This window comes from Elephas maximus, chromosome 3 (assembly GCF_024166365.1).
Source record: "Elephas maximus indicus isolate mEleMax1 chromosome 3, mEleMax1 primary haplotype, whole genome shotgun sequence".
Lineage (NCBI taxonomy): Eukaryota > Metazoa > Chordata > Mammalia > Proboscidea > Elephantidae > Elephas > Elephas maximus.
Genome location: NC_064821.1, coordinates 58099899 through 58243501, shown reverse-complemented (window position 1 = coordinate 58243501; position 143603 = coordinate 58099899). Strand labels below are relative to the sequence as shown.

Below are 143603 nucleotides of genomic sequence, written 5' to 3'. Positions count from 1 at the left end.
CAATATCTCTTTTTCTAGGTCCTCATTTTGTTCTTGCATTGTTTTCCTTATTCTTTTAGCTCTTTGCCTATGTTTTCCCTTAGTTCTTTAATTATGTTTCATGTTGTTGTATTATATTCTTCCATTTTTTTCATTATCTGGTCAACCCTAGGTGTGCTTTCCCTCCCTTTGTCATAGCCATTTGGTTGGGCCACTGTTTCTCTGTTCTTTTTGTGTCTTGTGTTTTTTTGTTGTTGTTGGGACATTGAAATGTTTGAGAGTGTTAACTTTCTTAGTTTTCTCCAGTATTTGGTGTTATTGCCCACACTACTTTCTGCAAAAAATTCTTATGCCGGTAGAGCCTTCTGCCTTTGCTTGCAATTTCCTCTCCCTCTCTGCGATAGCTCCTTCTCCTTCCCTGCTTTAGTTAGGATTTGAAAGTTCCAGGTCTTGGTTTTCAACTTTCAATCTTTCTCATACACATTAGGGAGGACATTGTGGTCAGTTTGTCCACCAGTGGGCACTGCCAATCAGGTGAGATATAGTGTACTAATCAATGCACCAAGGAGCACTGTCATCTCCCTCTAGTTATTACTCCCTTTCCTTCTCTGTTTCTGCAACCACATCTTTAGTCAGAACACCTGAACCCAGCAAGCCCCCTTCATGGACAGGTGCTGGCCTTCAGTTTTTCCTGAGGCTTCCTTCCCTGCTCTGTGGGGGCTGCATATATCTGAGCTGACATTCAGGGTAATCACAGGCAGACTTTCCTCTGTTTCAAGAAGAGGAGAGGCTGGCGCTCCCCAGAAAGACCTCTGAGAGATTTGTTTTATTGGCTTCAAAGCCCCAGTGACTCTGTGGTGGTTGAAAGAGCAGTCTCCACTTATGTAATCCACCTCCTGACTCCACTGTAGGGAACCTTCTGTAGGAGTTTGTATCAGTCCAGTAGCCAACAGTTATCTGTTGGGGGAAGGGTTGTCATACTCCAAATGGATCCACAGGGAGGTCTGCCTTGTTACTATCAGATCCCATCCTATAGTACGTTGGCTGTTGGTGTAGCCTCCACTCAAGATGCCTGCTTTGCACACAGCAGCCTCAGTCAGCAGTCCTCAGTGTCAGCTGGAAGGGGTATCAGAAAGACCTAAGCTGATTCATAGGGAGGTCTGTCCTGTTAGCTTCAGGGGCCTGAGCTATGGGATACACTGAGAGGCAGGTAGAGTGCTGACTCCACTGTGGGGGCCTTCTGTAGCAGTTTGCAACAGCCTAGAAACCAACAAGTACCATGTTGGAGAGGGAATGGAATGCTCTGGTCATATCCCCATGGAGGTCTTCATTACTGCTATCAGAATCCCCCTGGTAGATTGTTGGCTGTGAGTGCAGCCTTCATGCAAGGTTCCTGCTTCCTATCACACAGCAGCCTCAGTCAGCAGTCCTCGGCACCAGCCAGAAGTGGGATCACTAACCCTAATTGACCCTCAGGGAGGTTTTTCCTGTTGGTTTCAGAGGCCAGAGCTATGGGGTGCATGGGGAAGCAGGTAGTGTTGACTATGGGAGCAGAGTCCACTGCACAGGCCTTCTGTAATAATTCACAGCAGGCTTGCAGCCAACAGTGTCTGGGTGGGGGAAGTACTGGAACACTCCAAATGGACCCCCATGGAGGTCTGCATTATCGCTATCAGAGACCCCACCCTTGTAGTATGTTGGCTTTGGGTGTAGCCTCCACTAAAGATGCCTGAACTACCAACAAGGAAACAGAGGACTTGAACAACACTATAAACCAACTAGACTTAGCAGGCATATATAGAACAGTCCACCCAAAAACACAATATACATTCTACTCAAGTGCACATGAATCATTCTCCAGAATAGACCACATGTTAGGTCACAAAGCAAGTCTTGATGAATTTAAAAAGATTGAAATCACAGAAAGTGTTTTCTCTGACCACACAGAATGAAGCTAGAAATCAATAACAGAAAAAAACCTGGAAAAGCACAAACATATGGAAATTAAACAACACCATATTAAACTACCAATAAGTCAAGGAAAAAATCAAGAGAAATCACAAATTTCCTAGAGGCAAATGAAAGTGAAAGCACGACATATCAAAACTTAAGGGATGCAACAAAAGCAGTACTCAGAGGAAAGCTTATAGCGATAAATGCCTATTTGAAGAAAGAAGAAAGATCTCAAATCGACAACCTAACTTGACAATTCCAGAAACTAGGAAGAGAAGAGCAAACTAGACCTAAACTTATCAGAAGAAAGGAAATAACAAAGATCAAAGCATAAATAAATAAAATTGAAAATGGAAAAACATTGGAGAGAATCAATAAACCAGAAGTTGGTTCTTTGAAATATCAATAAAATTGGCACACTTTTAGCTAGAATGACAAAGAAAAGATGCAAATAACCAAAATAGAAAATGACAGAGGGGACATTATAACTGACCTGACAGGAATAAAGAGAATTATGACAGAATAATATGAACAACTGTATCAGCAACAAACTGGATAAACTAGGTTGAACAAGTGAACAAAATCTTAGAAGCACACAGCCTACCCAAACTGACTCAAGAAGAAATAGAAAGTCTCAACAGGCAAAAAACAAGTGAAGAGATTGAGTCAGTGACCTAAAATCTCAAAAAAAAAAAAAAAAAAAAAAAAATTCCTGGACCAGGTGGCTTCACTGTGGAATTCTACCAAACATTTAGAGAATTGACACCAATACTGTTTAAACTCTTCCAAAAGACAGAGAAGGACAGAATGTTCCCTAATTCATTCTGTGAAGCAAGCATAACCCTGATATCAAAACCAAAGACACCACAAGAAAACTATAGGCAATATCTCTTATGAATATTGATGCAAAAATCCTCAACAAAATACTAGTGAACAGAATCCGTATTAAAATATACCATGACCAAGTGGAATTATTCCAGGAGTGCAGAGATGGTTTGACATTAGAAAATCAATCAATGCAATACACCACATCAATAGAACAAAGGAAAAGAACAACATGATCATTTCTATGGATGCAGAAAAAGCACTTGATAAAATTCTTGATGAAAACCCTGAAGAAGATTGGAATAGAAGGGAAATTCCTCAGTATGATTCAGGGCATGGATGAAAACCCAACAGCCAACATTATACTTAATGGAGAAAGACTGAGAGTTTTCCGTTGAAACTGGGAACAAGACAAGGATGCCTACTCTCACCACATCTATTCAACGTTGTATTAAAAGTCCTACCCTGAGCAATAAGACAAGAAAAAGAAATATAAAGTATCCAAATTGGAAGCGAGAATGCTTCTTAGAAGAAGGATGGCAAGACTACGTCTCACATACTTTGGACATGTTATTAGGAGGGATCAGTCCCTTGAGAAGGACATCATGCTTGGTAAAGTAGAGTGTCATCGAAAAAGAGGAAGTCCCTCAATAAGATGGACTGACACAGTGGCTGCAACAATGGGCTCACACATAACAATGATTGTGAGGATAGCGCAGGACAGGGCAGTGTTTTGTTCTATTGTACATAGGGTCTCTATGAGTCAGAACTGACTCGACAGCACCTAACAACAACAACAAACTGGAAAAGGAGAAGTAAAATTATCTCTATTCACAGATGATATGATCCTATATATATAGAAAATCCCAAACAATCCACAAGAAAACTCCTAGAGCTAATAGAGGAATTCAACAAAGTTGCAGAGCACGAGGTTTACAAACAAAAATCAGTTAGGTTTCTATATACCAGCAGTGAAAAATCTGAAAGGGAAATTAGGGAAACAATTCCATTTACAATAGGATCTAAGAGAATAAAATACCTAGGAAAAAAATCTAACCAGGGACGTGAAGGACTTATACAATGAAAACTATAAAACAGTACTGAAAGAAATTAAAGAAGACTTAAAATGGAAAGATGTTCCATGTTCATGGGTTGGGAGGCTTAACATTGTTAAGATGTCAAATACTACACAAAGCAATCTATATATTCAGTGTAATCCCAATCAAAATTCCAACAGCCTTCCATACAGAAATAGAAAACCAATCTTCAACTTTATAAGGAATGGCAAGAGGCCCTAAATAACTAAAGCAATATTGAAAAGAAAAACAAAGTAGGAGGACTCATACTCCCTGATTTTAAAACATACTATACAGCTACAGTAATCAAAACAGCCTGGTATTGGTATAACAATAGATACATAGACCAATGGAATAGAATTGAGAGTCCAGAAATAAACCCATACATCTTGGTCAACTGATTTTTTGACAAGAGCGCTAAGTCCATCTGATGGGGAAAGAAGAGTCTCTTCAACAAATGGTGCTGGGATAATTGGATTTCCACATGCAGAAAAATGAAACAGGATCCATGCCTCACACCATACATGAAAACAAATTAAAAATGGATTAAGGACCTAAATGTGCAAACTAAAACAATAAAATTCTTAGAAGAACAAACAAGGGCAATGTTGTTGGACCTGGCTTTCAACAATGCATTATCTAACATAATAACAAAAGCACAAATAGCAAAAGACAAAATAAATAAATAGAACCTCATAATAATTTAAAAACTTCTGTTCATTAAAAGAGTTTACCAAAAAAGTGGAAAGACAAGCCACTGGCTGGAGAATATCTTTGGAAACCATTTATCAGATAAGAATCTAATAACCAAAATATATATAAAACTTGGACAACTTAACAACAAAAAGACAAATAACTCAATTATAAAATGGGCAAAGGACTTGAATAAACATTTCACTAAAGAGGGCATGGCATTCAAATGGCCACCAAAGACATGAAAAGATGCTCAGCGTCATTAGCCATTGAGAGATGCAAATCAAAACCACAATGAAATATCATTTCATTTCCACTAGGATGGCAAGATTAAAAAAAAAAAAAAAAACAGAAAATGACAAATGTTGGTAAGGGTGTGGGAAAATTACCCATTGCTGGTGGGAGTGAAAAATGGTACAGCTGTTGTGGAAAACAGTGTGGTGGTTCCTCAAAAAACTAAAAATTGAACTACCATATGATCCAGCAATTCCACTCCTTTTGGGTATATACCCAAAAGACTTGAAAGCAGAGACTCGAATGGAGACTGGTACACCAATGTTCATTGCAGAACTATTCATAATAGGCAAAAGGTGGAAACAACCAAAATGCCCATCAACAGATGAATGGATAAGCAAAATGTGGTACATACGTACAATGGAATACTACTCAGCCAGTAGGAGAAATGAAGTCTTGATACATGTTGCAACATGAATGGAGCTTGAAGACATTATGCTGAGCTAAATAAGCCAATCATAAAAGAACAAATATTGTGTGATCTCACTTACATAAAAAGATAAGAACAGGCAAATATATAGAGAAAAAAGTTTATCAGTGGTTACCAGGGGCAGGAGGGAGGGAGGGAGGAGTGGGGAGTTAAAGATGATGGAAAAATCTCATTCATTAAAGGTAAGGTTACACAGTTGATTATTGTAATTGCCATCAATAAGTTATACACCTGTAAGAAGTTGAATTGGCAAAAGTTGTGTGATAGACATACAACAACAATACAATGGCAAAAAAAGAGTAACTGCTGAGCCTGCTTAGGTACAACCAAAAACCTCAAGGGATTTGTTTCCTTGGTTTGGAGGTTTAGGGTCATGGTTTCATGGAACACGCCAGCTAATTGGCCTAATAACTTGGTTGTTGTTGTTGTTAGGTGCCGTTGAGTTGGTTCGGACTCATAGCAACCCTATGTACAATAGAATGAAATACTGCCCGGCTCTGTGCCATCATCACAATCGTTGTGATGCTTGGGCCCATTGTTGCCGCCACTGTGTCAATCCATCTCATTGAGGATCTTCCTCTTTTTTGCTGACCATCTACTTTACCAAGCATGATGTCCTTCCCCAGGGACTGGTCCCTCCTGATAACATGTCCGAAGGATGTGAGATGAAGTCTCCCCATCCTTGCTTTTAAGAAGCGTTCTGGCTGTACTTCTTCCAAGACAGATTTGTTCATTCTTCTGGCACTACATGGTATATTCAGTATTCTTCGCCAGCATCATAATTCAAAGGCATCAATTCTTCTTCAGTCTTCTTTACTCTTTGTTCAGCTTTCACATGCTTATGAGGCAATAATTTGTTTAGTGTTTGTTTCTATCCCTAGTTCGTTGTGTAGTGCCTGGGATCTTAAAAGCTTGCAAGCAGCCATCCAAGGCACAACGATTGGTTTCTATTTGCCTGGAGCAACAGGGGAAGAAGGAGCGTCAGAAATAGAAAGAGGATATGTAATGTGTGGCTAATCGCCTCCATGAACAACTGGTTCCTTTGCCGTAGGACCAGAACTGAATGGTGCCCAGCTACCATTACGGAACATTTTGTTCAAAGATTCTATAGAAGAATTCTGATCAAAAGGGAGAAAATGTAGAACAGAATACTAAATTCTCAAGGACTTCAAACTGCCTGGATCCATGAAGGTTAGATAAGCCCCTTAAACTATTGCTCTAAGATGATTTTTAGACCTTAAACCAAAAATATCCCCTAAAGTCTTCTTAAAATCAAACAATAGTTTAGCTTAGCTAGTAAAAAATGTCTGCCTTGAGCATTATGCTTTTTTAAGAACCGTCTATATGGGATCAAATAGACAACAACGACTTGAAAGATTAGACAGGAACCTTAGAGGGCAATGAATTTTTGTTAATGCGGGAGGAACAACTCAGAAAAGGAGGGTGAGAATGGTCCACAACTTGGAGGATGTTAATAATGTCACTAAATGGCAAGTTAGAAACTGTTGAATTGGTGTATGTTTTGTTGTGTATATTCTCAACAACAACAAAATAAATAAAATATTTTCATTGTCAGCTTTCACATGCATGTGAGGCAGTTGAAAATACCATGGTTTGGTCAGGTACACCTTTGTTATCAAAGTGACATCTTTGCTTTATAACACTTTAAAGAGGTTTTTCCAGAAGATTTTCCCAATAAAATATATCATTTGATTTCTTAACAAAGAAATTAACAAAAATTCATTGCCCTCCATGGGCATTGATTGCTGATCCAAGAAGAATGAAAAGCTTGACAACTTCAATTTCTTTGCCATTTATCATGATGTTATTGGTCCATGGTGGTATTGGTTCTTTCTTTCTTTTGAGGTGCCATCCATACTAAAGGCTGTAGTCTTTGGTCTTCATCAGTAAGTGCTTCAAGTTACCTTCACTTTTGGTAGGCAAGGTTTTATCTTTTGCATATCACAGGTTGTTAATGAGTCATCTTCCAATCCTGATGTGCTGTTCTTCTTCATATAGTCTACCTTCTCAGATTATTTTCTCAGCATACAGATTGAATATGTATGGTGAATGGATACAGCCAAGACACACACCTTTTCTTCTTTTAAACCACACAGTATCCTCTTGTTCTGTTTGAATGACTGCTTCTTGATCTAACGTGTGTGTGTGTGTACACTACCACAATAAAAAAAAAATCTCTGTCACAATTGGAACGTGGGCTGTGAAACCCAAAAATGCTGTCTATAAGAAATCTGTTAACTATATAATTACACTCTAAAAATTCTCCAGGGTATAGAGTGTCCATTTCTTTGCCACTCAATTTATCAAATGTTTAGTTGAGAAAACGTCATGATAGTGGTGATTTTCTTGATGGGCTTCCCCTTCCTCTCAAGGTATTCCAAAATGTATCCTTGGATCAACTGATATCACCAGGGGTGACTAGATCATATCATGGTCTTACCTCTCCCCACCTGCCACCAAAGTTGCTTTTACTGAACTGCTGTCAACCTGTATGAAGACCTTTATGAGAATCAACTTAAAACACATCTTTATATATTTTATGACTTTGTTCTTGAGTAGTTACTTATTACTACAAACTTCCTTAGCAAGTTTCTTATTTTCTCATTGACATCAGGACTTAGTGACTCAACAACAACAAAATAAAATTTTTTCATTGTCAGCTTTCACATGCATGTGAGGCAGTTGAAAATACCATGGTTTGGTCAGGTACACTTTTCTTATCAAAGTGACATCTTTGCTTTCCCATTTTCCACTGGCTGCTAGAAAGCTCCAGGCACCTCCCTATAATGTTAATAAACATTCCTACAATAAAAGGTCCTATAGTCAAGTAGGAGCCCTGATAGCACAGTGGTTAAGACCTCGGCTGCTAACCAAAAGGTCGGCAGTTTGAATCTTCCAACCACTCCTTGGAAACTCTATGGGGCAGTTCTACTCTGTCTTAAAGGGTCGCTATGAGTCAGAATTGATTCGATGGCAATGGGTTTATTTCTTTATTTATTTTTGGTTTATAGTCAAATAAGTTTTGACTATACAGGGCTAAAGCAAGTTAAATTGGTTTCTTTACTGTGTGATATAATCTAATCCTCACAGCCACCTTGGGGGATGGTGCCAGCATTATCCCAGTTTTATAGATGATGAGGAAACTGGATCCTCAGAGAAATTTCAACCACTTGCCCAGGGTCGCCTAGTTAGCCAAGGGCAGGGCCAGGCTTTGAACATGGGCTGTCTGACTTCAGAGTCTGCTCTCTTAAGCACTGTAGGGAAATCATGTATATAAAGCGCCCAGCCCAGAGGAAACACTAGTCCTTATGGAGTGGGTAGCTAAGGGGCTGGCCTCAATCCTGGCATCACAAAAGGAGGGAATTCTGTTGGGACAGGTGGATGTCCAAAGTCCCGGGGAAGCTGCCACCCCTGCTGTAGCTCTTCCCTAGGTCCTTCTGCCTGGGAATGCTTCTGCTGTTGTCAGTTTTATGCCGAGCTGCTCCTGGTAACCTGCCAGCCTCAACAGTCACCACCTGACTTCTCTCAGGCCTTAATTCCCTTTCCTGGATGCCTCCTCTCCATGGATGCATTTGTCAGGGGCTTCATGGGCCCCTCAAATCCACCAAGGACACAATAGCTTATTGGTCACCTGGGTACCCAAGGACATCCAGTAGAACGATACAGAGGGATTCTTCACTACTCTGTAATGGAATTGGACATCCATATCCTTTCCATGCCTCAAGATGGATGGAATGTTCTTTCTCATCCCTTGACTTTGGGTATGGCCCAAGGTGCGCCTTAGTCAATGGGATGTTAGAGGATCTGACAAAAGCAGAAACTTGAATTGTGCTTGTGCAGGGGGATTGGTCCCTTTGAGCTCTGGTGATCTGTAATCATGACCCAGTGGCTACTGTCGCTTCTGTGTGTGCCCCCAGAACAAACACAGCCAGACCTGTAGCCTGAAGCCGAGCTGCTCATCTATATTAGTTTACTATTGCTGTATAACCCTTTACCACAAACTTAGTGGATTAAAAAAACATCACCCACTTATCATCTCATAGTTTCTGTAGGTCAGAAATCTGGGCATAGCATAGCTGAGTTTTCTGCTCAGAGTCTCACCAGGCAGAAATTAAAGTGTCAGCAGGGGCTGTGATCTCATCTGGAGGCTTGACTGGGAAAGAATCTGTTTCTAAGCTCTTTAAGGCTGTTGGCAGAACTCGGTTCCTTGTGTAGGACTAAGGTACCCGCTTTCTTGCTGGATATAGGACAGGGTCATGCGCAGCTCCTAGAGGCTTCCTCCGTTCCTAGCTACATGACCCTCTGACAACATAGCAGCTTACTTCTTCAAAGCCAGCAGAAGAATCTCACTCCACTCTGTTACACAAGTCTTACATAATGTAACAGGGGTGTTTATCCCGTCACCTTGCAATATAATATAACCATATCAAGGGAGTGACTATCCCAACGTACTCACAGAACCTGCCTACACTCAAGGGGAGAGGATCCTATAGCATGTATGCCAGGGGACAGTAATCTTGTGGGCCATTTTAGCATTCTGCCTACCACACCATCTAAGACTTCATTAGCCAAACCATAGTCAACCTACAAACCTGTGAATATGAGAATTAGTGCTTGTTGTATGCCACTGGGTATTATTATTATTATTGTGGTAAATATATAAATAACAAAACATCCATTTCAACATTTTTTACATGTACAATTCAGTGGCATTAATTACACTCAACACTGAGTGTTGAAGTGGTTTTTTATGCAGCATTATTGTGGCAATTGATGACTGATGCACGTCATTTCAAGGAGCATTGACTTTCTAGTTCACTTAGTGGTCTATCTTCACTTTTGGGAGGCAGCCCGGTATAATGGTTAAGGCATTGGAACCAGTCAGGTCTGAGTTTGAATCTCTACTTAATTTTCCATTGGGGGTCCTGGAACCAGTTACATCACTTCTTTGGATCTGTGTCCTCATCTGTAAAAGGGAATCCACAATTCTTATCTCATCAGAATGTTGAGAAGGTTGAATAAAACAATGGATATGGAGTACCTAGCATATAAATATTTGTTTTGGCCTCTCTAAAGCTCACATTTATAGCTAACATGTCCATCTCTTCAGGAAATGAATGTGGTATAAATTCTGGGAGGCGACACAGCATGGCTGACACCTGTGGGTTGCCAAGCTGGCGTCTTTCATGCAGTAGAATGGGTAACCTGCAGGGCTGTCTGGCCCTGGATAGAGGCTCTCTTGTGGGTCAGATTGCAGAAGGCAGCCCTGCCTAGTTTCTAGTTGCCATGTGCTTACTTTGGCCAATAGAGTGTGAGCAGAAGTGCCCTGTGTCACTTCGGGTAGAAGTTTAAGAGCCAGTGCATGACCCACTACCTTTCTCTTTTCTTCTGGTACCAGCAACCAGTAGCACATGAGATGTGGCTGCCCCATCAGTCAGAGTCCCTGCCTGACTACCATGAGTAGTGGACACAGATATGCATGAGGAATCAAACTTTGTTGTTCTTAGCCACTGAGATTTGGGGGTTGTTGTTTACTGCATTCTACCCTGATACAATGGGACAGACTTTATTTCTGTTTGAAGGGATGAGATAGGTGAGGTTGTCTAGAGGGAAGGGAAGTGACTTGCCTACAGTCACACAGAGGGCATCCAGGACTAAGAGTGGGATGCACCTGAGGGAGCTCACTCCTGATTCTTTCCAGGGGAGAGAGCAGAGGTGACCAGTGCTCTGAGCACACTCTCCCTGGCGCCTCTGGGTATAGAGTCCCCACTTCCCCCAACAGCCTGTAGCATCAGGAGTAGGAAAATGATCCAGTGGCAGCCTGGGGAGGAGAGGGGTGGCGTTCTGGAGGCCATACTCTTGGAAGGACCAGATATTCTAGACTCAATTACATAACAGATGGGATTGTACTAAGGACCCTCAGCCTCTCTGTCATTTGTGCCCCACCCCAGTGGCTCCTTTCGTCTCCTGTCTGAGGAGCCTCTTTTTCTCACTAGTAAATTTTGCTAATAGAAATGTTGTGATACTCATGCACCATAAGATGTGTATGACCAATGAGCCCAGGAACAGAGACTGCTATGTCATGCGGCAATGTTGTTGCAATAGTTGACTAATACACTTGTCTGTTCAATATCCATTCTCCCCTAGTCCTTCAGACATAGAACCCTGATTTTATTTTGGGCAGGAATGTCCCTTGGCAGAAGGTTACCTTTCCTAGTTTTCTTTGAAGCTGTTGATGTTGTTAGCTGCAGTTGAGTTGGCCCCCAACTCGTGGCGACACCATGCACAATGGAACGAAATAGTGCGCCATCCCGGTGATCAGTTGCAGATTGAACCATTGTGATTCATAGGGTTTTCACTGGCTAATTTTCAGAAGTAAGTCGCTAGGCTTTTCTTCCTAGTCTGTCTTAGTCTAGAAGCTCCATGGAAACTTGTTAGCATCATAACAACATGCAAACCACCACTGACAGTCGGGTGAAGGCTGCACATGAGGTGCATTGGCCGTGAATGGAACCTGAGTCTCCCTTGTGGAAGGTAAGAATTCTACCACAGAACCACCAATATCCTCCTCCCTGGAAGCTAGAGGTGGCCAATGAGATGTTAACAAAGGTTATTGGTTGGGACTTCTAGGAAGGCTGCCTAAGAGGGGGTCAGAGAACAGTCTGGAGGTCCCCAAGGGCAGGGGCTGGGTCTGGGAGCTCCTTGGTAACATCCATTAAGCACCTAACACTGTGTTGTTTTCCCAACACCGGGATGGACAGTTCTGAGGCATGTTTGTGACCTCTGGGCTACCTTCAACCTTTGGCTCAATTTTTTTTTTTTAAATAATTTTTATTGTGCTTTAAGTGAAAGTTTACAGATCAAGTCAGTCTGTCACATATAAGCTTGTATACACCTTACTCCATACGCCCACTTACTCTCCCCCTAATGAGTCAGCCTTTCCAGTCTCTCCTTTCCTGACAATTTTGCCAGTTTCTAGCCCTCTCTACCCTCCCATCTCCCCTCCAGACAGGAGATGCCAACACAGTCTCAAGTGTCCACCTGATACAAGTAGCTCACTCTTCATCAGCATCTCTCTCCAGCTCATTGTCCAGTCCCTTCCATGTCTGATGAGTTGTCTTCGGGAATGGTTCCTGTCCTGGGCCAACAGAAGGTTTGGGGACCATGACCGCCGGGATTCCTCCAGTCTCAGTCAGACCATTAAGTCTGGTCTTTTTATGAGAATTTGGGGTCTGCATCCCACTATTCTCCTGCTCCCTCAGGGGTTCTCTGTTGTGCTCCCTGTCAGGGCAGTCATCGGTTATGGCCGGACACCATCTAGTTCTTCTGGTCTCAGGATGATGTAAGTCTCTAGTTCATGTGGCCCTTTCTGTCTCTTGGTCTCATAGTTATCATGTGACCTTGGTGTTCTTCATTCTCCTTTGATCCAGGTGGGTTGAGACCAATTGATGCATCTTAGATGGCCGCTTGTTAGCATTTAAGACCCCAGACGCCACACTTCAAAGTGGGATGCAGAATGTTTTCATAATAGATTTTGCCAATTGACTTAGAAGTCCCCTTAAGCCATAGTCCCCAAACCCCCGCCCTTGCTCCACTGACCTTTGAAGCATTCAGTTTATCCCGGAAACTTCTTTGCTTTTGGTCCAGTCCAATTGAGCTGACCTTCCATGTATTGAGTATTGTCCTTCCCTTCACCTAAAGTAGTTCTTATCTACTAAATAATCAGTAAATAACCCTCTCCCACCCTCCCTCCCTCCCCCCTCGTAACCACAAAAGTATGTGTTCTTCTCAGATTATACTATTTCTCAAGATCTTATAATAGTGGTCTTATACAATATTTGTCCTTTTGCCTCTGACTAATTTCACTCAGCATAATGCCTTCCAGGTTCCTCCATGTTATGAAATGTTTCACAGATTCGTCACTGTTCTTTATCGATGCGTAGTATTCCATTGTGTGAATATACCACAATTTATTTAACCATTCATCCGTTGATGGACACCTTGGTTGCTTCCAGCTTTTTGCTATTGTAAACAGTGCTGCAATAAACATGGGTGTGCATATATCTGTTCACGTAAAGGCTCTTATTTCTCTAGGGTATATTCCAAGGAGTGGGATTTCTGGGTTGTATGGTAGTTCTATTTCTAACTTCTTAAGAAAACGCCAGATAGATTTCCAAAGTGGTTGTACCATTTTACATTCCCACCAGCAGTGTATAAGAGTTCCAATCTCTCCGCAGCCTCTCCAACGTTTATTATTTTGTGTTTTTTGGATTAATGCCAGGCTTGTTGGAGTGAGATGGAATCTCATCGTAGTTTTAATTTGCATTTCTCTAATGGCTAATGATCGAGAGCATTTTCTCATGTATCTGTTAGCTGCCTGAATATCTTCTTTAGTGAAGTGCATGTTCATATCCTTTGCCCACTTTTTGATTGGGTTGTTTGTCTTTTTGTAGTTGAGTTTTAACAGAATCATATAGATTTTAGAGATCAGGCAAAGGTCGGAGATGTCATAGCTGAAAATTCTTTCCCAGTCTGTGGGTGGTCTTTTTACTCTTTTGGTGAAGTCTTTAGATGAGCATAGGTGTTTGATTTTTAGGAGCTCCTAGTTATCTCATTTCTCTTCGTCATTTTTGGTAATGTTTTGTATTCTGTTTATGCCTTGTATTAGGGCTCCTAACATTGTCCCTATTTTTTCTTCCATGATCCTTATTGTTTTAGTCTTTATGTTTAGGTCTTTGATCCACTTGGAGTTAGTTTTTGTGCATGGTGTGAGATATGGGTCCTGTTTCATTTTTTTGCAAATGGATATCTAGTTATGCCAGCACCATTTGTTAAAAAGACTGTTTTTTCCCCAATTAACGGACACTGGGCCTTTGTCAAATATCAGCTGTTCATATGTGGATGGATTTATATCAGGGTTCTCAATTCTGTTCCATTGGTTTATGTGCCTGTTTTTGTACCAATACCAGGCTGTTTTGACTACTGTGGCTGTATAATACGTTCTAAAATCAGGTAGAGTGAGACCTCCCACTTTCTTCTTCTTTTTCAGTAATGCTTTACTTATCCGGGGCTTCTTTCCCTTCCATATGAAGTTGGTGATTTGTTTCTCCATCGCATTAAAAAATGACATTGGAATTTGGATCGGAAGTGCATTGTATGTATAGATGGCTTTTGGTAGAACAGACATTTTTACTGTGTTAAGTCTTCCTATCCATGAGCAAGGTATGTTTTTCCACTTAAGTAGGTCCTTTTTAGTTTCTCGTAGTAGTACTTTGTAGTTTTATTTGTATAGGCCTTTTACATCTTTGGTAAGATTTATTCCTAAGTATTTTATCTTCTTGGGGGCTACTGTGAATGGTATTGATTTGGTTATTTCCTCTTCGATGTTCTTTTTGTTGATGTAGAGGAATCCAAGTGATTTTTGTATGTTTATCTTATAACCTGAGACTCTGCCAAACTCTTCTATTAGTTTCAGTAGTTTTCTGGAGGATTCCTTGGGGTTTTCTGTGTATAAGATCATGTCATCTGCAAATAGAGATAATTTTACTTCCTCCTTGCCAATCCCGATACTCTTTATTTCTTTGTCTAGCCTAATTGCTCTGGCTAGGACCTCTAGCACAATGTTGAATAAGAGCGGGGATAAAGGGCATCCTTGTCTGGTTCCCGTTCTCAAGGGAAATGCTTTCAGGCTCTCTCCGTTTAGAGTGATGTTGGCTGTTGGCTTTGTATATAGATGCCCTTTATTATGTTGAGGAATTTTCCTTCAATTCCTATTTTGCTGAGAGTTTTTATCATGAGTGGGTGTCTTTTCTGCATCAATTGATAAGATCATGAGTTTTTTGTCTTTTGTTTTATTTATGTGGTGGATTACATTAATGGTTTTTCTAATATTAAACCAGCCTTGCATACCTGGTGTAAATCCCACTTGGTCGTGGTGGATTATTTTTTTGATATGTTGTTGCATTCTGTTGGCTAGAATTTTGCTGAGGATTTTTGCACCTATGTTCATGAGGGATATAGGTCTGTAATTTTCTTTTTTTTGTGGTGTCTTTACCTGGTTTTGGTATCAGGGATATGGTGGCTTCATAGAATGAGATAGGTAGTATTCCGTCATTTTCCAGGCTTTGAAATACCTTTAGTAGTAGTGGTGTTAACTCTTCTCTGAAAGTTTGGTAGAACTCTGCAGTAAAGTTGTCTGGGCCAGGGCTTTTTTTTTGTTGTTGGGAGTTTTTTGATCACCTTTTCAACCTCTTTTTTTGTTATGGGTCTATTTAGTTGTTCTACTTCTGATTGTGTTAGTTTAGGTAGGTAGTGTTTTTCTAGGAATTCATCCATTTCTTCTAGGTTTGCAAATTTGTTAGAGTACAATTTTTCGTAATAATCTGATATGACTCTTTTAATTTCTGTTGGGTCTGTTGTGATGTGGCCCATCTCGTTTCTTATTCAGGTTATTTGTTTCCTTTCCTGTATTTCCTTAGTCAGTCTGGCAATGGTTTATCAATTTTGTTAATTTTTTCAAAGAACCAGCTTTTGGCTTTGTTAATTCTTTCAGTTGTTTTTCTGTTCTCTAATTCATTTAGTTCAGCTCTAATTTTTATTATTTGTTTTCTTTTGGTGCCTGATGGATTCTTTTGTTGCTCACTTTCTATTTGTTCAAGTTGTAGGGACGGTTCTCTGATTTTGGCTCTTTCTTCTTTTTGTATGTGTGCATTTATCAATATAAATTCACCTCTGAGCGCTGCTTTTGCTGTGTCCCAGAGGTTTTGATAGGAAGTGTTTTCATTCTCGTTGCATTCTATGAATTTCTTTATTCCCTCCTTAATGTCTTCTATAACCCAGTCTTTTTTCAGCAGGGTATTGTTCAGTTTCCAAGTATTTGATTTCTTTTTCCTAATTTTTCTATTATAGATTTCCACTTTTATGGCCTTGCAGTCTGAGAAGATACTTTGTAATATTTCGATGTTTTGGATTCTGCAAAGGTTTGTTTTATGACCTAATATGTGGTCTATTCTAGAGAATGTTCCATGTGTGCTAGAAAAAAAAGTATACTTTGCAGCTGTTGGGTGGAGTGCTCTGTATAAGTCTATGAGGTCAAGTTGGTTGATTGTAGCAATTAGGTCTTCCGTGTCTCTATTGAGCTTCTTATTGGAAGCCCTGTCCTTCTCCGAAAGTGGGGTGTTGAAGTCTCCTACTATAATTGTGGAGGTGTCTATCTCACTTTTCAGTTCTGTTAAAGTTTGTTTTATGTATCTTGCAGCCCTGTCATTGGGTGCATAAATATTTAATATGGTTATATCTTCCTGGTCTATTGTCCCTTTAATCATTACGTAGTGTCCTTCTTTATCCTTTGTGGTGGATTTAACTTTAAAGTCTATTTTGTCAGAAATTAATATTGTTACTTCTGCTCTTTTTTGCTTGTTGTTTGCTTGATACATTTTTTTCCATCCTTTGAGTTTTAGTTTGTTTGTGTCTCTAAGTCTAAGGTGTGTCTCTTGTAGGCAGCATATAGACGGATCGTGTTTCTTTACCCAGTCTGAGATTCTCTGTCTCTTTGTTGGTGCATTTAGTCCATTTACATTCAGCATAATTATAGATAAGTAAGTGTTTAGTGCTGTCATTTTGATGCCTTTTTGTGTGTGTTGTTGACAATTTCATTTTTCCACTTACTTTTTTGTGCTGAGACTTTTTCATTTTAAATTGTGTGTTCCTCATTTTCATAGTAGTTGACTTTGTGTTTGCTGAGTCATTATGTCTTTCTTGGTTTTTATTTTGAGTTATGGAGTTATTATACCTCTTTGTGGTTACCTTAATATTTACCCCTATTTTTCTAAGTAAAAACCTAACTTGTATTGTCCTATATTGTTTGGCTCAGTTTATTGTCATAGGATTCTACTGAGTAACCTGGGAGTGATAGTAACCTGGGAGATCCTTACAGATCATCTAGACTGCCTTTAAAAAAATGGCAATAAACTCCAAGAGAAGATTATTTCAGGACTCACAGTGAGTCAAAAGCAAAGCTGAGAGAAGGACTCGACTAGTTCTAAACTTACCCCCTTGTCTTACTGCCTTGCTGAATGATTAGGGGGCAGGATTGGGGGGAGGTGGGGGGACAGACACGGGGTAGAACATGGCTGGGAGCACTGGCTCTGATATCAAGCTGCCTAGATTTCACAGGGGGCTGGTATGGGGCTCATCACACTATAAGTACTCTGTGTGGAGAGGGATGCTGGGGGCAGACTTCTGATTGCACAGACCCTGAGAGGACCCAACCTCCCCCCAGGGTCTGCCCTGGATAACTTGGGCCAGGATGAGTGGCCCAGGTCAACCAGGAACACTTACCATTTTTCCATGTCCAGATTTCTCTCAACAACTCCCCCGCCCTTCCTCTTTCCTGTCCAGAAGATCATCCAAGAACATGAGCACCCTGCAATGCCATGGGTACCCTGATTTAGAGCCGGGGAACGTATTAGGTCATAAAACAAACCTTCTGCAAAGGTTTGTTTTATGACCTAATATGTGGTCTATTCTAGAGAATGTTCCATTTGTGTAGTAGCTGCCATCCATATGCTGCCCAGATCCCCTTTACTGGGCCAGCACACCTGACCTCTGATTGATGTCGGTGTTGCTGCTAAGGGCTCATAGCTGTACCTTTCTCTGGAGAAGTGCCCTCAGCCCACAAGAGCCACTTGAATCAGAGATGTTTGGGCAATTAAGCCCTGGACCCAGCCACCCACACCCACAGGGACAGCCAGGAGCCTGTGACCAACTGATTGCTGTCGTTAGGTACCATCAAGTTGATTTTTGACTTCCAGTGATCCCATGGAGCCCTCGTGGTGCAGTGATTAAGAGCCTGGCTGCTAATCAAACGGTTGGCAGTTTGAATCCACCAGCTGCTACTTGGAAACCTTACAGAGCAGTTCTACTCTGTCCTATAGGGTTGCTATGAGTCAGAATCAACTCAATGACAACAAGTTTTTTTGTTTTTGTTCTTTAGTGATGCCATGTGACAGAGTAGAACTGCCCCATAGCATTTCCAAGGCTTTAATCTCTATGGGAGCAGATCGCCAGCTCTTTCTCTCATGGAACAACTGGGTGGGTTTGAATTGCCAACCTTTTGGTTAGCAGTTGGGCATTAAGTTTAACCATTGTGGCACTAGGGGTCCTTGACTGACTGAGTTTGTGGTACAAAAGGCCGTGCCCCTTACCTCAAGGCAGGGCTACTCTCTGCCACAGTTCAGGCTCTGTAATTCCCCATAGCACGAGTGGAGCCAGGCTCCAACTGAAACCATGCCCTATCTCGCTTCCTTCCCTCCCTTATGGATTTCTCTTAAGAGCTCTTCTTCAGTAGTTCCCCTGCCCACAAAGTATATCAGGCTCAGCTTCTAAGGCAATATGTAATTTTCTGAGCACTCACCTCACACATCCCATGCCACAGAGTGATCTAGACTTAGCAGCAGGGAAGTTTGTGCCAGTGAAAGAGAACTGAGGTTTCAGCTCATTCTCTGACACTGTCCTATTCCCACGAGCTCAGCGAGGTGCTTAAACAAAAGCATCCATAGATCGACTATTGATTAAGCAGTCATTAGGAGTCCTTGGGTGGCATAAATGGTTAATTACTTGGCTACTAACTGAAAGGTTGGCAGTTCGAACCCACTCAGAGGCACCTCAGAGGAAAGGCCTAGTGATCGCTTCTGAAGGGTCATAGTCATGAAAGCCCTATGGAAAACAGTTCTATCCTGCAACACATGGGGTCGCCATGAATCGGAATTGACTTGATGGCAACTGGCTTTTTGGTTTAGGTGCCGAGAAGCTGGTTGCCAGTAGGGTACAGAGTGGGGTTCAAGAGAAATACAGTTCCTACTCTGGCCCTTTAAATTAGGTCAAAGGGCTTCTGGGTCACCGCCCAGTCCCTTTTAGGGCAGCCACATAATGGTGATCAACTGAACACACAGAACCTCCAGAATGCTTTTAATTTCTTTTAATGTATAACAGTTACGCCTGAGTTACAGAGGAAGCGCTTACAAGCAGCAGGTAGTTAAAGCAAATACCAGTTTCTCTTTCTAGTCTACTACTCCATATAGCTGAATAAATTATGGTGCGATTATATTTAAACACACACCCTCACGGCCACACGCACACCCCACTCATACTCTCACGCACACACACTCACTTCCACATGGAAGCAACAAACTTGCAGTTACTAGGAAGAAGGAATGATCTAGAGTGCTATGTAGATATTTCGCAGGTAGGAATTCCCAGGTAGGGGATTGGCCATGTTAGAGTCGACAGAAGAAGCATTAAGTACAGATGCCTCTGAGCATTTCAAGATGGCGGCTAGAGTACCCCATTTGGTGTTGGTTTGGTGCCTCTGCAGGAGGGGAGGAGAGAAGACCTGTCTACCTTGGAAAGTGTCCAAGAGTGAAGGGCACATCGAGGGGCTTGAGAGAACATCCACTTGAGAAAGGCCCCAGAGGATGAATGCCTTCTTGGTTGGCCAATCATGGAGTTCCACCAAGTTCCAGGATCCAAATATTGGAATGCTTCGCCAGTTCCATCTACAACGATGTTGGGTTCTGGTGGAATAGTCAAAGTCTGGTCCTATCCTGTTCTTGGTCCACAGTCAGATTAGAAATCTGACCTTATCATTTTTCTTCTGAGCAAACCTCTCTTCATTCTTCTCTCCTTCTCTCATCCCCCTATCTCTCTGTCTCCTCTGCTCTTTCTTGTTCCTCTGGCAAAGGAACGGCAAAGAGTAAATCAAGTTAAAAATTAGAGTATAAAAGCATAGCTTGGTTCTTACACATTACTTTTTTTTTTTTCATAGCAAGAGAGAAACACCAAATGAAAAAAACAAAGCAACAAAAATGAAAGAACCCAGTAGATCCTGGAATGTATAATTTGAAACACACGATATGCAGATATATCCCTACAGATGGTCCCTGGCCCTAGCACAACACGTACTGTGGGGGTTTTCTTTTCTTTTTTATTATATATATAAAAAGTCAACTTCCTATAAACGAACAGCACATCACCAAGTTTCCAACTAATGTACAATGAGCGCTGAAGGGGGGGGCCCCCCATAGGTAGGACCAACAGCTACTTGTGATAAGTTGGAAGAAACATCTCTTATTTTGCTACAGACTCTATTTACAGGGATGGATAGGGGTTGTTCTGGGATGGCCTGGCCACTGGGATTTGGGCCTTGTTTCTCAGGCTACAGTCAACCCCCAACAGTTTGAGGCCTTGTACCTCTTTTTCAATGTCATCTCTCTGGTGAAGTTGCAAGCTGCTAACCCAAGACTGAATTTTTTAGAACTGAGTTGGCTAGAAACATTAATACATGAGGTTTAGGGAAAACCTGTCTGGGTCAAGGGCCTCTTTCTGAGGGAAGGTGGGTCCTCTAGAGGAGTAAGTTCCATTTTCTACCAAGATAGTGGCTTGGGAGAACTCCAGAGGTATTGAACCCAATGAAAAATCATTTGGTTTAGTCCCAAGCAGGTCTCAATTCCATTTTACTATAGAGAGCAGATATTTGGGATTGGAATCCTAGCACTGGAATGTCACCTTCTGGGGATGGGGCTGGGTGGTTTTGATGTCACCTGCCTGAGATTCCTTCTCCTGAGTAACACAGGGTGTAAGGAGACTCAGACACTTTCTGAGCCAGGCCTCCAGGGAGAAAGATTGACCATTCAAGGAATGTGGATGAAAACTGTGATTGATCTTAAGGAAGAGATTCCTGGCCATGATAGCTACAAAATCATGAAGTAGATTACCAAGGGTTACCAAGACAGTCTTCCTTTTTGTCCAGAACTTGAAAAACCAAAATTCTTCTGCTGTGGATGTTCCAATTGAAACCTTGATGGGCCACACACACCTGGGTGTCCTCTGCTACCAAAAAGTCTGCTTGTCCCCAATTAATAAATTCCTCTAAACTGAATACAGAGCCACCCTGGATATGGCCTAGGTCAGGCTTGACATTATAAGTCTGGAGATGAGAAACAAGTGAGCATCTGGCCCAGAAGTGACATCCAAGCAGGAAAGTGTCCTAGCATCTTGCCAGCCCAGCTTCCCAGGGCCCTGGCCACCTCTGTGTAGGGAGGAACTCAGGTCAGTTCCCAAAACAGTAAGCCCTTCCTTGAGGAATTTCTTGTTGGCTGAGGGCAAGAGGCATAGGTTGAGCAAAGAGGTGGCCTCATGCACCTAGGTGGGGACAAGCAATTTGGTCCAATGGATACAGTGCTTGTGTCTCTCATCACAAGTGCCTTTACCCAGCAGCACTTGATAAAGGTGGTCCAAGGGTAGATTATAATGGTGATGATGGTGAAGATGAATATAATTTTGATAAACAGGCGAAGATGGTGATAAGCTCCAGGGAGGAGTAATCAGGGGCTTGAACCATCCCCAAAGGTCCTAGCTCCTAAACAGAATGGAGTTTGAGGAAGCCACTGGAGTGGTCAAGGAAGGTGCCTTTTCCCTCTTCTCTGGAACCTTTGGTGTCACCCTCTGCCCAGGGTGGTTGCTTGAAAAATGGTCACATCTGCCCCCGCCCAGCTGTGCTGGAGCTGGAGACAAAGGTCTCTGTCGAGAGAGGATTAGCATTGAAAGATTCCACTCTAGGAGGGGCAGAGACATGCGTCCCACCACAATGCCAAGGGGGATCAGTGGTCTTAACTGTGGGGCAAGCGGTCCTGCCTGGTCCAAGAACCTCTTCAAAGCTCTGAGAGAAGCTTTCTGCACCCCTAGTGGCTTAAAGGGGCCCACAGGAAGATGGAGGCCGACTTCTCAGAGGACTGGACAAGCAGAGTGGGTTTCGGCCTCCACTGGAGTCTCTGTGAGAAATCGAAACTCCATGGAGTGTGAATTTGAAGGCATGCAGCTGACGCTTTTGGCAACAAAGGTTTGCCACCCACAAACAAAGGGACTCCATTAAGAAAACCCCCTTCCAAGCCGCCTTATGCCTCTTGACTCTTAAGTCCTCAGAACTGCTTCCCTGCCCCCTCCCATCCCATCAATGAGAAAACCCAAGGGTTATGCAGGCTTCCCAAGGCCCCATGGGGGATGGGGCAAGGTTAGAACTTGGGATCCAATCTAGGAGTCCCCGCTTCCTGATGCCTGGATTGGTTTCTTATACTCTAGGGCTGGCCAATGGCTGACAAGCCCCGCCCCACATGTTCCCGCCCCCTGGTCAAGCACTTCCGTCTTCAGGTCTCCCAGCCTGGGCCCGCAGATATGTTGGGTGGGTCTTGAAGCCCCCGGGGTTACTGGGGGAGGCGTGAGTGCAACCCTGCTAACTCCACTGGGAGGTCCCCAGGAGCTTCCCCACGCCTATGGCCAGATCACTCACTGCTGTCAAGTCCCCCGTGCTCCAGGGACCTTGTCTCTGGCACCATCATCTTCTGGATGCCCAAGGTGCATTATTCAGGGTGAGCTCCCAGTCTCTATGCCCAACATGACACAGAGGCCACAAAAGGATTTAACTGGTGGTGGAGCATTGCAGCCTGGTCAGCAACTCTACTGGGGAGAAAGTGGACAGACTCCAAGAGGTCATGCCGGGTCCCTAACCACAAGTGAATGGACAGACTGGCTGCACATCTCCAGAGGGCTGCCCATGAGAAGGGAATGGGACTCCTTTCCTGGCCTCCTGGGACCCCAGGGGAAAAAGGGACTGAAGTTGGGAGGCTTAGAGGTCAATAAGGGTGTGGCTGGGGCTTGGGCTGGGGCAAGTCGCCCCAGGGGCCTTAGTAGGCCTGGCCGGTTTCCACAGGCAGGAGTCCCAGCACCGCTGAGTGCTCCCCGAGCTTCATGCGACGCTGTGTGGAGAGGCTCACGTTTTTGGCCAGGTAATCAACGGCAGCTGAAAAAAAAAGAGAAACTGCTAGAAATGGTAGTTCTTTTTGCCTATTCTTCCATCCACCCCACATCCATATATCCATCCATCCGTCGTCCGTCCATCCATCCATCCATATATCCATCCATTCACCCATCCATCCATGTGTCAGTCGATCCATCCACCCGTCCACCCCTCCATCCGTCCATCCATCCATCTGTCCGTCCATCCCTCCGTCCATCCATCTATCCCTCCCTCCCTCCCTCCATCCTTCCATCCCTCCATCCATCATTTGTCCCTTCCTCCCTCCGTCCATCCATATCCATTCATCCATCCATTCGTCTCTTCATGAAGTTCCTTCTCTTACCTCTTATCCAATCATTCAGCAAATATTTAGTAAACACTTAGTATCTGCCCAGCTCTCTCATGGGTTCTGTAGGGAGCTACAGAAGGGTATTTCACATTGTTGGATGAAGAAAAATTCGTCTACCCTTCCAACAAGCCCTCTACATGTCTCCACTCTGGGGGACATCCAATGAGTCCCACTGAGCCTAGGTAATAATGAGGGCAGGATCCTTCTACTTTCTTTGGACTCTGAGCCCAGGTCATGGAAGACACAAAGCAAGATCCCTGGCTCAAAATGCAAAAGCAGCTTTTGCAGGTGAGCTGACAGGTCCAGCAAGAAGGAAGAATCAGGACCCTGACATACAGGGAGCTGAGATCTACAGCCCTAGTCAGTTCTGGTCACCTGAGGAGAGGGATCAGAGGGTTTGTGTTCACCTGAGTGGCAAGCACTTGTGCGTGTGTATCAACAGTAGAAACAAGACTATTCATGTGGTAGTAAGGGGCACTCACATGAGCAATGCTTGCACACACGTGTGCATATGTGTGTGTGAGTAGTGTGCACCTGTGCAAGTAGACAAACAGTGGGAATGTCTGTGATTGTACAGGTACTGTATAGAGGTGAGTTCTCACCTGATCAGGGTGCATGCATATGTGTATGTGTGTGTGCAGGTGTGATCACTGGGCCTGCATGTACAGGTGTGTTGTCCTGACTCTAACTACTTGTGCCTGCCCGAGGCAACAGCAGAAATAAGCCCTGACCAAGTGATTTGATTGGCATGTGCCCAAGACCTCCTGAGGCACAGAGATGCCACCTCCTAAGCCGGATCTGCAGCTGAGGCCACACCATCCTCCTGGGACTCTGAGATGCAGAGGCAAGAGGAAGATGGAAATAGCACAGGCCTGGGGATCACGAGGCCTAGCCCAGCGCCTGCTCTGTCACCTGCCCACCGAGGGACCCTGCAATGCTCTACATGTTTCTCCAAGGTTGGAAGGTCCTGCCTAGGGTAGGTGGGTGGGGCCAGGAGGTGATAGGTGTGGCCAGAAGGTGAGACCCAGTGAAGAGAGGTGAGCAGGACCAATAATTGAGCCATGGGACGTGCTTTTGCCTAGTGGTTCAAATGACCTAGGTCCAAATCCTGCCTCTGCCATTTATTAGCTGTGTGATTTGGGGCACAACACCTTGCCTCTCAAAGCCTGAGTTTCCTTGTCTGTAAAAAGGGGATAAGAATACGACCTAAGTTGAAGAGTGGTTATAAGAATTAAATGAGATAAGTAGTCAGCACTGTGCCTGGCACACGGTGTGCTCAATAAATGTGGGCTAAAAAGCAGTGGGGTCCTAGGCCTGGGATTTAGTAAAAAATGTGATGCTTGATGGGAGCAAAGAGGTAAAGAACAAGGAAAGAGGTGGCTCAGGAGTCCCAGCCACCTCCTGCTTGAACAAATAAATTACTTTGCCTCTCTTGGTCTGTTTCTTCATCTGTAAAAGCAAAGCTGTCACTTTAAGGACTAAGGTAAGCTGACCCAAGCCATGATATTTTCAATTGCCTCATATGGATGTGAAAAGCTGGACAATGAATAAGGAAGACTGAAGAAGAATGGATGCCTTTGAATTATGGTGTTGTCAAAGAATATTGAATATACCATGGACTGCCAGAAGAACTAACAAATCAGTCTTGGAAGTACAGCCAGAATGTTTCTTAGAAGGGAGGATGGCGAGACTTTGTCTTACATACTTTGAACATGTTATCAGGAGGCACCAGTCCCTGGAGAAGGGTATCATGATTGATAAAGCAGAGGGTCAGCAAAAAAGAGGAAGACCCTCAAGGAGATGGACTGACGCATTGGCTGCAACAGTGGGCTCAAACAGCAATGATTGTGAGGATGGTGCAGGACCCAGCAGTGTTTCATTCTGTTGTACATAGTACTGCTATGAGTTAGAACCAACCTAACCGCACCTAACAACAACAACAGCAAAATGGGGAGAACGAATTCCAGCCTGCCTCAAGGGCTTCTGCGAGGATCCAATGAGATAATGTCTTTTAAGATGCTGGGCAGAGAGGGCTCGAGACATGGCCCCCTAGATTCCTAAAAGATGTGCAGATCCTCTGGATTCTCTTTGGGATATCTGGATCCTGAGCCCCTCAGCTTGCCAGGCACCAAGGTGGGTGATAAGAGCCACATAATGCCTGCACAGGGCCTGAGCAGAGCCCCTGGGGTACTGCCAGCTTCCTTCTGAGGCCACACAGACTCTAGGTTCCCATTCAGTGGAGTGGGGGTCATGTGGCCAGGCTCTGCCCTGCCCTGGTTCTGCCCCTTATGCTGCGTAGAGGTAGGGGACAGCTCCCATGTGGCCTTAGGGGAACTCTACAGCTCTGGTCATACCACTTTCTGCTGCTTGGAGCCAGTCTTACCTGGGCTTCAGGTGGCCTTATTCTCAGAGTGAGAATAAGACTAGGAGGAGGAGGAGCTAACATTTACTAAGAGCTTGCTCTGTGCCAGTCCTGTTTGTCTAAGCACTTCATGTGCACTATCTCATGTAATTCTCAACAACTCTATGAGGTTGCAGTATTATTATCCCCATTTTACAGATGAAGAAACTGAGGCTCTGAGAGATTGTATACCTTGAAAGGCCACACAGCTCATAAATTGTGGAGCCAGGATTCAAACCCAAGCAGGCTGATGCCAGCGTCTAACCAGCCCCATGAGCCTCACCCTGCAGCTTCCTATAGACTATCCCCTCGTGTGTACACAGTACTTTAGAGTATACACCCCAGATCTTGCGTTCGTCCCATTTTCCACTCTAGGAAATGTCGGTGACTTGTTCAAGGCATGTGGGAAAGCCACCAAATCAGATGACATTTCTCCTGTGTCCCAGAAGGCTGCTGCCTGCCCACTTACTCCACACCATGCTAACTCTGATCCCAACCTCTACGGATATGCCTGCGGGTATGGCTGAAAGAGCTGACTGAATAACAACGATGAAACCAACACAGTGAGATCCCTCATGTACTGAGCACTTACTATGTCCTGGGCAGACATTAAACCTGTTGCTGTCGAATAGATTCTAACTCATAGTGATCCTATAGGCAGACATTAGCTCACTGAATTCTTTCAACAGCCCCATGCTTTAGGTACTGTTGTTCCCATTTTACAAATGTGGAAACTGAGGCACAGAAAGATTGATGGCCCAGAATTATGCACAGCACAGGCGGTGGAAGAGCCTGAATGCATCCTACTTGTGCGTCTAACCCCTCTGTATGACTCCTCCTCCTCTTTCCCCCAGTGGAGCCTGTGGCCCAGCACATAGTAGGTGCTTATCCAAGCTCCATCAAGGTGGGCAAGGAAATGCAAGAAGCCAAACTTTACCAATGACCTAACCAACTTCAAGGGCACCCCACGAGTTTCGGAGCCTGCCCCTCCCTGGGGTCCAGCCAAGGGGTCTGTGAGGGCAGGGCTGTGACATTTCTCATTACAGCCTCTGTCAATGGCCCTTCCTGTCCTTCTGTCTCTCTGTGTCTCCCCTCCTCTGCCTTGAGCCCGCGCCTGGGCTCTAAACATTTCAAATTAGATTAATCGGGAGTTGGCAGGAGCTGTGGAGGCGATGCCAACCAGTAAACAAATCTCAGCCATCAGCGCCTCGTCAGCCCGCGGCCCCAGAGGAGGACCCTTCTAGACACAAATTCTTATTAGACTTGTCAGATCTATTAAAATTCTTTTCACACTTCTGCGTTCTATCAGCCCCATCATTAGTACGGCCCTGACCTCTGGGAACACCGGGGCCATATTAATCTGCCATGTGCCCCGTCCCTACCCGCCTGCTCCCACCCTATCCCCAGGGATGGGGAGAGATGGACAAATGGACAGATGGACAGACGGTGGCTGGGAGCAGGAAAAGAAGGTATGACAGGCCCTGGGAAGATGAGAGGCCCAAGGAAAGGAGATGGATTCAGCTGCTGAAGAGTTTGGTCCATGTGTACTCTCTACACACACCTGGAAGCATGGCCGTCTTAGAGCGGTGTGGCTAGGTACACGTCAGTGCATACCAGCGGGGTGACCTTGAACAGATAACCCCTCTGGGATCTCATTTCCACATCTGCCAAATGGGCCTAACCATGTACCCAGTGGCTGTGAGGATGAAAGACCTGACCCGTAGTAGATGCTCAATAAACTCACTCTTCCTTTATACACATACATTTTTGTGTTTATGTCTTTGTAGTCATGTGTTGGGAACTGAATTGTGTCCCTCAAAATACGTGTTGAAATCCTAACCCCTGTGTCTGTAAATACGACCCTGTTTGGAAATAGAGGTTTTATTGTGTTGTGTTAATGGGTGTCATACCAGTGCAGGGTGGGTCTTAAACCTAATCCCTTCCGAGTTATAAAAAGATCAGAATAATCACAGAGGCACATGCAGAGGGGAAGATGCCAGATGATGACGGACACACGCAGAGATGCAGTTACAGACCCAGAAACTCCCAGGATTGCTGGCAGGTATTAGAAGCGGAAATAGACAAAGAAGGACCCCCTAGCAACAACTCCCTGAATTCGGACTCCTAACCTCTTAAACTGTGAGAAAATAAATTTCTGTTCCTTGAAGTCACCCACATGGGGTATTTTTTGTTGTTGTTACAGCAGCAGTAGGTAACTAAGACACCATGGATATACACACGTTATTGGCTACTCCCATACAAATAAATCTCTGCATGGATCTATCCATGAATAGGTGCAAGAGAGGCAGTGAATGTGAATCCACACACCAGTGGATCTAGGTGTGTATCATCACTGGGTGTGTTGTACAAGTCTGTGGTTGGGCCCAAAGAGAACTGGGTTTGAAGTTAGGAGACCTTGAGTGTACTATTCACCTACTGTGTGACCTTGGAAAACTTGCTTAGCCTCTCTGAGCCTTAGTTCTTGCATCTGTAACCTGGGGACAAATAATAACCCTATGGAGTGGTTCCTCTTTGTAACACGTGGGGTCGCCATGAGTCGGAATTGACTCGACAGTAGTGAGTTTCGTTTTGGCTTTGGGGTGGGGTTTTTGAGGACTGCAGGGAACGAGGAACGCGTGTTTTGCCCAGTGCACAGCACATCTATACACATGAGCTCTTAATAAGCAGTATCTTGAGGGGGCTGGAGAGGCCCAAGCACACGGACTCACTGTATGGGGACAGAGGTGAGCGTATGATGGTGGACCTGGGTATACACAGTGGTGGACTGGGACATGTGGCTGTTGCACAGGGGCTGTGGGGGCCCCATCACAGATGTATTCAGTCACCCATTTACATGGGTAGGTGGTCAGCGGGAACATGACATGCCCGGAATGCCAAAGGTGAGGCAGATGGTACAGTGAAACCTGTGAGAGCCGGAATTTGACAGAACTGCCTTGTTTTTCAGGTCTTTGGAAGGTTTCTGCCTTTAATAGGGTGCAGTCTTACCACTTTTCTATCGCTTGTTTTAGTGGAAAATATTTGACTTTCCTTCTCTGACAGGTTTCCGCTTTACACACGTTCTATCTTTCGCAGGTTTTACTATACAATGGAAGGGCTTTGAGATTTCTGGGTCCAATCCCTGGGCCTCCATTTCCCAGATGGGAAGACTGAGGCTCAGAAAGCCAAGGTGACTTGCCCACACTAATTGGTCACAGAGCAGTAAACCTCCCTCCTACCCGTCACAGCTTGCCCTGGGAGCCTCTGTGGCATGGGATGGCACCTGTGCTGGGGTTCCTGTGGGGTAAGGCTGGAGGATGTGGCCCAGGAAGAGCTCTGAGCTGTCCCAGGAGGAGTGGGGGGTGGGGAGCAGGGGTAGAGCAGGAGGGAGAGGGAAGGAGGGAGGGAGGCGGGGAGGAGAAAATTGCTCCAGCTTTTCCCCGGCAAAGGGGAACAAACACCCCTTTCTCGCCTCCTGGGCCTTTCCCTTTTGATGCCCCCTCTCCTGCTGCCCCGTGTGCTGGCTTTGGGGTTAATTTTATTTCCGAATTGGGCAGGCACCCCTAAAACAGGGCACAGGGCTCCGGGTGTGACTAACGCCTGCCTCAGGCCCAGGGCTGCTGCTGCCGCCGGAGCTGCTCTCAAATCTTTATCAAGAGCATGTGTGTCCTGCTCCCCGCCTGGGAACATGGCCTGGGTCAGGGGGTCTCTCTGGGCCCCTCTGGAAACACTCCTGTGCACATGTGTGCACCCTGCACTCAAACATACATGCACACGTGTTATGTACATCCACACACTTGCTCCCTGTCCAAACACACTCACACACATTTGTTCACTAAGACACACCCTATGTACATGCCCAAATGCACACCTATACACACAGCCGCAGCTATGCATATGCTCAGACATACGCACCCCCATATTTACACATGTGCACACATACTATACATGTCCACGTACGCATGTACACCCGGATCCACACACAATCACACACACTCAAGCATGTGTATTTGCCCAAATCCACATCTGCACACATACACACAGCCACACATATTTGCACACCCACATACATCTACACACATGCACACATGTGTATTCTACATATCCACATCATGACATACCCACAGCACATACCCCAAACACACACAGCCAATACACGGACACACTCAACCGTATGTACACAATGACTGCACATGGAAACACACAATTGCATGTATTACAGCCACATATACTCACATGCTAGAGCATGTGTGCATGTGTGTATTTACACATACAACCCCATATACACATTGCATGCACACAATCTGCTCATTTACACTCACACGTGTGAATAGTCGTACACACCTATACCCACATGTGCCACCCACACATTCACACCTGTACCTATTCACCTGTACACAAGGATGCATACGCTAACACCTGTATGCTGAAATACTCCGACACAGTGCATGCACACAGGACACTCACAGACATGTACATACATGAACCATAACATTCCTAACACAGGTATTCACACTCACAGGTACACATGCATGCCTGCAAACACACGCATGCACAGGAAGGGGCCATCCTCACAGCTGGGAGGTGGAGGTCGGCACAGCTGGCCCTCATTTAGCCGTGGAGGCCAAGGCCATGGGAGGAGGAGTGGGGTGAGGAGGGGTCAGGAAGCTGAGGTCAGGGAGGCCAGGCCAGGGTGGCAGCTGAGGGAGAGGATGCCCTCGGGCTTGGAGGTCTGCCCCCTCAACACACACCCTTCTGATTAGTTTGACACCAGCAGGTGAGGCCTTTGGCAGGAGGGGAGTTGACCTGTAGGGTGACCTCAGGCTCCCGGTCCCGCCCTGGCCTGCCCTGCTGTTGGCCCCATCAGTGCCGGCCAGAAGTTGTGTTGGGGCCTGCCCTTTCCAGCCTTTGGTCTGAGCGTCTGCCATCCACACCTCCAGGCAAGGTGCACAGGGGGTGGTGGCCGAGTGGGCACATGACACTAGTTCAGAGTTTGAGGAAACAAGGCTGATAGGGTGTAGGGCTGAAAGGGACTCAAAGTGGGCTTGTCCCCGTGCCCACACATGTCAGAAAGAAGCAGGCTGTCTAACACCGTTCCATTCAGCAGGGCAACCACCGGCTGCGCGCTGCTCTTGAGCACTTGGAATATGGCCGGGGTAACTGAGGAACCAAAGTTTTACATTTAATTTACTTTTGAGTAATTTAAATTTAAAAACTGATAATCTAATTACTTAGTTATTAGAGAACTTTTAAATATGTTTGGAACACCTTGGGTATGGGAATCTACTTTTCATTTATATTTTTATGAAGTTTAAATACAGACCAAGTTATTCCCAATGAAAATTAGTATCCAACTTCAAACGCGCTGTAAGTGCAAAAGACACGCAGGATTTCAAACACTTGGTCCAAGACTGAAAATGTAAACTATCTCAATTTTGATATGGATGACATGTTGAAATAATATTTTGAAAATATTGGGGGGGCAGTTTTACTAACGTAAAAATCATTCCACTTGTTTCTTTTTACCTTTTAAAATGTAGCTTCTAGAACAATTTAGCTGCGTTTGTAGCTGGCATTATATTTCTACTGGACAGAGTTGCTCTAAGGAGTCTGGCCAGGTGATGATGTGAGTTTGAGACTCTTAGGTCAACTGTTCCTCCTTTCTGGGCCTCAGTTTCCAGGTCTGTGAAATGGGTACCCCCGCCCCACACCCCCTTGCAGCTCTCTAGAAATCAACCAGGAGACCCCTGGGTGGGGGCAGGGTGGGGCGGAGCACTCACTCTGGCCGTACTGGCCATACTGGTAGCCAGCCACGGGGTCCACGCTGTAGCCGGCGGTGCTGTAGGTGGGCGGGCAGTAGGACTGGGAGGTGGGCAGGCTGTCTCCTGGCTTGATGGAGTCGGCCCGCTGGCTGCAGCTGGCAGAGATGGAGGAGGCCGGGTCCAGGCCGCCGTGTAGCGGGGAGATGGAGAAGTCAGCCTGTGGCTGAGGTGGCACAGCGCTGGGGTTGCTCAGGATGCTCATCACCTGCGGGGGAGAGACCGTCAGGGCCAGGCAGGCAGGCAGGCAGGCCTGGGGGCTCGGAGGGCAGACCCTGCAGATAGGAGATTGCATGGCACTGATGTCAGGATGGCCCCTCACAGGCCTCTGCTGGGGTTGCTCCCTCCTGGTTTCCGTAGCATGGAGGCCTCAGTTTACCTGGTTTGCTTGCCCTTGTGGTTTCTCCTGGCTAGGTCCTGACCCATGGAACTCTAGGGGGGGCAGTTGTTAGGTACCATCAAGTCAATTTTGACTCATAGTGATCCCATGTGACAGAGTAGTACTGCCTCATGGGGTTTTCTTGGCTGTAATCTTTGCAGGAGCGGATTGCCAGGTCTTTCTCCCATGGAGCCATTGCGTAGGTTCAAACTGCCAACCTTTCTGTTAGCAGCCAAGCGCTTAACCATTAAACCACCAGGGCTCATTCACCTCCATATCCCTAGGGTCAGCTCTAAGAGGTACCCGGCATCTGTTTACTAAATGAATGAATGAATGACTCTAAGCATGAGCAAATGAATGAACCAATTAGCCAATGGTGTCTCTTCTACCAGACAGGGAGCTTCCGAAGCACAGCAAACTAGGCCTCCTCCATCAGGCTGAGATGCCCTCATCCTCAACACAAAGGTTAGAGGACTCCAGGTCCATGGGGCTTTACCCCGCTTTCCTGCGCTAGGCTTGCTCTCAGCTTCTGTGGACCAAGCTTCTTGCCCCTACGGCACCAGGGTGTACAGCCAATGCTTTCAAAGAGTGTCACAGGGCCTTTCTGTGATCTTGTCTGCTCCCAGGTGTTCATAACCATTACCAGCTTCCCTATCTGGCCTGGTTCAGGAAAAGGGGAACTCAGTGGTACTGCGCTTTGACTGGCAAGGGAGGCTCAGCTCTAGAAACTCAGCTTAAAGAGCCTGGTGCCAGTCCATTTGTGTGTTCACTTATTCAGTCAACAAACATGCATTGATGGTGACTCTGGCCCTGGGACTGCAGAGGAGAAAGAGTCACAGTCCCTGCCCTCAGAGCAATGGTCTGAGGGGAAGATGAGGCAATGGCAACAGACCAATAAAACATGGAGTGAGGAGGGGTGTGATGGAGGGAGCTCAGGGGCTTCAGGAGCCCAGAGGAGGGCACCCAGCCAGGTTGGCAGTCCAGGAAGGCTTCTGGAGGAGGTGACTCCAGAAGAGAGTGGGGTGAGGTGGTGTAGCAACAGCAGTTCCTAGAATGTCAGGGAGCATGGGTCTCCTGGTGAGTCCACAGGGGAGGAAGGAGCGAGCAGGAGGAAGAGGCAGGTCCTGCCTGCCCTTGCTGGCCTGACCTGCTGGGCTCAGGACCCCAGTGACCTCCCTGGTGATGTTACGTCTTATGGGAGGGTGGCCCTGAGTGCCAGGTGAGTACAGCTTTGCTGATAATCTGCCCAGCACTGTGCTAAGGAATCACATTGCAATCCATGCAGTGTTCCTCAATTTCCCCCCTGCCTCCTGGGGAGAAGGCACTCCATGGGCTTTTGAGCAAGGTCCCTGGGTGGCACAAGCAGTTTGTGATTGGCTGCTAACCTAAAGCTTGGCAGTTCGAACCCACCCAGTGGCGCTGCAAAAGAAAGGCCTGGCTACCTGTTTTCATAAAGATTACAGCCAAGAAGACCCTATGGAGCCATTCTACTCTGTAACACATGGGGTCACCATGGGCTGGAATTGACCTGACAGCAATGTTGTGTTTTGTTTGTTTTTTCCTTTTGGTTTGGAACTTTGAGCGATTATCTTTTTTACCAACTAGACACCTTCTGAAAATTTTTATCTTCCCGCTTCTGAATGGTCCTTGCCATAGGCATTGTGGAATGGCCAGGTCAAGGGCATGGACTGTGGAATGGGGTCAAGGCCATGGACTCTGGCCACGGATAGATGCTGAGCTCTGCCACTGACCTGCTGTGTAACCTTGGGAGTCTACCTTGACTTTTCTGAGCCCCAGTCCCAAGGAAGAGAAATGATGATGGTACCTAGCTCAGAGCAGGGCTGGAAGGATGAGGTGAGATGGGCCAGTGCTTTGCACCGAGTCTTGTGCCTGGTAAGTACTCAGGAAATAGCAGTGCTACTTCCCTAGTCCTGCCCCTTCTCCACCTCCTTCCCTTTCCTCTTAGCTGTTAACTCACGTGATCCAATTCAGTCCAGGGCCCTACAGAGATGTGTGAGGCAGAGCTATGATGCCCATTTCTCAGATGAAGAAACTAAGGCCCACAAAGGGCCATGGCTTCCCCAGATCTCCCAGTAGGTCTTTGAGAGAGCAGAGTCCAGTGCCCCTTGACCCTGACTTGGCTGCTAAATTCCAAGACTGACTCTCAGGATGAGTTTTAGGCATCTGATTCCTTCACAGGTTCTCACTCCAGGGACCAGCAGAAGTTTGATTCCTGGGCAGCTGCTGGTGGAGGGTGAGTGGAGGTGGGATCCCTCTCCCTGGGGGGCTTAGGCTGCTGAGGTCTCACAGCTGGCTCCTCTGGAAAGCCTTGAGTAAAGTCTCCCCCAATTCCTTCCCTCACTGCTCCCGAACTCACTCCCCTCAGTCCTAGGGTCACCCTCCTCTATCCTTTCACCCCCCTGCCCCTCCCAGAGCCAGAATCAAGGGCATAGACCCTGCCAGGACTTTGACTGGCTGGTCTTTTCACTGCAGCTGGTGGGATTTAGGTTGGTCTGAATGGTGTATCAACCCCATTAAGATGGCAAGGACAGGCAGGAGCAGGCTTGTGAGGAGGAGGGAGAAAGTCTACCAGGGAGGCAGGAAGCCGGCTGGGTGACATCTGGACTGGGCAATAGTGCTTTCTTAGGCAGCAGGGAGCAGAGGTCTCCAAAACTCCCTCTGTGTGAATGCACTTCAGAGGCCTTTGTCATGGTAGGGTCAGCGGTATGGATGCAGGGACAGGGACGGTGGTGGGAGAGAAAGTAAGGAGGGGGATGCTAGTGCTTGTTGCTTCCGGACTGTCAGGCCTGGAAGGGGATCTGCAGAATCTGATTCTGTTCCAGGGGTTAGGAGACCTGGATTTTTTTTCCATCGGAGACACATCTGGGATATGGCAGGCAGCCCATCAGGCTCTCAATCTAGAAATTTCCACCTAAATTAAGAAGGTCATCCACCATCCCCTACACAAACACTAACCCTGCTCTCCCTTCAAAGGAGGCTTGGGTTTTAAGGTCAGATTTAGGGACACAGGGAAAACACACAGACCCCATTTCCCTCCCTTCTGAAGGCCACGTGGATAGGGGAGACTCTTGGTGGCGGCTGTCAGCTCTGGTGAGATCCTACTTTGATCCTTCCCTCTGGCACATCACCTGGATGCCAGGCCCAGGAGGCACAGATGGGTGGGAGAAACTGAGGCCAAGATGCTCGGGTGATTAGGGAAAGGATGAGGGTGCTTTGGAAGGGACAGATGGGTAGGGGGTAATGTGGGAGGCAATTAGGGAAAGGAAAAGGTGCTTTGGGACGGGACTGTGCACAGACCCAGTATTCAGTCTGTAAGAAGACAGCTCTACACAGAGCCGCCGCCAGATCTGACCCCACCACTCCCAGAGTTATTGATGGCTCCTCAGTGCCTTCCGGATTAACGCGGCAAAGGCTTCTCATTGTCTGACCTCCGCCTACCTGCCCAAGTACCTCCCAGCCTCACACTTTACGTCCCAGCGGTGCCAAACAATGTGTTATTTCCTCAAGACATTCTTCATCCATTCATTTATTCAACAAATATTTCATGGAGAGACCTCTATGTGCCAGGCCGAGGATACCACTAGATTGTAAGCTCTTTGAAGACAATATGGACTGTGTGTCAACCATCTTTGTAGCCTGAACACTTACTTTGTGCCTGCTACATCGAATTAGTTCAGAAAAGCCTTGGTGAATACATGCATATTCCTTTAACAAATGTTCATGGGGCCCCTACTCTGGGCTAGACACTGCCAGACACTGATGACACAGAGATGAATAACACCAAGCTCATGCCCTCCTGGAGCAGTCAGACTAGTGAAGGAGGTGCTATGGGATGGGGCTGGCAACAAACAAGTGAGCAAATAAATGATGTAATTTCCAATACTGGTAAGTGCTATGAAGGAAAATTAAGGGGCTAAGTGGGTGAGTCAGGTAAGACTTCCCCAAAGAGATGATGTCCAGCAGGACCAAGAAGAACCAGCTAGGGGAAGATGTGGCCGAAGAGCATTCCAGACAGAGGAATCAGCAAGTGCAAAGGCCCTGAGGTGGGAACATGCCTAGCAGGTTTAAGAAATAACAAGAAGGCTAATGCGGACAGTGAAAATCCTGGGAGCTGCAAGGCCTCCTAGAGCCCTTTGTTGGAAGGGGCTTGTGTGGTACCCAGTGGTTCAGGGGGCCTTGGACCCTGAGCCATTAACAGACAGTTCAGAAACTGCTCGGGCCAGGGAGCTTTCCTATAATGGGATTTGCTCAATGGGATTTGCCCTGGAACATCAAATCAAATCCACATCTGGGGTAGGTGTGAATGGGGGATGTGCAGCATATGCTGACTCTCTCCCACAGTCCTGGAGGCCTGTGGATCAAAGGGCCTCCACTTTATCCAGCCCCCTATCTCCAGGCAGGGCAGCTTTCAAGCAAAGGAGATGGGACCCAGGCAAACAGAGGTAGGAGGGGAAAGCGCTTATTGAGAGAAGACCACAGGCCCTGAGCTATACACTGGTCATCTCATTGAATGCTCAGGCAATGGGCTATTATTATCCCCATTCTGCAGATGGGGACATTGAGGCACAGGGAAGTGAAAAAGCTCACCCAAGGTCACATAGAGCTGGAATTTGAACCCAGGTTTCCCTGACTCCTAGCTGTGCTCCTTCCCCAACAACAAGCCGGACTGGAGAGCTTGGAGCGAGAGGCTCTTTGCAACCCTAAGGTGGAGCGCCCCAGCACTGGCCTGTGTCCTGGGACCTCTGGGAGTCTGGCTTCACCTAGGAAGCAGGAAACTCTTGCCCAGGGTTGGGGGCCCAGCTGAGGTCTGGGGCCTACAAACTTTTGAACTTGAGGAAGTCCTGGCCTGATGCAGTCATCCACCTCCTCCAAGAATGCTAAGGCCTCTCCCCCGGTGGGTTTTACTTTTTTCCCGGTGACCTTGCTTTCACTAATGTATTACTTCTTGGTGCGTTACCGTTACTAACTCAAAATCAATACCGACCTCCACATCTGTAAGGTTTTATCTGAAGGCAAATCTCCGGGCTGTCCGTCAGCCTGACTGACAGCCGTCCCTTCCTCTCTTTTCCTGCCCCCCAACCACCGCCCTTGCCCCCGCCCGGCCCCCAGCCCCTTCCTCTCCCTCTGCTCCAAATCAGTCCCAGCCTGGGCCAGACTAAATCAATAAGGGCCGGCCGCACCTTCCTTTCCGCCCGCTGGGGAGACGCTGGCTGGTTTCAGGGCGGGGGCAGGGAAGCCGGGTGCCAGCCCTGCTTCCACAGCCTCTGCTCGCCGCCCCCTCCCCCGGGACGCGCGCCGGCGCGCTCCCCTGCTTTAAAAGAAGGGGATGGGAAAAATGTAATTAATTCCCTCCGTTCCTGAGCTGGCCCCGAGGGCCTGGGTCTGAGGAGGCTGAGCTGTGAGATCTGCACCCTCTGTGATAACCGAACGTGGCTTTGGGAGCGCGGCTGCAATTAGGAGGGGCAATCGCCATTATCGGGCTCCGTGGTGGGGTTGCGGTGGGTGGGTGGGGGCGCGACAGGGTGCAGAGGGGAGAGGGAGCCACAGCAGCCGGAGATGAGTGATGTCTGGAGATGGGATAGAGGCTGGAATCAGCCCAAGGACAGGGACCAGGGGGCCGGTTAGGGGGCTCCACTCGCATTGCCAGAGGGAACCCTGAGATTCCCGGAGGAGCGGTGGATTCGCAAGGACACTGGACAGTCAGGGCTCAGGGGGGCTTCCATAGAGCAGCGACTGGAGGGCAAGAATATCTGTGTTAGCATCACTACCTGTCACCCTAGGCAATATCTCTAACCTTTAGCCGTTCCTTGCCTCAGTTTTCTCATCTGTATAATGGGAACGGTAACAATTGTAGCTATCCAAAAAAAAATTTTTTTTTATCCATAGAGTTATTGTAAGAATTAAATGAATAAATGCACTTAAGATGCTTTAATCAGTACCTGGCACATCCATCATTTGTTCTCAGTAAATGCTAACATTCCCCCTCTCCCTTCCACCCTCCTCCTTCTCCTGGCCTGGAGGAGAACAGTGGAGTAGGGGAGTGGGAGGGCACAGGGCCCCTGGCCTGAGATTGCAATGATCACTTGAGGGAAACTCCAGGAAGACTTAGCTCTTCTTCCCTGAGGGACCCAGCACCCAGTGGGCATTTTCTGAATGAATAATCATTCTGCCCCCATGCAGAAGCCGGACCTGCAAGCTGGAAAGGGAGCCTCAGGTGTGAGTCTCAGGTGCAGTGTCACCTTTGACTGGTCACACTCCCTCTCTGGCCTGAATGTGCTCATGGAGGTGGCGTTTCAGGACACGGAGGATCTGTGAAGTCTTCCAGTCTAGACTTAGCAAGGCCTGGACCTCACACCCCCATACTCCCTCCCCACAGTGCACGCTACACAGAGCAGCCCACACTACACATGACTCACACCTGAACCAAGGGAGATGAGGTGACTGAAAACGTCGTCTGTCTGGAACACTAAATTGCTTTTCATTAAAATCCCAGTAAACGGTCCTTGACATTGGCACACCTCCTTTTCTTAGACTCAGTAAACACACTTACCCCTCACGCACTTATATGCAACGGTGCCTAAATGCATACATGAAATGTGGGAGACACCATGGAGATTGCTTCCTTTTCACAGATGGGGAAACTGAGGCTCAGTCACACACTAAACTAATGGCTGCGCAAAAGGACCCAACTGGCTGGGCACAGAGAATGCTTCTGTCTCCAACCCTCAGAGTCCGCTCCAGCCCTGCTAATTCATCCCCCTGCCTTCCAGAAGAGGGAAGAGGCAGGGCGTCCTGAGGGCAGCCTGTTACCACTGTTAGGCAGAGAAGGAAGGGCACAGCCTACCAGGAATGGAATGCAACGTTTGCCGGAACTGAAAGAAACACGTCTCCAGGGACCAAGAATTGCCCAGGCTGAGGGATGACTTAGGACAGCCCAGCCCATTGCTTGCCCTGTTCCCTAGGGGCCTGGGGCCTAGAGTCCATGTCTGTACTCAGGTGGCCCCACTGGGGCAGGCTGAGGCTGGGGACATTTCTTGGGAAGAGGGCTGCTCCACTCAGACTCTGGTTCTCCACCTTGACTGCCCACTGGAATCACCTGGGTTTTTTTTTTAATGCTGATGCCTGGGCCGCACTTCCTAGAGACTTTGAGTTAGCTGATCTGGGAGTCTGGGCTTCAGGATATTGAAACGGTCCCCAAGTGATTCCAGTGTGCAGCCAAATTTGAGAAGCACTGCTCTAAAATCATCACAATTACTACTAGCACACACACATATGGCTACATATCCTCATCCATGTGGACAAAGACACGAGCATGCACACAAAATACACTAGACACGTGCCCATGTATACAGGAGTGCACACAGGATCATAGAGACCTGCTAACATGAACACACAAGGACTGATAGACATGAAAAACTGCACACACACACAAACCATCCACACACTTCCCAGGTGCACACACACACACCATCCACACACTTCCCAGGTGCACACACACACCCACAGACACACAAACCATCCACACACTTCCCAGATGCACACACACACACCATCCACACACTTCCCAGGTGCACACACACACACACACACAAACCATCCACACACTTCCCAGATGCACACACATACACCATCCACTTCTCAGGTGCACACACACACCCACAAACCATCCACATACTTCCCAGATGCACACACACCATCCACACACTTCCCAGGTGCACACGCACACACACACAAACCATCCACACACTTCCCAGATGCACACCCACACACCATCCGCACACTTCTCAGGTGCTCACACACACACACACACACACACACACGCACACACAAAAACCATCCACACACTTCTCAGGTGCTCACACACACACACACACACACGCACACACAAAAACCATCCACACACTTCCCAGATGCACACACACACACCATCCACACACTTCTCAGGTGCACACACACACAAACCACCCGCACACTTCCCAGGTGCACACACACACACCATCCACACACTTCTCAGGTGCACACACACACACAAACCACCCGCACACTTCCCAGGTGCACACACACACACACAGACCATCCGCACACTTCCCAGGTGCACACACACACACAAACCATCCGCACACTTCCCAGGTGCACACACACACACAAACCATCCACACACTTCCCAGGTGCACACACACACACCATCCATACACTTCTCAGGTGCACACACACATACACAAACCATCCGCACACTTCCCAGGTGCACACAAAGAGACCCACACACATTCACACATACATCACAACTCCACATTCAATCCCAGCTCTGAATACAAGCCTACGTGCTCACACACACCCTTCTCTACCCCCAACGGACATCCAGGCACACATCACACAAACATGCCCCCGCCCTTCTCTCTGCGTGTCCCCAGCTCCATGCTGGGATTAGTGCAAGCGAGAAATCACCCACCCAGGCAGCCGGCCACCCCCACTCCCCCACGCTCCTTCTCAATTCTCTGCTAAGAAGATCTGGGCCCCTCCCCTCTCTCTGCCCCCTGTGGACAGCGGTAATGGGCTTCGGGTGCTGACTTGGAGCTTCCAAACAAGATTTCCTGCAGGTCTCTTGTCCCCCTCCGCCCTCCATCTCCCTGCTTATGAGCCTCGCTCCCCAACCCTCCATCACCAACTTCATGCGCAGAAGCCCAGGCCAACCAGGAGAGCTGGGGCTGCAGGCTGACCAGCAAGCTCCCCTCCCATCCTACCACCCCCAGACCTCCCCAGTCCCCTTCCCCTCTCATTCATTCCCACCACCCCTCCCTGAAGGCTTTCCGAGCCCAGCTGCTGCCATTCTCTTGCACAAGCACAGCAGCTTACAGTTTACAAAGCATTTTCTTTTAAGCCTCATAATGACTCTATGAAACATTGTTATCCCATTTTTCAGATGTGGAAACTGAGGCTTAGCAGCTGTCCCAGTATCACCTAGGGAATGAGTGGCAGGACTGCAGCAAGAATCCACAACTCCTGACTTCTAGTTCAGTGCTCTTGCTCTGGGCTTGGTTGTGGCCTTCATTCACCATAGATGGCTCTGGGTCATTCATTAACTATGTACGCGTGCGCATGTGCAGGCAGGAGTACTGCGTGTGCGCATGTGTGATGTATGTATACATGTGTGCATGTGAGTAGTACATGTGAGTATTGTGTGTACATGTGTGAGTATGGTATGTGTGTGCAGCATATTCACATGGGAATATTATATGAGTGTGCAAGCATTGTGTGTGCATGTGTGTAAGTACTGTGTGTACGCATGCATGTGCATGTGAGTAGTACATGTGAGTATTGTGTGTACATGTGTGAGTATGATATGTGTGTGCAGCATATTCACATGGGAATATTATATGAGTGTGCAAGTATTGTGTGTGCATGTGTGTAAGTACTGTGTGTACGCATGCATGTGCACATGGTAGTATTGTGTGTGCATGTGTGAGCTATGTGAGTATTGCATGTGCGTGCATGTATTACGTGAGCCTATGTGAGTATTGTGTATGTGCATGTGTGAGTATTATGTATAGTATTTGTGAATTGTGAGTACTGTGTGCGTACATGCATGCACATGTACATGGGAATATTACATGTGCACATGTGAGTACTGCATGTTGTGTGTGCACATGCGTATCATGTATGTGTGCATATGACTACTGCATTTGTGTATATGGACCCATGTCCTGTTTGCCCCACTAGTCGATGACCTCACCAATAGTACAAACTGAGGCTCAGAAGGGACTTGGTTTGGCCGTTGACTAAGATCTCTGACCAGGGTGAGGGCTACCCCCTCTAAAACCCCATCAGGTTATCTCTTCCTTCCATGTGGGAGGTCAACATCTCACACCCAACAAGACTCAAGAGACAGATTCTGTTTGATTGAAGAGGAAAGTATCGGGGTGGGGGGGGTCATGTCTGAAATTACAGCAGAAGGGATTCAGTTAAGGCTCTGATAAGAACTTCCTAGTGCGTGGAGAGGGATTCTGAAAGGCTAAGTCAGAAAAGGCTGTGAAGGCTCTGGGTTTTGAGCCTTACGCAGAGAAAATGCTCAGCCCTACTGTGGCCCAAACTTCGGCCCTGGGCACAGGCTGCCCTGACCCTAGACATCCCTCTTCTGTAGCCATTTCTTCTCTAAATTTAGCCAGGAGCTGTTTGTGGGCAGAGCTGGTGTCTTATTCCCAGTGCCTGGCACATACTAGGTGTCCAACAAACATTAGTTAAACGAGTGAGTGAATGAGTGAATTTTTTTTTTTTTTTTAGTCAAAGCCTGGCATAGAGTTAAATGAATGAATGGTGGGGTTTGGTGACATACCCACACCTTCCCTCAACCGTGGCCTTGGGGGCTTAGCTAAAGAATATCTGGAAGTTGGGGGGGTGGTGAGGGATGGGCAGAAAAACTTCCCTCTCACTTCCAAGAAGTCAAAGACTCTCTGATGCACACTCAAATACAAATTTCCAATGTTTGGTCTACAAGATGTCAACCTCCAAATACACAGAAATATCTGAAAACACTGAAGGGGGCTGGCTTTGGCCTCCCTCTTCCCGGTCGAATCCAGGATTGGCACAGCCTGAGGGTGTCCGTGCCAGGGTGGGTCCAAGGGCTCCTGGTCCCCTACAGGCACTGGAGTTAGAAGAGTGCAGCGGGATTCAGAGACCATCTCTGATAGCGCTATAAATGGCGGACAGGGGATTAGAGTAACCGGGCTCGCAGCAGCAGCGGGGCTGGGGAAGGAAGGGGCCGATCGCAGAGAAAGATATGACTATTTAAAGATAATGATTGCATAAATTTAATTAGCACACTTTCACGCGGCAAATGGCCGTTTTGTAATTAATGTATCTGGCCTTACTAAGCATGAAAGATCCCATCTCCTCCCCCTCCCCTGCACGCTCCTCCTCCCCCGCGGCCCTAATGAAAGACAGAGAGCAAGTGACAGAAACAGTTTGTCAGGGGCTCCAGGTGTCAGGGCCCTAATTGGTTGAGCTGAGGGGAGGAGAGGGAGGCAGGAGGGATGAGGGAGGAGGGAGACGGCCTCCTCACTCAGGCCCCAGCACAGGTTGGGAGAGGAGGAGGAAGGGGAGGCCTGGGCTCTCATGCGGGGGTTCCTCCTGAGTAATTGCCAGAGACAAGGACGCAGATTGGCCATGGCAGGGACTGAGTGGTGGCAGGGAGGCCTCGTTAGTACCTGGGCAGACAAGCTGGCACATATCACAATGCGTTAAGAACTCACGGCCGTGATAGCTCAGGCCCCTCTTGCCTGCTCCAAGGGGCCAAGTCCCTCAAGTCAAATGAAGGAAGGAAGGAAGGCACCTCAGTTTCCTTTTCTATAAAATAGCTCCTGGTTATTGAAACACTCAAATGGAAAACTGATCACAGCCTTCAGTTATCAAGCGCTTACTATGTTCAGGCAGAAATCCTGGTGGTGTAGTGGTTAAGAGCTACGGCTGTTAACCAGGAGGTCTGCAGTTCAAATCTACCAGGTGCTCCTTAGAAACCATATGGGGCAATTCTCCTCTGTCCTATATGGTTGCTGTGAGTTGCAAATGACTTGACGGCAATGGGTTTGGCTTTGGGTTTATGTTCAGGCAGGAGCCCTGGTGGCACAGTGGTTAAGAGCTATGGCTGCTAACCAGAAGGTTGGCAGTCAATTCTACCAGCCACTCCTAGGAAACCTTATAGGTTGCTATGAGTCAGAATCGACTTGACAGCAGCAGGTTTGGTTTTTTGGTTTGTGTTCAGGCAGCACTGCCATTCACTCCTTATCTCACCTGTCAGAAAGACATTAGTTCTAAGGAGCTCACTTTTGTATTTTACAATCGATGGTGTTCCACTATGGCTGTCAGCCAGGTAGCAGTGATGGTGGAGCTGTGTGCAAAGCCTTCGCTGACACCGTCCAATGAGATCAAGAAAGGGCCAGCATCAAGTCAGCTCAGATTCAGTGAAATATGGGTGTAGGATGTTCCATTTTAAGGACTGGGAAACCGAGGATCCAAAAAGCTAATTTACCCAGGTCTACACAATGAATAAGTGGTGGGGCTGGGATTCGAACCCAGAAGGTTGTAACTCCAAAGCTGATTCTCTTTCTGAGCATGGATCTAAGGGACCAACAGCAGCACCTTTTCGTACCCCCATGGTGCCATCCACTGCAGGGGGGCTAGGTGCTTGGCTGGCTGCATAGTAAAATCTCTTTGTTAAGTAGGTACAGCTGTGAATTTCAATAATGCTCCCAAAGTTAGGGCCACCTGGTTCGTCGTGCTGTCCCCACCTCAGGGCTGTGCCTGGGGTGGCTGTGCCCACCCCTCCTCTCTGACAATGACTCTCCTCCACTGTCCTCACCCACTGACTCCACCACCCTCTGCCAGCCTCAGCCACGGCCCCTGCCCCAGCAAGCTCAGCAGGACAGGGAGGCCTTAGAGACAGCGTAGGCCAGTGGAGAGGGGCCCAGCCAGCCCTCTCCCAGACCAAATTCAATTTCGAAGCTTAATGAGTTTGCAGAGGAGCCGGGTGAGCTCGCTGACGCCACTCCTTGCCGGCTGGGTGGTTCCCGGCCAGGCCACCGAGCATGTAGCTGCCCGAGCAGGGAGAGCCTTGGGCTCCATCGAGAGTGGCGGGGGGCACTGAGCGATTGAAAAATGTCAGAGCAAATTGCTCTTGACAGCGTTAATATCTGCACCTCATAGCAATAATTACATGTAAATAAATAGCAAAATCACACTCAGCTGGAGGCAGCTCGGGAGGACAGACACTGCTAAGGCCCAGCTGAGGACCCGGAATGCTATGCTCCATCCTTTTCTTTCCTTCTTAGTCTCTGCTGCCCCTCTCCCCTCATCCAGATTCTTGCTCTACCACAGACCAGGGGCCCTGATATCCTGGCCACTGTGATTAAAAATGGAGGGGAAAAATAGAACATTTGATTCTCCCAACATTCTCATCCAGGAACAGCTAGACCAAGCATCTTTCTCTCCGAGCATCTTATTCCATCTTTGGGTCTCTGCAGAGAGATGCCTTTGAAATCTTCATGTCCACCCTGATCTCTGCCCTGAATGGCTTCCTGACTGCCTCCTGAACTTGACCTCCACATACCTTCCTCTGATCCAGATCCTCCTCCTGGATTCCTTGCTTCCATCTATGATTCCATCGCCCTCTTGGTCACTCGGACTCCAAATCTCATCTTCGCCTTGTCCCTCAGTCCCAACATCCAATCAGCCACCACGTGTGATGCAAAGTCACAGGCTAAACATGGTACAGCTTTCTGGACAGCCAACTTGACATGATGCTAATGTTAACCATGGTGCTACCTGGGCTCCTATTACATTATTGCTATCCAGCAAATATGGACCCACAGTGGCAAAGAACACAAAGTTCACATGTATTTTAAAGATGATATATGAAACTCTGCACTTACCCCACCCGTACCCCTAGGGATCTCGGGGGATCACGCTCAGTTTAACTATTACCGGGAGTACCTGGGAGAGAAGTTTGAGAAGCCCTGTGTGTACCAGATGGCCATCTCTTTAGAAATCACCAAGGCTCAGGAGGCAACTGGAAATCACTTCTTGCTGCCATATTTGGGGGACCTAAAGGAGCCCTGGAAACCCTGGTGGCGTAGTGGTTTAGAGCTACGGCAGCTAAAAAAAAATCAGCAGTTCGAATCCACCAGGAGCTCCTTGGAAACTCTGTGGGGCAGTTCTCCTCTGTCCTATAGGGTCCCTACGAGTGAGTTGGAATCGACTCGACAGCGGCAGGTTTGGTATTTTGGGTTAAAGGAGCCCTAGCGGCGCAGTGGTTAAAGCGATCGACTGCTAACCAAAGGGTCGGTGGTTCAAAAGCACAAGTGGCTGCGCAGGAGAAAGATGCTTCCATAGAGATTCACAGCCTTGGAAACCCTATGGGGTCGCTATGAGTTGGAATTGACTCAACGGCACTGGATTCGGTTTGGTTTTGATTGAGTCATTTGTTTTGTTCAGTAGGACTATGAGCTCAGCACGAGCAAGGACCATGTCTTATCCACGTTTAAATTCACAGTACTTAGCAAAGGGCCTGGCAGGGGCTCTTGGAGGTATTTGAGGGAGTAAGAAAAGAATTAAAAAGAAAGGGAAAGGGCAGAAGGAAAAGGAAGCGAAGGAAGAGGAAAGGCATATGAAGGATAAAAGATGGGGAGGGGGAAGCTGCAGCCCAGGAAGGTGACACAACTCAAAATATACCTCTGCTAGTTTTAGGTATATTTGGAGCCCTGGTAGTTGACAGCTTAGATGCTAACCAAAATGTCAGCAGTTCGAATCCACCAGGTGCTCCTTGGAAACCCTATGGGGCAGTTCTACTCTGTCCTATAGGTTGCTCTGAGTTGGAATCAACTCAAAGGCAATGGGTAGGTATACTTGCTTGTTGTTGTTGTTTGTTGCCGTTGAGTTGATTGTAACTCATGGTGACCCCATGTGTGCAGAGTAGAACTGCTCCACAGGGTTTTCAAGGCTGTGACCTTTTGGAAGCAGATCAACAGGTGGGTCTTCCAATGAGCCTCTGAAGGGGTTTGAAATGCCAACCACTTGGCTACTAGTCAAGCACTTAACCATTTTCACCACCCAGGGACTCTGGGCAAACTTGTTGCCATCGAGTCGATTCTGATTCACAGCAACCCTATAGGATCAGAGTAGAACTGCTCCATAGAATTTTCAAGGCTGTGATCTCTATGAACGCAGACCACCTTGTCTTTCTCCCACAGAGCAGCTGGTGGGTTTGAACTGCCGACCCTTTCCCTTTGATTAGCATCTGAGGAATTAACCACTGGGCCACCAGGGCTCCTGGTATACTTGGTAAAAAAAAAAAAAAAAATTTTTTTTTTTATCTGGATTTAATTCAGGTTTCATTTTCCCCTCCCCAGATGGACCCAGGGGCCCTTCCTCCTGGGACCCAGCCTCATCTCAACTCCCTGCTTGGGCTCTAGAAACTTCCCATGAGTTAGACTACCCTGTCCCAGGAGAGGGTACACAGAGGGCCCTTCCAGCTACTGCAACGCCTTCCTGCCTCGCCCACACAGGGCAGGGAATGCAGGTTCCATTCTTTGCAAAACAAATATCTTCTCTGGAGCAGCCCCAGCATTCGACACCTCCTTGTTTAGCTCACTGACTAATCCACTTATCGAGGATAAAGAGCCTGTGAATCCCCATTTGATAAAGGCAGCCACAAAATTAGCAAAAAAAAAAAAACATGCCCACGGCTCCAACGTACCAAACAAACAAGAGACTGAGGACGGCCGTAGAGAGATGTTGTCTTGTTTCAGTCCCCAGGCCTGGCAGAGATGCAGAAGGAGATAGCGGCTCTGCTTATGGTGCTGTGGGCTGGGGAGGTGTTGCCTCAGGTTCTACGGGAAGGGGATTGATTGGGCAGGGAGGAAAAGGGAACCAGAACAGAGCCCCTGCACCATACTGCATGCACCCCAACTCCAACTTGGGCCCCTAGCTCTGATTACAAAGCAACCCCATGACCCTGATGCTCGTCACCCTTTTTAATTTAACCATTCATAATCCTAGTATGGAGTCCCTGGGTAGTGCAAACGGTTAACACACTCAGCTGCTAACCAAAAGGTTGGAGGTTTGAGTCCGCCCAAAGGCACCGTGGAAGAAAGGCCTGGTGATCTACTTCTGAAAAATCAAGCAATGAAAACCCTACGGAGCACAGTTCTATTCTGACACACATGGGGTTACCATGAGTGGGAATCAACTCGATGGCAACCAGTAATCCTAGCTCGTATTTCTTCAGTGCTTACTACGTGCCAGGTAGTGTTCTAAGAATTTTATGTGAGTTAACTCATTTACTCCTCAAAGCAGCCCTGTGAACTGGGTACTCCTGCTATCCACATTTTACAGATGAGGAAACTGAGGCACAGAGAGGTCGAGCCATCTGTCCAAGATCACACAACAATTGCCCTCAGTTTAAATAATACTCTCCAATTCAACCATGACCCATTCTAACTCAACCGACATTTCAACTATGGTCCCTACCTCTGAGCACAGTCCCCCAAACTCCAAGGCCCCTAACCCTGGCTCTACCCTCAACTACCCAAGGTCCCCTCCTCAGCCACTGTGCACAGGGCCTTCAAATTGTTAAAGCCTGTATTTGCATGTGTGATCTGACAACCCTCAAGTTCAGCTCCCCACACAACTGAAAGAGCAGAAGTTAATCTCGTGTGCCCCATGTCCACCATTAACGACTTGGTGAGCAGGACTGTGTGGACCTCCCAGGATGCCCCCAGTGGCCTCTCTGCCTTGCCCCTAGGAGCCCCGGCACTTTGCTGACACAGCCTCCTTCACCGGTGACAGAAGGGCAAGATCGCGAACGCCATCACCCAGACAGGAGAGCAGAGACTCGAACTCAGAGACTCAGCCATGGCCAACCAGCTCTTCCGAGGGCAGCTTTGGGGAGGCTGCTCTCTGCTCCTGGTGAGAGGTCCAGGCCAGGTCGGGGGTGGGGGCAGCAGGCCCTGTGATGCTGACCCACCTGCCAGTGCTGGCTTGGGGAGGACGGGCTGGTCCCAGGCCTAGGGGTGGGGACATTAATCACAGGCGAGCACCTGTCAGGGTGGCATCTGGAACTAAAGGGAAACACTCATTGAAAGGGCAGGACTTCTCACCCCAGGCTCTGGGGGCCCTGGGACCAACCCAGGCCACATCAGGAGGCCAGGGCTCAGAGCAGGGCATCTGGGATTCAGGCTGGGCTGCCCCTTCACCTGGCCCCTATTGTGGAAACCTGGACTGGGGGTGGGAGAAGGGCTGAAGGGAAGGTGGAGAGGGGGCTGGACTCTGGCACGTTATAGTGTTGGGGGATAAAGGGACCTTTTACCGCTGCAGCTCCATTAATGGGGGAAACCAAGGCACAGGGTGTGAAGTTCCTTCCCTCCCCAAGGCCTCACAGCTAGAAGGTGGTGGGGCTGTGGTTCAAACTCGGGTGCATCTGACTGCAGAGCCCGGGGCTCTATCTCCCTCTTCTCTGAGCCCTCCTCTGCACTCACCCCTCAGGCTCTAGGGTCCTTCCTCCTGTCTGGGCTCCTCCACCTACTTTGTGTCTGTAAGTCCTCCTCCCTCCAAGTGTGGCCTCTGAAGCTCCATCGTTCCTCATTCCCTTAGAGATGGTTCCTCCCTGTTTCTCTCTCTTTCCCTGTCCCTGTCTCTGTGTCTCTGTGTCGCTTTGTCTCTTGTTCTCTCTGTTTCCGTGTGGCCTTCTCTGTCTCTCTCTCTCTTCCTGTCTCTGTCTTGCTCTCCTTCTGCCCACTACTCTTCTCCATCCCTCTCTTTCCTGGTCCTTTGAGTGTCCTCTCTACACACCTCCCTTCTCTCCACCAGGATCTCACATCCTGGCCCTCTCTATAGGTCTGTTGACCTGTCTGTCCCCTTCCTTGCCCCTCTGCCTGCCACCCCTGCCCACTTCTGCAGGGGGCACCTCTCCAATCAGCCAGAGAAGCTTAACACACACGAGGTTGAGCCTGCCACGCTGATGCCATGCCAGACAGCCTAAGTACCAGCCACATGCCCTGGCCCAACTAGTTATCAGCACAGGGCAGAGCTGGGGTGCCCTCAGCCCACCTCCCCGCCACCTGCCTCCTCCTCAGGGCCCTAAGGGACCTTGGCTAAGCCCCGTCCCCTCCCAGGCCCCTTCCTTTCTCCTTCCTCTGCTGTCCAGGGTGGTCCACTTTGTCACTGCAATGGGGAGGGGATGATGAGGTCATCTCAGCCAGTGCTTCTCAAACTTTCATATGAATGTGAATCCCTTGAGATCAGGTTCAAGAGGAGAGCAAACCTGGAGCAGCAAGGCTCTAGTCCAGTCGCTGCTTTTCCTGCCTGCACAGCACGGAGGAGAGAAATTAATGTTTGGCATCAGATGGACCTGAAGTTTGAATTCTGACATTGCGCCTTGCTCTGTACTTGTCTCTCTGAATCTGTAAAATGGGCACAATGATTCCAGGTCCTCAGGACTCAGTGAAAATAGCTAATGGGGGTAACCTCGTGGACCACTGGGTTCTAAACAAAGGGGGCATGTCATTGCTGTTACTATGAAAGTAATGATTCTGGAACAGCAGCCCCGCTTCTTTGGGGGCTCAGGGAAGGGAGGATGATTGAGAGTTTGGGGTGGGCAATGGCATTGTCTGTGGTGGGGAAGGAAGTCCCTTGGGGCAGACTCAAGAACTTTTGCCTTGGGCATCATGTCTCAATTTCAGCCTGGACATGTCCCCTTTGTGATAAGACACTTGCCAGCACCCTCAAGGGACCTTAATCCTCCAACTCCTCAGGTCAGAGACCCCCAGTCTCGCAAAAAAGTCATGTTCATTTGGCCTTGGGCCAGCTCCATCAGTTGTCCCCAGGGATCCAGGGAGCCAAGTCCTGAGCCCCCAATCTCTCTACTCGTTCCCAACAGACCCTCGCCTTCTGGCCCCTGACTCTTGCCGAGCAGGATAGAGGGACAGGAGGCAGGCAGAGGTGGGTGTCCCTCACACGCCCCACCCAGGTCTCCTGACTCTCTGTCCAGTGCTCATTTACCAGTTGGTTCTTTTCAGATGCTTGAAGAGATTTCCCAGGGCATGGTGTAAAAGCAGAGATCACCGAGGCAACTGGGAGCAGAGGCAGAGGCCACTGTAAATGCTATAAATTGACCCCCTGGAACAATCAAGCCATTGCCACACTCACCGTGCCTCAATAAAGCCCTGCTAAGCCCGAGTCTTCCTGGGCAATGAAAAATGTGCAGGGGTACTGTGGGTATCTCCTTTTGTAAAATGGGGCAGTGGGCTGGCTACCCCTAGATTGCTCTGAGATTGCTTGGAGGAGATTCTCTGTTCAATTCAAACAGATTCCGCCACCAGTCACGCACTAAGGGAGGTAGAGGTGCCAGTGATGTTTGGGGGCACGGGACTCCCTGGGCAGACTGAGGCTAGGGCCTTGTACTCCCCTGGGCAAGGCTGACAAGGTGAGAGCTCTGTAATCCTGAGCCTCAGGTGTGCCAGGCCTTGGACCAGCTGCACTGGATGGGGTCTTCTTAAAAGTACAGATCTCAAGCCCCTACAGAACTACTAAGTCAGCCTTTGAGCATGGAGCCTGGGGATTTAGATTTTTAACAGACGTCCAGGTCACTCTGATGCACAGGTTTCGGCGCCACTGACCTTACCCTTCAAAGAATCCACTTCCAACAGTTTCCACAGGTGTGGCCCAGATTCTGCTTGCATTCCCCCAGAAACAGGATGCTCACTGCTTTACAAGGCTGCCCCTTCCATCCCTGGCCAGTTCTGACTGCTGGAAAGCCCTTCCTTATTCTGAGTTGAATGCTGCTTCTCGGTGATCTCTGCCCCCTGCCATCACCCCAAACACACTGGCTCCCTCTGTCCCCAGTGGCCCCACAGAGGTTATATAGCTTGGGATCATGAGGGTTCTCTTTTGGCCTCAGTTTACATAATCTGATTTGCTGCCCACTCCTGCATTTCCACATCGGACCCCAGCTTGCCAAGCAACTTGGTCTGAAAGCAAAGCTGGGCCTTGAGGTGGTCTGTCCAGCTCAGCCAGGCTGGATAGCCCTGAGGAGAGCATTTCCCTTGCAAGAGGGTGCCTAGGGACACAGCCCCTCCCTGGCTCAGCCCTGGTACCCTTTCCTTTCTGGAGGCTTCTGTGTTGCGGTGGTCTGCTTGTCTCTCATTGAACTAACTGGAAGGTTTATGAAGGCAGGGCCGGGATTAGCTCACTTGGTATCCTCCATGCACAGAGCCTGGCACAGACCACATGCTCAGAGAGTGTCCAACGCATGCCCACAACTGTTTACTGGACTCTATTGTGTGCCGCCACCACCTTTCTGTCACTTTGTCATACCGTGGTGGCTTGTGTTTGGCTACGATGCTGGAAGCCATGCCACCAATATTTCAAATTCCAGCAGGATCACCCATGGTGGACAGGTTTCGGCAGAGCTTCCAGACTAAGACAGACTAGGAAGAAAGGCCTGGCAATCTACATCAGAAAATTAGCCAATGCAAACCTTATGGAGCACAACAGAATAATGTTCAATGTAATGCTTGAAGATGAGCCCCCTAGATTGAAAGGCACTCAAAGTACACAGCGGCTGCAACAATGGACCTGAGCATATCAACAATCATGAAGATGGCCCAGGACTGGGCAATGTTTCCTTCTGCTTTAGGCAGAGTCGCCATGTGCTGGAGCCGGCTCAACAGCAACTAACAACGTTATATGCCAAGCTACCTGCTGGGGACACAGAGGCCAGCAGGATAGCCTGGTCCTTGCTTTACCAGGAGAGAGCAGGATCCAGAAGGTTAGAACTCAGGGGCAAAGGGCTACCTGGAGGGGGAGAACAGGGGCTGTGGGAGGGGGCAAGGCCACCTAGGCTGCTGCTTCTCCTGCTGAAGACCTCTGAGAGGAGACTCCAGAGATGAGTAGCTCTGGCTAAGTGAAGCGAGAGGAGGGTGAGAATATCCTAGGCCGAGGGAAAGGCTGGCAGAAGGGGGCCCATGAAGACCCGTGAATGATGGACAGGGAATGGGGAGGAAGCCCGCAGGGCGCGCCACCAAGGAGGGCCTCGCAGATTCTTCCTCGCAGAGCGGGAGGCCCTGGCCCGCTGACCTGGTCAGCTGGGTCCCTCGCCCGGCCGGCCGTCGTGAGCGCTGGGATGGTGGCGGCAGCAGGACCGGCGCACGGACCTGGCGCACGGACCTGCTAAGCGCCGGGCGGGCCCAGGCGGCTCCAAACGTTCGGGGGGCGGTCCGGCTCGCTGGCTGCTCCTGGATCCCAGGCCTGGGCAGGAGGAATTAAGCAGGCCGCCGAGCCGGAGCGCGTCCTTATCTCGGGGAGACAGTTGTTGGGAATCACTTTGACTGAGTGGTTTTGTCTCCCCGCATTTTCCACTGTCAGGCGGCCTCGGGCCATGGATCAAAGGCGCGGCGACGGCGGCGGCGGTGGCAGAGTGCGGGGAGGGGTGGCGGCGGATCCAGCCCAGCCGATCACTACCCCCCTCAACGCCGCCACCCCCACCCGCCCTGGACACCGGTCAGCCCTATCTCGGGGACCCGCACCCCGAGCCCCTGCCTCAGAGCCCACCATTAGCGAGCTGGGCAGGTCCCAGAGAGCTGAGGACTTAGGAAGGAGAAATGGGAAGAGGAACGAAGTGGGCGAGGGAGTGACGGGAAAGGGGACGGGGTGGGGGGGGGTTGGTGGGCTGGCTGAAGACGGAGAAAAAAGAGGTGTTTGCTGGGAAAAAATGCGAGGTGAGAGAGATGAAGTGAAGAATGAAAGAGATTAGGGGAAAGAATAGAGAGAGGGAGAGACTGGGTATGAGGGAAGGGAAGGCAGAAGGGAGAAAGAAGGAAAGGATGGAAGGCAGGGAGGGTCTGAAAGAAAGCAGGAGAGAGAGGCAAAGAGGAAGGCAAGGGTCTAGGGGAGGGAGGAAGAAAGAGAGAAGCAGTCAGGAGCAGTGAACCTGAGGCTGATGGTGGGCTCAGGGGGAGGGGATCTGAGCTGCGGTGCAAGCAGAGTGGGGGGAAATGGAGCCAAAAAGGAAAAGAGGGGAGAGAAGAATTGGGGAGCACCAGACCAAACTCACTAACCACGACCCTATAGCTCAGAGTAAAACTGCCCCGTACAGTTTCCTAGGTTGTAATCTTCACCTTACTGGAGCAGTTTGCCAAGTCTTTTCTCCCACAGAGCAGCTGGTGGGTTCTAACTGCCCACCTTTTGGTTAGCACCCCAGCACTTAACCACCGTTTAACCACCAGGACTCCTTAACTGGGGAGTGGGAGGAAGGAAATGCAGAAAGGAGAGAAATGGGGAGCAGAGGGAGTGTGCAAAAAGGAAATTAGAGGTGAATTTCCAATCAGCTGGGCCCCCAAGAGAAAGTTCTAGGCTGAAGGCAAGAGTGGAGGAGAAAGAATGTAGAAGGCAGGCCTGGCTAGGCCAGGCTGGACTGAGCTAGGGAAGTGTGGGGCGGGGGACTTGCCTCTGCCTGGAGGCTGTTCCCCTCTAAAGAAAGTTCTGCCCTTACCACTCAGAAGGAAACAGAGGCATAGAGTGGGGAGTGACTGGGCCCAGGCTGCCCAGGAGTTAAGGGTGGCATTTGAGGCCTGACCTTTCAGACAGCTCCAACAGCACCCTTGGGACACTGGTCCAGCTCATGGATATTCCCAGAAACCCCGGGGGGAGGAGCCTTCCTCCCCATCACTACCCCTCAGCAGCACTCCCTGGTGTCGCTCAGAACACCTGTTCCCTCTGCCAAAGGTGTTAGAGAAATGCTCACAGCTGCGGAGAGAGAGGGAGTGGGGGGGAGTGGGGGGGGCCTTGGAGCTGAGGCTGGGGTGGGGCAGCAATCCAGGGAGGGGGGTAAAAGGAGCAGGAGAACAAAATGAGCAAGGCTAAGGGGAAAGAAGATGGGAAATGAAGACTAGAAGCGATGGCTGAAAAGACCTGGGGAAATTAATTCTGCAACAGAAAGTCTGGGTCTGGGCGCTGCGCTACCTCACTCTGTGACCCTGGGCACATCACAGCGCCTGTCAGAGCCTCAGCAACCCCATCTGCAAATAGCAAGCCCATATTGTACCAGAGGAGTTCCTGGGTGGTACAAATGGTTAAGTACTTAACTACTAGCTGAAAGATCGGTGGTTTGAGCCCCCCCAGAAGTGCCTAGGAAAAGACACCTGGCGATCTGCTTTCCAAAGGTCACAGCCTTGAAAACCCTATGGAGAGTTCTATTTAACACACGCAGGGCTGCCATGAGGCAGGACTGACTCGATGGCAACTAGGAGTTTTACCAGATATGGTTCTATGTGCTTTGCTTACTAGCTCCAAGAGATGGGAACTCTTATTACCCTCATTTTACAGAGGGGAAAACTGAGGTGGAGAAGTTACAGAAAACTGTCTGGAGTCACACAGGTAGGAGGGGACAGTGCTGTGGACTAGGTCCAGGCAGAGGTACTCCACAGCCCACACTCTGGAGCCCTCTGGTCTCCTGCCTCCAGCGGGCAATGGGGCCAACCAAGATCAAAGGGTCGTGTTTGGGGCCCTCAGAGATCTCACGAGCTAGTGAGAGATAGGCCATTTTAATAACATACACTGTAAAAGCATGGTCTCTGGAGCCAGGCAGCCTAGGTTCAAATCCTGGCCTTGCCATTTGTTAGCAACTCAACCTTGGACCCATCATTTAAACGGCTCAGTGCCCATGTCCGCCACCCCTCCCCATCTCCCATTTGTAAAACAAGTCATTCCGGGGCCTCCATCAAAGGGATGTTGTGAAGATTAAATGAGATAATCCATGTAAAGGGCTTAGGATGGTACTTGGCCTGTGGTAAGTGCTCAAAATTTTTAGCCATTATTATTATTATTATTTAATAATATTTGTCAAATAATACAGATACTTTAATACACTGATAAAGTGTGATAAATGCAACTGAGAAGTAAGCATAGGGAGAGAGAACCATGAACCCAACTTGAAGGGGTGAGGGAGGGCTTCCTGGAAGGAGGCCACGTCTTAAAGAACAACTGGGGTGAGTTTGAGATGATGGGGTGGGGCGGTGGGAAGATCCTAGGCTAGGGAGCAGAAGGTGTCAAGCCTTGCAGGAAGGGGAGAGCATGGCCCTTTGGGCACCCTCGAAGTCACCCCACATCCCCTGCTTGGGGTTTTGTCTGGCCTCAGCAGCCCTGCCACCCTGGCGGCCTCCCTCCAGCCAGGGACCCCAGGGATGAGCTGTACAGCTCCTAGTCTGCCCACTGTATTAATTGCTAATCTCCCTCATTTTCCTCCCTTCTATCTGCCGGGACTGTCTTGTCCCGAGCCCCCCATGCTAATCAGGAAGGAGGACAAATCCTCTATTGCATTCTTTCCCACCGAGCCAGGCAGCTCTGGACCGCTAACCCCCCTGGCCTGTTGGGAAGCCACAGTAGGCCCAGGCTGGGGCCCCAGAGGGTGGGGATGAGGAGCAGGACCGAGAGGAGCGCCAGCTCCCACCCACAGATCTAGAGGCTGTGACTCATGCTTGCGTACAAAGAACCCACAGAATCGCTGACTCTGAGCAGGAAGCTCCTTCCTGAGCAGCTGGTCCATCTCCTTCCTGAGGAAACTGAGGCCCAGATGGGGGAGGCATCTACCAAGGCCATTCATTGGGTCAGAGGCAGAGCAGGGCATGAACTTGGGTCTCCTGACTTTCCAACTAGTGACCAGGCTCCAGACTGGGCTAGGCTGGGCCTCCAGTCCCAGGAAGAAAAGAAACGTAGTCAGAACTCACCAGTTGTCTCTATCTAGGGCAGGAAGAAGCAGAGGGGGGAAATGGTCATTTATGAAGCTCCTACTATGTGTTAGCCATGGTGCTGAGTGTTTCACATCAACAGTCTCATTTAATTCTCATAATGCTGCAAGGTGAGTGGTATTGGTCCCATTTCACAGATGAGGAAACTGAGGGTCAGTGAGTTTATGTAACTCGCCCATGGTCGCCCAGCCAGTAGAGGAGCTGGAATTCAAACTCTGATCTGGGTGATCATCCTACTGCGCCCAAGATAGCTCTAAATTAATGACTATTTTAGCATTTGCCTGCGTATTGGCTGCCATCCAGTCTGCACCAACCTCTCACCTCTTCCCTTATTTTCCTCTGAGCAAATCCTGCCTCTCCTTTGGGGGCACCCCTCCAGGAAGCCTTCTCTGACTATGCCTTTCCATCTCCAAGCTTCCTCTGCTCTTCCTGACTGGCCAGAAATCACACTCAACTGTCAACAACTGAATTCTCTATCTGCTATCTGGGTAAGTATTGTCTCCCCTAAAATGTACTTTACAAGGACAGTCATCTGTCTTTTCTCGAGCCTCCCTATATGCTGTGCTAATACCAGGAGCTAGATAAATGAACGTGAAGGGGCTGGTATGTAAGACAGCAAGTATAAGCTAAGTGATCAGCTGCCTTGAAACCCTCTTGGGAACAGATCATAACTACATTGAACTAGGCCTGCACCACACCTGGGGGATTGGCCAGCAGTCGTTGGAGGCCTACTATGTGCTGGAGCCCTGGTGGCAAAATGGTTAAGCCCTCAGCTGCTAACTGAGAGGAACCTACCCAGCGGCTCCGAGGAAGAAAAGACCTGGTGATCTGCTCCTGTAAAGGTTGCTTGTTGCCAAGAGTCAGTTCTGACTTATAGTGACCCTGTAGGACAGAGTAGAACTTCCCCATAGGGTTTCCAAGGCTGTAATCTCTACGAAAGCAGATTGCCACATCTTTCTCCCATGGAGTGGCTGGTGGGTTTGAATTGCCGACCTTTAGGTTAGCAGCCGAGTGCTTAACCACTGTGCCACCAGGGCTCCTTCCTGTACAGATTACAGCTTAGAAAACCTTCTGGGGTAGTTCTACTCTGTCACATACAGTTGCTATGAGTGGAAAATGGACTTGATGGCACCTAACAACAACAACGTTATGTGGTAGGCACTGCGTTATAGGTGCTACCAAAATAAACCATCCTGCACAGATGCTGCTCCTCCCGTGGCCATAGCTGAAGACCCGAGGCCCTGACAAGTGGTGCATGGAAGCATCTAGCTGTCCCAAGCAGGCTGAATGTGCCCTTCCCAGCCTGTTTAGGGGGCAGAGGTAAGACCCCCCACACATTCCTTCTTAGGGTGTGGAGTTTAGATGATGAAGTGTTTCAGTGGTGGGCAAAAAAGAGTCCCAGAGTGGCCTTTGATCCTCCTCTCTTGTTCTGACTCAGGGAAATGGGCTCAAACTCCATCTTTCTAGAATCCCACTCAGTCTTCTGAGAAAGGAGGAAAGACCAGGGTTGCTTCTCCCTCGATGATCGAATGACCCCAAGGTCACCCTTAGTGCCAGGCAGTAAACCAGGCACCCCCGCTTCTAGCAGAGCCAACACATAAGCACCACCCCTCCCTCCACCTGCTGCCACCAGTCTGGAAAGTCCCCAATTCTGGTCTTGCTTTTCTCTCTGGGAAGGTTTTCCTCCCTCTCCCCACCCCGCCTCATTCCCTTCCACCCAGGAAAAAGGGGTAAGAAAGGCAGAGACATAAACATGGGTCTGTTTTCACAGAAGATGAGGAGGCTCTGCCCTGGCCTTTCCCTTGTGGCTGCAGCCGGGGCCTCTGATTGACGCCAGCAGGTGGTTTTGTTTGGTGAGGACTGCCAGGGGGGAAATAACTCAGCTTTTCCCACTGAGGTAGGTTAACCGTGGACAAAGGCAGAGCTGGATGTGAGAGCAGGATCTTGGCAAGGTCTGTCTCCCCGGGGCCTAGAAGGCTCGGAGGATGCCCGTGGGGGTGCCCAGGACTACAGCCAGCCATCAATTGATACCTCTGTTCTCGCCAACCCCACCCTGGCAGCTCTTCCCACCCTGGGGCTGGCCGGGCTGGGAGGAAAGTGGAAGGGGCAAGTGAGGGCTTGGAGTGTGGGTGGATGCTGACGAGCAGACTGGACATGACCCACGTCCCCCAATTGTCACGCTGTCCAGGGCTATGAAGAGGGACTTGTGGGGTCTCTGCAGCTGGGCTGTTCCTGGGTTCAGTGAAAGCCAGGTGGGGAGGGCAGAGGCTGACAAATGTCATTCAGCTCCACGTCCAAGGAATTCTGGCCACAGACTTCTGGCCCTTTGCACAAACTGCCCCCTCACCTTGCACCATCACCATTGGTCACAGGGAGAAAAGAGTGGGTGTGTGGGGAGGTGACTCAGTTTAGCTTTACTTCTAATCCTGGGAAAAACCACTCAGAGCCTGTGTCCTTCTAACTTGAGTCAGCTGCTCCTTCTATCCCAGCTCGCCCTTCCCAAAGCCTGGGGGCAAGGTAGGGTGGAGAGACAGCAGAATTCGGGGTGCTAACTGCACCTCAAGGAGCCCTGGTAGCACAACAGTTAAACACTCAGCTGCTAACTGAGAACTTGGCGATTCGAACTCACTCAGCGGTTCCACGAGAGAAAGAAAGACCTGATGATCTGCTCCCATAAAGATTCCCACGCGAAACCCACGGCCACTGAGTCAACTACGACTCATAATGACCCTGTAGGACAGACTAGAACTGCCCCATAGAGTTTCCAAGGCTGTAATCTTTATGGGAAGCCCTGGTGGCACGGTGGTTAAACACGGTGAACCCACCAGCTGCTCCTTGGAAACCCTATGGGGCAGTTCTACTCTGTCCTATAGGGTCGCTATGAGTGGACTACATGGCCACGGGTTTTTAATCTTTACGGAAGCAGACTGCCACATCTTTCTCCTGTGGAGCAGCTGGTGGGTTTGAAGCACCTTTCGGTTAGCAGCCAAACTTCTGGTTAGCAGCCGAGTACTTAACCACTGCGCCACCAGGGCTCCTTCTCTTAAAGATCACAGCCTAGAAAACTCTATCAGGCAGTTCTACTCTGTTACAGGGGGTCGCCATGAGTTGAAAATTGACTTGATGGCACCCAGCAACGACAGCTGTACCCCAGCACGCTCTCTTCCCCAGACTTGGGGTCAGCAGAACGCCCTTTGTTGTCCTGGAGTGGAAACCAACCCCAGGTATTTTCCAGCCAATTGAAGGGGATGAGGGAGAGAGAGAGGGAAGGGGAGAGAAAAGAAAGGAAGAAGAGAGCAGGGGAGGGAAGGGAATGGAAAGAAAGGAAGCGGGGAGAGAAAGAAAGACCCGAAGAGATGGGGATGTGAGTAAAGGACACCAGAGCACGGGTTATAGGGGGGAGACGCACAGTCATGAAGCACCTACTATGTGCCAGGCAGGAGTCCCTGGATAGTGCAAGCAGTTAGTGCACTCAGCTGCTAACTAAAAGGTTGGAGGTTTGAGTCCAACCAGAGGTGCCTTGGGAGAAAGGCCTGGCAACCTACTTCCCAAAAGTCAGCCACTGAAAACCCTGTGGAGCCCAGTTCTACTCTGACACACGTGGGGTTGCCATGAGTTAGAGTGGACTGGACAGCAACTGGTTTCTATGCCAGACACTTTGCGTTCCAAACCTCCCCGAATTCTCACAGCGCCCCCCAGAGGCAGGAATTACCACCCCCACCTTCAGATGAAGAAAACGAAGCCCAGAGAGGCTAAGCAAGCTGCCCCAAGGCCACACAGCGATGCAATTAGTGGCCAAACCAGAACTCCCAGGCTTCCCGCCATACGTGGAACGTGAAGGTGGGGGGCTTCCCAAGAAAGGGAAAGCCTAGAAGAAACCCCAAGAAGGCACAGGGAAGGGAGGCGGAGAAGAAGGAAGCAGCCAGCAGAAGAGGCGACCGGGAAGGGAAGAGAAGGAAGGACTGGGCGGGGCGCAGAGGAGAGTGTGGCCGGGGTTAAAGCCCCGTGTTCCTACAACCCGCTAAGCCGGAGAAATGAGTCCTGATCCCTCCAAAACCCAACCTCGGAAAACGTGCGGGAGAAGGGTCTCCTTTCAGGGAAGGAGGAGATCCTCCGCACCTCCTCCCGACGCCCCGGTAATGCCAGGATGTCCCCAATCTGCTTTGAGGAATGGAGAGATTAAGAATAATAAAAAAATTGCAATAAAATGTGTGTGAAGGAGGGGGTAATTGTGGACAAACGCGGCATTCAAATTCATTTTTCAGCTCTTTTACACACCATTTCAATCTTATTTTCTGCTTGTTAATGAGATCTTGTTGCCTGGGCTAGGCAAAACCTTCCAATATCAGGACGTAATTGCACGTAATTTTCTCTCCTACCAGTGATTTGCATCAGTTTTTAAAAAAATTCTGGGCTATTTAACACCCCACCATCCCCCTCCCCATCTTTCTGCCGACAAATCTCCCGCTCCCTCTGCCTTTCTCATCCCTGGTCCAGCAAGACTCATTTTAAATGCTTATTATAAACGCGGTGTCACCAGTAAACGTGGGGCGGGGGTGGGGGGGGGACACAAAGAGGAAGAGGAGAATGAGGTGAAGGGATTCCAGCATCCACAGCATGAGGGGCCCAGCCAAGTGCCTTAGAGCCAAGCGGACTGCTGAGGGTCAGAGGGGCAGTGAGGTGTGTGGGTGGGACAGAGGTCTGCCACTCACCAGCTCTGTGGCCTTTTGCAAGTGACTTAACCTCTCTGAGCCTGTTTCCTCAAGTGTAGGGTTGCTGCAAGGAGCACTGGTGGTGCAGTTGTTAAGTGCTTGGCTACTAACTGAAAGATTGTTGGTTCCAACCCACCAGCCACTCCATGGGAGAAAGGGCCTGGTGATCTGCATTCTTAAAGTTTTAAGTTGTCCTTGAGTTGATCCTGATGCATAGTGACCCTATGGGACGGGGTAGAACTACCCCATAAGGTTTCCAAGGATCAACTGGTGGATTCAAACTGCTGACCTTTTGGTTAGCAGCCGACCTCTTAACCACTGTGCCACCAGGGATCCTCATAAAGTTTACAGCCTAGGAAATCCTATGGGGCAGTTCTACTCTGCCCTATGGGGTAGCTATGAAAAAAAAAAGCTATGAGTTGGAATCAATTCAACGGCACACAATAACAGGGTTGCTGCGAGGCTCAAATGGCTTCATTTAAGTGCTTAGCATGGATCTGGCACCCAGCTGGTATCCAGTTGATGGAGGTGTCTTTCCTTGCTGGACTGGCTTCCCTGGAGGCCCCACGTGATGCTTCGAGGCAGCATTGGGTGCTTGGTGCTGAGAGTCATTTGGGAGACTGTCCCTTTACTCCAGCCTTGAGCTTTATTCCTACTTGTCGAGGGAGAAGAGGAAAGCTTGGTGCTTAGGGATGCTGGCTCTGAACCCAGCTTAATTGTCCTTGTGGCCTTGGGCCTCATCTTCCGCAAGTGGACCATAGGACCAACCTCATGGAGTGGATATAACAGAAAAGCACAGTGGGCTATAGAGCCAGGCTGTGTTCAAATCCTAGTTCTGCTACTTTCCAGATCCTACCACAAAGCCTGGCAAATGGTGGTGGTGGTGTTGCTGTCATTGAGTTGGTCCCCAACTCATGGTGACCCAGTGAACAATGGGATCATCAGACTGCTGTGTTCCATAGGGTTGACAGTGGCTGATTTTTGGAATGAGATCACCAGGCCTTTCTTCCTAGTCTGTCTTGTTCTGGAAACTCTCCTGAAACCTGTTCAGCACCATAGCACCACAGAACCACCAATGCCCTCTGCTACGTGGTAAACCCATTGCTGTCAAGTTGATCCCAACACATAGCAACCCTATAGGACAGGATAGAACTGCTCCACAGGGTTTCCGAGGCTGTAATCTCTGTGGAAGCAGACTGCTACATCTTTCTCCTGAAGAACAGCTGGTGGGTTCAAACCACTGAACTTTTAGTTAGCAGCCAGGCACTTAACCACTGCGCCACCAGAGTTCCTTCTGACACATGGTAGGAGCTCAATAAATAGTTGGTGGAGGATGGATGGATAGATGGACAGATGGATGCATGGATGGGTGGATGGATGACCCTGGACAAGTCAGCACCCAGGTACTCATCCCCCTTCTCTGTACAATGAGGGTCACAATATTACTGCTGAGATCCAATGAGAGAAAGCAGGTAAAACACTTGGCCCACCCACGCCTGGCCCACTGGAAGCATTCACTCCACATAAGCTGTCACCATAACTATTGTATGCAGAGGGAAAGAGGAAAAGAGAACCAAGAAGACAAAGAGGACAAAAAGGATTGACTCATTGTGATCATGGTCATGTCATCAACTGCATGCTTAAGAGAATATTTTCATTAGTTCAGTGTAGTGTGAGTATGTAAATAGTTCAGTGTAGTATGAATTAGTTTGGGGGAGGGTGTAAATATGCGAATGCCTTTTATAGGTTCCTTTATTTTAAGCCCCAGAGAGGAGCAAAGGAGATGACGAAAATCATGTTTATTGTCTATCTGCCCCATTATAATGCCAGCTCCACTAAGGCAGCGTTCACTGATTTATTCCTAATTGCCTAGAAAGTGCCTAGTGCATAGTAAAACAACAAACAAACAAAACCCGGCTGCAGTGGAGTCTATTCTGACTCATAGCCACCCTATAGGATAGAGTAGAACTGCCCCATAGGGTTTCCAAGGAGTGGCTGGAGGATTCAAACTGCCGACGTTTTGGTTAGCAGCCGAGCTGTTAACCACTGCACCACCAGGGCTCTGGTGCATAGTAGGCACTCCATAAATACTTGTTAAAGTATTTATGCCTTCCAAGCCAGCGGACAGGCCGAGAGCTGCCATGAGTAAATGGGTTTTCCCTGGGGCTCCACTAGGCAGTCTCTCTGTGGATTCCCCGAGGCTCAGCAGCACCCACTGCCCAGGCTGGGTCTGAGACTAGGGACCCCCATCAGTCCACTGCAGAAGGCACGTTTTCCCCGTGGGCGGCGTTGGCATGGGTGACGAGCAGCTCTTTTATGGGGCTCTAACCAGGTCCTCACAGAGCCCCAACTTCATCCCCTCAACATAACCCCCTCTGGACTGTGCAAGCACAAAACACCCTCTAGTTTCAAGAACCAAGACTATCTGGGTGACAGTGGCAGAGTCCTGCCATCTGGTAATGGGATAGTGTGACGGTCCCATAGCCCAGGTAGGAAACCCCTTCCCAGAGCAGGCCCATCCCTCCCTCCTGCCCAGGTGAGCTATGGGGAATCCTGCTGGGGAGAGAGGTGGATCTGTCAACATCTCCCTGCAGATGACCCCCACTTGGCGGGGGGTCCCCCTATACTTCCACAAAGCCCCAAACGATGTGCTGAAGATGTCAAGCCTGCCTGCTTAGACAGAGGAGGGAGCATAGAAGAGCTAGAGCTTAGAAATGCCAGGAACTTCTGTACAAGACCCAGAAACCACCCACCCCTGCCCCCGCCACCTCCTGCCTCCAGGAAGTGTTTGAAGCTTAGCCTCAGCAGTTCACGTGCACAGAAGCACACCTGGCTGCCCCTGCTCCCCTACCCCTGCCCTCACATCTGCCCTAAGCACAGCCTCCTTGCCCGTCCTCCGGCAGCTGTTCACCTTCTGGTCCCCTCTGCCCTGTCAGACCTTCCCATCTGTCTTCACACCTTTGGTGGAAACTTATGGGCTGTTCTCAGAGGTTCGCCCAATTCATCATGGCTTCTCAGCCCTGAGAAATGGGACGGAAGCTTCTGAGGGTCTCTTACTTCTGGTTTCAGGGGAAACCCTAGGTTGGGAGAAGGAGTGAGGAGCCAGCTCAGGAACTTCGAAGCAGGGCAGTAAACACCACATCCAATTCCAAACCCTTCCAGCCACGAGGGAAGAAGGTTCAGCTTGGTCTAGCTGCTCACATTAGTGGGTCAGTTTTTATTCCTCTCTTCTCCCTCCTTGGGGTTAATTTCTGGGCTCAAACAGTGTTTGGAGCATCCTTGCCCTTCAATCCCATCACCAAACCTCACTCCAGAGGTCAAAACAAAACAAAACAAAAAGACACCCAAACCAGTTGCCATCAAATCGATTCCGACTCAGGGCAACCCCACGCGTGCAGAGTAGAACCGCTCCATTGAGCTTTCAATGGCTGTGACCTTTTGGAAGCAGATCTCCAGGGCTTTCTTCCAAAGTGTCTCTGGATGGGTCTGAACCGCCACCCTTTTGGTCATTAGCTGACCTCTTAACTATTTGCACCACCCAGAGAGACCTACTCCAGGGATCAGGAGCCCCTTCTTTGCTAGTCTCTCCTCTGTTCTGTGACTGCAGTGCTGCTTTGGGGGATAAACCTCAGCCCACACTGAGGCAGGGTGGGCTGGGAAGAGCGGTGGTCGGGGGTGCTACACCCTGGACTCTTAGTCCTGGCCCTGCCAGTGTTGTATTGGGGCCATTGGCAAGCCACCAAGCCCTCCATCTGTAAAGTGAGATGGCTAGCCCACATAGCCTCAAGGTCCCTCTTCAGCTTTCCAAGGGGTGCCCCTCCAACTTTGCTTCTTACAACAAGGCGGGGCCTAGACTACATCCTCTGGTATGGACACCTGGGGTCTCGGCAGCCACCCTTACCCAGCCGGCCCTGGGATCTTGTGTCTAACTCCTGACTCTAGAAGGTTAGCTTGGCCAGTTGGCGCCTGACACTAGTGAGACAGAGGCCATGGCTTTGAACCCCAAAGAAGCCAGTTAGGTTCAGCTGGGAAAACACTCTGGTCTATAGGCTATATTGTCACTTGGGACACCAGAAAAGAAAGAGTGTAGGGCTGGCTCAGTGAGGATAATCTCTGTGACTGGCAAGCCACCTCAGAGCCCAGGTCAATGGTGTCACCCCCATAATATGGGACCCAAGAGGACTTGGTGCATCACTGTGAGGAGGTCTATATGTAGCTGCTAATGTTTGCCAAGCACTCACCATGTGCCAGGTGCTGGGCTACGTGCTTTACACAGATGGCCTCATTCAATCCTCAACAACCCTATGAGGTAGATGCCAGTATTAATCCCATTTAAGGATGAGAAAATTGAGGCATGGAAAGGGGAAGGGACTTGCTGAAGATCTTCCCCACAAGTAAATAATGGTGCTGAAATTCAACTAACCCTCAGCTACATAAATTAATGGAGGCAAACATGAATGAACCCAGAACAAGCAGAAAATTAACATTATTGGGAATGTTTTAGAGTGGGGGTCAGCAATTTTCATCTGTAAAAGGCCATATAGTAAATATTTTTGGCTTTGTAGGCAATACCATCTCTGTCAAAACTACTCAACTCTATTGTTGTAGCATGAAAGCAGCTATATATACGTAAGCAACTGGACATGTCTACGTTCCAATAAAACTTTATTTACAAAAACAGGTCGCTGGACAGATGTGACCCTTAAACCATAGCTTGTTGACACCACCTCTTTCCCCCCTCACTTTTTTTTTTTCTTTAGGTAACAGGTTTCCCATATTAATCATATTGTCCTGACAATTAGGAGGCAAGAGAATTAATGCATATTTAGCACCAACTTTGTGCCAGGCACTGTGCTGGGTGCTTTGACCTATTATCACATTGAATATGGAGGACCCCCCTTGCTAGGAAGTCAGTAACAGGCTCTTTGTTTAATGAGGGAGAAACCGAGACTCAGAGATGCTGACTTGCCTAATCTCCCTGAGCAGTGGAGCTGGGCTTTGAACCCAGGCTCTGACTCTCAGGCCTTCTCCCTTTCGCCCACACTATGGCTGTACAAATAAGTTTGTATTACATGTTTTCCCACCACAGATGTGAGGAAGGTGGGAGACAGGATAAAACCAGTCTTGGATTCAACCACCAGTCTCTATGGATATTTGAGAGCCTTCTGCAGTTACAGAGCCTTGGTGGTGCAACAGTTAAGTGCTCAGCTGCTAACCAAAACGTTGGCAGTTCAAATCTACTCTGGCTGTGCAGAAAAAAGACCTAGAGATTCTGCATCTGTAAAGACTACAGCCAAGAAAGCCCTATGGGGCAGTTCTACTCTGTCACATGGGGTCACTATGAGTCAGCATTGACTCAACAGCATCCAACAACAGCAACACAGCAGTTGTTAAGAATGAGCTCATCAGTTCCTCAGATTCACTAGGACTTCCAGCATCATCAAGGCCTGTTCCCCAAACACATCAATAACCACCCTCAGCCCCAGCATGGTCTTCCGATTTCATCTAAAGGAAGCCCTAGTGACTTCTGAAAGTACTATCAGGCAATGACTGACACAACTAGCAACCAATCCCACACTAGCGAGCAGAGCTCCAAAGACCCAATCAGAGTAGAGTTCTCGGTCTAGAGCCCCACCTACAATTCTCTCCACCAAGAGGATGCAGCTCCACCTTTCCATGATGGTGACTCCTGGTGAAATGCAGGGGGAGGAGCACAAGATGGAATGCAGGAAGGACTCCTGATTCTGGAGTGGAACCCCAACCACAGACAGCATTCTACAGGAAGTGATGGGACGAGGCTTCCAGCCATGCGGTGAAAATGCCTGACGTTTATGGACTAAACAACCCAAGATGGAGCTCTGGGTGGCTGTCAGGCCAAGACCAAGTCTATAAGACAATATCTATTTGTTTCTAGGTGATGAGAAGTATGGAAACCCTTTCTCCGTGTCCACCCACTGCATTATCGAGGTCTGCAGCTTGAAGAAGATAAATCCAGGACAAAGGATCACAGAACATTGAAAAATGAAGGTGGAAAGACTATCCCGGCTTCCCACTTCAACTCTCTCATGGTACTCAAAAGCCAGGGGTTCCATGGGGATCCAGTGAATTGAATGACACCTTCTGAGTGTTGCCTGTCTTCCCCAAGGGAGCGCCAACCTGTGTCACCCAGAGCCCTCACTTGCTGGACTGGTGGCGATGGGACCCCAGCTCTGGGGAGGGGGTGGAGAATGCCTACCTGAGGAGACAGGCCATTGCTGACGGGGTTCATGTGGTTGGAGGGCGCCGCCGGGTTCATGAAGCTGTCAGAGTAGCTGGAGAAGCTGTGGCGGGCTCCATAGGCCGAGCTGGTGTCAGCAGCCGCGGCCGCTGCAGCCAGCCCTCCCTGGTGCATGGTAGATGGCGGGAGGGGCTGGGGCCGGTGCACAGTGCTGCCTCCGTCTGTAGAGAGACCCAAGACTCTGAGGGCAGGGGAAGAGCCTCCTGTGCAGAATGCAAACCATAAGGTTCCTTCCCCCACCCTGTACCCCTTGGAGGGAAAGGATCACCTTCCCATGCTATTTGGGATGGGACAAACTGACCTGGTGGCCTGGCTCTTGACAGGGAACTAGTGGTTGACCAAGTTTTGACTGACAGCCAACCAACGTTCCAGACAGCCTCTAGGTGACTGCTCACCTGCTCTGTTGCTTAGTGCCTGGCACACATTAGGTACTCAATACATGTTAGCTGGACTCAAAGTCTGACCTCCTGGGCCTCTGTTCATCTACCCAGGCTTAACCTATGAGCATTTTGTGAGCACCGACCACTGGCCAGGCGCATTTACAAATGCTGTCTAAGGGTATGAAGCAAGAATATGATCCCATTTTACAGATGAAGGAACTGAGTCTCAGTGGGGTTGGGGCACTTGCGGAAGGTGGCAAGGCCAGGGTGTGTGCTAACTTTGAAGCCATTTCTATTCCTAGCTGCCATGTTGCTGTTTCCCTCTGCCAGGGCCCCCCACACAGACTTCCAGGCCCGGGACCCTGTCATCCTTGTCACAGTTTCAGTTTCTCATGAAGAAGCACAGGAGAGGTACCCTGCCTTTATCCTCAGCTCTCAAATTCCAGCTGCCAGCCCTTTGAGAGGATGCCCGATGCTTCATGAGACGAACAACTGGTTCCTGGTGTTTGCTGGGGAAGGGGAGGGCAGGAGAGGAGCAAGAGCCAGGGAGGGTGGGGAAGGGCCCTTCTCCCCCTACAAGGCTCACGATCACCTCTGGGACCCAACCTTCCTCCCACCCCAGAGGCCCTCTAATCCCCTAGTTCTCCCACCCACTCACCTTCCCCCATCTGCCTACCCCTTTCCAGGCCAGAATGGAATCTTCTACTTTGAGCCACCAAGTGAGTGACCCAGACCCAAATGGTGCCTCAGACAGGCCTCAGGGGCCTGGCCCTTCTTGGCCCAGCCCAGGGAGACCTATCCCTTCAGCCCCTGGTAGGAGAGCTCTCAGAGGAGGGCCTTGACCTTTACTCCATCCTCACCCTGGAACTTTCAAGCAGGAGGCACAAGAAAATGAGGTCTCAGAAAATTATTTTAAGTCTTTCTGTGAATTTTTATTTACAGAACCTAAAAATTATCCAAAAAGATTACCCTGGTATCTCCTCAACACACACACACACACACACACACACGCATGCACGCACACACACTCATCCCATTCCTTCCTTAAAACATCAGAGACTACGGCTCTGCATGGTCCCAAAGGCCTTGGAGAATGTTTTCATCCTTTCCCTGCAAAGCTTGGTCTGCTCAATGTCCTGTATCAGGACACTCTGAATCCTCATTCCTCAAAGTGTTATCTGTGGACCAGCAGCGACTACATCACCAGGGAGCTGGTGAGAAATGCAGAGTCCCAGGCCCCATCCCACACCAGCATTTTAACCACAGCCCCAGGAGGTTGGGGCACAGGCTGGTTTGAGAAGCACTGTTCTAAACACGGGCATGGAGGCTACCTGTCAATCCCCACCTGAATGCTCCATGGCCCATTGGCAGAGCCAAGAATTTCAAGGGCAGGGCCACACCATTTCTGTCTTAATATTCTGCCCACTTGAAAGCAGACAAACAGGCATGGAAAAAAAACCTTGTGAGTGGAAGGAAGGGAGGGAGGGGCAGGAGTGGCTGAGATGCCAGACAGGCGGGCAGGCACTCACCTTGGGAGATGGTGGTGGTGGGGTAGGTAGAGTCCGGCAACTGGTAGGGGGGCAGAGTGGGCATGCCGGTGGGCGGGAAGCCTCCTGGCAGAAGGTGGTTGAATGCTGCCAGCTGATTGGCTCCTGCCTGCTTCCGCCAACGGGCACGGCGGTTACTGAACCAGACCTGGGGGAGCAAGAGCAGAGCATGGAGACCCCTCAGCCCCAGCTGGCTCCTGGCATAGAGCTGAAGCATAGCCGTCATCCAGCCTCTACCAGCATCCTCATCTGTGGGAGGAAATCCTCACCTTGTGCAGCTTGTGACGGTTTGCAAAGCACTTTAATAGACACAACCCCATTCTGTCCTCATGATCACCCAGTGTGGGGGATTGGCTTGGTCATCCCCACTTGTCACAGATGAGGTAACTGAAGCCCAGAGAGAGTATCACATGAACAAGGTGAGTCCTTCCATCCAGGGCTCTTTCCACAGCAGGTGCTTGTGCCTTGAGCGACGCCCAGTGCCTGGCCTGACCAGCCTCGTTCCAAACAGGCTCTTCCCCACCTCCTCCAGGAAGCCCCCAGGGAGGAAGCTGCAGAGGAACCCGCCGGAATGAAACCACCCTCCAGACTCAAACGTGAGAGTTCTTTGCCTGGAAATTGAGGCCCTACTTGGCTTACACAGCACGATCCTCCTTGAAATAGGAAAGCCCCCATCTCTCACAACCCGGAATTTACTAAACACTAGTGGGAAAATAACCTCATATTTCTGAGTCTTCATTTCTGTCAGGTTCAGCGCTAGCGCGTCACATATCTGCCCTGAATGGCACAAATAGTTTGTGCTCGACTACTAGCCTAAAGGCTGGTGGTTCAAATCCACCTACCTAATAGCACTGTGGAAGAAAGGCCTGGCAATCTGCTTCTGTAAAGATTACAGCCAAAAAATGGTACGGAGCAGCTCTGCTCTGTAACACGTGGGGTAGCTGTGAGTCAGAATGGACTCAGTGGCAACAGGTTTGGGTGTTTTTGTATTTTGTTTTTAGATGAATTGTCCTATTCCCATTTCACAGAAGGAAAAACTGAGGCTCATTTAAGTCAAATAACTTGCCCAATGGCATGTAGCTAATCTGTAGCCTGGCCTGCAAGAATCCCTTATTCTGATCTGGACAGGTTCCCTGGGACAGCCCAGAGAAAGTGGAGAATAAGTATGTGAAATGGGTACGGGAGCCTGCAAGGGGCTCTTTTCTACCTGAGGGCTTTGCACATGCTGTTCCCTCTCTCTAGAACACTTTTCCTGCAGCTGGTTCCTAACCTTCAGGGCTCAGCTGAAATGCCCCCTCCTTCTCCACTTCCCCAATCACTGTATCTAAGGCAAGCTCCCCTCTTCTTCACGAAGAAGCCATCCTTCTATTTCCTTGTTTCTTGGCTGTGCTTTTCTATCTCCCTCTCCAGGCTCCAAGTCCCCTGGGGCTCAATGAATATTTGTTGAATGGTTGAATGAATGAATGAATGAACAAGGAAAGGCAGGGACAGCTCTGGTGTGTCTTTGCCTGGGCTGGGGCCACTGGGCTCAGTCAGGGGTCTCCTCCTGTGGGGTGAAGATCTGAAGCTCCCCAGGCACTGGATCCCCCATACCTCTGGACCATGTCTGCTGACATGAGGGATGGGTCTCAGCCGGGTGGAGGGGCATTTACATGCCTCTGGTGTCATTTGTGTTTTCCAAGTCTTTTCCGAGGGGAGAAACAGGCCAGATGAACAGAGCAGCTGGCTTCCACCCGTTTAGGTATCACAGTGAAGGGAGAAGAGGCTGACAAGTCAGGAGCCCCGAAGATATTAACCAAAGTCCTGGCTCCTCCCCAGCTCCTCGAGGGTTTCAAAGGGCTTCCCCAGGGGTGTCCTAGATGGTGATGGGTCAGAACGGGGCTGCTTCCGAATTGAAGGAGGAATGGGCAGTGTTTTCTAGCTCCCTGGCTCCTGGGGGAAGGTGGGGAACATCTTTGCATTGATTCAGTGTTTCCCAAAGGGTGGGCTTCCTACCACTCTGTGTTGGAGAGACATCCCAGATGGTGAGTGACACAGACATCCCAGGTGGTGAGAAAGTCCAGGCCTCCAGGTATGTGGAAGAGAAGGTCTTGGTTTGGTGCTGAGTCATCCTTAGCTTCTTTCTAACACTTGCTCATCTCCCTTTTTAACACAGAGAACAGTCTTTGCCGGAGCTGTTTTCCTGCAAGACTTTAATCATGGTGTTTTCTTGTCCCTTGTGTGTGTTTTCACCATTGATCACTTTCTCTTCATGGGAGTGATAAACACTTTTATTCAAGTACATTGATTTCATTAACAGGTAAATAACAATACAGGTAATATGTGAATGGGGCAAAAATCGTGAAGATGGTCAGAGAACGACTTAAGTTTAGGACATGCTGCTCTGGTTTGTCACCTAGAGTGCTGAATAAAATTGGAAGCATCCCTTCCATTTCCTTCCCTTTTTCTTCCTTCCCCTCCCCTCCTGTAATAGATTGAATTGTGTCCCCTGAAAAATATGTGTCAACTTGTTTAGGCCATGTGTAGTTGTCCTCCATTTTGTGATTTTCCTATGTGTTATAAATCATAATCTCAGCCTGTGTTGAAAAGGATCACTGAGGTCACCTCCCTGATCCAAAAGGGAGCTTCCTGGGGTGTGGCCTGCACCACCTTTTATCTCTCAAGACATACAAGGAAAGGGAAGCAAGCAGAGAGTTGGGGAGCTCATACCATCAAGAAACAGTGCCAGGAGCAGAGCGTGTCCTTTGGACCTGGGGTCCCTGCGCCTGAGGAACTCCTCGACCAGGGAAAGATTGAGGACAAGGACCTTCCTCCAGAGCTGACAGAGAAAGCCTTCCCTGGAGCCGACACCCTGAATTTGGACTTATAACCTACTAGACTGTGAGAGAATAAATTTCTCTTTGTTAAAGCCATCCACTTGTGGTATTTCTGTTATTAGCAGCACTAGATGACTGAAACACCTCCTTTCCCCTTGCCTTTCCTTTCCTCTCCTTCCCTTCCCTTCACCTCCTCTTCCCTTCCCTTCTTTTCTTTCCCCGTCCCTCCTTCCTCGCTTCCCTCCTTCTCATCTCCAAACCTTTACTGGGATTCTACTTTGCGCCAAGCCAGACACTGAGCAAAGAGAGATGAACAGGATGCAGTCCTAGCCCTCAAGCTGCCCTCTGCTTGGGTGCATAGCAGACAGTGAAAGAACAACTGCTTTCAATGCAGCAAGCTCATGCAGGGTGCTATGTAAGGTGCTATAAGGAGCTCTGAGGAAGGGCTTTTAACTTCACCCCTCGGAATCCAGGAGGACTTCCCGGAAGAAGGGGCACACCCTTTACCGCCAATTCTCTCACCTCTCCTTCCTTGGTTGTACTATTTCCCCAGGGCCACCTCCATCCCAATAGGCACCTCCCTGCTCATAAAGTTTAACTAACGGTTAAGAGCAGGGACTTGAAGGCCGACCTCCTGAGTTTAACTCCTGTCTCTGTTTCCTTGGGTAGTGCAAATAGTTAAGTACTCGGCTACTAACTGAAGACTGGCAGTTCAAATCCACCACCAGTGACTTGGAAAAAAGGCCTGGCAATCTATTTCTGAAAGGTCACAGCCGTTGGAAACCCTATGGAGCACAGTTCTATTCTGACACACATGGGGTTGCCATGAGTTGAAATCAACTCAACAGCAACTGGTTGGTTGTGGGTTTATGTCTAGCCCCTTGCTAAAATGGACAAACCAGGTCACCCTCTGTTCTTCAGCTTCTTCGGGGGGAAAGGGGCTAACAGTAGCACCCACCTTGTAGGAGGTGCTGGCCCTCAATTGAGTTAACACATGCAAATTGCTTAGAACATTACCGGCCGAGTGCAATTATAATTCCACTAGAAATCCTCCGATGGCCCAAGCTGGAAGGGATCTAGTGCATGCTGCCCATTTCAGATGGGGAAATGGAGGCGTCAAGAGGGACAGGGCGGCCCCTGGCCCCTCCCAGAATCCCTGATCAGTGATGAGTTCTTTGAAAACAAGGCCTGAGTTTTATTATTCATCTTCGATCTGTCCCTCAGCACCTAGCACTGGTGCAGCACACAGCCGGGAGATGAGTTGCATCTGGCCTCTCTTTCTCTGAATGCAGTGCAGAGGCGAAGAACATGAGGCTATACAGCAGTCAGTCGTGGGTTCAAGTCCAGCAGTCGCTTATTAACTGCACGTTTAAGAAGTTACTTCCTCATTAACTCTCAGCTTTCTCACCACAAAATGGAGAGAACCCCTTCATCGGGTTATGGTGAGCTTTTAGCACTGTGCCTGGCCCATAAAAGGTGCACCATAATGTTATCTGATGTTATTAAAAGATATAAAGTTGTTAATTATTGAGTCCTTCTAAAACCAGTTGCTGACTCATGGTGACCCCATGTGTGTCAGAGTAAAAATGCTCCATAGGGTTTTCAAGGCTGTGACCTTTTGGAAACAGGTTGCCAGGCCTTTCTTCCAAGGAGCCTCTGCGTGCGTTCAAACCTCCAATCTATTGGTTAGCAGTTGAACATTTAACCATTTGCCCCACCCAGGGGTTCATCCCATAGTAGGTACGCAATAAATATTGGTGGAATATCACCATCTTATTTTATTTGGTCTTCACGGAAACCCTGAGAAGTGGGATTCCACGCAGCAAACTGGAAGCAAACCACAGGGCTCCGAACTGGGGCCAGAATGTGAAGCGCTGCACACAGCCTTGTTTCTGGTGCTGACCACCCAAAGATAGGGATTTTTCATAGGCAGGTGTGACAGCCACTTTGGGGTGAGCTGGGGGCTGTCAGCCCTGCAGCCTATGTTTCTAGGATAAAAATACAGAGTTGTGACCACTGGGGACACAAACGAATTTGTTTGCCTCCAAGGAAGCTGCAGGCCAGGTTGTGGTTGGGCCACTAGCCTTTTAAAAATGAACTGTCCTCCAGAGGAAGTCATTGGTCCCGCCCTTGGCCTGTGTGCTCCTGCCTGACAATGCCCTTTCCTGGCCTTCTCGGTGGTTCACACTTTCTGCAGGCAACTCTGCCAGATATGAAAGGAGACGTGGAATGCCCAGTAGGCTTCAAAGGGAGGCTTGACCCCTCAAAGGGAGGCTTGACCCCTCTGGTGGGGAGCAGGGGCCGGAGGGAAGTCACAGGCCGCATTTTAGTAATCAGAACCCCACCTGACGTAATGTTTACCTGTTTGCTTGTTTATTAGAACACCAGCTCCTGGACCACAGAGAATTTTGTCTGCCTAGATCAGCGTCTGCCACACAGTAGGTGCTCAAGAAATGACTGTTGAATGAATGAACTTGGAGTTGCAAGAGTGGCCAAAATTGGAACCGCCAAGAGCAGATGGCATTTTAGTAATGATGTTGCAGTGTGCCCTTGAGTTGCTTCCGACTCATAGCAACCCCCTGTGACAGAGTAGAACTGCCCCCACAGGGTTTTCTTGGCTGTAATCTTTATGGGAGCAGACTGACAGGTCTTTCTCCCACAGAATAGCTGAGTGGGTTCAAACCGGCAACCTTTCAGTTAGCAGCCCAGCGCTTAACCGTTGCACCACCAGGGCTCCTTTAATAATAGCCTACATTTATGGCATGTCTATGTGCCAGGCGGAGCCCTGGTGGTGCAGTGGTTAAGAACTTGGCTGCTAACCAAAAGGTCAGCAGTTCAAATTCACCAGCAGCTTCTTGAAAACCCTATGGGGCAATTTTGCCTTGTCCTATAGGGTCTCTATGAGTCGGAATCAACTTGACAGCAATGGGTGCCAAGCACTTCCCAGCTGTTTATTTTTTTAAGCACTTAATTATTTAATCCTCACAATGGCACAAGGTAGGCCCTATTATTAACATTTTACAGAGGAGGAAACTGAGAGTGGAGGCGTAAATGATGGAGCTGGAATTCAAACCTAGACCGTCTGGCTCTGAGTCCACATTCTTAACTGTTTCACTACCTCACCCATCTGCCAAGGCCACTGAAATGAGATGTTACGGGAATGCAGAATCCCAGAACTACAGACTCCTAGAGTCGTTGACCAAGGCTTCAAAGTATAAAGCCATAAAATCTAGGAATGCTTAGGGGCATTCGAGAACCCTACCCCACTGACCACAGCAGAAATCCTTTCTCCAGGGTCTCTGATATACTGGACACTGTTTTTGCTTGAATACTTCCAGTAATGGGGATCTCATCACCTCCCAAGACAGCCATCATGGTCATTAAGTTAAGGTCCCAGAATTTTAAGGGGACTCAGGGATCGTTTAGTTCACTTCCCTTGTTTAGAGATGAGGAAACTAAGCCTCAGGAAGGGAAGCTGACTTGTTGAAGGTGACACAACTAACCAGAGGTAGGCATGGTGGAAACCCAGGCCTATGGAGCCCCAGTCCTGTGTGCTCGTCCCTGCAGACCTTTATATTGGACATGGGACTTTCTCCTGTTAGGCCTGGTCCTACCCTCAGGGCTCCTCAGACCTGCTGCAGCCATGTCCTTCAGGTCTGCTCTTCTCCAGGCCAAACGGTCTATGATTTCTATCTTGACTTTTTGTTCAGCCTTTGTCCATCTTTAAAAACTCAACATGTATTGTTCCTCTGCTGGGCAAGCTCTCAGGTCAAGAGAGAAGACCTAGACTCTGCCTTAGCACAGCTCCAGCCTGAGGAGGAAGCCCAGTCCAGGCCCTGGGGTAGCTCGTAGTCTGAGGAGAGAGGCACAATTCAGGTCCTGGGGATCCCGTAGTCTGAGGAGTGAGATACAGTTCGAGTCCTGGGAGCCCATAGTCTAAGGAGGGAGACACAGCAAATCCTGGGAGCCCATAGCCTGCGGAGGGACACAGCTCAAGTCCTGGGGAGCTCATAGCCTGAGGAGGGAGACACAGTTCTAGTTATGGGGAGCCCCAAGTTTGATAGGGCCACCAGCGTGGTGCAGGGGTTCTGCCTTGGCCCCTTCACTATGGACTTGCCTGGGCTCTGGCTACTCCCCTGTTCCTAGCCCCCCTCCCTCCTTGGACCTTGAGTGACACCTGCTTCTGGGTCCCCTGGGCCAATAAAAGCACTGCCCTGACAGCCAGGAAATTTTACAGGGAATAGCCAGCTTCAAGGTGGTGGGAAGCAGCCGTGGCTGCCAGACATGGCAATGAGAAAGCATCCAGGAATGCGCCCAGGAGAACAGCTGCAGGAGGAATGGGGGGGCAGCGGGTACAGGGCAGGCTCAGATGTCACCCTCAAAGGGAGGGGGGCAAAGAGATGAGCTGGCTTCTGCTGACTGCCCTCTGCCCCCTGAGTCTCCCTCACAGACAGCTAATGTCCCCCATTCCAGGGTGGGGATCCGGAGGGCCAAGGGACATACACTGGTTTCTAACGCCCTTAAAAGCCACAGATTGCTTCTAGGACTCTCCCTTGTTTGTCCTTAGCTACCGGAGTCAACCCCCACCTCATGACAACGCCACACGCAATGGAACAAAATGCTGCCCGGTCTTGCACCATCCCCATGTTCGGTTGCTAATTGGACCGCTGTGATCCCTAGGGTTTTCAGTGGCTGATTTTTGAAAGTAGATTGCCAGCCCTTTCTTCCTAGTCCATCTTAGTCTGGAAGCTCTGCTAAAACCTGTTCAGCATCGCAGCAACCTGCATGCCTCCACTGACAGATAGGTGGTGGGTATGCAGGAGGGGCTTTGGCTAGGAATCGAACCTGGGTTTCCTGCATGGAAGGAGAGTATTCTACCATTGAGCTACCACTGCTCCCTTACTCTTCCTTCTGCTTTCAAATTCCAGGTTCCCAGTCAACATCTTCCTTCTCAGGGGGGGCAAGCCAAGTTCCAGGCCCAGCTCAGCCACCATGTGTTCTGTGTCCCAGGGCAGGTGGCTTCTCTGAGCCTCAGTTTCTGCTTCTGTGGCTTGAGAGTGACCATACTGATCTGACAAGGTGGTCCGAGGGTCCCGCCAGGTCATGTGTGAAAAGCACCCAGCACGGTGGCTGGCGCTAAGTTGGTGTCCACTGGCACCATTGGATGGAAGGGCCCCTTTGGCCCGCAGTCTTGGGCAGCCCCTCAGCAGCCCCCCTCCCCATCCATGGAGCAGACAGGCCGGGAACAGACTCCCACAAGAGCTATTCATCAAGACTTCACCAGGCCCTTCCTCCTCCACCCCCACCCTCCAGCCCTAGTCCATCCCAGCCAGATCCCTAGGGACCCTCCCACCAGGGCACAGCCTGCTGCACTTGGAATCTGAGTGCTCAACCTGGGTAATTCCTTCCCTCCCCTCCTAGACTCAGGCCACACAGCAGGAGGGAGCAGTCCCTGCACCCCAGCAGGTCCTCAATCCTTCCCCGTTGTCCCTTCCTTCAGCGCGAGGAACAGCACACTTGAGGCTGAAGAGATCCAAGGTCTTTGGGTCTGGTCTGCTCACCCTCTCTCTCCCGATACCAGGAACATTCCTGCTCAGCTTGCTTGCATGTGCCCCATTACTGGAAGCTCATTACCCACTTAGGAAGCTAGGCTGGTTCAGGAATTTTCCTCCTAATCCCTTTCAGCCTTCTTCAGAGATTTGGAGGAGATTTTTATATCCCCGGAGCCTTCTCTTCTGGCTGAACTATTGCCCTTCCTTTTTCTCTTCTTCTGTCCCTCCCTCTCTGTCTCCCTGCCTCCTTTCTTTCTGTTCTTCTTTCCCTCTTTCCTTCTTTCTTTTCCCTTTTCTCCCCTCCCTTCCTCCCTCCCTTTTTCTCTTTCTTCTTCCCTCCTTCCCCTCCCCTTCCTTTCTCCCTCCCTCTCTGTCCCTTCCTCCTCCTCCTTCTTCCTGAAGTATTTGTTGTCTGGAGGGATAAATGCAATCCAAGGAGACCCACTGCACACCCCTGGCTTCCCTGGGCTGCCCACTGCTCAGTCAGCCAGTCAGCCAACCAACATTTGGTGCCCACTTACTCTGCACCAAGTGTGTCAGTAGTATTACCTGTCTTCATGGTCCTGGGACCACCTGCTGCAGCACTCCTTGGGGCCCCATTAAACATGCAGACCCTGGGCACCTTGAACAAGTGTCACCAACCCAGGTTCTGGAATCTGCCACAGCATGAACGCCTAGGCGCCTCCTCACCTGCACGCGTGCCTCTGTCAGCTTGGTCCTCTGAGCCAGCTCCTCGCGGGTGTAGATGTCTGGGTAGTGAGTCCTCTCAAAGGCCTTCTCCAGCTCCTCCAGCTGCTCTGCTGTGAATGTGGTCCGACTGCGGCGCTGCTTGCGCTTCAGAGGGAGGTCGGGCTCCGACTCCACATCTGAGCCCTCATCAAGCCGGTTCCCTAGAGAGAGAGCGGGAGAGGGTAGGGGTTAGTGAGGCAGGGTGCTGGGGTCTGATAGGAGGGCACAAAGGCACAGTTGTGCTCATCTTCAGAGTAGTCTCTCCACTGAGGATCAGATCCCTTCTGAGTTCAAGGAAGTAAGTCGAAGGATGTTCACCACAGTGTTGTCTACCAGAGCCAAGAATGGGAAGCAACCTCCATGCCCAGCGTTAGGGGATTGGCTTAAAACCAATTGAATGCATGTGGCATAGTTAAGCAATCTCCTATAGTTGGGTATTTAGATTATTTCCACTGACATGGAAGGATGTCCATGACATAGAGCTCAAGGGTGATTTCACAATGAAATACAGTTGTCAAAAGTCATAGAACTGTATATCAAAACTGTACACCTCAATCAACCCGGCTTTAAGAAAAAGGCAAGGTGCAAACCAGTGCGTGTAGGTCAGTCCCACATTTGGAACGAGAACACATGACACATTATGGAATGTTACACTCAAAATGTTAACATATGACAACCTTCAGGGTAACAGGGCTTTTGATTTCTTCTTTACCCTTGTTTATATTTTAGTATCTTTTTTAATGATAAGCATTTAAAAATGATGTTATTGTATTTCAGAAAAATACTGCAAAAAAGAAGGAAGGGAGGAAGGAAAGGAGGGAGGGAGGAAAGGAGAGACGGAGGATATGTATGTACCCAGGACTAGCAGACTCCAGCCTGGCTTTGCCCCATCTGCCTGTGTGATCCCAGGAAGGTCACCTCTCTTTGGGCCTCAGTTTCTGCATTTGTAACTTCAGGGGTTTGGATTAAGAGACCTCTACACACATCCTTCCTGGGATGTCCCAAGATCTTTAAGTGGTTTTTTGGATTGGCCAAGGAGAGCTCGCCTGCATGACCTTGGCCATGGCCTCTACCCCATCACCCCTACAATTCCCACACTGGAGCCTGGAGTGGGTAAAGGCCTCTGCTTCTGTGTACAAGAGAGTCCAGGAAGCTGGAGTCGGCTGACTTCCGGCCCTGGATGGGGCTGTCAGGCCAGGAATCTGCTCCTGCCCCATCCAGGCTCCGGGGAGGCCGCAGGAAGGGACTGAGCGAGCTCTGAGCTGTCAGGGCTGAGAATGCCCTGGGGACTGATCTGGGTTCACGCTCCCCTCCCTGAAGAAGGGGAGCAAGCAAGGAGCTTCCCAGCTCCCCTCAGCAGCTCCCCTGGGGGCTGTGGGGAGCATGGAGGAGGCAGGCCAGAGAGAACAGCAAAGGAAGGGGGGAGAGAAAAGAAAAGGCAGACTGTTAGAGATTGTCTTTGTCCAGCTTTCTCCTCTTTTCTCACCCTCCCTTTCCTTCTCCATCTTTGGTATTCCTGAGGTACTTCCATTCTGTGTCCTTCATTTGTTCACTAAAGCATTTCTTGAGCACTTGCTCTGTGTCATTCCCTGGGCTAGGTACACAGTGACAAGGCAGGACTGGACCCCTGTGCTCACAGAGCCCTCCGTCTGGGTCAAAGCTGAAGAGCCTTAAAGACCATGTACTCATGCTGCAGATGGGGGAAACTGAGTCACAGAGAAACAACGTGAATTGCCCAAAGTCATTCAGTAAGTGTACACATGGCTTGGAAATCTTGCTCTCCTGTCTTCCCACCCCAGTTCCACCAACACGGTCACGTTCTTCCTCCATTTGCTTCAAATATTGATTACAGGAATAGGACTAGGCTTCTCCCACAAGTGACAACAGACAAACAAAAAATCTAATACAGCCTCTTAGATGTCAACTGGAGGTGACAGGAATGGCATTCCACGCAGAGGCAAGAGCAGGACATGCAAAAACCTACAGTGTCAAAGGACCTGATGGGTCATTTCCATTACGGAGCTGCTTCACCAGGCAGAGCCAGGAGGGTGGACTGGGAGTGCTGGGAGGTCATTTGCCTATCACCCCTCCCCCAGGGCAGATAATTGGGCAATGCCCCTCTATTTCGGGTTCCCCTTCCCTCCATCCTTCCATCTTGACCATTGGGAAGTCATCCCTGTGTTCTTATTGGCCACTGCCAGGCTGTCTCTGATTGTGACATCATATAGCAAGTGAGCCAGTGGCAAGGGAGACCTCCCCTCATTGCTGCCTGCCTCATCCCTAAAGGCATAGTGCAGATCCTAACCTCTTCCTCTTCCCTTTCTCAACTGGGAATGCCCTAGTCACTGAGAGGAGGCCATGGTGGGCACGGCTGGCCCTATGGGACCCCTTCCCCTGCACATCTGGGGCTCTGAGCCAAATACAACTAATTCCAAGAGTTCATTCTCTGGGTATCAAAAACTCATTGTATAACCTCTACCTTCTGATGGTGACAAGGACAGAGAACCCTTGGGGTATCAGTAGAAGGAAGTGGGGACTGGCAGGCAGGAAGGGAAGCCAACCCGCTCATAAGGAATGGGGTATAAGGTCTGCCCCCTCCAGAAGGGACTCTTGAGCTTTGTCAAGAGCTGAGAGGCATGGGATCAGGGCTGTCAGGAGGGAAATCTATGGTCAGAGATTGTACTCAGAGCTGCGAGGTTAGAGCGGGGAGGAGACACAGCCCCAGTCCTAGAAGACCCCTCAGTCTGATGGAAGAGGCACAGCTCTGTCCTGGGGAAAGCCCCAATCTAACTAAGTGTCAGTTTAATTCCAGAGCAGCACTGCCCAATAGGACCCTCTGTGATGATGGAAATATTCTAGAGCTGTGCAATTCAATATGGTAGCCACTGGCCACACGTGTTGTTGAGCACTTGAAATGTGCCTAGCGCACCTGAGGAGCTGAGTTTTTCAATTCAGTTCAAAAGTGCATAGCCACATGCAGCTAGTGGCCACCATATAGGATGGCAGAGTCCTAGACAGTCATTAGCACTTGCTGTTCTCCGTTTTTAATGAAGAGAGGGCAGACCTCAAGCTCAGAGCCCTCTGCATGCAACAGCTTCCAGGCAGAATTTAACAATGTTGTTGGCTTTTATGCTATTTGTTTTTAGAGTTCTCATAATTATGGGAAACGATGCTTGCTTTCCCATTTACAAAGCCATTTGTTTCCTTGAATTAAGCTTTTTAAAAGTGCTTTTATATAAAGTAAAGTATTAAGGAAGTAATAGAACAGGCTAGAGGGCTGTGAACAAAATTGTGAACGCAGTTAGCAAATGACCAACATTTGGTTTACTCTGGCTGTGGGATAAAATTAGAAATGCTTCTGTCATTGGACCCTGCTAAGCCCCCAGCCTCAGCCCCCATTCATGTCCTTTATGCATCTGATACCCCTGCCCTTCAAACTGCTTGCAGCTTTCTAGACTCACCATGAAGTTTGGGGCCTACCTCCTCCTCCTCCTCTCCCCGTCCCTCTCACCCAGTATTCAGCAGTCTTCCGGGGACTCTGCAAACCCAAAGAGATACCCAGACTGAAGGAGAGCCTGGAGAAGGCAAAGCAGGGCCCAAGGGGGTGAGTCTGTGTTGTGTAAAAGGATCTAATGATCTTGGGATGTTGGCGTTGCCAAAACAACCCTCTGGATGCTAAATGGGGAGAGCAAGGTTGTGTCCTGCTGCCCAGGGAGATCCAGAGAAATCTCCAGAGGCCAGGACTGCAGTCTGTGGGTTCAGCCCCTGGAAAAGAGCCCCCACCTCTTCCCTGGGCAGAGCCCAGGGGAAGAGACCTCCACTATAGAGGCCTTCACTGTACCAGCCTCATGACAGGTCTGTGGGGCTGAGACTACTGGCCCTTCTACAAATAGTAAGCCAGGCTCAGAGAGGTTCAGTCACCTGATGGAAGTCACACAGCCAATAAACCCAAGCTCCATTGCTGGAGAGGAGCAAGGAGAAGGTGACGTATTGGCAAAGAGTTCTGAGGCCCTCTGGAGCAGCCCTGGTCTAATCAAGAGTCCTGGCCTGGGAGGCCTGAGTCCTCTATTCCTGGCTGTCTCTCCCTTGCTGTGTGGCCTTGGACAAGTGGCTTTCCCTCTCTGGACCTCAGGTTTTCTCAGCTTTTAGAAGTGAGGATAATAATACGTCCCTGCATACCTCATTAGATTGGTTTGGGAATGGAATGAAATAAAGACAATGGGAGTAATCTGTAGCCTGTAAAAGGCTTATGAGGGATTATTATTATTATTATCAATTATAACGATGACAGAACATGCCAGAAAGAGGTGGAGAGTGATGAACCAAAGAAGCACGAGAAGGGCCACAAAGAGCTCTGATGCTGCCATGTTGCCCATACCTCGGTCTCCCCAGTGACACCCTTCCTCACCCCCAACCCCTGGGAACCTCTTAGCCTCAGGGTTAAATTAACCAACAGGATTATGTGGAATTGCCACCAGGCAGCCCTGCTGGCTAGGGTTCAGTCTTCCACGCACGAAGAGCTGGTCGCCTTTCATTGCAGTCGGGCAGCCGGCACGGGGGAGCAGACACCGAAGTGCATTCATTACATGGAGACTGAATTTGGGGTGGCAGCAGGCAGTGGGGTGGCGAGGGGACAGGAAGAGAGTTACCTGTGCTCTGTCTGCTGTCTCCTGGCTGCCTCTTGGCCAACCACAGCTCCAGCCCTCCTGCCCTCAAGCAGCAAAAGAACGGAAAGGTCACAAGGTAGGTGGGATGGAGCAAGATGCTGGTCGGGAGGCAGCCCCAAGGGAGAGGGAGATGGTGAAGGACCCTCCCTCTGGGGTCATGCACTCTCTCTCTGCTTAGGGAAGTGGGGAGTCTGATACAGAGCAAGGAAGACACATAGCAGCTACCTCGGGGAGCATTCAGCTTGAGGGAGGAAGCCTGGCACCATGCCCTTGGGAGCTCCTAATCTGATGGAGGAGAAGCAGCCTTTGACTTAGGAAGCTCCCAATCCGATGGGGGAGGTACCACCCCTGCCCTGGGGAGTTCGCAGCCCAATAGAAGAAATAGCGCTTCCAGCTGAATCCGTGTCCAGGACAGGGATAAAAGATGAAGACAGCTGCAAGACTCACAAAGGCTGCAGAGCAGAGGGCGGGAGGGGAGAGCTGGCAGGACAGTTTGGTTTGTCTAGGCTTAGGGTAGGCAGCAGCAATGTCTAGCCCAGGCCAGGTTGATGGTGGGGAATAGAGAATCACTGGGGGGTAGCTCTCATCCTCTCTACCCTCGCTTTGCTTTGAATGCCTTTCCTGCTTTGGATGCCTTTCATGGAGCGTACTACTGGCATTCCTGCAGAACCCGGAGCATGTGTGTGTGTGACCTTCCCCTGGAACCCTTTCTGGGCCATCCAGGCTGATGTCAATGCCCATCCCTGGGGCTCTCAAGGCTCATGGGGAGACACCAAACTCGCCTGTGCGTGGGTCTGTTGGTTCCATTGGACCGGAAGGTGGTTGACTGCAGCAGGGTCTGTGCCTGGCACATAGTGGGTGCTCACTATTGGCTTCTTAAGCAAGTTCCCCCTGATGGCGAATTGTATTTCTGATCATGAAAACCAAGTTGGCTTCTTTTGCACCCCTTCCCCAATCTTCCCCTGCTACCCCTTTTTTTGCCAGAAGAGAAGCCTTGAAATGAGGTGATCACGATTTCTAGACCTACTCCTCTCTCAGAAGGCAGGAGAGTGGTGACCCATCTCCAAAACTCCTGTCGCCTAGAACTGTGGAAGCTGGCAGCTGCCCTGAGGTTTGGGGTCCTCTCTAAGTCGCCTTCTCAGAGATGTTCATCCCCTCACTGTCACTCTCCCCCCTCCCTACCTCCTCCCAACCCAGTCTTTATTACAGTTTAACATAGGCCCGGTGAGGAGCTGCGGCAGAGAAACGAATCACATAATAGTTGATATGCGTTTTAATCAAGTAATTCGGGCAGAGCTGAGAGCTGGCGAGTATGGGCCTGGCGTCCCTGAATACCAAACAGGCCAGGGCGCAGGTCTCAGAAAATAGAAAAGTCATTTACAGCTCAGCTGGGGGCCTGGAGCCTGAGCCCGGCCTTGGCGGGAGCCCTCCCAGCCCCTCCGCTGGAGCCGCTCAGCTGGAACGTTCCAGCACCTGTGGTGAACAGTGGCTTGGGAATGTCTGCAGGGCCAGCAGACCAAGCACAAGGGCAGGGCCACGGGGGATGGGACTGAGAGGCAGGCTAGGTCTCCTAGGTAAAGCCCCCTAGGGCTGAGGAGAAAAGTGAACTGTCTGTCCACTTCCACTCCATCTGAACTCCTCTTGGTGCCCATGTCAGCATCAGCAAGGCCAGCATCCAGGTTCTGACCTAGAACTTGTCCTGAACACCCCCTTCAATCTCTCTCCACCAGCCCAGCTGGTGGCTGGTGAATTAGCTCGGAATTCCCCCCCATCTCACCCCACCGCTAGCCCTGCCCCAGGGTAGCCCTCTTTATCTCTCCTACAGACAGATTACCCAATAACTAAGGTAAGCACATGCTTAGGGCATCAACAAAACAGGGGCACCAATTGTCCAAAGCAGAGACCCATAGATGCCAGGCAGACAGGACACAAGGAAAAGCAAGCATACAACAATGATTCAAGAAAGACTCGATTCATTATCCTTATTATGTATGGAAGTAGATATTGTTCTGCAGCTTAATTGTGATAAAAATCACTGACGAATTTGTAAGAGCAAAGACTAGAAAGAAATGTCTTTAATTATAGTATGTTAGAGATTAAAGATCTATCTAAAAATAATATATAGTAATTTGTGGTAATCTTTGTTTTCTGATAATTAAATTTTCTTTTATGACATCTTTTCATTTGTTCTTTTATAATTATGGCATTTATTATGAAATAAGCATCAAATTGAAGTACGAGCCGTTTAAAGCAAAATTGCTGAAAGTCAATTTTTCGTTGTGGGAGATAACAGAATTTTACACTGATTGTTAAAACCACTAAGTTCACTGACTCATTCGCTTTGTTGTGGAATGTGTGGAATATTCTTTTTGTAGAAAATGTGCATATAATAAAAGTCTTAGTACCCCACATCCACTAAAAATTTTATACTCTGGTTCATCTCATTCTGCTAAAACGGGATATGCCACTTTTGCATTCAATCACTACTATTACAGTCGCATTGAAATAAGTTACATCATGAATGGCTAAGACACTCACACACATGTATATACAGGTATATATGTAACTCACATATCCTGTTTGAATTCCTGAGTAAGCAGAGGTGCTTAGGGCCCTCACGTGCCTTAATAAGGCCCTGATTTCTCCCTGGATCCCCCCAGCACGTACAGACATTTGGATAGGCTGTGCCCCCTCCCCACCAGCCCCCTCAGCCAGGCCAAGGAGAGCAGGGTATGGAAGACCCAGACCAGATGCAGTTCCCTCGGAGTCTGTGATTTCCATATGGGTCAAAAGTAGATGATAATGGGAACTACTAGCCCACTTCCTATAGGGTCTCCAAGGCAACATTTGTTTTTGTTTTGTTTTTTTAAGCTCCCTTCCTTGCTTTGTATTTCCCACACCACCTATCACAATCGGATTTGCAAGCCATTCTGTGTATTGTCTGTCCCACCCTACCCTGTCCTGGCCATTGTTAGAGCACAGGGAGGGTGAGGATTTTGTCCTTTTTGTTCACTGCAGATCTCCTGTTCTTGGTGGTATAGTGGTTAAGTGCTACGGCTGCTTACCAAAAGGTTGGCAGTTCAAATCCACCAGTTGCTCCTTGGAAACCCTATGGGGCGGTTCTGCTCTGTCCTATAGGGTCACTATGAGTTGGAATCGATGCAACAGTAATGAGTTTTCGTTGTTGTTTGCTTAGTTCAAGGAGGACAGAGAAAGAGGGGTTGGAACCTTCAGTCTCCTAACCTAAACTTGATGAAACTTTTCCTTCTCCAGCAAATCCTGATCTCACTCCATTAGGCTCACTTTGTTTACTCTGAACAATAGATAGATAATTTGCATTATAAAATCCGGGGCCCATGTGGGGTATTCTCTGACTATGGTGTTGGCTTTGACAGCACAGTACTGCTCTTAGGCACTAGAGGGCACTCTTTATACATTCCTCCAGGAAAAGGCGTATTGAGGAAGAAGGAAGTAGTACTGCTTGAAATGGCACTGTGCTGTTGCATTGTCAAAGGAGCCCTGGTGGCACAGTGGTTAAGAGCTCAGATGCTAACTGAAAGGTTCAAACCCACCAGCCAATCTGCTTCTGTAAAGATTACGGCCTCAGAAATCCCTATGGAGCAGTTCTATTCTGTCCTATAGGGTTGCTATGAGTTGAAATTTACTAGACTGCAGTGGGTTTTACAGGTTTAAAGATTTCAGTCTTGGAAACCCTATGGGGCAGTTCTATTCTGCCCAAAAGGGTCACTAAGAATCAGAATCAATTTGATTACAATGGGTTTATTTGCGTTGCCAAGGAGCCCTCATGGTGCAATGATTAAGCGCTCACTAGGTTGGCAGTTTGAAACTACCCAGAAGTGCCTCAGAAGAGAGGCTTGGCAATCTGCTTCCACAAGTTCACCTCCTTGAAAACCCCATGGAGCACAGTTCTACTCTGACACACATGGGGTCTCTGAGAGTTGAAATCAACTCAATGGCAACTGACAACAGTCGTATGAATCCAGAGCTCTTTCTTCTGCACCCAGCTGCGAGCCAAGAACCAATCACCTATGGGAGAGCAGAGGCGGATGTAGAGGGTTGGCACCATATGAACCAAGGAAGCCTAGTCAGGAAAGATTCCTGGGTGTGGAGAGTTCAAAACTAAGGTTTGCCTGCCTTAAAGCAAGAGCTTGAAGCTAAAGATATAACAGCTCTACCAATTTGGTCTCTCTAAGATCATGTCTTTGCAGCAATTGTGGGGTTTTGGAGAGGGCACCGTTATGGATTAGGGAAAGGGAAGAGGCGAGACATTTCAGGCAGGCCCCTTCAATATCAGTACAATCCTAAGAGGTATTATCATTAGCACCATTTCATAGATGAGGAAACTGAGGTTCAAAGGAGTAACTAACTTCCCCAGGGTCACAGAACAGTGAAAGGCAGAGTCACAGTTAAGCCTAGGCAGTCTGGCCCCAGAGGCTCCCCTCCCAACCATCCATGCAGAACTTGTGAACTTGACAGGAACAAGCCCTGAAAGCAGTTCAGCTCACGATTCCCTTTTATACTCTTCTTGTGATTTTTAAGACAATCTTGAAAATAATCACCTGTTTGCACTCACTTCTTCATTTGCTTATTTCCATCTTTTACTCACCTAAGTCATCTAACAACCAGGAAGAGCAATGGTTGGTGCTGGGTGGACAGCAAAACTCACTGTGTCAGCTCCTTAAAGAGACCTTGCCCATTGGTCCTTTCTTACAGAACATGGCCAAGGCAGCCAAGAGCAGACACAGGGCCAGGTGGCAAGAACAGAAGCTGTGGGTCAGACGGACCTGGGTTTGAAATCGAGATTTCATTCCATGAGCTATAGATGTTGAGTGTGTTATTAAACTCCTGAACCTCGTTTTCTTCATTTCTTAATTGAGGCTAGTGATGGGAGTTAGAAGGAAGGGAAGAGAAGGAAAGCATCTGAGAGCTGAGCTCTGAGACCCGTGGGTGATGGCGAACTCCTGGGCTGACCAACTAGCTGTGTCTCCCAAACCCCAAATAAGGAGAGCTCTCATTTGGAATGGAAGTCTGGCAAGTAGGGGGCTAGCACTCAAGGCTCAGGCACTGACCTGCTGTGGGACTTTGGGCATGTCACTTGTCTTCTTGGGATCTCTGTTTTCCCTTCTTGTTACTGGGAATAAGAACTGTCACTCTATCTACCTCTCACAGTGTTGGTGTGGCTCCATGGATGGGAACATTGAGAAATACAAAATGGTACCAGTAATGGTACCACTAACTTAGGGAGGTTACTTCATTCCTGTGAGCCTCGGCTTCCTCATTCATAAAATGAGAAAAATAATACTGCCAACCTCATAGGATTGTCATGAACAAAGATTAAATGAATTACTGCAAGAAAAGGGTTTAGAACAGTGTCTGGTTCGGGGGAAATGCTCAACAGAACGAAGAAATCTGTCTTAGAAAAAGTACAGCCAGAATGTTCCTTAGAAGTGAGGATGGTGAGACTTTGGCTCATATAACTTGGATATACGATTAGGAGGGACCAGAACCTGGAGAAGAATATTACGCTTGGTAAAGTAAAGGGTCAGTGAAAAAAGGGAAGATCCTCAATGAGATAGATTGACACAGTGTCTGCAACGATGGGCTCAAACATAGCAACGATTGCGAGGATGGCGCAGGATCGGAAAACATTTTGTTCTGTTATATGCAGGGTGGCTATGAGTCAGACCTGACTCAACGGCACCTAACAACAACAGCAACCATTATTATTGCTAATAGATGTGTTAGCAATAGTAATAGTTATTGTATACATTGCTAATAATAGTAGTGCCTTATACAGTGAGGACCTATTCACCTCAGTATCCCCCAAAGGCAAGCACGTTCGCCTGGTACAAAGCACAAAGGCAATAAACGAACGAATGAATGAATGAATGAATCCCCCTTTGTCATGCCTTCCTTATTCTCCTATGGTGGAGGCTTTGCACAAACCCAACCACAATCACAAACCCCACATCTCATCCCATCCCCAATGTAAGCTGTCCGGGATGCAAATGGTGCCCATAGGGAGAAGAAGGTGGGGCAGTCTCAGGTAAGCATCTAGCTGAAGCATAGATGCTGGCAGGCACTAAGGCCCAAAGAGGGAGACAGATCCTCCGGAAGCTGGGCTGGGGGATGCCTAGGGAGAGGCCTCAAAATCAACAGAGGGGAAACAGTGGCAGCTGGGCCCAGTGTTCAGATGAAGCTGCCCCACATGGTAAGGAAAAGGCAGTCTGACCACCCGGCCGTGCCCTGCAAAGCAACTGTGAAAGGACCATATGCCTGAGAAGTCAAGCCTGCCGGGGCCCTCCTTCTCCCCTTCCTCACTGTCCTGCTACTTCTCCTCAATGCAGGAGCCCTGGGAGGCGGTGGGGTTGCTGCCAGTCAGAAAGCCCGCAGAGAGACAGAGATGGAAAACTGCTTCCGGACCTCTAGCCCCAGCCTGCCTCCGTCCATCCGACACCCTGCCTCCAGACTCAGCTGTTAGGAAGAGCTGACCTTGAGCTTAAACCTGGGGCTCACTCTCCTCCAAAGACTGGGCTCTGTGATCACACGCAGCCTGGGGTGCCCTCATAACACTTGTCTAACCCCCGCCACCAATTTTTTCAAATCTGGAGTCAAATTCCACCTGGTCCATGAAACTTTCTATGGCTGCCACAGCTGCAGAGAACTCTCCCTGAATCCCTGTAAGAAGTTTATTTGAGCTTCTTGAACATGGGAACTCTGTTTCCCCCTATCAAACTGGAGACACCCCCGGGTTGAGATTTGCCTTCACAATAAAATTTCTTGAGGATGAGAACTATGTATCTTCCACTATACCGAGCATTACCCCAGGGCAGGGTGACTGGGAACTGCTCTGTGGCTCCCATCATTCTGGAATTTTCTTAATAACAGCCCCTAATGGGAATTGCAGTCATCAGCTGAATAGAGAAACCGTGGACCTTAGTCATCACGGGCACACATGAGGATAACTAACTCAAGTTCCCCTACAGTCATGGATTCTCTCCCAGGACTCTGCGCTGATTTCTTTTTCCTCACGAGTCATATGTGTCCACCCAAGCTTCCATATATCACTGCCTCCATCTTTTTTTAGGTAGTCCCCCAGAAAACTCTGAAACCTAACATTATGTTACATGTCAAGGTGCATGGAGAACCATGTGTCAAACAGGTAATGGTAGGCACCTACTGGTGCCCCACATGCCTACACTGATAAAAACTACAGCGATTCACATCTACTCTAACAGAAACAGTGGACGTCTTGGATCTTGCTACTGTTAAAGAGAACCACCCTCTTAAAGGTAGACAGTGCTATGGCCTGACCCTGGAATGTGGATGTGAAAGTCAACTAGAATCATTAAGAACGGAAGCCAGACAATCCCCATCACTGGGGCAAGTCGCTTAAATGGAGGCCACACACACCCCTTAGAAACAAAAAGCTTTACCTGGGAAGCCCACATAACAGAACAGACTTGGCCTTCTATAGACACCAACACCAAAGCCACCAGCTTGAGGTACTTCTCCACCAGTTGCTACCTCCAGAAACTCTAGATTAAAACAGATAGTCGCTGCAGAAGTACCCCCCACCCTGCCCCCCAAGCCAGCTACAGGCATCCAGCACCCTGGCCAGAGGAGAGGACTATTACCTTGTCCAGAAGAGGGTGCCCAGGTGGAGAGACTAGGGGGCTCTGGATTGGAACCCTGACGTTCTTCCCTGGCTTTGCCCTCCTACTTGTTATCTGACCTTTGATGAGAATAATCCCTTCCCCGAGTCCCATGTTCCCCATCCTAAAAACAAGGGGTCCTTCTGGGCCTCTATGAACAACCCTGAGAAGTGGGGCCTAGGCTGTGTCTGACTTATTCACCATTTTACCCTCCAGAGCCCAGTACAGTGACTGGCACGCAGTACGGCTTTCAGTAAAAACCTGTGGTTGGATGAAAGAATGATTGATGGGGGTAGTGAGGGGTTCTAGAAGGGACTGGGATTCTAAGTTGGGGGTGCAGTTTGGGCTACAGGACACTCCGATCATCTGATTCCAAGGGGAGGGGAAGAACTGATTTTGTCACAATTCTGCCTGGGTGAGTCCTGCTTCCCAGTAGGCCCCAGGCCCCCTTTTCCTCTCTTAGAAGAAGGGGGTGGGGATCCTTAGCCCTCTATCCCCCCTCCCTACTCTTGCCTCTCCTTTGGCAGCCAGGCATGGGCCCCTGATGTCTCCACTGGTCGCTGGGCAGCGAAAGGCCTTTCCTGGTGCATTCTCCCGCTGCCTCCTCCCCGCCCCCTCTCCCCGGCTACCCCACCCTGTTGTGTCCCATCAATCTAAGGCAGCCCAGCCCTCTCCAGCTGGCCCGGCTGGGCCGTTCCCAGGCAGAGCAGGTCCACAGTGGAAGGTGGTGGAAAAATGTGGACAAATTTCTGATTTGCAACACTCTGGGAAAGAGTTTATTGCCATTGTTTGAGGACGAATGTATAAATAAAGCAAGGCGAAGATTGCAGGGGGAGACTGATGAAAGGCAGAAAACGAGAAATTTTATGGCCATAAGGAGCGTACTCTAATGGTGATTTCTGAGGCACTGGACCATGGTAGTTACTTAGCCAAATGATTGCTGTGAAGCTGGGCAAGGCAGCTTATTTCTTAATTACTGTTACGTATTATATCAGGCGGACACCCCGGCCCTGGAAAACTTGGTCCTGTGTAGACTCCGGCTTGGAGCCAGGATCCAGCAGTGGGATGCAGGCGGGTGATGGGAGGGCCAAGTGAGGGGCACACCTGTACCCATCAAGGGCAGGAGGACCCCTGGCCTGTGCCCTCTCCTCCCTGCCCAGACTCCTGTCCACAGAAAACCACCATGAGGAGAAGAAGCCAAAGAAAGACTCCCACTTAAGGTCATGGCCCTCAAGATATTAATGCATCCATTTAATATGCAAATATTGACTACCTGTTATAGGCAAGGTACTGAGCGAGATCTGGGCGATACAGCAGAAAACAAGACTGACATGGCCTCTGGCTTTAAAAGATATTTGCAAAAAACAGCTAGGGGCTTATCTGGGGCTCCATGGCTGTAAGTCTCTGTGCAAAATAGCTTAAAGAGCAGGACAGAAGGTGGAAGGAGGCAGGCTGTGTGGTCAGAAACAGGGGAGAGGGACGAATAGAGGGACTGCTCCGGCAAGCTGTGTCACCTGGGCCGGGTATGCAGCCCCTGAGTCTCTGTTTCTTCACCTGTAAAGCAAAGGGGTTGGACTAAAGAGTTTCTTTTTGGCTCTAACAGTTTACAGATCTGTGGTTCTAAGAAGCTGTGATTCTATAACTACTGAAGTTTTTCAAAGGTTATTAGCACTTGCCTTGTTGAATGCTTTCATCTTCTTTTACCAGTTCGCTTCTGTCATGTAACGCAATAAAGGAAGGAAGAAGGGGTAAGTTCTCAGCCCTTGTGGCTCTAAAAGCCTGGAGTTAGATCACACTGAGGGGAAGAAGATGCTCAGCCCAAGGTGGCCCCAGCCAGCGGGGCAAGCTTGGCAGGTGGCCTTTCTTGTCTGTGGTCTCTGTCCTGGTTGCTAGGTCAGCAGATTAGTCATCAGACCACAGACTGGGAGGCCTGGAGCCCTAACCAGAGGCCCAGCCTGGCACCCTCCCCTCAGCCTCTGAGTCCACCTTTTACCCCCTTCTCTGCACCTGGCTCCTTCTCTAAGCCCCCTTTCTGATACGCTGCCATCATTCCCTTCACCTGCAGCACTCAAATGCGTCACTGGTATCTGCAAGTGGAAAGAGCTGTCACAATATCAGGAGAGTGACCTTTAAAAGGCTCAAGTCCGGAAACACAACTGCCTCCTGCGTGAACAATTTGGAGGAGCAGGGTTGCCACTCCGTGAGGACAAGGGCTTTTATTTGCTTTGTTCATTGCTTTATTTCCACAGCCCGTGGTAAGTGCTCAGCACATATGTATTGAAGAATGAATGAATGAACTTCCTTCTTCTATACACCCAGAAAGGATTCCTGGTAGCACAGTGGTTAAACTGCTCGGCTGCTAACCAAAAGGTCAGCGGTTTGACCCCAACAGCCACACCATGGGAGAAACATGTAGCGGTCTGCTTCCATAAAGATTACAGCCTTAGAAACCCTACGGGGCAGTTCTACTCTGTCCTACAGGTTGCTATGAGTCGGGATTGACTCGATGGCAACAGGTATATGCCCAGATCTGTGCAATAACCTGCGATGTTCCAACAGTGCCTACGACAGTGTGATCTTCAAGCCAACACGATTGTTGATGGGTATGTTGGGATCATCTTGCACTGTAATGTCATTAAAGATGTATTTATGCAATGCCAGGCACCTTCCCAGTGCTGAAAGCCCCAGCTAGCCAGCTGAACAGTTCCAAGAGGTCCAGACCGTCAAAGCCCTGCAAACCAACAAGCAGACACTCCGCTGAATTCCCCCATCTCCATCCAGATGTTCGAGCCACTTAGAGGCAGCCCAAATGCAAGTGGGGCATCTTAATGATGTCTGCACGGCAAGCCTCCGTTGCTGGTGGAATCCCCCACCCACCCTGGACTTGGAGCGTCCCACCCCTAAGAGTTGGACATCTTTGGAAATGGGTCACTGGAGGGACTCGCTTTTTAAAGGAGTTAAAATCCAATTTGATCCTGCTGCTTACGCCTTCTCTAGTTTGATGTGTTTTTGTAAAAAAAAAAAAAATTTTTTTTTGATCAATAAAAATAAAATCTGTTACTCGCACCCTGGGGCAATTATTGCGTTGAGCCCAGTTTGCTGAATCTTGGTAGAATAAATAACGTTATTTTCCCCCAAATGTGGCCAGCCATAGGTTATTTACATTCAAATAACAGGGAGGTGGTGGAATCTGAAGGCTTGCTGGTTCTTAGAAGGTCAGATCATGCTTCTAGGTATTTGGGGATGGACAACACTTTTTCATCTAAGGAGCTGAGGGCAGGGGATTGGGATTCTGGAATCAGGGGTCCTCACCTTGGAGATGAAACCGTGGTAACAGGCATTTACGAGGCTCTTACCTTGTGCCGCTGAAAACCCTGTGGGACACAGTTCTACCCTAACATACACGGGGCCTCCATGAGTCAGAGTGGACTCCATGGCCACTGGTTACTGGTTACCTTGTGCCAGGTGCTGTGCTTTGCACAGATAAGCAGCAGCATCCACACAACACTGAGAGCTCGTAGGCACTGATCTAAAAACCACCTCTAAGGATGAGGCTCAGAGAGAGGCAGCGACTTACTCAAGGTCACACAGCTATACGTGGCAATACCAGAATCTAAACAAGTTCCATTTGCCACTCCATCTCCCCTAAGCAAGGGCAGTGAAAAGCCTTGGAAATAGAGCATTCACACATCAGTACTTCTTATTCTATGCTCCTTTCCCTCATTCCCTTTTCCCCCAGTGCCATACTGCTTTAAGACCAGCGCTCTCTGCCCTGGGGCTGCATTTGGAAGGAGAAGATGCTGCACGCATCCAAGGTAAGCATGGACGTCACGGGAAGGTGCTGGGCCCTGTGCTTTATGAACTAGACGTGGAAGGACACACATCAACTGTTCGCCGTGGCCGTGCCGTGTATGTTCATGTACCAGTGTGCTGCTTACAATTCCAAGAACTTTCACTTTGTTACATATTCCTGAACAAAAAAGCAGATCTTTGATTAAATGAATCTTATGTATCCTCAGGGGCATTGATGGATCAATGGTAGAATTCTCACCTTTTTTTTATGCAGGAGACCCCAGTTCAATTCCCAGCCAATGCACCTTGTGCTTAGCCACCACCCGCCTGTCAGTGGAGGCTTGGGTGTTGCTGTGATGCTGAACAGGTTTCAGGGGTGCTTCCAGACTAAGACAGACTAGGAAGAAAGGCCTGGTGACCTACTTCCAAAAATCAGCCAATGAAAACCTTATCGATCACGATAGTCATCAGACTGAAACCAAAACCAGTCATGGGGATAGTGCAGGACCAGGCAGCCTTTCATTCCGCTGCGCGTGGAATTGCCGTGAGGCAGGGGTTGACAGCTAACAACAACAACACGTATCCTGAAGCGGGTGTGTGTCTTGGCAACCTCGGAGGCTGTAATACCAGGAGGCTAGGGGACCTGGTTGCTAAATTCTGAGGGGTAGTGGTAGAAGAGGATGGCGAGGAGAGATTCTGAAAGGGAAGGGCATTGTTGGGGTGCCCAGGATGAGGAGGGATTAGTGTTGGTGGTGGGGGGAGGCTGGGAACCACAGAGAATGAGGAAGGACAGAAACAAACATTCACTGAGTACCTGGTATGTGTCCAACTCTGTTTATAAAGTCCCTAATTTCATCCTTACAACTATGCCAACAAGGAATTTTATTATTCCCATTTTCAAGTGAAGAAACTGAGGCTCAGATGAAGTTGCCCACCCAAAGACATAAGGCAGAGCCAAGATTCAGGATTCAAATCCATGCCAGCTGGCCCTTTCTTGATGCTAGGAGGCAAAACGTCTCTCCAGGATTGTGGTCCAAGGCCCAACTTGTGCCCTCACAGCCCTCCTCCCACCCAGCCCAACCTCCGGCTTTCATCCCTTCCCAGAGCCGGGCTCAGCCGCCTGCCCTCTAATTAGATTCCCCTGGAAATAAGAGTGCATTGTACGGTTCTGCTAAAGGCAAACTGATTTTACAATTCCTTTTCTTTCCTCCTCTTTAATAACTCACAATGTCTCAAGGAGGTTTTACTTATGGCCTGCATGCTGGAAAATTATTCTGTCTCTCATACTCATTTTTCTCTTGAGGAAAATTGAAAACTGGGTTTCCTGCCATCACCAGCCCCCTCTCTTTGCCTACCTTGTACCCAGAATATTCTAGTCCTTTCCCATATTACCTCCTTAGCCCTCCTCAACCTCGAAAGCAAGGCCCCCCTGCCTTCCTGCCCTACAGCTTGGAAAGGCTGGCAGGGCCCAATGGAGCTTGGGAACAGTGAGGGATCTTTTCAAAAGTTTAGCAGGAGGGAGGCCATCCTGGGGTGGGGGAAGGAGAGCGGTTTGTGCCACTTAGAGTTGCATTTGCCTCGAGAGAACTGGACGGGCTCCAGCACTTTTGAGGTAGGAGTTGGGTGAGTTCAGGGCCTTTATTGGTCCCATCAGGTTCCCGTTAAGTGTCAGGGAGTAAATTATAAACAAATGGGCCCCATTTCCATTTCTGAAGGCATCTCTAGCACGGCCTTGGCCCTCCACGTTTAGGGGTACATCCTCTTAAGTGGTGCCTGATGGGACGAGGAACCAGGTGGGTGCAACCTGGTGTCACCCACGTCTGGGCTGTTGTCTGCAACAGCCCTCCCGGCCCTGGAGGCAGGCCAGCTGAGGTTTCTGCATGACAGCTAGACAGACAGACAGATGCCCCAGGGAGCTGCAGATCTGGGTCCTGAATCAACAGGTTTCATGAATTAGGATTTGAGAGCTCTGGCCCCAAGAGAACCAAGAGGGTGGAGGGGTGCTGGAGAACAAGGCTGGGGCTGAGTGCTGGACTGAGGGTGCTGCTGGCCTGATAACAGCTCTGGGCTGAGAGGGGGCAGGGGTTCAGGGAACATGGCAGGTCCCCGGGCCTGGGCACTCAGGACATGTGGAATAGAATGTCATTGGCTCCCTGAGCTGGGCAATCCAAAGCCACCTCCTGCCTCCATCCCCACCCCTGTTCCAACTGCAATCCCATTATCGGGTGGGGGTTAAGTGGGGGAAATCTCAGCCACGTTCACGCAAATAACTGGAACTATTTGCCAGGCACCAACTTACTGGCACTTATTGTCTCATTTGTCCTCACAATAGCTCTGTGAGGTAGATACTATTATCCCCATTTTACAGACCAAGACCCCAAAATGCTGTAGAGTTGATTCCGACTGACGTGTGTCAGGTTGGAACTGTGGTCCATAGGGTGTTCAATGGCTGATTTTTCAGAAGTAGATTGCCAGGCCTTTCTTCTGAGTCTCTGGGTGGACTCCAACAGCCAGTCTTGTGGTTAGTAGCCAAAGGTGCCAACTATGTGCACCACCCAGGGACTCCCTCTGAAATGCAGAGGACTCATTATCATCGGTACTAGTTACAGCTCCCAGGAAGCATTGTTCGCATCCAGGCACTGTTAAGGGCTTTTTGTGCATTAGCTCATTTAACCCATGCAACAATGTTGCAAGTGTAAGTATCTCATTTACCGATAAAGAAACCAAGGCTCAGAGAGGCCAGGCTCTGCATCCATCTTCACAAAGCTTCTAAGTGGCAGAGGGTGGAGTTGAACTCGGATCAGGCATGTCACAGTCCTGTTGGGGTCAGCGTCCTCATGCAGACTTGGTCTCAGATGTCTGAGCCCTCCCTTCTATTCCAAGAGCCTCAGTCAGCTCAAGCTGGCAGCAACCTGAGAGATCATTTGGTCCCGCCTCACTGTCTTACGGATAAGAAAACTGAGCCCAGAGAGGGGCTGTGACTGGCCAGAGGTTACACAGCACACGTGGGAGAGCTGAGACTGGTCCCAGAGACCCCCAGACACTCTTGGAATGTGTCAGCAAGGGGTGGAGGGGGGCTGAGAGCAGGCCTCCCCAGAGAGGGACCCAGTTACGGGCCTGCCAGGCGGGCACTGTTTTAGGAGAAGTCCTGAGGATGCTGACTCAGATGCCAACTCTGGAACTCTAAAGATGCCCTGGATTCACTGCTGAGGCAGGGGCAAGCAGCTGAGGTCTTACTGTCTTTTGATATGCAGCAGGAGTGAGCGAAGTCAGATCAAAAGCGGAACTTCTTGGCCCTCCCTGCAAGCCTAGGAGTGCCATTGATGCCAGCACCCAATCTGAGGGTCGTGTCCAGCCAGTGATGGTTCAGAAGCATCATTCCTCTGCCCCCAAAAGGAACCAGAGGCTGCCAGGGAGATAAGGCTTTGAAGACAGAGTACAGGGGATTTGGACGCTGGGTGACCTGGGGCTAGTTGCTTAACCTCTCTAAGCTCCAGCAACCAGGAGGTAGGTGGCTGCTCAGACAAAGAAGTGTCTTAGGAAGGGGAGGCAAAGGAGAGACCCCAACCCTTTCCAAGGGCCCCCAAGGAAAACTGACACAGATGCTTGCCACATCCTCTTGGGCCCTGACATGTTGCGGGAAGAAACTTGAGGAAGCGAGCCTGGCCTGGGAAGAGACACATTGCCAGCCAAGGCAGCTGAGTCGCTATTTGTCTAAGGTTACCTAAGATGCGTCCAAACAAGAACAAGCCAGGGTCCTCCTTCAGGAACTCCAGACACACCCAGCTGCGCAAAACCAGGACAAAGACAACCCCGTTTCTGGAGAAAGACGTGTCTACCCAAGGAGTTACCTCGTCCAGAGAAAAGCTTACGTAGGTGTACGTAAAATACCTGGTACCTAATAGGGGCTCCATAAATGGGAGCCCTTATTATTTTAACAAGCATTTAATGAGCCCCTACTAGGTGCCAAGCACTTTCCCACATGTTCTCCCTTCTAATCTGTCTGACGGCTCGGCAGGATGCTTTTGTTGTCTCTGTGTTTTTGCAGGTGAGGACATTGGAGCTCGGAGGGTGTGGCTCCAGCATCCATGTGTCTGGAACACGCACAGTGTGTCTCTGGACCAGAACATGGCAATGGCTGCTCATTGGCATCACCTGGAGAGCTGTAAAAAACACTGCCCCCGTCCCTCCCCCCACTCCCCCCACATGCTGATTTCAGTGGTCTGGGGTGCAGCTTGGCCACTGGGATTTTTGAAAGCTCTGCACATGATGCTCATGCAGGGTCAGGTTCAGAGCTGCTGCTCTGGGCTCCTGGGTTTTGATCAGAATTTTCCCATCTCTCCACTCAGTCCCAGAAGCAGCGTGGCTAGGAGACTGATGGAGAGGGCATCATGGACATTTCAGAGGGAAGGGGAAGGCTGGGGACTGGAAAGGTCCATGTGCCCTATCGGCCCTGGGTAGGAAGAAGAAGAGCAGAGATTGGACCCTCCCCAGCCCCTGGTCCTGCTTGGGCTAGCTCAGAGACAGGTGTTACAGCCAAGGCTGGCGGGTGGCAGGAGCTCCTGGGCTGGGCTGGGGGGCGTCATTCATAGCATCCCCCTGCCTCTATAGCATGCTCAGAGTTCTTTCCAGTGGTCCTCAAATCTCCCCAAGAAGTTTTGTTGAGGGGGCATTCCTTATGTCTCATCTCAGTCCTTCTAACTGGGCCCTCCAGAATCTGTCCTCTGGGATCTGCCCTCCTTGTGCTGTTCCATTGTCATGTGAGGACTTAGCTCCTTAGGGAAAAGTCTCCCTTTCTGGTGCTGCTGCAAAGTCAAGGGTATGTACAGACTGATGCACCCTTCCTTCTTTCTGAAGGATGGAGGCAAACTAAGCCCAGGCAGAGAAGGAATTTCTCACACCCCTTCCCTTCTTGTAGAATTTTACAACTGGCCAAGAAACTTGGAAGCAGGTATTATTATTTTCCCCCATTTGACAGATGGGGAAACAGGTGCAGAGGGGCAAAGCAGTTTGCCTAACATCACACAGTCAGCTGTGGAAGGGTCAGGACTCAAACCCTGCTACTTAACTGTGTTGCTGAGGTAGGGACAAGCAGCTGAGGTCCTGTTGTCTTTGGATCTGCAGCAAGAGGGAGTAAAGTCAGACCAAAGGAAGAATTTCCCAACTTTGATAGACCTCAAACCCTAGAACCAGCTCCTACGATGAAACTGTAGAATGTCTCAGGGGCTTTTCTCAATAACCCCAAAGGGCCCCCACCCTCTAAGCCAACCATGAGAGCCAAGCTCCCAGATGCCCCCACAGCCAAGGAGTCTGAATTTTCCCCCAGGTGAGTTGGACAGGAAATTGAATCCTGTTTCCTTTTCCCTGAACCTGCCAAAAGCTTGTTTGCTCTGAGAACGCTGAGAGGCCTGTGAGGCCTTGGCTTCCTTGGTTTCAAATAATGGACTTTCAAAGCCTGTCTTCATGTGGAACGCTGCCACACACCACCTGGGTGAAGGGTTGAACACTGAGGACTGTGCCAGGGGATGCGGAGGTGTCCAGGCTCTGGGATTGGCCAGCTGCCTCCTACAGTCGCTCTCCAGACCCCACTGACCCCCTGCCCTACCCCAAGGCTTTCCCAGTCACTAGGCTGGTCGTGTTTACTCAGATAGGGGGCTGGACTGGGTAAGGCTGCAGGCCCCGCTGTGGAGTCTGCTGGGCAGTTATTACAGAGAATATGGCACCTGCAGGTGAATTCCCCTGTGCATTAGCCCTCCTGGGGCTTGAGGTAGAGAGGATGATTCCCCTACAACTTCTCTCAGTAGAGCCAGAGAGCACTCAGGAGCTCTCTCCCCTGAACAGTAACCAGGCCACTGTGTATGTTGTGGGGGGTGGGAGGGGCAGTAGATTTTTTTTCTTCCAAATTAAATTATTATTTTGAGACAGGATGAGTTGAATCAAGACAGCCTACAGGGAAAAAAAAAAAAAGAGGTGCGAATGAACCACTTCCTTGCTTTCTTTTTTCTATAGGAAAACGTCACCATTTCAGCCACTGGACGCCACCTGAGCCTGCTCATGCACACGTTTCTCCAGCTCTGGCACGAGATCGTCTCATCTCTCAGTCTTCCTTGTGCTGGCAGGGACTGGGGAAGGACACATGCCACTGGGGCACTGTCAGGGCCACCTGAGGTTGAGAGCTGGGACACTCTCAGCCCCTCTCAGTCTGCCAGATAATAAAAATAATATGCAGCTAACGCGTATTGAGCACCAGGCTCTCTGCTAAGCTCGGTTCATGCATCTAACCCTCACCGCCACCTATAATGGAACTCCACGTTACACATGAGGAAACTGAGGCATAGAGAGATGATGCAATTTCCCCAAGGGCACACAGCAAAGTCAGGATTGGAACTTGGGTCCAGCTGACTCCAGAGTCTGGAGGCTTAACTGTTGCACTGCCATGTTTAGGATCCCTGGAGCCAATGTGTGGCATCTCCAGCTGGGTCCTGCCAAAAAAGCCCAAGTGTTCTCTAGGAAAGGTCCCCCTTGGGCTCTGAGATTCAGCCACTACATCTCTAGTGGGCAGTGTGTGTCTAGGGGAACAGGCCCCGGAATAAAAAGCTTTGAGGTAAGCAGATGAGGGAACAGGTCTGGAGCCTGGCTTCCCCTCCTCAGTACCTCACCTTCCTTATCTGTAAAATGGGGAGATAGAGCTAGATGGTCCCCAAGCCCCCCACCAGGTCTCCCACTCCATCACTTATGTGTAGTCACTGAGATACTGACATCACTTTCGGAGCCTCAGTTTCCCCATGTATAAAGCAGGGATGACAAGGGTAGTTCACAAAGGGTTGAGTGGTGCACACAAGGCAGAAGTCTCGGAGGAGCTTTGTAAACTGTAAAGTGCTGGCCACATGGGAGGGCTGTGAATCACAGCCTGTGATAACTTTGTGGCTGGACTCCCAGCGTGGCTGCCTTACTCTCTGCCCTCCCCCAGCCCAGCCTTTAGCTTCCCTTTTCCAGGCCACCAGCTCCCCATTTGTTGTGCCTCCTGGCCGCCTCTGGGTTTGGAAAGCTCTCAGCAGATGGGAAGGAAAAACCCACATGTGGCTAAGGCCGTGTGGGGGCCAGAAGAGGGGTCACCACTGCCTCGGAGTGATGAGATCATCTTTCCAGCAAGATGGAATCTGCCCCAGCCCTGCCACTAATTAGCTGTGTGACCCTGGGCAAGTCAGTTAACTTTTGGGGCCTCTGCCCCTCTATCTGAGAAAGTGAGAGGGTCAGACAAGATGCCTCCAGAGCTGACATCCCAGGAGGACCCAATGTAGGAGAAGCTTCTTTTCAGCTCCAAATCCCACTCTTGGTACAATGATCTGGGGTACCTGTGAGTTTTAAGATCCTGCATTGGGAAAGGGATTGCAACACCGGATTCCCGCTTTCTCAAAGCCAGTGGACAAGGTAGAGGCTTTCTAAGCTCCCTTTCTTCTCTGTTCTTTCTCACTAGAAGGGAAAAGGGAAGACTGTGGCACCAGGGTGCCATCTCAGATGGGCTGGTAGCAGCTGGCCTTAACTTCAAGTCTGTGTTGAAGTCACACAGCTGTTCCCGCCTGTCGTGGAGAATGTCAGCGTTGCATAGGTCTCACCATGAGGCCAGACTGCACTACAGTTCTTATCTGGAGTCTGCCCAAGGAACTGCACACCCAGAAGACTGTGTGAATCAGAAATCTCAAATTCCAATTCCAACTTGGCTACTTTCTAGCTGGAGACCTGAAGTAAACCATTCTACATCTCTGGTCCTCAGTCTTTGGTTTGGTCCTCAGTCTTACCATCTGTAAAATAGGGGCAGCAATAGATCCCTGAGTTGACAGCTGGAAGTGACTAGCACCAAACCAAAACCAAACCCATTGCCGTCGAGTCAATTCCAGCTCAAAGTGACCTATCGGACAGAATAGAACTGCTCCATATAATTGCCAAGGAGTTCCTAGTGGATTTGAACTGCCGAACTTTTGATTAGCAGCCGTAGCTCTTGACCACTACACCACCAGGGTTTCCGTGACTAGCACAGGGTCAGGCATATCAATTCTCACCTATCAGACTGACAATGAGATGTCGAGGAGGAAGCAGCTAACACAACACGATGCCCTTGACACCTTGCTGACTGGGTAAGTTTAGAACAGTGTGTTTTGCACAATCCCACTTTTCCAAAAGAAAAATTATGTATATAGATGTGTGTATTTCTTTGCAGAGGAATATCTAAAAGATTGCTGTTGTTGTTAGTTGCCATCAAATTGGCTCCTATTCATGATTCGTGGCAACCGTATATATAACAGAATGAAATCCTGCCTGGTCCTGCGCCATTTTCATGATCATTGGTATGTTTGAGTCCATTATTATGGCTAAAAGATTAGGCTCCCAAATTACTCATGATGTTTAACTCTGGGGAGTGAGAGGGAAAGGACGACTTAAATTTTTTCCTTTCTATATTCTTTTGGAGTCTCTGAGTGCTGCAAATGGTTAAAGCACTTGGCTGTTAACCAAAAGGTTAGAGGTTCAAGTCCACCTAAGTGTGCCTTGGAAGAACGTCCTGGTGATCAACTTCTGAAAAATCAGCCATTGAAAACCCTATGGAGCACAGTTATACTCTGACACGCATGGAGCCGCCAAGTCTAAGGTCAAGTCTGATCTTAGTTGCAGCCTCTCTCACAAGAAGAATGAATGATTGAATGAATGAACAAAAGTAGGAACAAATGAGCAACAGCAAACTCCAAGACTACATAAAAGTTCCCTAATGTTATCCTCAGAGGTCCCTACTAATCTAAAGGTTGGCGGTTCAAACCTACCCAGCAGCACCTTGGAAGAAAGGCCTGGCAATCTGCCTCTGTAAAGATTACAGCCAAGAAACCTCTATGGAGCAGTTCTACACATGGGCCGGCCATGAGTCAGAATCGACTCGATGGTAGCCGGTTTGAGTTTTTAAAATGTTATTGTCACCATTGTGCATCACTTAGCGCACATCCAAAGTGGCTGAGGCAGGGTCATCTTGAGGTCCATTTTGAAGATGAGGTCACCCAGGATCAGAGAGGACAAGTGACCTTCCCAAAGCTCCCATCACATGCTTCAGGTGTGCTCACCTCAGGCTTCAGGGAACCAAAGCTGACCCCCTACACAGGTCTTCCCCAGCCTGCCAGCAGCTCCCAGAAGACGGGCACCTTCCTTGGCCCCTGAACACCCACCCTTGCCCCAGCCAAGTGCCAGCCCATGTTGGCCAGCCCCAGAGCAGAGCCCCTGAGACCAGGGGCAGATTATCCAACAGACAAGATAAGCACAATGCTTACTTTGCTTACCAGAAAATTTCCCATTTTTTCACCACATCAAAGATTCTGCTTCCCAGCTTGGCTGGCACCTGTTTCTCTCCCAACTCCACAGTACATTCCTACAGAATCAAAGCCTCTTTTCAAATTTACAGTGTCTGACAGGGACGGATGACCCAGTAAGCAAGGGAAGCACAGGCTCACTTGTGCTTACTTACTAATCTGTAGTGAACAGCTTCATTACAGACGATATGGTAAGCACGGTGAGCACTGTGTTTACCTTGCCTATTGGATAATCCACCCCTGCTGAAGTCACTGTCACAGGCAGAAACCAGGTTATACTCAACCCAGGGGCAAAAATAAATAAATAAAGCCCCTCTCCCTTGTCCAAGCGACCAGCGTCCACCCGCCTCCCCTGGAAATGTTCTTTGATTTCAAAATAGGCTGGAGTGTAAAACCAATAAAGCTTCCTGTGTCCATAAACAGTCAGCCACTTACCCTTCCCTCCTCCCTGCGACCTCAGCCCACCCCCTGCCACTTGAAGGCTCCAGCAGAGGGCAGGGCCTCACAGCATTATCCTGGGGTAATTAATTGCAGTAATGGGAGCTGCTGCACTAAGCTTCAAAGGCCAGGCCTGGGGCCCTGGGAGCCTGAGCCCAGGCCCCTGTGTGCAGGCCGAAAACCTGCCTCTGGCACCTGCGCACACGATCTGAGAACCTCATATGCGCCAGGCACAGCACCGGGCGCTTGGCTTTTTTGACACTGGGAGGCGAATATTGTTAGCCCTTTCTTAAAGATGAGGGGACTGAGGCTCAGAGAGGTAGTTTCTTATCTGAGATTACAGAGATACCCCAAGGAAAAGGGCTGAGTTGGGACAGGAACCCAACCCAGTGCCAGCTTCCCATAGACCTGGGAGGGAGAGTTGGGAAAAGCCATTCCTTTCTCCCAGCCTCTGTTTTCCTATAAAGAAAATGGGGAGGATTGAAATTGAAACAGGGAGATGTGGACACACCCAAGGCATGTTTGAGGTGTGCGGTGTTGGTGAATGGAAGCAGAGATGAGAAAGTTTCCAGAAAGATACACAGGGCATGTGAGTTTTTTAAAAAATCAAGACAAATGATTTTCCATCTCATAGCCTCCAAAGCCAAATTTCCCACCGCTAGTGTCCTCCTCCCTGAGCACAGCACTTTTCTGGCAACTTGAACTGCAGACTATTTGGTTAGCAGCCATAGCACTTAGCCGCTACGCCACCAGGGTTTCCTTTTATTTTTTTATTTTTAGTGTCCTCCTCCCTGAGCACAGCACTTTTCACACTGAATAGGGGCGTATTTGCTTCCTGGTCTGTCTCCTCCAGCAGACAAGGGGGCCCCAGAGGGCAGGGGCGTCCTCATGTTGTCCTCTATTGCAGCCCCCAAACTAAAAAAAAAAAAAAAACGAAGCTCACTGCCATTGAGTCTATTTCGACTCATAGCAGCCCCATAGGGTTTCCAAGGCTGCAAATCTCTATGGAAGCAGACTGCCACATCTTTCTCCCTCAGAGCAGCAGGTGGTTTGAACCGCCAACCTTTTGGTTAGCAGCTGATCGCTTTACGCACTGCCCCACTGGGGCTCCTTTGTTGCAGCCCAGTGCCTGGTATTTAGTTAGTGCTCAACAAAGAATTTAGTGATGACCTGGCAACCAAATGTCAGTTATTTAAATCCTCAATCATTTCTCCACACCCCTCCCTAATTCTGTGCCTCTACGTTATCACGTTTCCCCCATCTGACCCTACAGCACTACTGAGCCCTTATTACATATGCTCCAGGCCCATGTGAGCTGCTTTCACCCACATTATTTCATTTTTAAAAAACTCTATGAAGAAAGTATTTTTAGCTCCATTTTACAGTTGAGAAAACTGAGGGTCAAAGGCAGAAAATACTCTTCTTATTTGGGGCTCAGCTGCCCCATTTTTTCCCCTCTCTACCTTCTGATCATCCTTCAGGCCCTCCACCCTCCACTTCCCACTCCATCCTCTTGCCTCCTCCAGCCCCACGCTCACTGGCTAGGCCTGGGCCCCACCTCTGAGCTCCCTTCTGTTTTTTCACTCAGGATTCCTGAGCACAAGAAGCCAGGCTTGTTTATAGCCCTGCCCGCCCTGCTGCCTTGGTCCCAGCCCAGGTCAGCTCTCTGGGGGTACTGGGGACTTTTGAAAGTGCTAAGTACAGGTTATAGGGGTCAAGGGTCACAGCCCTCCCTTGGGGGAAGTTCGACTTGAATCATCCATGAAATAGTGACTCTTATCTTGGGGGGCAAGAGGGGAAGCAGATTTCTTAAATTATGATGATTCTTCAACAACCTCCCCTTGCCCCCCTGCCTCATCCACCCGTTCCCTTTGGTCTCTCTGAACAGACTTGGCATCTGGATTTTCGGTTTTCTTCCCTCCTAAGTCTGTCATTAAGCCAGGAAGAAAGAAGGGGTCTGGGGAAAAGCAAAGCAGAAACGAAGAGAGAGCAGTTACCATGTGTTGAGCTGAGCAGAGTTGGATTTGAGAAGTAGAATCTCCACTCTCCAGGCAGGTGATGGCTGAGCCAGCCACCAAGTGGCAGAAGCAGGATTTGAACCCGGATTGATAGAAATCCAAGAGCCATGGTCCCTGCCCCAAATTAGAGTCTGGCCCTACCCTGGTGTCTTCTCGCCTGACAGACTCCAGTATGCACCTGGGCTCAGTCACTGAGCTCTGTCCAGCTCAGGGAGATGTAGGCCTCTAGCGTCCAGACTCCCCCTCACCCTAACTTGAAGTGCAGATACCTGGGTATCTGCTGCAAAGCCGAACACCTCACCCTAACACCTCATCAGGCTTTTCAAAGTCCCTTCATGATCCCTCTCACTTCACCCCCCCCCCACATAGTCCTCTCACCAAGGTGGGATGGGATTGAGATACCCCGTTTGACAGGTGTCATGCCTGGGCCCTATGGAACCAGGGAGTAGGTGACCAACCAACTGAAGGGTTTCCTAGGATATGGGACTTTTATTGCTAAAACCAGGAAAGTCCCAGGTAATCAGGGACAGTTTGCCCCCTACCGCTGAGGGTGCCAGGATTTGGGGGCTGGGCTCTCAGCTCCTGGGTAAGAGCAATTTTTCCTCCACCTGGCCATTTACCTAAGTCCCCTCTCCTTCCCTTTACCACCCCTCCCCCCCAGGAATAAAAACAGCAGGGAGGATGACCCCAAATACCTACCACATTGCTGTGAGGGAAGCTGTTTAGATAGCGAAGGTAAATGACACAGGTCTGAGGCTCTAGCCTCTGATCGTGAGGCAGGGCCCCTCACTACCCAAACTAAGAGAGAGATGGGGAGGAGAGGGAGGAACAGAAGTAGAAAGGGAAGGGAGGCAGTAGCCTTCAACTCTCAGCAAAGGCTTGGCTGCCCCTTTCCACTCCATTGCTCACATGACTCAGGAAAGTTCTAGATTTAGTGAGAATTTATTGAGCACCTACCCTGCGCAGCCACCACTCATCTGTCAGTTTGTTGTACTGTGATGGTTTGCATATTGCTGTGATGCTGAGAGCTATGCCACCAGTATTCAAACACCAACAGTGTCACCCGTGGCGGACAGGTTTCAGCGGAGCTTCCAGGCTAAGGCGGACTAGGAAGAAGGACCCAGCAGCCTACTTCTTAAAAAAACTGTCCAATGAAAACCTTGAATAGCAGCAGAACATTGTCTGATATAGTGCCAGAAGATGAGCCCCCCAGGTTGGAGGCACTCAAAAGACAACTGGGGAAGAGCTGCCTTCTCAAAGTGGAGTCGAACTTAATGACATGGATGCAATAAAGCTTTCAGGACCTTCATTTGCTGATGTGGCACGACTCAAACTAAGAAGAAACAGATGCAAACATCCATTAATAATCGGAATATGGAATGTACGAATTATGAATCTAGGAAAATTAGAAGTCATAAAAATGAAATGGAATGCATAAACATTGATATCCTAGGCATTAGTGAGCTGAAATGGACTAGTATTGGCCACTTTGAATCAAACAATCATATGGTCTACTACGCCGGGAATGACAAATTGAAGAGTCATGACATCACATTCATCGTCAAAAAAGAACATTTCAAGGTCTATCCTGAAGTACATTGCTGTCCGTGATAGGCTAATCGTCTTATGCCTACAAGGAAGACCACTTAATACAACTATTTTTCAAATTTACACACCAACCACTAAAGCCAAAGATGAAGAAATTGAAGATTTTTACAAACTTCTGCAATCTGAAACTAAACAAATATGTAATCAAGGTGCATTGATAATTACTGATGATTGAAACACGTAAGTTTGAAACAAAGAATAAGAATCAGTAATTGGAAAATATGGCTTTGGCCTTGGCGATAGAAACAACACTGGAGATCGAGTGACAGAATTTTGCAAGACCAATGGCTTATTCACTGCAAATACCTTTTACAACAACACAGACAGTGGCTATTCATATGGACCCTGCTGGTTGGTATACACAGGAATCGAATCTACTACATCCAGGGAAAGAGATGATGGAGAAGCTCGATATTATCAGTCAGAACAAGGCCAGGGGCTGACTGTAGAACAGATCATCAATTACTCATATGCAAGATCAATTTGAAGCTGAAGAAAATTAAAACAAGTCCACCAGAGCCAAAGTATGACCTTGAATATACACCACCTGAATTTAGAGAACATCTCAAGAAGAGATTTGATGCACTGAACACTAATGACCAAAGGCCAGATGAGTTGTGGGGTGACATCAAGGACGTCATTCATGAAGAAAGCAAAAGGTCATTAAAAAGACAGGAAAGAAAGAAAAGATCAACATGGGTGACAGAAGAGACTCTGAAAATTGCTCTTGAACATCAAGTAGCTAAAGTGAATGGAAGAAATGATGAAGTAAAAGAGCCGAGCAGAAGATTTGAAAGGGTGGATTGAGAAGACAAAGTAAAATATTATAATGAAAAGTGCAAAGATCTGGAGTTAGAAAACCAAAAGGGAAGAACACACTGGGCATTTCTCAAGCTGAAAGAACTGGAGAAAAAATTCAAGCCTCGAGTTGCAATATTCAAGGATTCTATGGACAAAATTTTGAATGACACAGGAAGCATCAAAAGAAGATGGAAGGAATACACAGGGTCACTGTACCAAAAAGAATTGGTCAACATTCAACCATTTGAGGAGGTAGCATATGATCAAGAACCGATGGCACTGAAGGAAGTGGTCCAAGCTACACTGAAGGCATTGACGAAAAACAAGGCTCCAGGAATTGACGGAATATCAATTGAGATGTTTCTACAAATGGATGCAACGCTGGAAGTGCTCACTTGTCCAAGCCAAGAAATTTGGAAGACAGCTACCTGGCCATCTGACTGGAAGAGATCCATATTTGTGCCCATTCCAAAGAAAGGTGATCCAAAAGAATGTGGAAATTATCAATGTCATTAATATCACACACAAGTAAAACTTTGCTGAAGATCATTCAGAAACAGTTGCAGCAGTACATCGACAGGGAACAGCCAGAAATTCAGGCTGGATTCAGGAGAGGATGTGGAATGAGGGATATCACTGCTGATGGATCCTGACTGAAAGCAGGGAATACCAGAAAGATGTTTACCTGTGTTTCATTGACTATGCAAAGGCATTTGGCTGTGTGGATCATAACAAATTGTGCGAATTCCAGAACACTTAATGGTGTTCATGCAGAATCTGTACATGGACCAAGAGGCAGTCATTCAAACAGAAGAAGGGGATACTGCATGGTTTAAAAGCAGGAATGGTGTGTGTCAGGGCTGTACCTTTTCACCATACTTATTCAATCTGTATGCTAAGCAAATATTCCAAGAAGCCGGACTACATGAAGAATGGGGCATCAGGATTGGGGGTGGACTCATTAACAACCTGTGATAATGCAGATGACACAACCTTGCTTGCTGAAAGCAAAGAGGTCTGGACTAGCCTCAACACAAAGAAAATAAAAATCCTCACAACTGGACCAATAAGCAACATCATGATAAATGGAGAAAAGAATGAAGTTATCAAGGATTTCATTTTACTTGGATCCACAATCAACACCCATGGAAGCAGCAGTCAAGAATTCAAACACCATATTGCATTGGCTGTATCTGCTGCAAAAGACCTCTTTAGAGTGTTGAAAAGCAAAGATGTCACTTTGATGACTAAGGTGCACCTGCCCCAAGCCATGGCGTTTTCAGTAGCCTCATATGCATGGGAAACCTGGACGATGAATAAGGAAGACCGAAGAATTGATGCCTTTGAATTACGGTGTTGGCGAAGAATATTGAATATACCTTGGACTGTCAGACGTACAAACAAATCAGATGTACAGCTGGAATGCTCCTTAGAAGTGAAGATGATGAGACTTCGTCTCATGTACTTTGGACATGCCATCAGGAGGGACCAGTACCTGGAGGAGGACATCATGCTTGGTAAAGTAGGGGGTCAATGAAAAAGAGGAAGATCCTCAAAGTGATAGATTCACACTGTGGCTGCAACAACGGGCTCAACAAGCATAGCAATGATTGCGAGGATGGCACAAGACCAGGCAGTGTTTTGTTCTCTTGTACACAGGGTCGCCATGAGTCAGAACTGACTCAATGGCACGAAACAACAAGTCTGCAGAGTGCACTGCACAGGCACTGAGTAAAACCCACTGCTGTTGAGTTGATTCTGACCCAAAGAGACCCTACAGGAAGAGCAGAACTGCCCTATAGCATTCCCAAGGCTGCAATCTTTAGGGAAGCAGATTGCTACATCTTTCTCCCACAGAGTAGCTGGTGGGTTCAAACCAACGACCTTTTAGTTAGCAGCCGAGTACTTAACCACTGTGCCACCAAGGCTCCTTCAGGCACTGAAAAGGGGGGTCAAAACAGAATAAAATTCCCCCAAAGAAGTATAACCTGGCACAGAATGTGGAAGCTCAAGAACCAAACTCACCATGTCAGGGACTTTGTAGCACACACACAGGCACACAACTGTACACACACTTGCACACCTTCACATGCATGCACACACACATCCATGCACAGACTCAAACGCACGCGCACATGTGCAAACACATACATGCCCACACATACATGCCCATATACATACTCAAATGTACACACACATCCACGGACGTACTCAAATGCACACGTACATATAGACATGCATACATACTCCCCAGCCCAGTGGAAGAGAGGTTTGGATTTTTCTGCTTCTGACTTATCTAATTACAATGCCCTCTCTTTTAGCACTGATAGTTCAGAAAGAATTCTCCCAGGGCCCCTTCATACCCCAACACCCCGATCACCCCACATCTTTCCCACAATGTTGTCCAGCCATGGGTCCCAGGGTTCAGGCCTCCTGTGGACAGCCTCATCTCAGAACGCATGGATTCCCTCTGAGCTGACCGAGCTATGTCTGGTCAATTCACCAGAAGCCCGTGATGTAAGTGGGGTGAAGATCTGCCTTGGCCTCAGCCCTCATCCTAAATGCAGCAACTGAAACACAGGGCGACATGAAGCAAGGGTCTGGACTCAAGCGTCAGCCGGGCCTGGAGTTAAATCCCAGCTCGTCCATGCTGTGGAACTTTGAGAACGTCACTTCTCCTCCCTTGCCTCAGTTTCCTGTATATTCTGTTGTCATTAGCCCCTAACTCATGGCAACGCTATGCACAACAGAGCGAAATGCTGCCAGTCCTGTGGCATTCCCATGATCAGTTGCAGATTAGACCATCGTGATCCACAGGGCTTCCACTGGCTGATTTTTGGAAGTCGATCAACAGGTCTTTCTTCCATCTTAGTCTGGAAGCTCCACAGAGACCTGTTCAGCATCATAGCAACAGACAAGCCTCCACTGACAGACGGGTGGTAGCTGTGCCTGAGACGCAGCGGCCAGGGACTGTACCTGGGTGTCCCACAGGGAAGACAAGAAGTCTACCTGAACCACCAGTGCCCCTTCCTGTCTATAACTTGGGGGAAATAATACCTAAAAACCAGTTGCCACTGAGTTGATTCCAACTCACATCGACCCCATGTGTGCCAGAGTGGAACTGTGCTCCACTGGGATTGCAGAGTCTGGTTGGTCAGAAGTAGATCACCGGGCCTTTCTTCCCCGGTCCTTCTGGGTGAACTCAAACCTCCCACCCTTGGATAAGCAGCAGAGCATGTTTAATCATTTACATTGTCCAAAAGAAAACAAACAAAAAAACCCAACCCACTGCCATCAAGTCTATTCTGACTCATAGCAACACAGAGTAGAACTGCCCCATAGGGTTCTCAAGGAACAGCTGGTGGATTTTAACCACCAACCTTTTGGTTAGCAGCTGAGCTCTTAACCTCTGGGCCACCAGGGCTCCTCTGCATCACCCAGGGACTCCAGATAACAGCTACCTTGTAAAAGATGAAGTGAGCAACGACAGAACAGAAAGTCCTACCCCAGTCCCTGGTACATAGTAGATGTTGGTAGTTACTGCTTTGAGGATGGGGAGAGGGGCAGAGACTCAAGAACCCCATTCCCAACCTTCCTGCTCTCTGTCTTCTCCAGAAACACCCACCCTGGGGTCCCTCAAAGACCCAGGCAGGCTGTGCACAGCAACATATGGCGCCGGGACTGCTGGGGGGGGAGGGGAGAGGAGAAGGATGGGGTAGGAGGGGCAGGTGGGGGCAGGGAGGAGGAGGAGGAGGCAGGGTGTATTTCAGAAAAAAGAAAAACCCACACAAAACCGACAGAATTCCAACCGATTATCCCTCTGGCTGCAGCTGTACATTAATGCAGGAGAAGTGGAGGCCGGAGCTGCGGCTGGGGGAAGAGAAACAGCTCACAGCTCCTTTTAACAAGCCGTTGTCTGGCTTGTTCTTGTCACTCTGAAGAGGGTCATTGAGAGGTATTCATGCGTCGGCCCTGGGGGGACAAAAGGGCCCAGTATATATACTGACTGCTCAGTTGCCTGCGGGCCTTGGGGCCTTTGTCTAACCTTCCCTTAATAAACTTTTGGGAAGAGTTCATTAATCCGCTTCAATAGCTGATGTTTCATTTTCAGAGAGAGAAGAAAAATAGCAGAAGGCCGGCTTTTTTTTTTTTAAAAAGGGGGCATTCTCAATAAGAAGGGGAAGGGGGAAGAGAGAGAAAGAGAGAGAGTCTGTAGACACCCCACTTTAAAGGGAAAAAGAACACACCACAACTACAGCCACAGATCCTAAAAGGGAGCCCAGACAAAACCACTATTCATCAGGGCCCTGAAATCTGTCTCCATTTAAGTGTCCCGGGGGCCGCTGGAGCTGGGTCCCGTCGGAGGAGGCCAGGAAGGCTGTGTTCATAGCTGTAGGGAGTCGGGTAAGAGGAGGAATTGGGAAGAATTTCGTAGAAGGATGGCATGGCCTGGAAGCAGCATCAGGCAGGGAGCCCTGCCCCCTCATTTCATTTTTAGACTGGAGGCTTACTTGGCTTCCTTCCCAACAGGCAGTTTTCAAAAACTGGAGGTGTTTTTTCTTGGAGTGGGGGCAGTTTTTTTTCCCCAAAGCAGTCTTTCCTTCTCTAAATGAGGATTCCCCTTCTCCAACTACAGGGACCTCCTCCCTCAGGCTGGTGTGGGGTTCCAATCGCCAGCCTGTCTTCTAGAGGCCTATAGCCTCCTTAGTTTTGGTTGGGGCTGTAAGGAGTTAGCCCCTCTAAGCCCGATTTTCCCCACCAAAGGAATGCAATTGGGACAGAGGCCTGGCATTTTCTGCTGCATGGGGCGGGGGCGGGGGCGGGGGCAGTGTTGGATGGGGGTACACGAAGAAGAGGGGATTCCTACGGTGCCAGATGCCACTCTAGTTTTGACTCTACATGCGTTAATTCACTTCTCACCACGATTCTATTTCTTAACATACATTTTACTGGGGGAAACTGAGGCTCAGAGAAATGGTCCCTCATCCAGAGTCCTGCAGCACAAAGCTGCAGTTCAAACGTGAGTCTTTCCAAATCTAAATTTCAAAGCTCTAAATATGTGACACAGTTTGTGCTCAACTACTATATGTGACACAGTTTGTGCTCAACTACTAACCTCAAGGTTGGTGGTTCGAACCCACCCAGTGGTCCCCAAGGTAAGAAAAGGCCGGGAGAGCTGCTTCTGTTAAGATTACAGCCAAAACCCTGAAACTACTGCCCTGAGATACTCTTTAAATCTTCAACCTAAAACCAAAACTATCTCCTGAAGTAATCTTGAAACCAAGCAATACCCAAAACCTAACGCAGTGCTGTCGAGTGAATGCTGACTCCTACTGACCCTGCAGGACAGAGTAGAACTGCCCCATAGGGTTTCCAAGGCTTTAATCTTTACGGAGGCAGGCTGCTCCATCTTTCACCCACAGAGCAGCCGTTTGGTTCAAACTGCCAAACTTTTGGTCAGCAGTCCAGCACTTTACATGCTGCAACACTAGGGCTCCTAAACCAAACAATAGTCTAACTTAATTAGTAGCAAATGTCTGCCTTGAGCTCTGTGCTCTTTTAAAGAATTATCTATATGTGATCGAAATGACAACAGCAACTCAAAAGGTTAGAGGAGAAGCTTAGGGGGCAGTGAGTTTATCTTAATAGTGGTGGAATCATTTGGAAAAGGAGAGAGAGAATGGTTGCACAACTTGAAGAGTACAATCAATATAAATTGTACATATAAAGATTTTTGAGCTGGTATATGCTTTGCTGTGTATATTTTCACCAAAGGAAAAAAATATATGTATGTATTATGTCTGTGTGTGTGTATATATATATATGTATGTATATAAAAGATTACGGCCAAGTAAACCCTATGGAGCAGTTCTACTCTGTAACAAATGGGATCACCATGAGTCAGAATCCACTTGAAGGCAACTAACAACAAACTTTGAAAGTCATCTGCCTCTTACCTTTTAAGTCATCAATAACCATGATGATAATGGCTGCCAATCGCTGGCCACTTAAATATGCCAGGCATTGTTATGAGCTTTACTTGCAATGGGTCCTATTATTATAATACCCATATAACAGATTAAGTAACTGAGGCAGAGAGAAGGATAAAGAACTTGCTGATTCAGGCAGCCAGTAGGACAAAGCCAGAATCCAAACCAAGTCGGACTCTGGTGCCTGCACCTCAACCCCTACGCTGCTCCACCTTCAATAAAAGGCAAGCGCAGGAAGGAAGGAAATCGATGAACAAACAAATGTGACTTCTCCTGCTCCTGCCATGCCTCGGAGATGGGTCTCCCAGGGCCTGGCTCAGCTCTGGAGTACATGCTCCCAGGCGCACGCACACACACACACACACTCCAAGCCTCCCCAGTGGCTCTAGTTCAATGTTTTACTGGCCTAATGAGTGTTGACAAGTTTAATGAGTTTGTTTTAAAGAGGGGAGGGGGAACCTGGTCAAGTTGAGATTTCCGAGTCAAATGAATTAGTGGAGGCCGCCAGACTTCAGCTGACAGGCCTGGAAACCCTCCCGACTGCGGCCTTGAGCCATGGACCCCAGCTCCCCTCAGTGGAAGCCGGGCCCCACGCCAGACACTGGGGACTCCGTGGGCCTCTGTGTGGTTCTCGGGTGACTGGGTCCCAGCTGAAGCCCATCTCTTCCTCCTGCAGACCCCCTCCCTGCCAACCCACCCCTGGTGAGCCCCCCTTCTGTTAGATTCTCCTCCCCTACTGGGTTCCCAATGAGAAATTTGATTCAAACCCAGTTTGGCACTTGTTTGCATATTGATTGCGTGGTAATTAAGTGGCTTCATCTGCAGAGGGACGCGCCACCTGCATTTCTAAGCTCCCTAGTCACAGGCTGGGACTGGCCACACAGCCCTTGTTTCTGACTGTGGAAAGTGGAATCCAGGGAGACCGGCTTCTGGCTGCTAGAAAGGAGTTATGTCATCTTCGTTTAAAATATTATTCTTAATTTTTTGAAGTGGCGGGACGAATTGGGAAGGAACTTGTATGAGCCTGACCAGCTCCAGACAAAATAATAGAGTTAAAATTAAATAATAATTATGCCAAAAAGAAAAGAACAAACACGTGGTTCTGGCCTAAGAGCAAATGCCACTGTGGGATTGCAGGCAGGTGCAAAGCAAGATTCGTTTTCCCTTTGATAAGCCCCTCCTGAGCCCCCAGGGTTGGGGTGGGGCATGGGGGTCCCTGGGTTCAAATTCCTCCTCTGCCTCTTTCTCTAGTCTGTGATCTTGGGCAAGTGACTTTACCTCGCTATGCCTCAGTTCCTCATCTGTAAAGTGGGACTAGTAAAACCTATGCCGTTCACAGGCTGTGAGAATGAACGCAGGCTGTGTTCAGCACGTGGTAAGCCCTCCCCAATTCCAAGTTTGCTTTCCAGAGCTGCATCCCAGCTGGAAGTGAGCATGATTTGTTCACCTTGAATTAATATCTTGCTGTTGATGTTGGGTGCCTTTAAGTTGATTCTGACTCATAGCGACCCCATATGACAGAGTAGAATTGCCCCCATAGAGTTTCCTAGGCTGTAATCTTTACAGGGAGCAGATCGCCAGGCCTCTTCTCCCTTGGATCTCCTGGTAGGTTTGAATTGCCGACCTTTTTGGTTAGTAGCTTAATTCACCATTGCGCCACCAGGGCTCCTTCAAATTAGGATAACCTTGCAAATTAGTACAAACTAGCTTTCAGCCTACCCAATGTTTTTCTTTTTCCTTCACTAGCCTAGGTAGCAGCCCACAAAATTCTCAGGTGGCGTCTGCCATCCTTGCCCGTCCCCAGGAGGAAGTGGGTGAATGGAGAATTAGTAAAGAGAAAGGTGTTACACCCATGTGCGTAGGTTTTTCCTGATTCTGTCTTGCTTTCTCGTCCGTTAAGGGGAACAGAGGTGGAGCTGACACAGCTCAGGCTGGGTCGCAGCGCCCAGCTGGGATTCCAGGCCTCTCTTCTTCTCCCTTCCTCCTTCCACATGCGATTATTTATTGGCGATTTCCCCTACCTTAACGTTTGCCGAATCTCTGGTCAAGGCGATGGGCTCGCGAGAAGTTTTCTTTTTAGTGAGAGTTTCATTAGTGGCTCTGTTTTCGCCATCCAGCCGGGTGCATGGAGTTTGCAAGGGGGCGGGGGGAGGGGGACAGGTCACTCCAAGTCAAGTGGGCAGACCCCGTGAACCTGCCTCTCTGGACAGGGCTGCTGTGCTCCTCTGGCAATTTCTCCACTTCCTAGGTCTCGCCATTGTTCAGGGTTGCAGCCAGCTGCGGGCGGGCGTTAATCTTTGGCAAGTTTGCAATCCCAAGAAAGAAAGGACCGCATGCGACAGGGCTGGGCTGGGGGCCCAGAGAAAGGGCAGGGGCTGAGACGCTGGAATGAGGAGGGGGACAAGCATGTGAGCACACACACGTCCGCCAGGCCCCAGGACAGCGCGCGCTGGCATTTAAACCTTTTGTTGTTGCTTAAACCTTCCCTGGGGTGCAGGGAAAAAGGGCTGGGCTCTGGAGACAGCCCTGGTTTCCCTTCCTGGTTTAGCTACTTACTACTTAGGTGACTTCAGGCAAATGCCTTGACCTCTCTGAGCCTCAGTTTTCTATCTGTGAAATGGGGGCAGACACATTTAGAGCCACGGACAAACTCACAGACCTGAACTTGTACATGGTGGAAATGGCGCAGTCACGGGTTCACATAGCCCTTGTTCTCCAGGCACACAACAGACGCACACCCATATCTACACATCCACTCATCCCTGAACACATTCAAACTCAATCGTCACACTTCATATCTTTTTATCACAAGATTTCCCTCCACGTTAACACCAAAAAACAAACCCTTTGCCATGGAGTCAATTCCAACTCATGGTGACCCCATGTGTTACAGAGCAGAACTGCTCCATCGGGTTTTCTTGGCTGCAATCTTTATGGAAGCAGATTGCCAGGCCTTTCTTCTGTGGTGCTGCTGGGTGGGTTTGAACCATCCACCTTTAAGTTGTTAGTCCAGCGCCACTCAAGGACCTTCAACTGAAGACGCCTCCATCTGAAATCAAACCAGGAACCAGCTCTTTCTGATGCCCAAAATGTGATCCGCCAGCAATTATGTACGCACACTTGGCATAGTTGCAACAACAGTGCAACAAAATAACACACACGAAAGAACTCTCCCTTAACAGGAGATTGCAACACCTACCTTCCAAACACACTCCCAAGGCCAACTGAAACTCCTCAATTTATAATTCCAAATGTAAGTAAAAAAGATGGGTGGGGCACTCCCTAAAGAAAACAAATCAGCAAGCCCTCTTGATGGCTCTTCTCTTAAGAACAGTCCCCTCACTCTGGAGAAGACAGGGGAACCCACACCCCAGGGTCACAGGCCCCTTTGGAATTAGCAGAGGGCTTTCCTAATCCAGATGCCTGCACAAAGGGCTGTGCCTTGCAGTGGGGAGAGCTCGTGCTATCTGGACTCGATGACTGGCTCTGCCATTTGATGGCTGTGTGACTCTAGGCAGCTGAGTGAACAGCTCTAGCTCTGCTTTCGTGGGTAAACTGGGATAACGGATACCCAAGTGGCAGGGTTGGGGGTTAAGTGAGATGAAGTGTATAAGGCACCTGGCACAGTTCTTGACACGTAGCAAGAGGTGGGCAGGGTTGATAGCACAGGCTTCTAATGAGAGGGACCTACTATTTGCTGTCTCTGTGCTAAAGGGTAGAGGAACCTCCCCCATGCCTCGGCTTCTGTATCTATAAATGGGTGGCTTAACAATCCCTCCTTCGAGCGGTTGGTGGGAGGATTTGATGAATTCATTTCTACAAAGCACTTCACCCAGTACTTGGCATATAGCTCTCAATCTGCCATTATCCTAAGTACATAGTGGGTGCTCAACAATTGGCTGCCTCCTTCCTGCTATCCAGGTCTCAGGTCAAAGACCACCTCCTTCAAGTAGACCACCCTGATGACCCATCTAACATCACTCCCTCCCCTTCTATCACATCTCTTGGCTCCTTGCTTTATATTCTTCAAACTTCTACCCACCTTCTATAAGTATTTCCTTTTTTGTGGACTTGCTCACTGCCTGTCTTCCCTGAGTCCGAGTACACGGGCTCCATGAAAGTGGGGCCTTATGTTGCTCACGGCTATGCTCCCAGCCCCTGGAACAGTACCTGGGACATAATAGGTGCTCAGTAAATTTCTGTCATGGGGATAAAATGGTAGCTCTAACTCCACCTTCCCCAGGCATCAGTGGTGGGGGAGAGGAGGGTGCAGCTAGAGAGCCCTTACCTTCTCCTCCCACCCCTGCCCTCCCTGCCCACACACCCCTTCTCCTCCCACCCCTGCCCTCCCTGCCCACACCCCCTTCTCATCCCACCCCTGCCTCCCCTACCCACACCTCCCACCCCTGCCCTCCCTGCCCACACCTCCCTGGGGACTGTGATTCCCAGTTTTCCCCCAGCCTTTCCACTGCCCTGGATTCTCTGGTGGCTTCCTGCCAAGGGGCCTGTGAACCTTGATGCTTTTACCTGTGTGTTAATCTCCCAACAATCCCCCCTGGTCTGACCCGAGAGCCAGGCTCTATTCTTGTCCTGGGTCTAATTAAGTGCCTGAAATGCCACTTCCCCTTTCAAACCATGCGCTTTTCACTGCAGCAGAGGCAGGTAAAGCCCAGCCGGCACTTTGAAGGGGAAGCAGCCGGAAACCCAGGCAGGTGCACGGGGGGGGGGGGGGGGGGGACTGAGAGATATGGGGGAGGGGCCGGAGAGGAAGGGGCTTCTGCCTGCCCCTCCTAGAGAGCACAAACACCTGCAAAACTTCTAACTCAGGATTCTTAAACTTTTTAGAGCCTTGAGCCCTAGTGGACCCAATAAAAGCTAAGGATCCATCCCCAAAGAAATGCATACATTCCTACATGAACCCAGATTGGGAATTCAGTTCCAGGGGTTCCTGATCACCTTTTAGAGCCTCTATAGTACCCAGGCTAAGTTAACATGATGTCACTTTCCTTTATATATATATATATATATATCAAGATAGAGATAGATACATAAATCTGGAAGGATATACCCCAAACTCAACACAGTTATCACTGGGGAAGAGTCTCAATTATATATATATATATATATTTTTATGGTAAACAGATATAGCAAAACATTTGTCATTTCAACATTCTTATACACTTTATTTATGATTTGAAAACTTACAAGCACATATTAGTGTAATAAACCTTTCAAATAACATATATGAAAAAACACATATATACTATATCTTGGGGCCCTGGGTGGACCTAACCTAAAGTTTGGCGGTTCAAACCCACCCAGTGGATCCTCAGAAGAAAGGCCTGACGATGTTTCCATAAAGATCACAGCCAAGAAAATCCCATGGAGCAGTTCTACTCTGAAACACATGAAATCACTGTGAGTTGGGATCAGCTCAATGGCAATGGGTTTGGTTGGTTTTATTGTTATCTTGTTGTTATTGTTAGGTGATGTCGGGTCGGTTCTGACTCATAGCAACCCTATATACAATGGAACGAAACATTGCGAGGTCCTGTGCCACCCTCACAATAACTATCTTAGAATTCCTGATAAAACAATGTGCATTTGACTTGGGAAATACTCATTTTATGTACTTTTGTGTGTTACCTACTCCATACAAATCATTTTTAGGTCTTTTATTTCATTTTAATCACACATTTTTGATGGGCCAGGCACCTTTTCTGCATTTTACTCATTCACTCCTTTTGTTAACTTTAGTCCCATTAAACCAAACCAAACCAAACCCATTGCCGTCAAGTTGATTTCGACTCATAGTGACCCTACAGGACAGAGTAGAACTGCCCCATGGGGTTTCCAAGGAGCACCTGGTAGATTCGAACTGCAGACCTTTTCGTTAGCAGCCATAGGTCTTAATCACCATGCCACCAGGGTTTCCATCCTTAGCCCCATTAAAAAAAAATTTTTTTTTTTTTTAGATGGATGAAAAAACTAAGGCTCAGAGAAATGAAGTGACTTGCTAAGGGGACCCATGCAGGATGTTGAGCCTGAATCTCACTGACTCCAAATCCAGGGCTCCTTTCATGGCACTGCAGCTGCCTTTGGATATAAAGGGCCAGAGCTGAGATAAAGGGGAGTCTCTGGGAGACCATCCCCAAGGTGTGGGCAGGGGTTAGGGTCAGCTGAACAGGGTCAGACCCATTGTTTTTAGTATGGTGCTCTTGCAGAGCAGACCCTTAGTAGGGGTAGGTGGAGGTGACAATGATAAAAGGTGAGGGACTTTGAAAGAATGTTCCATTCATGGTGCCTGACTTAATAGTCTGGAGACCAGGTTCCTGTTCTGAGTGCTCTTAATTTGCTCTGGACTTAGTTGCTTCATCTGGAGAACGAGGAGTTGTACTAGATCAATGGCTCTCATTTGGGGTAGCCATCAGAATGATCCAGTCAGCTTGCCCAATGCCACTGCCCTCAGGTGTCCCCCAAACAAGAAAGTGCCCAGGTAGTTGTGGTCTGCAAAAAGCATGTGGGTGATTCTGGGGCACACCACTCTGCCCTCCTGGCTCAAGGGTCTTTCCACCTCCCATGCTTAACCCTCCTTTCCAGGACCATCCTAGAATGACCCTGCGACCCAGCCGTACCATCAGTCCCCCCAGTAAAGCACAGAGAGGGTAGCTGCCTCCTCTGGTTACACAACAAGTGGGCAGTGACTCCAGAGGCAGCCCCCAGTGCTGCAGACCAGCCCTGCCAGTTCTCCAAAGAGACCTCGCAGCCGGGAGAGAAAGTTCCCTAATCAGGAAAATAGGAGGGGAGGGGAGTTGTTTGTCAGCAGATAAGCAATATCAGCTTATCTCTGAAGACCAATAACCACAGCCTGGGGCTCTGATCCCAGGAGGATAAACAGAGCTTCTCCCCCATCCTCCCTCTGCCAGAGCTGTCTCTGGAAGGAAGGTGGTCCCTGTTCTTCCCTTGTACGAAGCCTAGCCTCATGGGAATTTCCTCTACCAAAGGGAAACAATGCTTCCTGGTCCAGTGCAAATATGCCCAGAGGAAGGAGCCTAGCCTAGTGCATCACCCTCCGAGACCCTTGCTCGGAACCCCAAGGTTCCAAAGAACACAGTTTGAAAACCACTAAGCTGATCCTGCTCTGTCTTTGTCCAGACTAGCGGAGCACAGACCAGAGAAATGAAGTGGCATGTCCAGGGTTACACAGCAAATAGTGCTAGGGCCGGGGCCTATGCATTGGGCCATTCACATAAGGGTCTGAATTCCAACCCTAGCCCCAATACCATGGTCATTCTTCTTCCCGGCTTTGTTTTTTCTTTGCTGCTAAAAGGGCTTCTCCCAGGAAGATGAATAGACCTTTCTGAGGGCCAAGACAAGTCTCAAGTACCCAGGAGGTGCTCATGGGTGTTGGGAGTGTAGGGGATAGTGGGATGTACTGGTTTGAGCCACAGTCTCTCTTGGGTCTAAGGATCTAGAGTCTATGAAGAACGAGGAGGGTGCTGGGGGCTTCAATTGCCCCAAAGGGGCAGGCAGAGCAGCTGGATTTGTGCCCTTCACACCTCTCTGGGTGAAGGCATCAGGGTCCTGCAGACCCCATTAAGGGAGAACCCACCTCCCCCTACTTTCTTGGGCTAACCTATTTCCACGCCACAGTTTTCCCCTCTGTGGAATGGACCTAATGAGCATGTCTCACATTAAAATTTAATTAATGATTAAATACAAACTGCAGGAATGGCAATGGGCCATATTTCCCATGGTTGCCCTCACCTCCATGCCTTCCTAATTCCCAGGGTTGAGGCTTCTTACAACTTATTTTACTCCCCTCCCAGCACAACTGCCAGCAAACCTGGGAGGTAGGTTACTTTTCCCTCCTTTGGCCTCCCTCATGTCACTCCCTCGTGACCTCAGGTTTTCCATCTGTGAAATGACCTGATGACCTCTAAGGCCTGTTCAATCCTAATCCCCCCCTTTGGAATCTTAGCCTGGAGAGGATTTCCAAGGTCCCTTTCATTGACCTAGCCCTGGTGGTACAGTGGTTAAGAGCTGGGCTGCAAGTTGAAAGGTTGGCAGTTCAAATCCACCAACCACTCTTTGGATAACCATGGGGGCAATTCTACTCTGTCCTATAGGGTCACTGTGAGTCAGAATCGACTCAACGGCAACGGGTTTTATTTTTACTTTGTTTTTGTTTTCATTGACCTAGTAGCAGGGGGAGATTATCCAATAAGCAAGGTAAGCACAGGCTTAGGTTTGCTTACTTACTAATCTATGGTGAACAATTTCACATGGGTTTCACCTTGAAGTGGTATGAACATCTCTCCATTCATTCTCTGCTCTCTATCCCCTCTGCTACCTCAACTCCGCTCCTTTGCCACAGCATTGACCTTCTAGCAGGTCTCCCCACACCTTCCAGTACATTCTCTGCTCAGTCTGTCATACCCCTGCTGAAATCCCCTCCATGGCTCCCTGTTGTCCTTGGAGTAAGTCCAAACTCCTTAACTCAGTCACAACCTGGACTCTAGGGGTATGAAGCCCAGCATAGCCCACACATATTTGTGCAATGAATGGATGAAGAGCCAAGATGCCTTCAAAGCACTTCCAAGTCACTCCAGGCATGATCTACACCTAGTCCCTAGTTCAAGGAGATGGTGGGCAGCTATGGTTGGGGAGGGGATGGGATTGGGGGCCAGTCAGGTGTGCTGGGAGGGTGTGTCACACACCCTTACCTGCCTCCTTTATACATGGAGGATGTTTCCATAGTCTCCTTCAATCACCCAGTAGTGCTCACTCCCACCCTCCCTGCCTGGCTGACTCAGCCTCCCTGCCCAACCTCTATTGGGAGGGGACAGAACCCACCAGGGGAAAAAAGTCCCTCCACACATCTAACCCTATCTGCTGGGCCCTGAGAACTGGCTCTGTCTGTTTCTGCCTTCCCCCTTGGCTGAGGCCTGTCTGTTTGGCTGAGGAACGGCTCACAGAGACCACTTATTTCTCTCCTTGTCTCAGATTTTAGATAAGGAGGCAACACCCTATTCATTCCTTCACATGGCTGAGCATCTGGGCCCTCTGTCCAAATTTGGTGATCACTTACGGACTTACAGCCCTGTAGGTTTCAAGGCCTCTATTATTCTTCAGTCATAGAGGAGTGGCCTCTAATTGAAAGAGGCCTTGGAGGAGAAAGAGCCGGTGGGGAGTGGTGAGTAATATTTATCCAGCCTCCTGATTTGCCCTGCATTTTTTGTAATTATATCTTTTACTTTTCCCAGCAGGCTTTGAGGTTGTCATCATGGGTATATTTAACAGAAGAGGGCACTGAGGGTCTCAGAGGACCTCACTCAAAGTTAGCCAGATCTTTCAGGCTCCGGGGTCCTCCTTTATCTCCTTTATCCTCCCTGTTTCAGGCACCTCCTCTAGAGCATCTGAGAGGAGCACCTTTGCCTGACCCGACATCACCCATTATAAACCCTCAGCTGGCCACAGCTGGGTGACTTTTGGAGACCTCTGGACCCAACTCTATAGGCGCCCTGATGGCACAGTGGTTAAGCGCTAGGCTGCTAATGAATAGGTCGGCGGTTGGAACTCACCAGCCGCTCCGCAGGAGAAAAAGATCCCAGCCTTGTAAACCTTATGGAGCAGTTCTACCCTGTCTTGTAGGGTCACTATGAGTCGGATTCAGACTCTACGAAAATGGTTTTAGTTTTGGGACCCAACTCCCCGGTTTCACAGAGGAGGAAGAAAAAGTCAGAGAGGCGGCGCTGGGTGCTCGAGCCCCGCAGCACTTAGCGACAGCCACATTGCTTCAGTATCTGTAAGTTTCTCTTTTTCCCAATCCCCCCGCCCCTCAAGAATAAAACTGACTCCAGGCGGCGGCGGTGGCAAAGGGCTGGCCCTTTGGTTCCCCCTTTCCCGCGGACCGGGGGCGAGGGGCAGCTGACCCAGCAGTAGCTCAGCGGACGAAGCCCTCCACCCGGGCCTGTTGTGGGGTTTTGAGCGTCCCGTTTTGTTGCGACTCCCCGCCCCTCCCGCACGGGCCGGCCCCTCCCCCTCCCCTCCCCTCCCCCTCCCCCTCCCCTCCCCTCCCCCTCCCCTCCCCTCCCCCTCCCCCGCCCTGCGTGCCCGCTCTTGACTTCATCCACTAAGTCAATAGGCCGGGCGCGGGCGGGCCGCTCCCCAGCGCCGCCGCCCCTCACCGCCCCCCGGTTTTCTTCTCGGGATAATGGGGGCTCTTTGTGGCCTAATCAGCCTCCTGAGGGGCCGGGAGGCCGGGAGCGCTTCCCCCGCGGCCGTCGGTGAAAATGAAAGCGGGATTAGGCCGGGGCCTCTGCCCACACCATAGTAAAGCGCCACCAGGCATTCGCCCCTTCAAAGCCCCTTTCGGGGGCTTGGTTACTTTATTTCTAAAGTTGTTTGTATTTCTAAAGTGGCCATTGAGGCGCGAGGAGCAAGCGGGGCTGCCGGAGAGGGCGGCGGTAGGGGGCTTGCGGGGGAGGAGGGGACGAGGCCAGAGCCTCCCTGTCCCCCTCCTCGGACCCGACGACCGGGTTCCAAAAGCCTTCCCGGCCCTGTGCCCTCCTGCCCCGGGAAGCGGGGGAGGGGCGCTTAGCCCCACTAATCGGATAGGGAAACTGAGGCTTCAGTACCAGAACGACCTGACGCCAAGCTCCACGCCAGAGAACCAGCTCTGGGATTCAAATCCAGGACAAGTCGGGAGAGAAAAGACTTTTGTTTGTTTTGTTTTTGTTTTTTGGAGGGGGCGGGGTTTGCAAAGAGGCATTTAAAGCTGTAACCACCCTGAGCGCTTCCAGCTGAACCTCTCGGTGCTCGTCTACAGGGGCCACCGCAGGGAAAGCCCTATCCCGAATGAAATTCGACCCCCCAGGGAGGGAAGTCCAGGGCCCATTTATTAAAGAAAGGCCCGGAGCCTCTTAGGATTCACTCCCAGCACCTCCAACATAGTCCAGCTAGGGCTTCTAGAAACGCCGGCTCAGTAATTCAGAATCTTCCTTCAGCGCGAAAGCTGGGAGGGGGCGGGGATTTTGAATTTGGAAGTTTGCAGGCAGCAGGCGGAGGACGGAGGAGGAGGGGATGGTGACCGTGGTTGAGAGGGACAAAAAGCACAAGAAAGAGTTTATATCTGCTGTGTCCTCTCTCCCCCCATACACACACATCGGAATTTCTATTTTCTACAGAATATTTCGACCCTCCAAAGGGTAAATCTAAGCCCAAAAGCCAGGAGAGAAAGGAAATTGCAGGGATGGTGGGGAGGGGTTCTCAGTTCAAAGTCGGGGGCCGGAAAGCTCCGGGTTCTGCATCTCTGCGGCTGGACCACAGCTGTGAGTTGGGTCGGCCACTATAAGAGAGCGGGGGACATAGAGGCACTTCTGCAGATTTCCACTGAGGAATGAGACAGTTCCAAAAATGTCCTTAGGACTCCTCCGGACTCCTAGCAACCCCGAAGTTGTCCTGTTGAAGTCGGACTCTAGCTTGCATGCCATTTCTTTGTTTATGCAGCCCAGCAAAAGCCGATGTGGACTCTAGGATAAGTTTCCATGGAACAGGACTTGCTCTCGGACCCACAATCTCCACGCAAAAGTATAGACAGCACACCACCTATATATGCATATAAAACTTTGCCCCAATGCTGCCTCTTTCCACCTCCCCGGCCACTTAGAGTCTGGATTCGAACCCTCAGCCACAGCTATCCCTCTCCACCTGTCAGAGTCCTGGCTTGAACTGTGGCAGGGCCCCACAGAAGGTGGCTACCCGCTCGGCTGGGGCTCTGCTGGATCAGGGTCTTAATGGAGTGGACCCCAGAAAAGTTCAGGGTGGAGTTTTCCAAGACACTTCTCGCACCTGTCGCCCCACCCCTTCTTCTGTCCGGTGAGGGGGGGCCTCTTTGATCTTTGGTCTTTTGCCGACATCGGACAAAGAACGCAGTGAAGGCAAGAGGCTTGGGAGCCCCGTGACCGGCTACTCCTCCTTCCACCTCTCTCTGTCTGTCTGTCTCTCTGTCTCTGTCTCTCTGTCTCTCAGACCAAGGCCCTTCTAGGTCCCAGCCAATGCCTGCAACTCTGGGCTGCCGGAGGTCAGGCTGGGGACTGCCTGCCAAATCCAGCATCAGCCGATACACACCCTGCTGTTGTGCTCACACACAGCCAGGCACAAACACACACAAAGACTCACAAACATACACACACAACATTCACAAACATCCAGCCCACACAGACAGCCAGGTACACACACACAAACACACACACTGAGACCAATCTGTGTATTTGGCGGCTTGTTTATTTTCTGTCTTAACGACCTGGCTGTGGACCGCATGAGGGCAGGGACCTTTCGGGTGTTCCCAGGCACTTAACACAATGCCTGGCACATAGTAGGTTGTCAATAAATTTTTATAGATTGAATAAATAAATTCACATAATTCACCTCCAGAGGAAAATTTATTTTTGTGGGGTAGACACACAAGGGAGTACAGCATCTAAACACCCCGGAAAGGACCACTCTAACAACCAAATGGGGGGGGTCCACTGCCTCTGTTTTGGAAAGAGGAGGTCACCGCAAGATTCAGGCACAGGGCAGCCTCTCTGCCCCACTCACCCGCCAACCCAGGACCCATCCCAACATCCTGGGCTCCCACTCTGGGAATCAGAAGCACCCTTGAGAATACTGGAATCACCTGGACCATGCTGATATGAAGTTCTTAGGGGGATCCAGCCTCTGAAGGCCCAGAGACCCCTTTATGTTGCCGGAAAAATTCTGTCTGGGTGAACACGTATGAATAGCCAGTTTCTTGGGTTTTATCAGATTCTCAAGAGCGTCCAGAATCCTCCAAAAGGATAAGAATTTTTGTCTTAGTCTGAAGCCTAGAGAGGTTGTATGAGTTGTCCAAGATTACATGGAGAATGAGTCTATCTGGGGCAAGATAACACTGCAGTCCTGGCTTCCTGAGGGGGGCCCACCACCACTCATTTTGTCCCTCCGGATTTCTCCTGTCGAGCACCCTCGCCCCATTCAGATGGAGACCCGAAGAGCAGGCGGGAGGGGAGGAAGACAAAATCTCAACTGCGGGGAACTGGCGGGTGCCAACTGGACTCAGAGGAGCCCACCCCTCAATGGCCCTCCAGGCTGCAGCGCCGAAGCCGAGGAGTGGGGATGGTGGCCTGCGCGCCCTCCCTTCCCCAAAGCCGAGAACTTAGAAGGGGCGGTTGCTAAACTGAAAGGCAGTAAATCTCTTTCTCCGGAGTGAAACCCGGCTGGCCTGTTTATTTCGCGACGTCCTGAATAAGGGTTTCCCGCACCTCTTGCTCCTCTTCCTGGCCGGGCCAGGCTCTCGGGCCGGCCCCTTCCCAGCGTCCGGAACGGGAGCTCGGGGCCTGGGCCCCTGCGTGGGGATCGGCCGCCCTCCTGCCCCGCCAGCCCGGCTCGCTGGCTTCTAATTAAGCGGTGGGATCGCAGCGAGCCGCCGGGCGCGCTGTAATATGATAAACTGCCTTTGTGCCGGTGTCACCGAAAGCGCTTCTGATAAGGGGAAGCCGCGGAGGATCAAAAGAACGGCCGTGGCCCGCCCGCCCCCGCCTGCCTCCCGCCGTCTCCCGGCTTTGCGCGCTCGCCCTCTCCGCCCGCGCTCTCCCGCGGGCTCTGTCTCTAGGTCCCGCTGTCTCTCCTGATCTGCCGGTCCCTAGGCCAGCCTTTCTGTGACTGCGTCTCTTTGTCTGTCTTCTGGCTGCTCAGCGCCTCTCTGGGTCCCTCAGCATTTCTGAGCGTCCTCAAACTCTCTGGGCAGGTCATCACAGCCCGCACTCGGTCTTTCTCAACTCTGCATTTTTCCGCCCTCTCTGCTGACGCGCTCTTCCTTTCTGACTCTCCCTCGTCCCACGTCGGTGGCTCCCTGTCTCCGTGGCCTCTGCCCACCCCTCTCTTGGTCCGGGCCCCGGCTAAGGCCCCGCGCACCCCCCGGATGCGGGCCACCGAATCTTGGAAAGGTGCATTAGCTGACCACAGACTCAGGGTGATATGGGGCCAAACCATCCGCAGCCCGCATGCAGAGCCCCGCTCCGACCCCACACGCCTCACGGTCTACCCTCAAACAGCTGCCAAACGGCCAGGTGGCGACAGCGTGCTGAGAGCTTCGCGGGCCAGGCACGCGCGCCCAAGTGGCGGTCAGTTGCCCTCAGGCCTCTTTGGAGCTGGACTTGGGGAGCACGCCACTTCCCCTCATCCCTCCAAAGACTGCGGCAACTGCGAATGCTTTTCCTCTCCCTGGGGGTTGAAGTTCCAAGTGTCCCTGCAGCCATTTCCCCTTCACATTCCCTTCCCTAAGCCCCTTCCTTTGCCCCCCACCTCCCCTTTGCCCTCGACCCTTTCTCTTCCTCTGCCAGGCCCCACGCCTTCACATGCTCTTAGCCATTCCTCACCCTACTCCCACCCCTCTTTCCTCGACTCCTTCCCTGCCTCGCACCCCCCACCTTTGTTTGAAGTTTTGGAGAGATCTATCTCTCTCTTTTTTTTTTTTAATCTACTAATGGCGAAGTTTCCCCCTTAGGTCACCGTTCTGCCTTGATTCGATTTGGGAAGGCGAGTTCCCTCCCTCCCCCTGACGACCCCAGCCGGGGCCAAATCGCTCCAGAGCAGGTCAGAAAGCGTTGACCCCATTTCCACCTTTTCCTCTTTCTGTCAGACTTGGGGGAAGTGGGGGAAGGAGAGGGAAAGCCCAGGACAGCAAAAGGGCCGCATCCAATATTCAAATCACCCTTATCCTCAACTAGATTTCCCAATGGCTCCATTGCCCTGCAGTGGGAAGGGGGAGAAGGACTATTTCTCTGGAATTCCTGGAATGTGCCCCCCTTAGTTGTGGCCTTCAAGGCCCAAAGCCTCTGGGGAGCGTTCCCTGACTGTGGGAGCCCTTAATAGCACAAACGCTTCCCCTTACCAGGTGGCATCTTTTCTGGGGTGTGAGTTCTGTCTGGCCTTAGACCATGAGCTTCCAGGGCCAGGGCCTTGTATATTTCATGTTTATATCCTTAGGAGCCCAATACAGAGCCTGGTAGGAATGAAGCCTCAACGACATGATGGTAGAATGATGGCAAATAGAAACTCCAAGAAGATAACCTGGAAGGAAATTTCATTTTCTCAGTCCTCTCTCCCGATATAAAAAAGTATGTTTTTATACAATATTTCTATATATACTGTGGTGTATGACAACTATCACTTTCAGAAAGGCATTCTAAAAAAAAAAAAAAACCAAAAAACACCATCTTACTGCTTTAAGGCTACTGTTATATGTGCTTTTAAATCCCTCCATGTAAATTCCACTGAAAATTTGGAAAGCTGTGAAAGGGGAGGGGGTGACGGGGGTGGGGGGAGGTTAATCCCGGTTTAACGCTGCGATGCAGTCTTAGGACCAGGGTTAGCCTGATTGTGTTATCTCTCCCCAACATTTCAGACGCCCATATTTCACCCAGCCAAATAGCTCGGAGAGCAGCGCAGATGGCTTCCGTGGTCGCGCCTCAGGAAAATGTGTTATTAATATCTAAATAACTTCCCAATACTGTCTGGTAAATCTCCCCTCCACCATTCCAAATGATGAATTCGTTTGAAGTCTTCCCCAACCTCATCTTTTCAATGTCTCTCTCTCTTCTCTCTTCTTCTTAGCCAGGCTTATTTCAAACTGGTAAATACCTAATTCCTTTCACCACCGCGCCGCGCATACGCGTCCTTTAGATACAAACGCCTGGAAACAGCCGGTGTGTGGCTGTGCGTGCCCGGAGGTGAACACAACCCGAACGCCCTCGCAGAGGGGGGACCCCGCCCGGTTTAGAAATGCCTCCATTCGGGAAACTGGGGGCTGCGCGGGAACCTCAATCGGGGATCCAAGCCCCTTTCCATGCCCCCCCCCCGACCATGTCCTGGTTCCCCGTGGAGTTTCAAAGTTGCGCCCCAGCACACGGCTCCTGCGCGGCTCCCACACCCTAGAGCCCTGAACGGCTTCCCCAGCTCTCTGGGGCGGATAATTACCCTCCGCTCGCCTGTTCTCCCTTGTTTCAAGTTTGTTTTCTAAATGTCTTCTATTAGATTATGTTCGTTCCTTCCCCCTCCAACCTTATCTCCTTCTGTCTCTTCTCTCCTTGCCCGTCACACTCGATTTAGGCACGAGTTTATCTGGCAAACAGTTTGCCGACTTTATTTACTGCAGGTTCTGGGGCTGCGAGCGCGCGAGCCCTAGTGTTTGCCTTTGTAATAGTTATCTCCTTATTGTTGTTCTTCGTTAGGCTCAGCTCCCGCCTCCCCCTCGCTCTTCTTCGGCTGGGGGGATGGAGGGAAGAAAGGGGGAGCCTTGTCAGCTCAGTGTGGGCTCACCCGGTCGCCGGGAGCCCCCTCCGCGAGGATAGTCCCCCCTCCGCACCCTCTCTCTGCTCACCCCATCCCCCCACCACCCCGGCGCGCCCAGCCTCTCCCTCGCCCCCTCCCTCTCTCCCTCTGGTCTCCGAATATCCACCACCGGGCGTCGCCTAAAGCCGGGGGAATTGCCTGACACCCTCCCGTCTTCCTCGGAGCCCCCATTATGCGAAGCTGATCCCACTCTGAACAGCCTCAAATCCCGCCTGGACTCTGTTTGATTAGATTGCCAACCCGGGGTAATCCTTTGATTTGGTGGAGTGTCAGTTACCTTTCTCTAAACACACATTTACAGAGGAGGGAACTTGTTGGTTTAAATCAATGCAGATTGTTTCTTGATAAATGGACGCTCTGCCTCCCCTCCCTGGATCCCTCTTCCAAGTCCCCTGTCCCTGTCCTCCCCCTCCTCTTGTCCCGGTTCTGCCTGTCCCGTAAACAATGCCCCTTCCAGGTGTGAAGCTGGGGGCGGGGAGGGGGGGAACAGTGTGGGCTGAGAGGAGCAGTGCCCCCCTTCCCCTATTCATTCACTCCCCCGGAGCCTAATTAAATTTGGCAGGTCCTTGTACACACAATCAAAACAGCTTCCTCCAGTGTAGCAAACGACCGAAAACCGCATTAGCAGCTCTCGCCGCTGCCAAATTAAATTGTTTCCCACCTCTTTTTACAAGTGTCGAAAACCTACACTTTGGGCTCTCCCCTCCTTCCCGATCCATCCCTGCCACCCCCCCAGTCCACACCTGTACTTTAACTGCTTTAAAAATAAATTCAGGAGAGCTCAAAGAAAAACAAACCCGCCTCCCCTCCTCTACACCCCACACCTCCAATGGTCTTTCAGACCCGGGAGGACTGAGAATTCTCCTGCTCCACTTTGATGCCGGCTGGCCCCCCTCCCCCCACCCTCAGAGGAAAACTCAGATTTTTTGTTTTTTAATCTTGGGACAGGGTTTACTCCCCTTATTTCACATTAATTGTGACCCCGCTGGGCTTTCCAGCCCAGTGGCCAACAGGGAGCCCCAAGCCCCACATCTGACCTGTTCAGTTTCCCTTGACCTGGTCAGTTTCAGCATCAACTCCCGTATTGTCAAATGCCTGAGGCTTCGGTGTTCTTATTGTATTTTACTGTTGTTGTTATTATATTATTGTTTGTTTCTTCACACTCACTCCCTCAGCTGGTTTGACAGAGGATGGTATGACCCTTTGCAAACCACTCTCAAATTCCCCTAGGAGTCTTCTCTGGACTCAGATTCTGAGAAAATCTTTTCCTTTCCTGTTTCCCTGCCTCCCCTCAAATCCTCTCCTGGTCAGATGCCTGGCTGGCCTCTTCTCGGGTCCTTGGATAAGGAAGCGAGGAGGAAAGAGTCAAGTGTCTGGGGGCAAAGAGCTGTCCACATCCCTCTCCAGGTGAGCAGAGCATGGCCAGAGCTCCTATTGGCAGTGGTCTGAGAATTCTCACAACTAACAATCCTAATAACTTAGTCTTAACAAGGATAAGAGGGGGGAAAAAAAAATACGAACAGCCTCATGAATATCAGCCCAAGGGGAGCAGGAGTGAGCCGTTCAGAGATGAAAGTGCACGGAAATAAAAGCTCAATTTAATCTGCTTTAAAACCCTTCAACTTAACGTTTGTGCTTCAAACTCTGAGAGTGAGGACTGATTGCGGATAAATAGTTTCTTACCATGCCTGGAAGCTATTACACCCCTCTCCAACACAGTTTCCTATTCAACAGTCCCAGTTTTCATTACCAGCTCTAATAAGTCTTAACATTATTAAATGCCAAGCGGACGATAGGAAAAAACGGACTCAGGGAGGGATCTCTCTTTAGCGGTTAAAGAAGAGAGCTCTTAAACCCCTTCTTTGGCGGCTCCCCGCCATGAAAGGGGCAACCCTGGGAGAAAGCATTTGTCAAGAGCAAGAAGCCAAAACAAAGTTGCAGGGGTGCACCCTCCCCCTGCCTGCCCTTTTACCCAAGAAATACCTCAGCTTCTGGAGATCTGGTGGACTTGGAGTTTAGGAGATCTTTTTGCCTTTAATTTGGCAATGAAACTGATGTCTGGGGCCTGGAGTAGAAATGATGGGTTCCAGCTTGGCCGTTCACTGGAATGCCTGCGGACTGGCCCAGGTACTCACATCAGGAATTGATACAATTTGTCCACAGATGGACAACCCTCTCTCATTTGAACAACCCTACTGCCCATTTGCACCCATCTACAATCTTTTACAATCAGTACACACCTACGAAGAATCCCACTTGCACAGACTTATAACCCGTGGCACTGGGCTCCGAAGGCCATGGGCAAGCAGTCCCGAGAGGCGTAGGAGCCTACATGGGAAGTCTATGACAGTCACAGTGCCCAACATTACTGCCCTCACGTAAACACAGCGGGGGTCTCTGGACGGCAAGCTGCTTTCACTGAGATCATTTCATTTCTGCAATTCTTCCTCAGACCCAGCTCTGGTGCTCTCAGCCTTCCCCATCTGGAAACACCAGCCTCCTGATTAAGCCCCTGGAGACTTGGAGCTTCCTGGTTCCACTGCAGGAAAAACCTCTATCCAGCGAAGAGCCTATTAGCAAATTTTACAAACCCAGACCAGCGCTGGGAGCCCCTGAACTCCCCTGAGTTAGAAGGACCCCAAAACCATACACTCTTTCCATAGTCTTCCTTACCTTTCCTCTCATTCTTTGTCAGAGGAAATGTATGCACGTATACTCACAGACCAAATTGGACATCCCTGCCCCCCCGCCCTGCCCTGCCCTGCCCTGCCCTGCCCTGCCTTGCCCTGCCCTGCCCCAATACGCACTTCTAAAGTCTCTTCGAATAATAATAAAACCTCCTTCGGCTTCTGGGGCGGGGGTACGTCTCAGAGGGGGTGTCTGCTGTGCAGAATCTGGCCAGGACAGATCATTCAAGTTCTGTACCTCCCACCCCCACAAAAAGGCCCCACTTTTCTATTTCCAATACAAACTAAAATAAGAACTGGGTCTCCCCACAGGGTCTCAGGGCTCCCGGGCTGCCTGGCCAAAGTCCAGGGCTACTTGGCATGGTAGGGTTCCCTCCCTGAAGCAGACCGAGGCCCCTCGAAAGGCCCAGCACAGCGGGGTGCCACGCGCAGCTTGCCTGCTTTCTTCCCTGGCTCTTTTGTCCCGGCAGGACTGCAGGCCCCACTCTGGGCCCTGAATGTCAATAGCCCGCCCCTTCCCCTGCTCTCAGCCGCTGTGTCACAAGCTGTACCCCCTCCCCACTCCCTGTCCCAGGACTGGGTCTCTCTGGGGGTTGTCATTGGAAGCAGGCTTGTCTGTGAAGTTCATCTTCAAGGTTGGGAGGGACTACTGAGAACTTGAAGGGAGACCTGGGCTAGGAGTGTGGGGACAAGAGTGGGGGGAGAAGCCTCTGGAAGGAAACTGGAGCAAAACATGCTTTTCATAAGTCTGAGATCCCAGCGCACTTCTCCACCTTTTCCAAAGCCACCGTTTTGCAGGTTCGCAAGGCCAATGTCTTTCCAATTCTCTCTGCCCGCTGCCTCCTTGTGTGTTTGGGGGCCTGCTTCTTGCTCCTGGTCAGTCTTTGTGACTCTGGGTCTTCCATTTCTATCTCTCCGCAGATGCCCACTTAGTGCACACTTACCCAAGTCATAAAGAGAGGGGGGTGGTGTGGGGAAGGACTCTCCCTTCCTACACCCCTGCACCCACAGACATTTTCTTTCCCTGTCAAAAAAACAAAACCACAGTTCCCTTCCCCTGCGTGCAGGCTCTTGAAAGATGCATGCCTTCCCTAGCTGATCACGAAAACAAGCAGGGAGATGGGTTCAGACTCCAGCCTGCGTTGAGTAGGGAGGGTTGCTGGGTCTGGATCTCTCTCCCCCACTGGGATTCTCCTACCCTGTGCCTCGGTGAGCTTGCACTCAACTCCCAGCCTGGCTGCCTACCAGAAGAGGGAAGAGTCCTAATAGGGCACCCTTCTGGCCCCCAACTCTCAGTTCCGGCCCTAACAACGCGGGACTGAGAGTGCATGAAGCCGCGGCCCGCTCAGCCCTCGCTAATATTTATTGATTGCTGCGGTCAATCAACTGTCAGGAGAGGTTTCAAGGGACCATTTAGAGAGAGAGTGCGGGTGTGGTTAACAAATTCATTTAGGGAGCCTCAGGCCGGCTCCTCCTTCCTCTCCCCACCTCCTTGCCCAAGTTTCCTATAAATAATTGATCTAGACCTGGACTAGCCGCCAAAACGCCAGCCCAGGTAAACACACGCGCCGGAGTCCTTGGTTAGACTAGGCGTGCGCCGGGGTTGCAAAGTCAGCGGCGCACAGCGTACTACCCGCAGTTGAGCTCCCCGGAGACACAGAGGCCATTGGCGTCCCGGCTCTGCCCGCGCAAGGGAGGCGCCGGCTCCGCTCACTGCCTCAGCCCTGGGGCGCACGGAAGGGGCGCTCTCCGCAAACCCCGGGAGGCACTCGGCTGCCCCAGGGCCTGCGAGTTTTCCGCTAAAGTTCAGTCCGCCTTCCTCGGGCGGTGGAAGCAAACTACAGGCCTGCACACTCGCAAGTGCGGGAATCGCCGGGTTTAGGTCGCAGGCCCCAGGTGGGTCCCTACCTTTGTCGCCCAGGATGCCGTCGATGCTGTGTTTGGCCTTCTTTTCGCCGTCGTCCTCCTTCTTGTCTGCTTCCTCCTCCTCCTCTTTCTTCCCGAACTTGATTCTGAGCACGCGGCTAATCGAACTCACTAAACCTCAGAAATTCAAAGGCAAAAGAGCGAGTATAAGTTGCTGGGGCAAGGGAGCCAGATGCTGCCTCTACCCATGAAAGAAAGGCGGGAAACTGCCCCCTCCTCTGGGAATGCACACCTATTCACTCCCCACACACACTTAAGCAGTTACCCCTACCCGGAGGCACAAGAACAGCCACTCACTTACGGAAGCCTGACTCACACACCTGGGCCCCTTTTGGTGGTAAGATTGTAGCAGAGGCACCAGCTTGGTTGCATCCTTATACGTGTCTCGGTCCTTGTAGCTTACACCACCACATACCCTAAAGCCTCTGTAGCCCCTGCAGCAGCCATCCCCACACTCAGGTATGTCCCCCCACGGGCGCTACCTGACTGAATGCCCGTGTACACACACACACACACACACCCCAGGTACTTTGGTGGCTGATGGTGGCAGCAAAACAGAAATAATGTCTTGGAGAAGAAGGGGGGTCCAAGGAAGCCCATAGAGACCAACTGTCCTAGAACAGACCCATTTCTCTAGGCCAAGTCTCCAAGAAAGCTGAAAGGGGTGCTCTCTCTCACCAACCTTCTAGATTAATGTCTTGCCCCTTCCTTCCTTCCTTCTTTTACCCTGTCTTCCCCTTCCCCCTCTTCCTTCCTAACTTTCTCTCTTCTGGTTTGATTCCCTCCAATGCCCTCTTGCTCCCAACTTTCCTCCAAGTTCCTCATCACCCACTCTCTCCTCTCCACTCTCTCCGACCTCCAGCCCTGGGCTGGCTCAGCTGCCTTCTCACCTGAGGGCACGGTGCTGCGGTCACAGTGCCCATCTTTCAGCAGCCGATCCCGGATCTCCCAGCTGAACATGCCTGGGTTTTCCCTCTTGTACTCCTCGATTTTTTTCTCCACATCCGGAGTCGCCACCTGCTTCAGAGGTGGAGGTGGGAGAGTCGGAGTGGAAAGATAGGGTGGGGGAGGGAGATACTTTTAATATCAACCTCCCAAGAGCACCCATGTCCCCCTTCTAAGATTGGCTTTTACCTTTTCAAGAAATTAGTTCCTGGCTTCCAGGGAGGTAGCTGGGAGAAGGGTAATGATTGGTAATAAAAGGGAAACCTAATTAGGACCCCCAGTGTCTCCCCTCACTATTTCAGGCAAGACTGAAGACCAGAGGAGAGGGAGCCTGAAAGATGGAAAATTTCCCCTGGTCTGGGATGGTGGCAGGGGGACAGGGTAGATGTAGGGATCTCCCCGATCTGTCTCATTGGCCTCACAATCTTGAGCCACCTAGACCTCACTCATCCCCATCCCTGAGAAATTTAAAATAGGGAAAATAATAGGGGGTACTCTGCCATTGTAGTTTTGTAGGGAGCGTACAGGCATCCCCATGCTGCTACTGGATGACACAGGGCAGTGAGGGGCTACAACCAGGACCCCTGACCATGGGGAGGCTGACTGCCAGCCTCCGTGGTAAAGACACTCACTCTGGGCTTGCTACCTCCTATGGCCCCAGGCCGGATGGACCCGGTCTCCTGGTAGCGGCAGAGAATCTTGGAGACGCAGCCATGGGAGACACGCAGCTGGCGGGAGATGACACAGGGCCGGATGCCGTGGTGGGCCATCTCCACGATCTTGTGGCGGATGTGGTTGGGCAGGGGTCGCCCATTGATGAAGACCCCACCTAGCTGGTTGACCCGACCTTGTCCGAGTGGGGTGGACACTGGATAAGGGAGGGGAGATGAAGAAGAAGAGTGGCACAGGGTAAGGATAGGGAGGGGACACTGGGTGCTCCCCTGACTCCAGTTTTGTTTAAGCACAGTGGATCTCCAAGATTCTCATGTTTGGAGCTCTGGCAGCTCAGAGGCCAGGAAACAACAGTCATAAAGTTGAGGGAGGGTCCTGCAGGGATGGAGAGAGGGGTCACAGCTGTAGGAGTCCCTCCAGATGCTGTGTGGCCCCAGTCCTGCCACACTACAGGGAATAAGAACACACCTGGGGGATCTGAATGCCTCTAAGGAGAGTGGAAAGCCTGAAGGGGGAAAGCCAAGAAACCATGGGACAGATAGAACCTAGGACCTCTGTCCCCCGGGCAGCAGCTTGGGCCTAAGGTCTGCCTTCCTCTCAAAGAGACCAATAAGTGGTGAGCTGTGGCCCATCTGGTAAGTTCCATGCTGCAAGTGGTCAAGATAGATCCATTTTATTGGGGGCCAGAGGGGCTGCTTGATCGCTAACATTTACCGCCCTGGCTTTGGCAGCAGGGCAGGCAAAGCCGAGGGACTGGTGACATAATGCTATTGGCCACTGCCTCTGGGGACACCTGGCTGTCCCTTGGGGGACTCCCCTTGTCTCCAACCCCTCTGAGAACTTTAATTTCATTTTGGGACAAGCTTGGGACATGTGCCACTGTCAGCTAGCTCCAAAATCAAATACTCCGCTTGGCCTCTGAAAACCACGAACTGTCCCGCCAGGCCCTGCTAGGCTGATATATAGGTGGGCCCGAGTCCCCGAGTGTGGGTGACTTTGGCATCCAGGGAGACAGGCTCTCCTGGTGCCTGCTGGGGAGGGGAGAGCATCCGAGGACGCCTTAATGCAAAGTCTACACAATTTCCTCACAGAAGGTTAGGGGGCACCCGGTGCACTAATCCGGTCTCCATCCCCCCAATTTGGGGACTCGGCGGCTGCGGAGATCTGGCAGATTAGAACGATTTCACAGCCGCCGGAGAGGAGGAAGCTGACGGTATAATTGGAGGAGAGGAGGCGAGGAGAGGCTCCGGCTGCTGAGCTGTTCCTACCGCCCCCTCCCTCGCTCTCCCGGTTCCCCTATCTCTCTTTGTAAAAGTAGGTGTCTGAAGCCACCCTCGGATTTAATCATAAATCGTGCGTCGCCAAATCAGTCACTCGGTCTCCGTGGCGGGATATGCCATTAGCGCTGGAGAGCTCTCGAGCGCCCAACTTTATATTCAAGAGCCTCTTTAGCGACCGGCACTCGGCTCTCCTCAGTATTCTCCGTCATGTTGGGCAAATATTGTCCTAATCCGCCGCGCGTCCTTGGCCGCCTGTTTTACTTTCATTCGCTACAGGAGAGTGCCACGGCAAATCCCCGGGCTTGTGCGCTCTCCCGCCTGCGTGGCTGCTCACGCGCACTTGATCACGGAGCCGCTCTCTTCGCCTCTGTCTAATTCGGGGACTCGGTGCAGTCTCGCAGCCGGAGGGACCCCCTCCGCAGATCGCAGGCTGCCTGCCCGCCAACCCCCTCCCTGCCTTCTCTCCTCTTTCTCACGCACAAGGGGCTCATACAATTACAAAAACAGTGATTAAAAAATAAAAGCCGCACGTATCTCTAACCATTTCTTTATGACACCCTGGGCTACCTAACCCCACAAGCAGAACGACTCCATCAGCGACAGGTTGAAGGCATTTATGAGTTTAAAAAGAAAAAAACAAAAAACGCAGGGAGAATCTCGGTGGCCGTGCGCTTCCAGCTCTGTCTCGAGCCGGGAATCCGCTTACGCAGGTCCTCTCTGCTCTTCCTGGCGCTCGATATTTAGCAAGGACACGTTTCAAAATGAATACTTTTCCCCTGTCTGGACACTGTCTTGCCCCCTCGCCGTCTCAAGGTTCTGTCCCCGAAGATTTCCAGAGTTCAAAAGCCCAGGGTGAAAAGTTTTGGGGGAAAAATCGTTACTACTTATTTTTTTCAAATTAGTTTCTTTCCAGGCCGAAAAGCAGGAGTTTTTGGCGGCTGCTTTGGAAGAAGCGGATACGCCTTCGTAGTTTAGACATACAAAGAATCACACATTTTTGGCGTCTGTTGAGATTTCGAAATAAAAGGGATTAGAAAACCATCCTGGGGGTGAAAGGTACAATTCAAAACAAGTGTAGAAAGCCCGCAGCTGGTGAACACCAAGAAAAAGTATCAGGGAAAAAGTATCTGAGGTAGTGGAAGAAGCCGACATTTACTGGGATCTGAAATTTCCTTTGGAGCAGAAGTCTACTGGGAATTGAACCCTGCCGGGAATGGCCAACTGCCCGACCTGGGAAGCCCAGGCCGCGGTTCGGTGAAACCGACGCAGAAAACTGACAAGCGTCGGTCCCAGGAACTTCCTGGGTCGCGTGCCGGGACTTGGACCCAGAGGAGAAGGGGACCCCACTGCTGCCGCCGCCACTGCCACCATCCCCTGGTAGTCGCCACCTCTCCAAGGACCTCGAGTTCCCAGCGGAGGAATCAAGGCGAGGCAAGTCTGGGCGCTCTTACCTTCCAGAGGAAATCCCGTACGGGGGTAGTTCTGTCCCGGAGCCGGCCGCATCATCCTCGGTACCGTGCCGGGAAGGGCCGCCATTCTCGCGCACGTCGGGGACGAATCCACAGTCGGCAAAAATCGCTTTCCCTCCGCTGCCTTTACCCCTGCTGCGATCCCTTTCTTTCCCCTTTTTTTTTTTTTCTTCTCCTCTTCCCCCTCCCCTCCACACACGCTCCTTACCCCCACCCCCCCACCCCCGGCTGCAGCCGAAAGCGTCCAGAAGCTGGGGAGGCGGGCGAGGTGGGGGAGAAGGTTGGGGGGAGGGAAGGTGGCGACAAGGAAGTTCAAACAAACACACCAACCCCAAGTCCGCCTCGGCAGGCTTGGCTCAGCCAGAAGTTGTGGAGGCTGATGCGCCCGGCCGCACTGGGAGAGGAGGCCGGGCGGCGGACAGGGGCTGGGGGGACGTGGCCAGCAGCGGGGCCCCCAGCCTGGGACCCGCCAGCGAGCCGCTCTCGTGCTCGGGGCCAAAGTTTCTGAGCAGAGGCTGCGGAGTGAATTTCGTGTTTATTTATGTATTTACTCCCTCCCTGTCCCTCTCCCGCCCTCCCTCTTTCTCTCCACACTCCTCTCCACGCTTTCTCTCTCCAGACTACACTCGCTACCCTCTCACTCGCCAGCTCTCCCACTCGCTCCCCCTAGAAGACTTGGGGAGCCGAGAAGGTGCCTCCCCGGGTTTCGGGGCTGGAGGAGAGGCGACAGGGGGGTGACGGGATCGGGGAAGAGAAGAGGAAGAGCGAGGGGGACGAGTGATCAGCTGGGTAAGTTGTGCCAAGTGCCCGACTGGAGGAGGAGGAGGAGGAGGAGGCAGCGAACGAGATCTGATAGGTTCGGACTTTTATTCATGAGGAGGGAAGGGGGCCAGGGCGGAAGGGAGCGGAGGACCAATAACGAAAAGAAATAGTCAACGAATTTTTTTTTCTCTTTTCTAATCCCAGGCTCGACCTCGTTTTAGGGGAGAATTTGAACTGTCCATTAAAACAGAAGGAGCAGAGGCCGGGGAGTTGGGGGCTGGGGGAGAAGGGGAGGAGGCCAACTTTGTCCAAGTGTCTTCCTTTGATGAATGGGCCGGATCCGCAGAGTCCCCAGCCCCTGGGTCGCCCACGGCCGCTCTCTTCGGTCCCGGCTCCGTGGGAATGTCTGCCTCCGGCCGATCCCTCCCTGAATTCTCCTCTTTTCTCTGGCCTCTCCCAGAGTCCGAGTCGGCTGTATTTCACGTCTTCTCCCTCATCTCACTCACACACTGAAATTTCCGCGAGTGGGGCTCACCGGGGAAGAGCCCGCGGTGACTTCAAGCGGGGAGGGGGGGGGGGGGATTTATGACTTTCTCTGTGTTTAATGCCTGAGCCTCGGTGTCGGGATCTTGCCAACCTCCTGCAGCTCTGAGAAGCCCGGAGTGACCGTTTCTGGGTCTGGAGCTTGGGAAACTGGACCTGCCAAACCTTAGGGACGCGTCTCTTCCTCCCTCCCCGCCCCCGCGGTTCGCTGTTCAGCAGCCTGGTGTAAACGCCGCGCTCCTCAGTGGCCCTTAGGTCACCATCCAGACCCTTTTCCAGCAGATAGTCCTGTGTCCCCAGGCTCTACAGCAAGTTGAGACTGGGGATCTGGGGGCCCAAAAGGGTGGGCGGGGCGACGGAGAGAGCAGTTCGGTACCCGGTACCGAGCTGCTCAACTCTTTCTCTCACAGGTTCTACCCCGGGATGCCCCAGTTCAACTGTTTGGAGCGGGGGTGGGGTGATCAGAAGTCCCGCAATTCTGCACTTTCCGAGGCCTGAGTGACCAGACGCCCCCTCCTCGGGACACGGAGTCCTGGGGGCGAAACGCCCTCCCAGCGGGGCGGGACGCCAATACTGCGGGGCCTTTTGTCTCCCCCTGGAAAGAGCGTCTCTGGCCCAGCTCTGGAGGCAAAATACAATAAAATAAACTCAGCCCTCAAACTCACCCCCCACCCCCAGCCGGCCCCAAGCTTGCCCTCTCCCGGCGGAGGGGTCAGCCTCGGCTTGGCCTGGGGGACTCACCGCAGACACGCCCCAGCGTTCCCCTCCCCTCTCGTCCTCACCTGTGACCTTTGCCCTTCTCAGCATGTGGCAAACCCAAGGACCCCCCCACCTCTCTCCTTGCTTTAGGGGTTCTGTAGTCTCTTGGGGGAGCTCTCTAGGAATAGGGGCCGTCTTGAAAACTTGTTAAACCTACACTTTCAGTGGTCCCAGAATTGAGGAGGGGGAGGCCAGGCAGCTTTAGAGTTGGAAAAGGGACAACAGGGGCCTTTCCCAGTGTTTCCGTGAAAGATGAGGTTATAGGAGTTGGGAACCCAGTTTACATTTCCAATTTTGCTAGGGGGCCTGGATGCCTAGACCCCCAAAGGTGGATATATACAATATGTGTTATGTATCTACAATGTATAATTATATATGTGTATAGTGCACGTTCATTCATTCATTCATTCACCATTAATTTCTCTTCTCCCTTGGAGAAGAGAAGGGTGGAGGGAGAATCTCTCCCCTCCTCTTGTTGCCCCTTGCTAACTCCCTTGCCCAAATCACTCTCCAGACCGACATTAATCAACTCCTAAGACCCCCCAATCTTTTTTTAAGGCTCCTCTTCAAGGCTACTTGCGGGTGCATCCAGATCAGTGTGTTTGTGTATGGCTGTGGGTTTATATCCCATCTGTGTGTGTCTTGGTGAAGGTGGGCCTGTGTGTGGTCCACCTTTGGCTTGTAAAAAAAAACAGGTAAAGTAAAGTTGTTTCTAAGGGAGGTTCTAAGCATGTGGTTGTGTTTTGGGACCCCATCTTTCTTGCCTTGGAAACCCTGGTAGCATAGCAGTTAAGAGCTAGGGCTGCTAACCAAAAGGTCAGCAGTTCCAATCCACCAGGTGCTCTTAGAAACCCTGTGGGGCAGTTCTACTGTGTCCTATAGGGTGGCTATGAGTCAGAATCGACTCAACGGCAAAGGGTTTGGTTTGTTTTTGGTTTTCCCTCTTGCCTTAGCAGGGCTCTAAGCTTCCATCAGGAAGTTGTGAGTGTGTTTGGGGCAATTCCCCAGCAGAAAAGGCCTTCGGGAGCAGAGGCTGGAAGGCTGGGTCCTTCCTCACAGACTTGGCAGCTGGCTCCTCTCCCGAGGCGAGTGGGGCGAGCACACCGAGGGACTTCTCGGTTCCAGACTCACCGCCCTCTCAGCTGCCCCCTAGGACACTCAGAACCCCAGGGTCCTGCGCCGGGGCCACCTCGACCTCGGCATGTCCCCCGGCCTTCCTTGGAGCCCGGCCGTGTTCCTGCTGAGAGAAGGCTCAGCGACAGGTCCAGTCCCGAGAGTGGCCCCAGCAGGCTCCCCCAGCCCCCGCGCTGGTCGCGCCAACCCCGCGTTTCCGCAGCTCCGGGATTCTGTCGGTCCTGGCCGGCCGGTGCAGGGCGAGGAAGGGGGGCATGTCCGTCGGAATGAGCGTGGCCGTTCTCGCCTGTTGGAGACCAATTT

General features: G+C 49.8%; 1 protein-coding gene across 2 annotated transcripts; it reads right to left on the bottom strand.

The window, feature by feature from the left end:
- Nucleotides 1–23009: 23009 nt before the first annotated feature.
- Nucleotides 23010–140169, bottom strand: PAX7 (paired box 7). 2 transcript variants are annotated; one of them, XM_049875883.1, is made up of 9 exons: nucleotides 140085–140169; nucleotides 137314–137549; nucleotides 136627–136756; nucleotides 135719–135853; nucleotides 78353–78552; nucleotides 69277–69442; nucleotides 67326–67528; nucleotides 31650–31896; nucleotides 23010–23125 (listed from the first exon to the last, which is right to left on the bottom strand). In XM_049875883.1, exons 1-9 carry the CDS (start codon nucleotides 140167–140169, stop codon nucleotides 23010–23012), a joined length of 1518 nt encoding a protein of 505 aa, XP_049731840.1. The 2 variants fall into 2 exon arrangements, with proteins under 2 accessions (XP_049731840.1, XP_049731841.1); XM_049875884.1 differs by having other exon boundaries at nucleotides 135719–135847.
- Nucleotides 140170–143603: the final 3434 nt, after the last annotated feature.

Excerpts from the sequence above, each read along its gene's own strand:
- PAX7 (XM_049875883.1), bottom strand. The coding sequence starts at position 140,169 with ATGGCGGCCCTTCCCGGCACGGTACCGAGGATGATGCGGCCGGCTCCG. Across the intron at positions 137,550-140,084 it reads TACGGGATTTCCTCTGGAAG|TGTCCACCCCACTCGGACAA; the intron begins GTAAGAGCGCCC and ends TCCCTTATCCAG. Across the intron at positions 23,126-31,649 it reads GTATGGCCAGTACGGCCAGA|CTGCCGTTGATTACCTGGCC; the intron begins GTGAGTGCTCCG and ends TTTTTTTTTCAG.